At 39.7% G+C, this 131930-nt stretch overlaps 5 protein-coding genes across 14 annotated transcripts; 1 reads left to right on the top strand and 4 right to left on the bottom strand.

The window, feature by feature from the left end:
• Positions 1 to 10884: 10884 nt before the first annotated feature.
• LOC109987951 (arf-GAP with coiled-coil, ANK repeat and PH domain-containing protein 2) lies at positions 10885 to 57842 on the bottom strand. Of its 7 annotated transcripts, none has more exons than XM_065955805.1 (26): positions 57424 to 57842; positions 46514 to 46571; positions 44180 to 44299; positions 43401 to 43454; positions 40708 to 40766; positions 39457 to 39640; positions 35869 to 35913; positions 35689 to 35784; positions 31238 to 31312; positions 28917 to 28928; positions 26785 to 26847; positions 23254 to 23366; positions 22742 to 22793; positions 22243 to 22343; positions 21992 to 22097; positions 21340 to 21548; positions 20892 to 20961; positions 20609 to 20703; positions 20101 to 20303; positions 19415 to 19516; positions 18709 to 18801; positions 17912 to 18180; positions 17511 to 17620; positions 17269 to 17379; positions 16766 to 16827; positions 10885 to 12996 (listed from the first exon to the last, which is right to left on the bottom strand). In XM_065955805.1, exons 1-26 carry the CDS (start codon positions 57474 to 57476, stop codon positions 12893 to 12895), a joined length of 2619 nt encoding a protein of 872 aa, XP_065811877.1. In that variant the 5' UTR covers positions 57477 to 57842; the 3' UTR covers positions 10885 to 12892. The 7 variants fall into 7 exon arrangements, with proteins under 7 accessions (XP_065811877.1, XP_065811879.1, XP_020494893.1 ...); XM_065955807.1 differs by having other exon boundaries at positions 17912 to 18144; XM_020639237.3 differs by lacking the exon at positions 26785 to 26847.
• Positions 57843 to 59772: 1930 nt separating this feature from the next.
• Positions 59773 to 76213, bottom strand: ppp1r2 (protein phosphatase 1, regulatory (inhibitor) subunit 2). Of its 2 annotated transcripts, none has more exons than XM_020639270.3 (6): positions 75848 to 76213; positions 68361 to 68468; positions 67605 to 67688; positions 64909 to 65021; positions 62956 to 63129; positions 59773 to 62272 (listed from the first exon to the last, which is right to left on the bottom strand). In XM_020639270.3, the coding sequence occupies exons 1-6, from the start codon at positions 75976 to 75978 to the stop codon at positions 62253 to 62255; spliced, it is 630 nt and encodes a 209-aa protein (XP_020494926.1). In that variant the 5' UTR covers positions 75979 to 76213; the 3' UTR covers positions 59773 to 62252. The 2 variants fall into 2 exon arrangements, with proteins under 2 accessions (XP_020494926.1, XP_020494927.1); XM_020639271.3 differs by having other exon boundaries at positions 59773 to 62269.
• A 637-nt stretch (positions 76214 to 76850) lies between these two features.
• On the bottom strand, positions 76851 to 81446 carry LOC109987981 (protein ANKUB1). The gene is made up of 6 exons (XM_029278344.2): positions 81317 to 81446; positions 80805 to 80948; positions 79283 to 79499; positions 78916 to 79030; positions 77917 to 78840; positions 76851 to 77449 (listed from the first exon to the last, which is right to left on the bottom strand). Exons 1-6 carry the CDS (start codon positions 81404 to 81406, stop codon positions 77368 to 77370), a joined length of 1572 nt encoding a protein of 523 aa, XP_029134177.2. The 5' UTR covers positions 81407 to 81446; the 3' UTR covers positions 76851 to 77367.
• A 1104-nt stretch (positions 81447 to 82550) lies between these two features.
• On the top strand, positions 82551 to 120738 carry rnf13 (ring finger protein 13). Of its 2 annotated transcripts, XM_029278341.2 has the most exons (11): positions 82551 to 82789; positions 83176 to 83233; positions 85717 to 85971; positions 86231 to 86311; positions 96028 to 96150; positions 108715 to 108802; positions 109474 to 109564; positions 110193 to 110298; positions 110667 to 110760; positions 118853 to 118933; positions 119338 to 120738. In XM_029278341.2, exons 3-11 carry the CDS (start codon positions 85858 to 85860, stop codon positions 119712 to 119714), a joined length of 1155 nt encoding a protein of 384 aa, XP_029134174.1. In that variant the 5' UTR covers positions 82551 to 82789; positions 83176 to 83233; positions 85717 to 85857; the 3' UTR covers positions 119715 to 120738. The 2 variants fall into 2 exon arrangements, with proteins under 2 accessions (XP_029134174.1, XP_020494924.1); XM_020639268.3 differs by lacking the exon at positions 83176 to 83233.
• A 1229-nt stretch (positions 120739 to 121967) lies between these two features.
• Positions 121968 to 130001, bottom strand: pfn2b (profilin 2b). 2 transcript variants are annotated; one of them, XM_020639251.3, is made up of 3 exons: positions 129670 to 129986; positions 126545 to 126737; positions 121968 to 123853 (listed from the first exon to the last, which is right to left on the bottom strand). In XM_020639251.3, the coding sequence occupies exons 1-3, from the start codon at positions 129796 to 129798 to the stop codon at positions 123756 to 123758; spliced, it is 420 nt and encodes a 139-aa protein (XP_020494907.1). In that variant the 5' UTR covers positions 129799 to 129986; the 3' UTR covers positions 121968 to 123755. The 2 variants fall into 2 exon arrangements, with proteins under 2 accessions (XP_020494907.1, XP_020494908.1); XM_020639252.3 differs by lacking the exon at positions 121968 to 123853 and adding an exon at positions 123958 to 124256 and having other exon boundaries at positions 129670 to 130001.
• Positions 130002 to 131930: the final 1929 nt, after the last annotated feature.

Below are 131930 nucleotides of genomic sequence, written 5' to 3'. Positions count from 1 at the left end.
TCATAAATTTAAATCGTGTAACATGTTAATATATTTTAAGCACTTTAAGTCTCATTCATCCATTCACACACATTCATTCATATTCACACTCTGATGGCAGAGGGTGCCCATCAGTATAAAATCACTGATCCATATTCTCAAACCACTGGCTATGCCATCAAAAGCAATTTGGGATTCAGGGTCTTGACCAAGGACACTTTGGCATGGGATCTTTATTAATTGCAGGAAGTCTTGTTGTAATCCAGTTTTGTTCCTCTTTACTGCTGAAGTGATTTCTTCACTCTTGATTTCCTTTTTAGTTTGCTCAATATCAGTTTAAATATCATAAACATAAATTCTCAGTAGGAAACATTTTCACTCCAATTATCCGCTTGTTAATCGACACAAGATTTATTTTTCATTTTGTTGTGGTTTTTGGATTTCCACCCACCATAAAATTGATTATCGTCAATGCCCAGTTTCCCCGACAAAAGAGGGATTATATTCAGTAAATGAAGCTTCATGTTGAAGAGCGGTCTGGGAAGCACAAAGAAAGTTATAACACAGGCAGTTGTTTTCTGCATGAGATGTGTTGTTATGGATATGTTTAGATTTTTCTTTTTTTTTATGTAGTTGACTGAAGGGGAAAACATCTCTGCTGTGAAGTGAGCGGTAGTCCGAGGATGATTTGCTGTTCTTGCACTGTCATCGTAGAATCAACATCTGCACATTTTAGCCAGACTTTTAGTCTAATCAATTCCTGCCTCTGCATTCCCACACACTTGGTCATGAATCCGTGTAACAACTTTATTGACTCCACAATTTTGTCTTCATCTCTGAAATTGAAATCCAGAATACACTCCTCTGAAGTCTGTCTGACTTTGACCTCTACGACCAAATCCATCATCATTACCACTCAGCATGTTGTCCAGTGATGCAGAAGAAGAAGCATTCAGTGTTTGACGTGCTCAACACAGGTCTACATCTGATTCAACAAATCCTAAATATAGACAGCGTTGAGTCCAAAGCCGAGGTATAAACTTTCTATTAGAGGATCACATTCCTGGAGATGCTGTAGCACCACGTAGCCCCCACAAGAGGGAATGTTTAGTCACAGTACAGCCCCTCCCCCCCCTTTCTCCCCCACATCTCTTTGTTTCCACGCTCCCTTCCAGCTGAGATGAGATGAGGGCTGCTGCAGACTTCATTATCTCTACATCCTTATGAAGTTCAGTAGAGATAAGGTGAATTTTTCACCGGAAAATCAGCCTTTATTCAAATCTAAATCTGATACTTGTCACAGCTTCAACATTTATACTCTCACATTTTTCAGTTATGAAATGTTTTATCTCTTCATACCTTTGTTTTACTCATAATATAACAAAGAGATCGGTTATAGAACTGCTGCTTTCTTTCAACTTGACTTGGTGCTGTAGGGATATTTAACCACGAGGAATTGTTTTCCATTCTGTACTTACCTTTAATGTTCATGTATCTTATGAGCAATTTAAAAATGTAAAACCATTTGAATAGCTTACAAGTTTAAAAAACAACAACAACCTGTAGCAATAAGTATTCATTTGGGAACAATGCTTTATAGATTATGAATAAAGTATTAACTAATGCTTAGCTAATGCTTAATAGTGTGTAGTTGTTATAAAATGTTACCTGGCTAGGTTTGTGGCACTATTGGATCTGATAAATCTAACCATATTTTGATGGATTGCTCTGGAGTTTAGTACAAATAGCCATATTACCCTGCTGATTTAAATACATTTTATTACCCTTATTTTCTCTGATGCCACCAACAGATTGATCTTTTTCCTTTTTTTTTCAAAGGATATGCCTTCACTTATTTTGTAACCATCATTTAAGATGGTTCAAGCACTTTAAGGATGTATTGTTATCACTTTGGTTATCCCCTTATGATCTGTCCCAACATCAGGCCAAAACTTTTCAATGTCAAAAACACATTCCTGCAAAGCTAATGACATTGCATTCATTCTATAGTGTTTATGTTCTGTGCACATGGATAACACTGACAATTCAACTTCTTCTCTAGCCTTATCTACCCTATGGAGTCCCTCAGGGCTTCTATAGAGGACCTGTTCTCTTCTCCATCTACATGCTATCAAGAATTCAAATATTAGAGAAGCACAACATCTCACAGCACAGTTTGTCATACAACACTCAGCTCCCAATAAAATCAAACAATGTGTCTTATATAAACTCTGCTGGGGAGAGCCTCGAAGACACCAAAAGCTGGATGGCTCAAAATTCTTCTTTTTGCCCCCATTGGTCATCAAACAGGTTTGATTGGCTCTTCTATCATTATGCTGTAAAATTTGACAAACTATCTGTAAGCCCATTCAGACAAATGTTTGGTTTTCAGTACAATTGTTTTCGATTGACATATGCAGGGGTCAGACTAGCAAGTTGCTTCTCAAATACATAACTGAAACCCTTTAGCTTTAATTAGTGCTTTTTAGGAAGTGTTACAGAAAGGTCGCCGCTCCAAACTTCACCAGTGATTTGGATGGCAAAGCACCATAAAAGGCAAAAGGATCCCTCAGTGGCAACCAGTCATGCAAATTAAAAATGTGGAGAGGAGATGGAGGCATATCTGTCAGTAAACTGACAAACCAAACGTGAAGAAAGGTGGAAGAGAACAAGGGTGATGTTTGTGTGAGCAGAAGGAGCATGTAGTCACCGTCTGAGGATGTAGCATTGCTGAAGGTGTGGATAAAAGGATGGAGGATCAGCAGCACCGACAAAACAATCAAGCGGACCAATAGGAGGGCTCATTGGTCAGGTTGGTGAGTGTGTGGCCTGCCGAGTGGATTGAAGTCTCAGAATGTTTTTAGTTGAACCAGAGAAGCAGTGAGTGATGTGCTGTTGGTGCATGATAGAGCTCTGGACGGTGCAAACTGTTCTGTTTCCTCTGGATGGAGGCTGATGCTGAATAAACTAATGGATGTGTGGATTTTGGCTTCAGCTGCGCCTGGCTCAAAAATGTCCTTCCATCTCTGACGGAGACCTCCTACAGGGAAGCAACAAACTCTCAAGCCGCTTCACTGTTAATATTCCAAGTTAACTTTTATTTTAACATCTGATGCTTTTTCTATTGTGCTAACTTATTCTCTTTTAGCCAGTGTTCAATTTCTGCCAAAAAATGTGTCCAAACCATCTTTGACATTATCAATGAGCGGTTGGATCTTAGAGATTGTTTCTGTCCAGGCAAACAAAAGCTCCTGCTCAGATCCACCCCACATTAGACATAATTATTTGATTGGCCAGACCTGTTACAGAATGGATGGAAACCTGTCAGAGCCGGAGGGGAATCAGATTGACCAATGAAGAGTTTTTAGAGGCCCTCACATTTTGAAGTTGATAATTGAGGATTTGAAAAGTCTATTAACATGTCTGCATGAACTCCATTTTCAACACAGACTAAGAACAAACAATGATAATGATAATGAAAGTATTTTTACCGTTTAGTTCTTTCACATTATTGGAGAGAAATACACACTATTCCCAAAGAGCAGAAGCCATTAAATGTTTTACTCTTGTGTTGGCCTATTGCCTAATGACGGTGTTCTTTGTTTGGTTTTTAAAGCACAGCAAAACTTAAATCAAAATAATGTCAGCATGCAAAGAAGCTCATTTGGTCAACAGGTGTTGTTTTTACTACGGTACAAGTCAAAAACAATGTGTATTACATCATGGAAATTAAAAGAACTACGTTTTTAAAATGCATCCTGTAAGGTGTTTCAAATCTCATTGTCTACTGATTCATCCAGTAGTTGAGACAGTTCAGTTCGGATCAAAGTGTTTGACGAGCCAACAGACCAACACTGGTGTCCCTACTGCCACAAAAACCAGTATAGATAACAATAACAATCTATCAGCTTTTCCAAGAATCCACATTTGGTTGCAGTAAAATCAAATTATTGACAAATTTCAAAAAGTAAAGTAAAACTGGTCCGATTGTCAAATTGGATTAAGAATTGACCAGCATGTCTTGTTGAAATGTTTAGATTACAGTACATAGCGAGAGTTGTGTTTGTGGTGAACAGCCACATTTGTACTGACCCATATGTCAGAAAGCACAACCTCATGCACTGCCTGTTTACTCAAACCTCTCTGACCCACAGTCTACAGTTTACTGTGTTGATGTTCACTTGTTCTGACTGATGTCAAAACAGTCTGAAGAGATATATAACGCTCTTTGTCTTTGCTGGCATCTGTCAACAGCAGCGGGGCAGAACTACAGACAAGTGGAAGAACTGCATCAAATCTCTGGACACCACTTCATTTTTGAATGATCTTCTTCAGTTCTTTAATTCCAGAGCTCTTAAAGTCGTATATGAAACCACACTGGCTGCTGATCTCCTGGGTCAGGAAACCTTCGTTTGGTGACTCCTATTTAAAGAAATCATCTTTAGACAATAAGTTAAAAGATGGAACTTCCCATACTACAATATCTCTGCAGAAAAATCCACATGTTCTCGTGAATATCTGAGATAAACACAAGTCATGCATTTGACATTGTTCTAGCTTTATAGAAGCCGGATACATGTTTCACGTGTTACAATCGCTCTCAAGAATAGAAAAAAAAAGATTCTTGCAGCATGTTTTAGCATCAGCATGACTAATGGTTTCTGCTTTAGAAGAGTCAATATATTCTGTGTTTTGCTTCTAATATATAAATAGACATACATTTAACATAATATAGGATCAAGTCATTGTTAGCATATGTAGGTAGTTCAAAAGGATCTGTTGACAGCAAAAAACAAATCTACAACATCCAGACCAAGCCGGTTCTCAAATATCTCATAACAGTTGTTAAAAGAGAGTAGTGTCAGTTGGATGTACAACCAGAAATTAAAGTCACAAAGGTCATTTATCTGACCTTTACACTCCTACTGTCTGTGATCTCTCTGGATAAGAGTGCCACTGGCTGAAAACACCTTCTGCCCGAGCTCCCTGCAGCAGAAGGAGAAGAGGTTTCAACGTCTTCTGGGCGTCTGAACAGCTGGGCAGCAGACATCCTCAGCGGGGGAAACCTGTTGGAAAGACTCACAGATCACCAAAGCGTGGAGCACTGCTCTCTAGGGAGGATAAGTCAGGAAAAAAATCTTTGCACATGAAAAGGAAAATGGACAGAGCTGGTTCTGACAGTATTATGAGAAGGCAGGCTGGAGACAACAAGAATGGAAAAGTGTAAGCTCTGGTGAAGGTGGTGCATGACTACGTTTCGTAGTCAGCGAGAGAGTGGTTGAGGATATTGTGGCGTGAAAAGCTTTAACACTGCGTCTATTCATGCAGCCTGTCCATTTGTTACCAGCATTTACACAATGTAGACAGAACTGTTTGGATTCTTGTGCAATGCTGCGCCAAAATACGAAACCTAAAGCTTTCATTGTCAGTGTGAACATGGATGAAGTAAATGTTAACACTTATAGTCGAGGATGTGGAGGCCAAGACTGTGCTGTGTGTAAATGTTTGAAGAGAGGAAGGCTTTTCTCTTCCACCGTGGATTTTGAAAAACAAACTTCTTACTCAGAGTGTGTAGCGCCTGTTCATCTGTAGAGTCTTAGTTCAGTTTATTAGTAGAATAAGATACAACGCGGCTTCACTTCGACTCACTTCAGCCATATGAGCCCAAAAAAGAAATTAACTTTCAATTGTTTGTAAAACATAAAAAGTCAAGCTTTGTCAGCTCTGCCCTCAAGAGGAGAAGAGAACAACTTTTAAAATGTTTCTTTGTTGAATGGAGGTCAGGTCGATCACTTTTGATAAGTTCCAGGAAGTCTGGAAATCTAAACGCATCAAGCAGATTTGAGGCTCAAGTTGAAAAGTTTGATCAATAATGGATTGTCAGCTGCACTTTTATACAGATGTCTTTTTTTTTTTTTTTATAGAAATCAATGAATCCTCGTTAGATTACTGCTGATGGGAGCTGGTAAATTATTAGTGCAGATAACATTTCCCTTCTTGTTTTTGCTGTCCACACAGACTGTTTCTCCGACACACACCTAGGCCTGCTGGTGCATTATTGGTCAATTCATCTCAGACTACAAACAGAAACTAGAGCACTTCCCATGCTGCCAATCAAGACCCCCTGTACTGATTCCACATGTTTTATGGAAATAGAGATTACACACAAACACAAACACACACACACACACACACACAGACAGACCAGGAATACACACACATGGACACAGAGGATCCTATGGACATGCACTAATGGAAAGATGTTAGAGTGAGGGGGATGCACACGAAATATTGGGTGTTCCTTGCCTTGCTCAAGGACATCTTGGCAGTGCTCAGGAAGTGAACTGGCAGCTCACCAGCAACCAGACCAAATTCCATACTTTGGTCCGTACCAGGACCTGAACCAACAACCCTCAGGTTCCCAACCCAAGTACCCTGAATGCTACTGCCGCCCCAGAAGGCATGAGTTGTATATTCTAACCAACTCTAGGTTTGTTTCTATTTTTTTATGTGATGTGCATGATTAAAATGTATCCTGCAACAACCACATTGTAAACTCAGATTTGTTATTCATTATGATAACACTTGAAATTAATGTAACAATATGATATATATATATAAGAACAATATAATAAAATAAGTTGAAGTCTAAACTTCAGAATATTCAGTGTCTTGTACAAAAAGATTTGTAACAAAAAAAGTTTGAAAATCCCCCCCAAAATAACTGAAACATCAGGATACTTTTTTTTGGTGTATGTGCTGTTAATTCACAGTTAAACTTTAGGCTGACATAATGTACAAAAGTACTTATTCCACATTTCAAACTAAAATAGGGCACCATAAATGTATAACTTAATAAAAAACCCAGCTTGCAGGGGTAAAAATTCAAATTCCAATAACTTTATTTATCCGTTAGGAACTTCATTTGTGTAAAAGAGCATCAGTACGCATACAGCGAGACACAAAAACAGCAGCAGAAACACAGACATACAAGTGGCTCTATTAAAAGCATGATAGGTCATAAATAATTGTTATGAGCGGTTAAATGAGTGGTCTTAAAAATAAATAAGAAATAGATCACTTGTTCATGAGCCTGATGGATGTGGGAGCAAAGCTTGACATGGCTCGATTAGTCCGGAAAGTGAGAGATCTGTATCTGTGGCCTGAGGGGAGACGGTTGTAGAGATGGCAGAGTGAGTGTGTGCTGTCTGAGATGTGTTGTCCTTTTAGTTTTGTTCTCCTGTTGTAGATACTGATCAGTGGTCCCTGCTGCTGTCCGATTATTTTGCTGCTTATTGTTATGATCCTGTTTAATGGGTTACGATGAATGTTTGGCAGAGGCCCAAACCAGGCTGTGAGGTTGAAGGTTAAAACTGATTCTATAAAACATTTGTAAAATGCTGTTAGGACTGATTGGTGGACTTGAAATTTGCGGAGTTTTCTGAGGAAGAAGAGGCGCTGCTGGCGCTTGGAGAAGATGGATTTGCTGTTGGGTTGGAAGGTGAGCCTGTGATGAATTATTGTCCCGAGGTATCTGTATGATTCAACCCTCTCTGTGGGCTGGTTGTTGACTGACAGAGTGGGGATGCTGTTAGGTTCTTTCCGGAAGTCGACAACCAGTTCTTTGGTCTTTGAGGTGTTAAAGTCAAGACAGTTCAGCCTACACCATTCTGCGAAAGAGTCTATCTCAGCCTGCAACTGTCCCTCTGAGTTGGTGGTATCCATAATAACGGTGTCATCAGAGTATTTAATGTATGTTATTCCTGGGCTGGTGCTCCTGCAGTCATTTGTGTAAAGTGTGTAGAGAATGGGTGAGATGACAGAGCCCTGGGGGGGCTCCTGTTGAGACTGTTTTAAATGAGCTGAGGTGACCGTTGACTTGGACCCTCTGGTTTCTATTTGTTAGAAATGAGAGGACCCAGAGGATCAAGTGCGGGTTGGTACCCAGCTCGAGCAGTTTACGACCCAACAGGTGGGGTTGCACAGTGTTGAATGCACTTGAGAAGTCCACAAAGACTAGTCTAATAAATGACTTGGACTTATCAAGGTGTGCGTAGGCTTCATGCAGCAGAGTTAGAACAGCGTCGTCCACACCTTTGTGCTGTTTGTATGCAAACTGGAGAGGGTCGGCATACATATTGACCTCCTCCTGGAGTTGAGAAAGAACAAGCCTCTCAAAGCCTTTCATAACCAATGATGTTAATGCAACGGGTCTATAGTCATTGTTACAGGTGGGATTGCTCTTTCTGGCTACAGGACAAACAATTGCTGATTTCCAGAGTGACGGGATTGAGTGTTCTTCAAGGGAGCGGTTGAAGAGATTGCAGAGAACACCAGCCAGCTGGCTGCAGCATGCCTTCAATAAACGGCCACAGATCTGATCAGGTCCTTGTGCTTTGTTTGTTTTTGTTCTCTTCAGCATTTTTTCTACTTCAACCTGCTTCAGTTCCAGGTTTGAATGGGAGAGGGTCATCGGGGTGAGTTCACCTATTAGCTCCTCTCGCTCCCGTGTGTAGTCAGTCTGGTCAAAAAGATGTAAGAAGTTTGTCTTAAAAATGTTTCTCAAACTTTGTTGAACATAAATCCTTCCACGTTCCTCTCCATCTGCAGAACATTTCCTATCAATTTAATTTGTTAGAATCACTGTTCACAAGTTCTTTCTAAGGTCAAACAGCAGCTTTGAAGTCTTACAGTGTCTAAACCTGCAGACGGTATAAACTATTAACATTCCACTTAACCTAGAGTGTCATTGTGTTGTGTGAAAGAAATAAACGCTGTTGCTTTATTCAGGAAAATAAAAGCTTGTTATTTTCTTTGGGAGTTTGTGAAATGATCTCATCCAGCTTGCATCTTGTGTTTGAAGAAAAAGAGACATCAGTCACTGCTGGACTCGGACTTGTCAACATGGAAACGTTCAGTTCTTGAGCCGCATTAATGGAGCTTGGCCATTCTCAGTGTTTGTTCACATGGTGTTTTAATGGAGGGAAACGTCTCCAGCGGCGGCCCTTCACTTCTCCACAGGCAAGCAGACCGCACACTTCCTGGAAAATGCTCGACGGCCGATTCAGAGAACGAAGACCACAAGCCGGGGCACAGTTAGTTCAGGGAGACTGACACGCATCAGATGATCATTAAACTCAGATATGATTTTTTTTTTTCAATGGCTGCTTGATATTAGCAATGAAAGTGAAAATACATGTACAGAATGAGACAGCAGTGATTTCTGTTTGGCCTTTTAGTCAGCGGTCAGTTTGAAATCTGTCAGGGATTAGAGTAACGGTGCATTAAATTAAGACATAAAAAAAAGTTTTAACACTAAATTAAAATTAATAATTAAATTAAGTCAAGATCACTGAGAAGATCAGTTTTACAAAATAATTACTAACCGCACTTATTTGAAAAATAAATCATTCTACAGTACTTGTCATAATGTATTTTTTATAAGTAGATTCAAATTAAATCTGGAAGAATAACTAAGAGCTAAAATAACTAACCCTGTGAAGCACTGTTTAATCAGGGACTGTTCTGGTATGGTAAGGTTTATTTTTTTTAATTTGTGAACATACGGTAATCTTTTGTGCTACACTTAAAGGTCTTGACTTGTTTAGTGATGTGTGGACCACAGGAGGATTCTTTGGAACTGCATTGGGGGAAATTTGAAATGTGAATAAAGGGAAAATCTGCTGGACAGGTAACGGAAGAGTTACACTGCTTAAACATTTAATGTATTGTCATCAGTTTCTGTTCTTCTGTGAAGCACTTAGTGTCTGAATGTTTTAGTGTAAGAAAGGTGTTTTATAAATAAAGCCGAGTTGAGTTCTTTCGGAAACTTCCCTTCACCTCTCCGTCACATCACAGTTCTCACATTTTTGAAGTTTGTTATAAATGTTGATGTGATCTAAACTAAAAGACTTCTTTCTGAGTGTTTCACATGAGCTCGTCCACTTGCTGTACGTCATTTCAAGTGGTGCTCACTGCAGGCCAGCGTGCCACTTATTTAAACAGCAGGAATAAACACACTGTTATGATTAAAGGCGGATAAGGGCCGGGTAATCTTGTTGAAGAACGTGGAAGCAAATTCAAGTGGAAGTAAATTCAAGACTTACATTGAAGTGAGACATGAATGAATCCTTTTTATAGCTGAAAACTAAAGTTCCATCTCAAGTGATAGTTAGGTATAAAACACAGATGAAAGTCACACTTACATTAAGCTGTTACATAATGCACCTTTATTCTGAAAATTAAAACGCATTTCTGTTAATGCATTTTTTTTAAATTTGCATTTTCATTTGAATTAAGATACAAATTTAGCAGGGCATTTTTGAAAATGAGAAAAAAGCAAAGGTAATTTCTTCATTTTAATTTAGTCAAAGAATGTGCATTTTTGAAGTTGAAAACTAAAATGTAAATGAGACAAATTAGTCATCATTTTAATTTTGAGTCAAATATTACACCCATATTCTGAAAATTAAAAAGCATTTCTGTTCATGCATTTTCATTTTCAAATTAGCTTTATCATATGAATTCTGATCACTAGTCGCTTCCACATCTTTCAGTGTCCCAGCAGCGTTTTTAAACTGAACAGGTCCCAATTGTTGTTCTTCAAATATAAATGAGAGAGCAGCGCCCTCTGCTGGATGGACGGATCACACTGCAGATACCTGCATAACCTCACTCACCAGTAAAAAGCCTAACAAGTTGTAACAATGGGGGGAAAAAAAAGTATCGATCAGGAATTAAGAATCTTTAAATTAAGATCCCAAATATTGTAGACAGTGAGAATTCTTGTATAAAATAATGAAGTCATTATTTATCTGAAGGTAGAATAAACTGAAAGACATTTTGACCAAGAAAATAAAATTCAACTTTAAAAGACAAAATAAAAAAACGTTCCACACTCGGAGGTCAATCATCAGTCCATATGTATTGAAGTTTATGTTAACATATTACAGGTAGAATATACAGGACATGTATATTGGTGTAAAGATGGACAATATAAAATGAGATAAAATCACTGAAGGATACAAAGAACAGCATGTACAAAAGCTTATAAATGATTCAAGTACCACTAACTTTATACTTCACTTGCTCTGGACAGTTTTAAGCATCTGTACAAAATGTACAAGAATTGTATCCCATGTTGCAAAGACCAAACGTTTCCTCTCTACTGCATATCACACCTTATGATATAATGTCACAGAGAGGTGAAGGCTTCATGTGTTTAAAGTCTCAAACTGCTTTCTTTAGTTTGATGTACTATCATGAAATGTGCAGAGTTCATGTGTGGCGTTGAACAGTTCATGAATTATAAGGTGGTGCATTAACTTAGTTAAAGCTTTATGAGATGTGATGTTTCTCGACAGCTCACGTTTAAAGAAATCTGCTTCAATGTAATTCACTTTACAGACATTTCGTAAACTGATGTAGAAAATGTGAAACACTGAATTTGTCTAAAATAATTTCCTAAGAAAGTTAAATTGCACAGAAAAAGAGAAAGTGTTCACTTTCAAATCATTCTTTTTTTGGTTCTCTGCTGCATAACAAGTGTTCCCAGTGCATACGGTGTTGATGTTTTATCCACACAGTTTCTATTGAAAAAAAAAAAGATAAGACTGATTTTCATCTTTGTTGACAAAGAAGCTGCCAAATGAGAGTTGCCTGGGTTTGAATCCACACTTGTAACTACAGTACGTTTCCGATACTAAAACAAACATCACGTTGGTTTAACTTTAACTGAGCAGATTTTCAGGGAAGATCCTATATTCCCTACAAACTCAACCACAGAAACACATTGCCTGAAAGTAAAGTGTCATTGTGTTGTTCAGGGTCTCTCTAAAATCAACAGGGAATCAAACGGCCACATGAACACTTCAAGTGCCCACAGCAATGTGAAGCTCGATTTCATCTTATACCAGCACGAGACTGAAGGTACAAATTAATAATCATTCATCATAACTAAACCCAAGTCCACATAATAACAATGTTTAAACAGCTAATTGGCCTCACAGATGTTGCTGTGGTGACAAAATGGACGATGTAAATCATTCAGAGAACCTTGTTCAAAAATAACTAACCTTTAAGAATCCTAAAATGCTATCTATTTAACATGACAGAAGCATAGATAACATATTCACTTCTATAATTACTGTACATTGTTTAACAAGTCAAAAACTTACCATCAAACTGGTAAACATCAGTGGTGATTTAGGACAAAGGGGTCCGTGCAATGAAGTAAAAGCGGACTACTAAGTATACACTGAAGAGAGTGCTAAAGCAACAAATAAAAGAACCCGGTCACATTTGCATATGTTGAAATATGTTGAGAGAGAGAATTCTGCTGAAAAGATGAAGTATTTAAGAATTAAAATGTAGGATTTAACAGTCCACTATACATTTGTACAGATCTGATGCAGTACAATTATGTTTTTACATTTATAAAAACACATCTTTAAAACTTCTTCCATCAGGAAGTGTGACAAAAGATTGAAGTTAATCAAAGTAAGAGACAGCCTTGAAGGCGACTCTACATTCAGACTCAGGTCAATTAATTTCTTTTCATGGCTTTGCACCTTTTAAAGGCTCTAACACTGTACCATTCACGGATAGATCCTACAGGGAAACACAGCCTTTGTTTGAAAAATGAGGTTTGCTGTTCCCCTAAACTTGACAGAAATGCCATCAACAGGGTGATTTATCACAGCTAAAAGGTCAATTCATACAATTTGAACAAAGGGAGCTTTTTCCATATGAAATGCGTTGATGACTTGAGTCCAGCTGTGGTAGCACTAACCAGCTCTGATCATCGCTGATGTGGAGGGAAAGGGGAGGACATTTTTCCAGATGACGTTTTGCCTCCATCTGGTTGAGTAGACATAGTCTCTGAGTGCTAGTGGACGGTGCAGTTGTTGTCGTGTCAGGGTTTTTGTGGATCGTACTGCTGGTAGCGGTTAAGCTTATCCGGGTCGTTTGAAGCCATGTGAGTGAAATCCTGGAAAATGTCCTGGTATGTTTCATCTCCTGTAAGAGAAACACGGACACAAGACGTTAACAACACAGGCATGAATAAGACGTCAGACAGTCAGAGCCACGCTTCCCAATATTTGCATATCACATATTTTTTCCCCTTTATTTCAATTTATTCCTCAGAATCATCAATCACGTTTAACCTTTTCAGGCATTTAGAAATAAATCCATTTAAGCTGAACCATCTGAAGGGGGGGAAACAGCTCACAACTTCTGTCATGATGGTTCATATCATTGAAAATAAGAACCACTAGATCAGAAAACAGGCAGCTTGATTTAACAGACTTCAACTACAATGAATCAGAAAAAAAAAACATTTATCTCAGGTCCAGGATCGTAACATGAGTGGGTTCTTTTTTTAAATAAGCTGTGACTAAACATTGGATTGGATGCTCTTTGTTGCACAGTGGCAGAGTAAAAGTTAAAGTGTTTCTAGGATCCTTAAGGAGATACTCCCTACTACCAGATAAAGATACAGCACATACATCCAATTACATGACTCAGATTATTTAGACTACACTGTGATACAAACAGATAATCCATGTGTAATTATGCAAGTGTACAGCAAGGTCAAAATACCAATAGAGAGAAGTGCCCATGCACAGCGGCAGATTCATCAGCACAAGAATGAAAAAGAAAAAGTCGGCCATACCTGTCAGAGTGTCAGCGAGGCTTGAAATATGAAACAGATCAATGCAGAGGCAGAAAACAAAGAGCATTAACAGTAAAAGCAAAAACAGCCAAAGAGTTTTTCATAAGCAACCGGAGATCGACTCAGAAATGAAAGACAAGCCCACAAAGGTACATTTTTTGATAACAACTGTATTGTGTTTAAAGTGCAGGAGTTTATGTACAAAAATACAGTTGTGTTGGCCTCAGCACCCCCAAAGAAACAGAAGAGAACAGAAGAAAGGCACAAACTCTGGGGAGGAGAGTGACAGAAGAAAAGCAAAAACAAAGAACAAGAGAGTGACTTTACAAGGAGAGAAGAAGAAGAGCGCGTTGTGAAAGAGAGGACGGCTTCCTCTCACACCGGAGAGGTCGGTCACAATCGACTTCTTAATGTTTGGGAACCAAACTTTAGAATATAGATGGAAAAAAAAAAAGTATAGATTACAAACGACATATTCATGAAAAATATCAACAAAAAAAAGACGAACAAAATACAAAATTCTCTAAATATTTCAAAAATCAACGTTTAAATTCTAACAAAAATCACAGAGAAACCCTCAGGCTAAGAAGCAGCGCTCGAATAAAACTGCAGACACTCGAATAAAACTGCAGACTTCAAAGGAAAAAGATGGAGGGAGGATTGATGAGGTCAGTTTTCCTCACACATTACTCTTGAAAATCTCTTTGACGGTCCATTCATTCATCAACTGATTGGACAAGCTGATGAAGAGGCTGTCAAGTACGCAGACAACTAACAAATCCTTTCACAATAAAACTCACTACATTTGGATCAATCAGAGACACTTCAGACTCCACTCTCCTCCTTTAAACATCCTTCTTTTCCTCTCATGATCAGGGGTTCTGTTGTACACCTCTAAGGCGACAACAACAGTTCTTGTACTTTTCTCTATCATCAACCATTGCACACGCTAAAGAAACAATTCTTATACAGATATAAGAGAAAACTTCCCTTCATAGAGACATTTAGGACAGTTAAGTGTCATTCTTTGTCATTCAGGTCCAAACATTCCTGACGTACTTAAAAAAAAAAAAAAAACAAGTCTTCAGGCCTAAAAACAGTCTGGCTACTTAAAAAGCAGCATGTCTAGCCCTCAATATAAGATACTCAATTCTTCAACATCAAGTGGATGACATTTCTGAGCCTAGCCCCCTCCTCATGTGGTGGACACACAGAAATACACAAATCCCTTTTTCCTACAATCTGAGAAAGCCCTCCGCATCATCTACTGTAAAAATGCACGTGTCAACACAATCACAGCACAATCACGTATCTCTGCCCTAACTATTAAATGCATCCCCACACTAGACAGACATTCAAACCATCTCTTATTGCCCTGCCAGCAGCGGGATGTGCTGCTTTATAAAGGTGAAAGTGATGAAGAAATACGCTTTTAATCAAAGTGCTTCGGTGCCCTCGGAGGATGTGAGGCTGCATGGAGTGGAGCGGAGAGATGAAACTTGGGGTTTGTTTCTATAATTCATTATTCACTATCTGTACACTCCTTCATCACTCTCACAGTCTACTCTAATGTTTTGTAAAGCTCACATATAATCAAATTCAATATCAGCTAGGACAGCTATGTGATAAAGATGTATACATGGTTACATTTGTTTATACTATTGCACTTGTTGCTTGATGATGTATCATCCTCAGATGGTTAACAGTTGAGTGGAACCCCACAAACATTCAATACAATCAACGGGATTGCACCAACATGCCTCCACCATCTTACAATTCAGGATTCCCCATGATTACAGACGATGCACATTGAAACGACTAATATCTAAGACACAGTTTTGTCATTACATGAAGTCACTATCACACAATCAGAACAAAAAAAGCAAGGATGTGAACAAAGAGCCCCTCGCGGCTCTCACTCCTGTGCACCCAGTCACTCCTATCTCAGCTAATTCTGTCAGACTATAAAGCAATCTATACGATGCACGTCATTTACAACATTTACATTGAGTATAGTCAGTATATGGCTCCTTCATTTATCTTTAGAAAAGAGAACTGCATTAAAATAGATGTTTTCTGATCAGGCATGTAACAACATCAAGATGCATTATGTTTGAACATCCAAACAGTTGAAGGAAGTAAACAGGCTGCGATTACTGTTAAGACTGAAAATAAGAACCACAGATCGCAGACAAAAGGTACAGTAGTTGCATAACCATTAGAAGGAATGTGCATAAAAGAAATCACACAGGTCAATTTTAAAATAAAACATCTGTAGACACACGCTGTACCTCTCCACACCGATACAAGATTTAAAATAAAAAAGTCATTCAAATGTCAATATTATTGCCAGACAGAGGAAACTTCTGCAACTTTGAGGTCCGAGTGTCACTGGATACTGGTGGCAGTTACTGGGTAGCTAATATTTTTTTGCTGAAATACTGAGAGTAATAACAGAGACACAATACTGATTAAAAACATCTCATCACTGACCACCTCTTAAACAAAGGGAATCAGCTGAAGTATAGTCTTATTTTAAAGGGAGAATGACAGATTATCTGGTACAAAGTGACACTGTTTCTTTTTGTGCTCTCTTTATATTTACACGAGTAAAAGTATCTTCTTTTATTTAAAATGCTGATGTTCCACTTTGGAAAAAAACTCTTCAGTAATGTCCACAGGCGATGGCTTTAACCTGGTCACACTGATACCACATGGGGGTGCGGGGTGGTGTAGCACCTGGCAGGAGCTGGAGGTTAAGATGGCGGTTTCTCTCACAGTACAGCAGGAAACAGGAGCACAACTGACAGCGACAAGCTCAGCTCATTTAACCAAGTCAATCAAAGTTAGCCAAACATGGAGGTATCTTAATCAAAAACAATACCACTGATACTGAATCGTCCTGTTAATTGCAGTTTAGTAGTCAGCCGACCCCAGCTCTGAGACCTGGTATTACGTTTCCTGTTCTGAACCTAGTTTTTACAGGTTGTAGCTCCTGTGTTATAATGATGACATCACACAGTGTTTAAGTTTCATCCAGCTGCAGGCTAATAAACTCCTGCATGCACTTTCTGTACTGCATCTCAGTGGGGCTGTTGGTGTTATATTGACCTGACTGACTGTAGGGCCCCTCCGCCTCTCGCATCTCCTCGTTCATCTTGGCCAGTCGCAACCTGCACGGGAAACAGAAACAGAAAGTAAAACATTAGTCTGAGTTAAAGACATCAATTCAGTTATCAAACATCACTCTTATATCCACAACAGGTTTAATGCCCTTTAGGATAATGCTTAGCTCTAATAAATAATACTGGAAATACTTAGTAACGTCCAAAGATCCAATGTGGGATTAAATAAAGACGTGTTAACTGATTAAGAGGTGGCGCCTTGTGGAAAAGTTGTTACTCTTTTAGTTAACGCTGACAAACTGTGACCTCAGTATTCAGCTTTCTTATCTCCTCTCCTCTGTCTACCTGGTTCTTGTTTGATCCTCTCAGAGTTTATTTAACCCTTGCAGGTTCATACAGATACAGGTTGTGATATTTGGCTGAGGTAAACAGTATGAAGGCTCAAACTATTCTTTATGTTATACACACAGATGTAAGAATAACACTCACAGTGTGACAATGTCTGCGTTAGCCGCATCCACCGCTATCATCAGGGGTGTTTTCTCGTCAATGTCTGCAGCATTTTGATTGGCTCCTCTTTTTAAAAATAAACACACTTGCCTGAAAGGAGGAGAAAAGGTTGTCATTTTTCAGAGATTACTGTAAATCTGGGTTGCATCACACTTAAAATGCTGTTTCAAATCTTGATAACATTTTGGCACTGTAATGATTCTAAAAACTTGAAGACACACCCCGTGTGTCCCAGCATGGTGGCGTGGTGAAGGGGTCCTCGGCCCTGAGCATCCTGCTGGTTCACACTAGCTGCGTTTTGGAGCAAAAACTCACAGGTGACCAGCGATCCCTGAAATTAAACATCAAAGTTACACATCAAAAAATGTAACTTTAGACTTAGATAATTCAAACTTCCTTGAAGCTAAAAGTCTAATTATTCTCTTTATGGTCATTTCTTTCTGCAATTAATTGTTGGAATGTTATTCTAACTTGACTGAATGTTGATTTTTTTAATAATGCATACCTGTATATAAAAAAAATACAGTCATTGATCGATTTTTGACCGTCATATTTTCTATGATGGACAAGATCTATCAAGGGTTACACTCTGAAATACTGAAGTATCTGTAGAAACACTCACCCCCTGCACCGCCATGATTAGCGGTGTCCTCTTGTCATCTTCGGTGTTGACCCAGTTGACCTCGGCTCCATGGGCCAGAGCCTCTGCCATGTCGGGCAGGCTGCGTGCACATGAGGCCCAGTAGAGCTGCAGACCTGGGCTGTACTCTTTAGGCTCGTAGAAAACCACCTCCTTACAAGGGGAAGGAGGAGGCAGTGTGGCAGGCATGGGCATGGGTGGAGCCTCAGCAGCTTCTGAAATATGCAAGATGGGTGCAGACTCAGCAGCTTCTGAAATATGGAAGTAATTGGAGTCAGGTAGTATGGGAGTTATAAACCCCAAGCCACATTTCTTTCATACATTTTTACATAGCAATAGATGCAATCTTAAGTAAAATAACAAACACTACGTATCTGTGTTTGGTAGTGCAACATCATTTTAATGAAGCTCCAAAACTTCCAGGCTTGGAAAATAATTATATTCCTCCCACATGCTTTTGGAGATCTACATTTATTACTTAAAGATCTGATGAACTCTTCCTCTACTTAGATTGTTAGAAAGTTATTTTTGGAGTAGCTGCATCTTTCTATCTTGATCTTAGCAAAAGCATAAAGAAGGCATAGTTCATGTGTATGTCTTTCAGTGGTAAAGAATGCATAACAAGGGCAAAAAGCGATTACTTGTCCCTTATTTTTTTTACTCTTTTCTTTAAGCCTTATGCTTGTGCAAAATGTTGTGCTTTTATTTTGAGAAATATGGCACTGCTTTAGATTTAAACGAGTATGTAATGGCAGAGGAGTGTTGTGTATGTGACTTACCTGCATCTGCCAGGCTGTTATTGGACGGGGTGTTGGCCAGCATCTCCCTGCTCCCATCAGCACTGTTCTGGATGCCGCTGTCTGCACTTTTTACTGTAAAACGAAAAAAGAGTCTGAATCACTACTAGTGGAAGAAGGCATGGATGGATCCTGCTATGTATATAAAATAAAAGGAACACCTTTACTGCTGATTGTTTTCCGTGGTGCAAAGAGAAAGTATTTTGGCAGATCTTGACACAGAAACTTTGAGTAGACCCTCAGAAGTGGTTTACAAAAATGTTTCTACTGGCTTTTGACAGCCGCAAATTTTCATCTTGTGTGATCAACAGAAACAGCAGGTGATCCTAATATTTTCAACAGTATATGTACACACACCCCCGGCTAAAGTCAAAGGAAACAACTGAATGAGAGACCATCGCCTCTTGATTCAGGTCCCTTGATAAAGAAAAAGGAAAAAAAAGTGGCCGATACCAGACAGAAAAAAAACATGTGTTAGATAAACACCCCCCTCAGGCCCAGAGAAAACACCATACGGTATCCTTTGCAAATGCTTTTTATATGATTGGATGTTGGAATAAAGACGGACTGGATGAGGAGGGAACAGAAGAATGGATGGAAGGTTGTTAGTCCACAGCCCAAAAGCAGCGAACAGAAATGGAAGGAGGTGAAGGAGAAGCGAGCTAAACACTGAGCATTTAGTACTTACTGCTCCTGAGCTTGGAGGAGTTGTCAAAGTAGGAGAAGAGCGAGTCAAGCTCGTCAGGACAGAAGAGAGAGTCACGGCGGGCCTCCGAGCCGCTGGCAACAGCTACGTTATGAGTGATGGGAGTTTGGAGATAGGAAGGTGGAGGGTATTAATCAGGTTGCAGGGTGGTGGTGGGGTTAGGGAGCAGAGATTAGTATAGACGCACAGAACAGCCAGGGGAGGATAGAAAGAGAGGAGAGCGGGGCGAAAGCAGAGATAGTTAGACTACAAGCTCAGTGGACACTGGAAGAGACAGACTACAAGAAGCATTGGAGGCAGAGAGGGCTTAGACATATGCTGTTTCCAGAGAACATACAATATGCCGATGAGAGGACACTAAACTGCGGTGCACAAAGCATCACAAATGACACTGGTTTTGCTCTCTTGATAGAGGTGTCGTAAAGTTTCTGAAGATGCACTAAAAGTTCTGTTTGAGGTGATACTAAAGGGGAAAAAACAAACTCTTAAACCCTGTTTCACCTTGTTCAGTAATTAGATACGTTGAGTTTGATTGAATAAGAGGAAGGCCGTACATAACCGGGGTCAGGATTTAGATGGATTAAATGTGAATAAATTCAGAGCAGAGGGGAAGGTCACATATAGAACAAGATATAAGGTGTGTTGTGTTTGTTATTTTTCTTGCTAACCTGATTGTCCGGAGGCGTTTGAACCAGGTCTGAGCTTTGGCGTGGGCGGTGGCGGTCTAGGGGGCAGATGCTCAGAGCTGCTGCTCAGTCTCTTTTCCTGCTTGCTCAGAGAAACCACTTTGTTGCGAAGCTCCTCGTCTGATGGCCGGCGGACAAAACGCCGTTCCACGTATTTGGCTTTGATGTAGGCCTCTACCTCATGTCTGTTAGAGAGGAGAAGCATTTGTTTTTGTTAGTGAATGCATGTTGATAGTCAGATTATGATTTACTAGTTTATCTGCTCAAACCAGACTCAAAGTGGTATACACAATCAGCAGGATGTGTAATTTATCCCAATAAGCCCAATAAGTTAACTTCTTTTATCTAAAAAGAAGATCAATCCTCCATTTTAATAACTTTTCCCCCCAAAATGTTAAACCTATTCAGTTATTTTTAAGATACAGAAAAAACAGTTAATGCCACGATCACCTGGTCTGAAATACCAAAAAGCTTTCCACCAGTTGTGTACCTGGGATCTCCTGGCTGTGGTTTTCTGGCTCCCAGCTCCTCCCGACGAGCCTCATAGATCTGGTTGATCACTCCGTTACCCAGTTCACACATTAACTGTGAAACAAAATTAGTACTTTAAACACATGTGAATATTCAATCAGGCCTTTAAAAGTACATGTTATAGCCTCTAAAGTGATAATCAAGCATACAGATAAGGACAAAAATAAGTTTATGTTTGAATAAAAGGTCATTTTGGAGACTTTCAGTTTGGCCTTCACATTCATTTGTTTGATCTTACTCACCTTTAAAAGCTCTGGCTCCCATGAATCTAAAGTCAAAGACCGAACCTTGGAGAAATGTACTCCGAGGCTCCTGCAGATGAAAGAAGCAATTAAAAAGGGCTATAAAGGCCAAATGTTGAAAAGCCTATACATCATTTTATTTCCAACACATGTGGGTGAAGTTCAGGTTTTGGCCACAAGGTGGAAACTTAGAACTACAAAATCAAGGCCTTGTATTAAAATGTTAACCCAGTAAAAACAGAATGTAGTTCTCCTGGACTAATATGTCCAAACACACTATGGTATGTCAACTCCTAGTTCATAGTGAGGAAGATTATACCTTTATATGGATAGCATTTGGACTGACCTGAACACTTATCTTTATTGAAATTTGACCAGTATAATATCTACATATTTATTTATTACTGAGAGAATTATTACAATGATATTACACTCTGTCGTACTTTACCTGTGTATACCAGAGCACTGTATGCAGAGGGTAATGCCCAGATTGATGCTAGCCCAGCGAGGGTCTGGCTGGCCACAGTCACAGCAGCAAGTGTTGCCTGGGATGGCCAGGACCTTCTGCAGGGCACTCTCTCCTTTCAGTGATCTCTCCTTTGGCTCTCCACCAGAGTCCAGGCTCCCTGTCGACGTGGAAGACTTCCTGTCCAGTTTCTGACAAAAGAGAAAAAGGGAAGGCACAGACACCCAGAGAGATTTTAAAGACTTATTGAGATGGAATAAGATAAAATTCAACAAAAAATCTGAAGACAACAAGAGAATAGGAAACTGGTGTTATGTATATATACACACAGGTTGAACACATGCCTATTATTTAGTTATGTAATGCTTATATCAACTAAAGGTGCAACGATCAACTGTCTGTGATTAATGATCAGCCGGTCTTTACAAATATAGATCATTCTGAGCTGATCGCAGACTCACACAAGCTAACATGTCAACATTGTAGGAAATAAGATTGATTTTCCATAAAGAATTTTTCTGTGGATTATAAAAAAAAAATGGAAATGAGAATTGGCTAAAGAAATTTCAATCAGTAGAGCTTTAATATCAACCTCTTAAATTATTCTTTAAGTGTCAGTGTGTTTGGTTTTTACCTCGCCCTCATCTCCCTTGTCTCTGAAGGCAGTGGCGATGCTGTTCTGGACGGCTTTGATCCAGGCCTGTCGCAGCTTCTCTGAGTCTGCCTGCATCATACAGCTCCTGTAGAAACACCCAAGCATCACACAACCGCTGCATGCTGCATGTTTGTGTGGTTAGAGGTGGGTAGACTGATACTCCACCTCCCCACCGTTAGTAGCATATTCCAGTGCTGATAGGGAGGGATGCCTCAGTGAGTCAAACTTACTTGGTGGGTGATACCACTTCGAAACAGAAGCGGCGCTCTATGTCCTCACAGTGTTTCACTGTACAAAGCCTCAGGTCTTCCACCACCACAGTAGGGTTGTCCTGAGGGGACAGTACAGCAGCTTTGATTAAACACAAACCCACACACGCACAATGCTAAACACCTGAAATGATGCTGAGAAAATGTTTTCTGTGTAACGTATGTTCAGGTAAAGACATACGATTGGAACTGAGAAATGTGTTTTACAGTTAAAACTGACAAATGTGATCATCTTGCCTTGAACAATATACTGTATGTAGACTCTGTATTTCATCAAATATTTTAACACATGTTCACATATAGCTGCCGTTTAGCTGACACTACATGATTTAAACTGGCTACTAGAGCTCGACAATGGGGCCACAGCATACTATTAAAAATACATGTGTGGGGTATTTGTGCTGGAAGTCAAACACATGCATATTTAATTGTGGTGTGTGCGGGGAGTCACTTGACATACCTTAAATTTCTTCTGGTAAACTAGCTGATTGTTCTGGATGGAGAACCAACGCCTGAAAGGAGATCATGAGAAAAACAAAGTCACACGGCGTTTGCTAGTGATGCTCTGGAAATAACACACTTTGACACAGTTTCAGAGAGGATGAAACAATATTACTTCAAGAAAAGAGAAATGGCTGATGGGTAAATACATTTATTCAGAAGGTCTGTGTGTAAGCTTGTGATTTAAATCCGGGAAAACGATGCTACCTGTATGCCTCTATGATCATTAAGTGAACAGTATAACCTCTTCCTTCCACATTTAACCCAATAATATATTGTGACCGTGATCAAAAAGTCCTCATCAGAACATGTTTTAAAACACACATGTGAAGTACCTTTCATTTGTCTATCCTACCTTTTAATTGACAGCACTCGCCCTTTTTTTATTATCCCCATATAGCTTGTCCTTATCATAAGTTTGATTTGTAATGTCTTTATAAAGATGCAAATCTAATAGTCTCTTTGTCCTACCTATTCCACGTCTTGAAGGCATTGCTGGCCCTCTTAAACAGATAACCCTCCATGGCGATGCCGTTGTCTGCGTCAACATTGTACTCCAGCTTGGTGTCGTCATTCGAGAAATCCTGAACAGAAGAGAGTAAAGAAACAGGAAGGACAGGAGAAAAGAAAATACTTAACAAATTATTTTGTCTTAAAATGTAAAGACCAACAAAAGACAAACAACCACTCACAAATCAATAAACTAAAGATGTACAATGTCGCGGTACTGGTGGCTTTCTCTCATTGTAGAAAATGACACAACACTTTTCCTGAAGTTTTTTTCCCTCACACTGCAGAGCTTTGGCTCTACTCAACCCATTTGGAACTGGTGGTATTACTTTCTCTACATTTCCCCCTACTGCAGATAGTACCTGCTAAAGGTGGGTTCATGGCTGAACAACTTGGCTATGTCAAGTGAAACCGCTGGGTGCCTGCCTGTCTGCACATAAACCTGACCTCTGTGAGCAATCAGTGGGCTACACTGTTTTACCTCCACCATCTGCTAGCTTGCAACCTTGGCTGAGGTGATACAAGAAAGAGTTCTAGGTAACAGGTATAACAACAGATATTATCCCCAATTTTTTGCCAAACAACAAAAATGAAGAGTTGCAAGTGAGCTGAGTTGTATAATGCAGATTAAATCAGGCATTAGTCTCACTTGATGACACACTGATGATGATCACTACACACCCACCTAAATGAGGTTTAAGCAGAGAGGCAGGCAGAACAGCCATAGCTTATACTGATGGATTAAAAATATAATGAATGAGAGAGAAGGATAAATATAGATTTTGAAAAATGCTGAAAGACACAGCCTCCAAGATTTAAAATGGTTTCAAGGCTTTGGTCTGTTTTACTTTTTCCTTCGTGCTTCATTTGGTTAGATACTTGCACATGCCGATAGATGAGAAGACAAATGTGATGAAAAAAAATTACTTATCCATTTGAGTCTCTCTATTAGATTGGACTTCAGTAAAACTGGTGATTAAAGTCTAATATCTCAAATTTAGTATTTACCCACCATGTACTACGTCCCCATTACATCAATGCAAGCACAAACATTCTCGACTGAGGCTGCATTACTATTACAGGAGATTATGAAAACTGCAATGACAAATATTGATGTACTTTTGCCCGATTATTTCTGAACATGTTGGTGTTATTCTCAGCGTTGTGTTTTTACTCTGCTGCTGATGTAACTATATCTTATGTGTTGTCATGGGACTGTCCTTGTGTTTGGTCTGGCTTTAACTACCTGAGCTGCTGCCACACTTTTCCTCCACCCTCCTCCCTTTCTCAGATTAAAGTGACATTTAACACCATGATGCATGCATCATGTGTGTGTGTGTGTGTGTGTGTGTGTGTGTGTGTGTGTCCTTGTAGAGTCAATTTACACAGAGTGTCACACTATCTTCATCATTCACAGCTCTCAGCCCTTATCATTCATCCTTCTAGAAATATCCAGTGGCTCTGACTCACACTGATTGGTCAGATTGACCTTTTCTTACCTTATTCAACCAAACAAACATGGTTCTCTGATAAAAGGAAGTTCTGTAACCCCAAAAAAGTCATATTGGAGTTATGTTAGTTCCTTTTATGCAGTGACATTTTAACTAAATGGATTGATAGACTCATAAAAGTAGGCTATAGGGTCAGGGATCATTTTTGGTTAGTTTTCTTTACGTGCTCTTATGTGTTGACGTAGATCTGGTCCCTTGTTATATGCATAAATAAGGATGTCAGCATTAGTTGATTTTTTAAGGGCAGAAAATAAATGCATTTTTAATCCCTGATTTAATCGCATGCTATTTGACCCTTCAGGCGCACCATGGATAAGCCTCTGCAGTGTCAATCAATTCCATTTTCATGAAACACAATCAGACAGGGTGCTATCAGAATCAAACGTAAGTAGTAGTGTAAATGAATGTAACTGTGTGGTTTATGTTACTGAAGAGTGATTTCATCCTCAGTGCCAATAAGATATTTTTTTGTTTGAAAAGAAAATTGATGTGTAAGGACTATAAGAACAAACATCACATCATAAAGAGAAACATTTAGTTCAACGGAGTAACACTGAATTTTTTTTTTCTTACCACTGTAACTTTTGCTGCTTTGCTAAAGTGCTCATGATGGATAGGCCGGGTCTTTGTAACATAACAATGAGTATGGTCTTTTACCTGCTCTTTTGTAAAGTGTCTCGAGATAACACTTGTTATGAGTTGATGCTATACAAATAAAAATTGATTGATTGAAATGATTGAAATATGAGTAGGTGGCAAATGTAGTTCTCCATATGAAGTAGTTGTAGTTCCACCAACGGTGACATTTAATAGTCTACGGATTTAGATCCTGTATTTGTGTTTGCTGTAGAAGCGACACTGCTGTGTGCTTGGTCATTATGCTTGTGTCTCTCTGACGGAGAGTTGTCTTGTTTGTTCATGCACATTGCCTCTCATTGCCTGGATCTGTAATCCAACCTGAGCATTAGCTCAAGTTAAACACATGGTAACATGGACACACACAAACACACACACAATTTTCCAGCATGACACACACTGGGACAACTGGGGTTATTTTGAGTGCACAAGAGGAACAAAATGTGTCTGTATTAAGCATCTACACAGGAACACAATGGAAAGTACCCTGGCATGTTACTGTACATATCACCATTTCCTAGAGGTAGGGGAAAATTAAATCCAAGAGAAAGGGCCCACAAAGCTCAATATGAAGCTAAAAAGTACACCTTCTGACTTATGTTCAGAAAAAAAATCCCACAAAAGTGTCTTGCAAAACGTGGAATGTTTTGTGGTTTCACAGGTGATCGAATAAGAAAACAAAACATAACTACGCTTATACCTGAGAAATGAAGACACCAAATGAAATCATGTGTTTTCACTCACGTGTGAACAAAAAACAATTTATCCTTACAACCATAACCAATCATATTGCTAAAGAGTCAAACGCGGTGTAACACTGTAACAGTCTTGTGAAAACCTTCAGGTTTTCTTTATTTCAACTGTGTGTTGAGAAGCTTCTCTGACCGCTTTCCTCTAGTAAACCATTTTCAACCCAGTTACATACTTTTAAAAAGAGGTAGTGGTCCAACAAGGCTGGTGTGAAAAGTTTGTGAAACTATTTGGAGATCCAACGTTTTAGGCTAAAGGCAGCAATATGATTAAACATAATCTAAATCTTAAAAAAAGACAGTAGACTTCAGAGCAATAAACCTCTCAATGACATCACACCACACACCTGAGCTCACTGTAGCAGACAGTGGCACCCACAACAAGGCATCACAACAAACATGCTGCACACTCAGTTCACATCAACACAAATTACTGAATAATGTTGCACCCTAAAATGAGGAAACAGGCGGAGGAGCAAAATCTACACAAACACACTGCAATGCAGTCTCTCGGTGAGTGCAGGCCAGGAGAAGAGAGGGCAGGTAGGGTTACAAAATGGATGTCAGATGGAAATCAATGCAGTGACTCTACGTACGGAGGACGACCTCCAAGCACAAAAGTTGCGGCAGTCGGGTGAAGAGTCGAGCTCAGTCACCTCCTAAAACATCAGACACAGCAAGAGAACACAGAGAAAAAAATATGTATTTTCTTACTCTAGCATAGAATAATTTGAAATGTTATTGGTGTACAGACGGGGGAAACAATCGGGCTACAAAAGATAAACATAAACGCAGACTACTACTATCGATAGCGGAGATGCTGTCGCTCACAGGGACACACACACACTGAAACGTAATCTCCCTCCTTCAGGTGCACTCACCAGATACCAAACATAGTGAAATCGGCTGAAAATCTTCATCTTTCATAGACTTTTGAAATCATAAGCCACCTCGTGAGTGTATCCCCTCGAGGCAGATTAATCTTATCCCAAAGTTTCACTGAGCAGCATCTTAATGACACACAGCATGGCCTATCTCCTCCACAAGCTCTCCCCTCCTCCTCTCCTGTGGCTGTTTATGTCTATCAGAGATGTCGTCACTGCCGGCTGCTCCTCCTCCTGAGTCCTCTCACGCTTACAGAAGGTCACCTGTGTGTGTGTGAGTGTGTGTGTGTGTGTGTGTGTGTGTGTGTGTGTGTGTGTGTGTGTGTGAGAGTGTGTGAGTGATGCTAGTGTTACTGTGAGGTTAGAATAATTAAGTTGACCATGGAGAGGAGCTTGGGCATCAAACATTTACACTGACATCAAGTTAGTATGCGTGCACTGCAATTTTCTCTCATTTCCTTTCTGTGAGCTAAAGACAAATAAAACATTCCTTTATCCTTTAAAATACATTAAAGTGTTTACAAACATGAAGAGACTTTAGCTTACTCTTACAGAAAAGCAGTAAGGCAAATTTAATACCAAAGTAGCATCAAAACAAATGGCAAATAGTTTTTTAAGAGATCAATCTGGACATTAGTTTCCTCAGTCAGCAGCCAATCTCTCTCCCCTGTAGGTTAGCTTCAATGTTACACTGTAATGTCCTGTGGTCAAAGTGCTGCTGCTGAATGAAGCACACAGACAGATAGGAAGTATACTCAACACAACTTACATCCCCCTTAAACTCTTTAAAGACTAAAGGGCCAAAAAGTGAAGGATTTAGTGTCAAAGGCAATATTACATAAACAAGCGTATGAAAGAAAGGAGGTCTGACATCATGTTGCCATTCATTAAAACTAGCTAAATTCAAAGAGTGTAGTGTAACTGCCAGTGTGCCCAACCTTCCCAATTATTTTCACAACAAGTGATACAGACAGCACCATGAATATAGGATCTACATCTCTTTGGGTCAAATGACCCTGGTCACTAAAGTAGATGCAGATCATTCACAGAGTTTCTAATAATTATGCTTTATTGAATGAACAATGTGAACATCTTGTTACAAGCTGGTCAAGTAACTTAACAACTTGAAGGCATCATCTCATAAGGCCTCAAATACAACCTCTATATATAAAAATGGAATTTGCTGAAAGTGCCTGTCAGGACAAAAACACTACCTGGTCGTTCAGTTTAGGTCAACCTTGTATCATGTATGTTAAATAACATCTGTGCACATTGACCCTGCAACACTGGTGATGTTTTAATTTAAGGGATACATATTTAAGTAATGCAGTACTGTTGTGCTTAACAACAAATCTGTTTTATTTTTCAGGGGAAATAAGCATTTAGATACATGCACTTGCACAATTTTATACCCGAACGGAAAAAGTATTGGAAGACAAATCTCAAAAGAAATGCCCTCCTCCACGCTGGACTAAGTTGGTTTAACATCTGTACATAACTAAACACAATATAGTAGAAGAAAAGCTGCATGATTTTGTGTGGAAAGTCAAGAGCAATGAGATAATTTCGCCAAAATCAAGTCTTAATTTGAATAATAAATTAAGGCTGACTCATACATACACATTAACTGCAGAAATGCACAAGGACACACGTGACAATATAAATGTCTGACAATATTTGACGGTATCACATCATGCATGTGAAACCTTAATCTAGTGATTAAGGAGCCCACTTGTCTCAACGGTGAGCTGCAGAGATGGAGTCTCAGCACTTTGTGGCAAAGCGTACAGTATTTGTCCAGCACAGACATAACAGCAAGGGAATAAAAAGATAGATCAGCTTACCTGGATAGCAGCCTGAAGGGAGCAGAGGAAATGAGATGTGGAAAAAAGTAGTAGAAGAAAAGAAGAGACAGCTGGTTAGGAGTGTCTGTGTATAAACAGCCAGAAGAGAAAGAGAGAGAGAGAGCAGGGGGAGTGAGACGATATAAAAATAGCATCTAGATAAATCGAGGTAGGGGAGGTGGAGGATAGTTGCTCAAGGACAGGCGGAAGTTGGCACATGTACCATCACTGACCATCCAAGAGGGAACAGAGAGAGAGAGGACAGCAGGCAAAAGAAAACACACAAACTGACAGACGGAAAAAAGGACAGACTGACAGAGGAAAGAAAGACCTCAGAAGAACTTGCACACAGTTGGAGACTGAAGTGAGCGTCACTGATAGACAGACAAATTAACAGAAGCCCAGCCGACAACAGCTGGGTCAAGAACTCACAGATGTTTAGGAATAATTAGGCTGTGTGATGTTCCATTAAAGCTACGGGCAGTTAATAATCACCACATATTCTAACATAACATCTCACAACTGCTTTCTGTTGATTGTTTAACAGAAATTAACTACTGTCAAAACTACTGGTGTACCTTTTTGTTAGAGACATAGAAAAATGTGACTCATTGGGGTAACTGTGTTAGTATGGCCAGAGAAGGTAGAGTGAATAAAGGTGAAACCCAACCCTATTTATTTGGAAAGGGTTTTCCGTCAGCTGTCAATAATGCATGTGTGTGGCTGAGGTCATAGAGATTACCTTACACCTGAGCGCGTAGTACTACCGCTCACATGAGATATGTAGGGCTAATGGGTAAAATCAGTAATACTAGGGTAAGAGGTTGCAGGGTAACTCACAATAGCATACAATTTGCGATACCTCGCCCACACAAATATCAAAATCATAAGATTGTAAAAAAAAGACTGGACGAAATCTGAGTGACGTCGCCCCTCTGTTACTGCAGGGGGGTTTAGAGTCCCAGCGATGGTGGTCGCCATGATGGAAATCCTGTCTCAATCTAACTTTCAGTCAACCTACATCAGGCTGAGAGCTGGAGCAGAGACAGATTTTAAGCCCCTTAACAAACTGTTACACTGCGCCCGCCTGTCAATCAGGTCAGCTAAGCGCCTTACTGTGAATAACTCGTATCCTTAATAAAAATCAAAACAGATGAGCTGGAAGAAAAATCACCCCCACCCACCTACAGTGTGTGCTGATCAAGACATGAGCTAATCAGATCAAATATATATTTTTTTAAAACCAGGCTGTCAACATATTAATTTCTGCTGACATATTGCAGGAAAATAACAGCATGTACTTTAGTATCATGGTATTTTTATTCTGATTTCTATCTGTAACTTCTAAAAGCCTCCCGTGGGCAGGTGCTGCAAATAAGCCTTCTGTTAAAAAGACTAAGAGCAGTGCATCTGAGACCTTTGCATGGTTAAATGTTATTGTATGTATATTACCATTTCTGATTAACTCAGCAATATAAAATGTCCAAAGAAGGTAAAGTGCAGAATAAATGAACTTAGTAACTGCAATATGTAGTCAGTTTCATGTCTTATCACGCTTCATCATTTCACTATGTCTCATATCCTTCTGTTTTTTATTCTTCTTTTATAACGGTGTCTTCTTTTTCTTTGGCCAAGTAACTTCTGTTACCTACATTCATGTGATAAGTGCCACTGGGAAGAGACTTGTGAGTCAAATTGGCAGGGAAATCTGTAATGCATAATTTTCTAAAAGAATTATCAGAGTATGGATATTTGGACCCAGCGATTCAATAACGTGCCACACGCCAACGTCAGCACGACCGTATATTGTGGTATCAATGTTTTGTCCCACCCCTGCTATGAATACAAATTATTCTTTGGGAAATATTATTCAGACATTTCTTTTGATGCAACACTTGATTCTCTTGTAAACTTGTAAGCTTGTTTTCAATAATCTTGAGTGTTTCACCACACTCTTAGCTTGTAGTGATTGAGCATGCCCAAACTCAAGCAGAGTTCAGAAAGAGTTCAGTGTGGCCAGTGTCATAAGGGGTTAAAGAACAGGAGGCTATGGGGTAGAAGGTAAGTACTGCAGGAGGGCTGTGGGTTTATTTTTAATGGCAGGAGGCCTGGATGCAATAAAAAAGGCTTTGTGACTACAGGCAGGAGGATCTAACATCCATAAAGTAACTACACACAAGAGAAACTCACAATGAGAAAAGCTTTTTGCCAAAGTAGCTAATTTTCAAAGTTTTTAGTTTCTAGACAGAAGAAGGGAGGACCAAGTTTGATTGATTTTTTTGGTTTAAATTGAAATGAAGATGAGACCACAGTGAGTGTACCTTTTGCTGAATGGTGGAGTGTTTCTGCTCCATGTCTCTCTTCTCTTTGGCAGCATCAACCACCAGCTGGTCCAACTGCAACAAACAGAGCGACTGATTAGTCAAGCTTACAAACCACCTGGTCATACAGCTTTCATTCAAAACAGCATAAACAAACATATATCCAAACAAATATATAAGACACTTTTCATTTTGGGAAACCAATCAAAATGCAAATAAACAGTACAATCGTACTAATATCAATTCAAGGGAAAAACTGAACTCATAGCATTATTTATTTGATTTACATATCAAAATGAAATGAACGGTCTTTTGTCAATCTAATGATGAGCCATTAAAATAAAAAAGACTTCTGACTGCACTTAAGAGGTTTATACAAGCACATGTGCACTGCTGCCTTTTCATTTTCCTCCGCAATCTTTCAAGTATGACTGCAACTTGCAAATTAAACAACTTTTCCACAGGCCAAATCAATACAAGACAGACCTCCTCCTCCTCTAAATAAAAATAGCCGCACTGGGGCACTGATGGCCTAGCGGTTAGCTCGTGCCCCATGTACGGAGGCTATAGCCCTCAGAGTGGACGGCCTGGGTTCAAGTCAGACCTGCGGCTCCTTCCCTGTCCTGCATGTCATTATCCATTCTTTCTCTGGATTTCCTACTCAATCCTCTGTCTTCTCAAACAAAGGCTAAAAAGAAAACCTTAAAAAAAAAAAAAAAAAAAAAACATGGGCCGTGCTACATCTGCTTCATCATGGGTGAAATTGGATGGGGGGGGATGATTGATTCTCCTCGTCCCCTGTGTAACCATTGCATGTAGAGATGAAGATAAAGGATCTTCTGAGCAGAGAGAAGAGCAACACATTTTAAAAAAGGACAGTGCTGGAGGTCATAGGTTTGAAAATGTGCCAGTTTGCCTTTCAGCAGTGAACTATTCATCTGTGCCTCTTTTTAGTTTGTTGCTGCTAAAAGACATAAATCAATTTGTCTCGTGCCTCAAAACACAAAAGGATCAGTATCTGCATATTGAACATGAGGTTTTACTTCAGATCAGCTGTGTTTGTCATATGCTTCTAACAACAGTTACTGTACCACAACTTCAAAGGGCTGAAAGAGAAGCTAGCGTGCGAAATACGATACAAGAGGGTGGTACAAATATTTTGCTTCCTTTCTTAAGGCACAAAGTTTTGTGTTATTGTTCAAATTTACAGCAAAATGACATTTAACATATTCTTTGTATGACGTCTTTTCTTTCTTAAAATATCTTACTTTGTAGGACAATATGAAAAATATTCCATCATTACAAAGAAGACAGCATATGTGGGAGCTCGATCTTTTGTTTTGTTTAAAGAGAGGAAATGGATGCACGGCAGAGCCACAGGCAGATAACATCAGATGGGAAATGTTTTCCCCTGTCTCACCATCAACAAGTCCAGTGCAGTCCACGCTGTCTTTCTGGGTTTTTTTAACTGCATTAGCAAAAGCAGAAATGTAAGATTGTGTGAACCTCTCAACATATTTTGTGACAGTGACTCACCATAACCTGCAACATCTTATCTATCCAATCGTGCAGCCCCCACTGAAGATGCCGGCAGAGACAAGCGCCTCTAAGGTTTACGACAACAGCCCTATAATAAAAGCCTTTTAGTCTTTCTTCTGCAGGGAACTGTCTTAACCTGTAACTATAATAATAAGCTGAATGACTCAAAGAACAGTAACAAACACATTCTTATGAATGAATATATTCACTCAACATGTGTTCAACACTAAGGTTTGGCATCATAGAAAGATCCAATCAGCTGAACCTTTTCCAATGAGAAGCAGCTTTATTAAGAAGCTCTTTCAAAAAACATTTGAAATGGAGCGCTGGTGGCGCAGTGCATGTCACTCCCCACTATCTCTCTCTCTCCCTGATTTCTGACTCTATCCACTGTCCTGTCCCTCCAATAAAAGGCAGAAAATGTCCCCCAAAAAATACATTTGAAATGATTCATGTAGTGGTAACACAACATAGAACTGAGATAATAATAATAATAATAATAATCTTAGTTTTATATGGCTGACAAGATTTTTGTGCAGCAATGGATTTTTATGATGCCATGTCTTGCCACGCCCCTTTTGTATCTTTCTGTAGAGACTTGGGTTGGGAACCAGAGGCTGCCAGACACCAACTTCTCAGGGTGCTGTATCGTGTGCAGCCTCTCCCTCTGGTGTCTCTCCATTTGTGAATGTCTATAGGAGCCTGTTTGTGCATGTTTGTATTTCTGGCCCAAGTTTGTGAGGCATGTTTTTCTTTTAAAAAGTAAACTGAATTTCCTCTCTGGGATTAATAAAGTATGTTTTCTTCTCCTTCTTATGAGTATTATTATTACCATTATGCTTTTGTTAATATACAAGCCCTTTTCCAAACAATCACAGGAACATTACAGAAACAGTTTCTTGACCTCTTGCAACTGCAGTATTTAGCCCATCTTCCTGTTTTGTTTAGTAACTTCAATTCTGTCAAATTGTAATTGCAATTTTCAGTCTTCTGTCATCAAACAAAACCCAACTGCTATATCATGCAAGACAACTGAATGCCCCTATGTCCTATACTATACTAAAGATGCTTTTACTCCCAAAAGAAAAAGTGTGGGAAACCGGCTTTATTTTTTCACCTCCCTGTTCTCTAATTGGAGAATAGTTCATTTACTTTTCCACTCTTTATCACTTTCTCATTGGCAACAGGCATGGAGTCATACAGTATTATCAGACCTGTTGACAGCTCCTCCACACCTCCCTGCACAGCCTCTCCACCTTCTTCAGCTTCATGATGTGGAGGAGAAAATAAATAATCCACTTTCCTCTTGTCACTGCTTTCCACGGCTCTGCCTCTGATTGTCCTCAGTTTCAAAATGTTCCAAATCGAGCGTGACAGGCTTAAAATCCACACAATGCAGTTTGACTTAACTTGTTCATTAACTTGAAACCAACACTCTCTCTATCCTTTCCTCTCCAAGAAAAAAAAACAACCATTTCGCTCGCACAATCCTTTCAGTCTTCTGAATGTGGTGGGTTTACAGCTGATGCCTCTCCGGCTGCCTTTCCATTCTACTTCAATCACTTTTTGCTCCGAGCAGATTACATTCTGACTCTTATCCCTTCCTAAATCTATTTTCTAAAGTGTCTCCTACAGTATGTTCCCAGCACTGTTTGCTTCTTTCAGTCAATTTCTTGATAGCACAAACGTCAGATGTTTCCAACTTCGCAACAACCACACTCTCCTCTTATATCCAATTCAATGGACTGCTGTTCCAACTCTTCAGAGCTGGCTTCCAGAGGTCTTCTGTTTCTCAAAAAAGCTGCAGTTGGCTTCCTTGCTGGTTCAAACATTAGAAAAACATGTTGCCCTCAACTTTTCAGCTCCTGCAAGATCTCAATCTCCGTAGCTGGACTCATTTGCTTCCTTTCTCTGGAACCAAAAAAAAGAAAAGTCTTCTCCTTTAGCTCTTGCACTGCTCCAGCCTTCAGCTTGATATTCCACACCTTCAGCACCAGTCTTGGATGTATTTACTGTGTTCACTCAGCTGACTGTCAACCGTGTGAGTCGAACAGTGGGAAAACCCTTTTCCACCCCTCTGGATGCCTTCTTCCTCATTCCTGCTCACTGTAACAGCAGCTCCACCGTGATAATCATCTTAAAGTCACATTCGGGCCATCCTCTGGCTCAGAGGGAAGGCTCTGTTTATCAGAGGATGCAAACAGACACACACAGTGCTGAAATATCGGTCGACAAAAATAAAGCAGGAGACACACACAAACTGAGAAGAAAGGAAAACAAACACAAAGAGGAGAGATAGGTCATCTAGAGGTGAAGTCAAAAGCTGAAAGAGCGGCTGTACAAAGTGCATCCCCATTGATGACGGCTTAAATCCAAGATCACTTACAAACGCAAAGACAGTTAAATGTTATATTTCACCATATAGAGTCACCATATACACCTCCCTCCAAGCTTCTTCAGTGCTCCCGCATAAGACACCACGGATTCTTAAAGGCATATTTCCGGGTCAACAACTCAAATAAACTCATAACAAGCAATATGGCCAAGTCCTGAGGATCTGCTGCCAAAGTTAATTATGCATCAATATGAAGACGATATTTATCACTAATAAATTATGACATTTGTTTGTTTGTTTATTTGGATCCCCATTAGCTTCAGCAACATGAATGAGGGTAACATGAACAGATGTTACACTGATAAAGCTAGATGCCCTGCAAGTGTGAGGAAGATAAAACGATGGAAGCCCACTGTGAATGCAGTGATTTCTGCCTGTAGTTATTTTTTGCTGAAATCATGTTGCTGAATTTGACATTAAAATGTAAGTGGTTGCAGGTTCATCCCTCAGCTTTAATAATCAAAAAAGGGTGTGAGTAGGCAAAGGCATCAACATGTGTGTGTAGTCCGGTCTGTACCTGTCCTCCAAGCAGCTTCATTAGCGGTTGTAGTTCACTGAAGAGGTCATAGCCTTGGTGGAAGAACGTCAGGTGGGAGTACATGAAGGACAACATCTGAGGAGAAAATATTGAATATTCAGAGATCCAGTAGGGCTGCATCATAAGAAATCACTTGATGTGTTAGAAGAGAATACTCACTGATTTTAAGATTTCTGATCTTCTCTTGGATTGTAGCACATTGATCTGTAAAAACCATAAAGTTGTTTCAATCATTTCTGTCATTTTGCTGTAATTCCAACATCCTTATATGGCTGCATGAAAAGTTTTGCATAAAAGAAACATGTGCTAAAAGTGGGTGATATTGGCTTGTGAAAACTCTGTCCAATCATTACATCTGTACCACATGACATTAAAGATGGCTAACCTGCCTGACTTAACTACCTTACTGCATACCTGTATGCACTCTTCCCATAGACTCATTATTCATGAGCAGTCTTCCACAAACTGAAACTAGTGCAGTAGCCACATAAGACTGGCAAAGAAAGAAATTTGGATACAATGATGACAACGCACCCCTCTCAAACACTTTCTCATAACTTGTTCTGCACCTGCATTTTTTTAAATTTTTTACATTTTAAATCCTATTTTATATATTGTAATAGCTTCTTATACTGTATTATTTAAGTTGCTGCTTTATTTCCTTGTTAATTGTTTAGCACCAAAACATGTGTAAATGTACTTGGCAATAAAACCTGATTCTGATTCTAGTGAGGAGGCAGTTCATGTTCAAGGGTTTGGGGGTGTTTTTATGGTTTGTGCATTTCATTTCTAACTAACTGATTGGGAAATACAATATATAAATAAAAACTCAATCTACAAAAGCGCTTTAATTAAATTGCATGGTAGTACCATATAAGAGAAAATGTGCGAAGCGAAATAAAGTGACGGATGCAACAAAATAGAGAGTTAGGCAGAACATAAACAGAAGATGAAACGAGGTGATAAAATAATTAAAATAAACATCAGAGGAAAAATGAGCGAATGAAAGAAGTCATGAAATAAGCTGAACTAAAGTAGAAAAAAGATCACAGCCTATCCTTACTGCACAGCAATACTTAATACTTGCAGCAGGGGGCGCTGCATGCATCTATGTTTCTCTGCTGAATGCACTGCAGCCTGGTTTGTGTGTAGGTCCTTGTGTGTGTGTGTGTGTGTGTGTGTGTGTGTGTGTGTGTGTGTGTGTGTGTGTGTGTGTGTGTGTGTGTGTGTGTGTGTGTGTGTGTGTGGGCAGACTCTTCGTCATCCTCCTCTAATTAACACTGTGCTGCTCATCAGACCTGGGAGGTTATTTCAGGTTAATGTGACAGACTTGAGAAAAGTTAAGGAGGGGGGGGTAAATACAGACAGTGAAGCTGATTGGCTTCTTTCAGCCTGATAGAAACAAATGTTAATTGTGTGACAGTGGAGTATCTGAGTGGGCGTGGTGGATGCATTTGACAACTACAGAAGGCATTTTTTTTGCAGTCATGAAAACAGAAACAAAATACTTTGACCCACAGTGGAAAAAAAAGTTCAATTCTTTGTTATGGCCAGCAGATTTTTGGTGGTAAGGCCATTTCCCTTGGCAACAGAGAACCACACTTGTGTTTATATACAGATATAAATCCCACTGGGGGATGGAAGCTTAATTTCCATCCTCTAGCCACAGTGGTTGGTGCATCACATCTTTTACAAGCCCCCTCCTTCTCTCGATTACAGTCAATTAGTAGTTTTGACAGGAGTAGTACCTCTTAGCAATGGTTTGTTTAACCAGCAAAGTTCACTATGGTGACAACGTACAAAACTGCCAAGTTTATGAGCATTTGGTCAAGTTGTGGTCATTCCACACTTACATGAGTGCAAGATTTAAGCTCAAAGTAGACCGTTTTTAGGCATGAACATTTTTTTACATACAACTCTGTCTTTATAAAGTGTAAACTGTGCTTCTGTTTTTCAGCGTTTGTCTCTATTCAGTAAGTGATAACCTGTCAGTCAGGAAGAAGTCATGCAGCGTTATTAGCTTTTACTGCACAATGTGTTTTCATTTTATAACATAGAAACAGTTTTCAAACTTCGCCAATAGTCAATAAAGTTTCAAGTTGATACTCCAGTGTTTTATGATCCAGCTCCTTATGGCATAGCAGGGTAAAGGAAACATGCTCCATTCTTAAACATTCATAGATGCAAGTCTGGCTTATAACCCCTCCTATAATTTCCTCTCCCTCTACCATCCTGCATTTCACTGAAAACTGTGCACTGTGTAATTAAGAAACAAAACTTAAAAGGGCAGAATTTTGACTCAAATGTTTTCTGCAAGCCAAGCTGCAGAAGTTGAAGTTGCAGCTGAAAGCGCTGCAAAGATATGAAACTTAAAGGAGAACTACGTGACCTAAAAGGAGAACCATTAAATCAGTTGTGCTTGCTGTTGGCTTATAGATTCCCTATAGCAGACCAACAGGCAAGATAGAAACTCTACTTATTTCTCACAGCCAGACTTCATTTTACAAGAGAGATTATGCAGCAGACCACTAGAGCAGACTGCCAACCCTATTTTGAAACCTCCTTTTGGTTTCTTTTCAAAATCTAATTTTGGAGCTAGCTGTGCCTACACTGTATTGTCTGTTCCTTTTGGAGTGAGATTCAAATAAATAGGCTGGTAGCTGCCTTATCAGCAGGCAGGAAACATTCATCTGTTGTGACCAAAAGGACAGACCCAGGGCTCAGCAGACACAGACAAGAAAAAGGTCTAACTCATTTTTAAAGATGAAGTAACATGTAACAAGTAATCATTTCATAACAGTCATTTTTTTATAACAGGTGATTCAGCTTTTAAGGGCAATATTTTGTGAGCAAGTCTCTTCCTCTGTCTTATTACTATAACTTTAAACCCTGACCTATTTTGAAACAAGTCATAATTGAGCAACAGTCCTCATGTAGTCTGAATTGTTTTAAGTGGCTAAAATTGTAAACTTTTACTTGTTTTGTTTGGTTCTTCATCCTCCTGCTCCGTGTCTCTCTTACTTGTTTTACAATAATCTTATCTAAAATATGAATCATTTGTTCTTTATCAAAAATGATTTCTCACTGGTGAACTTTATGTCATTATTTTGTTATTGACCTAAACGGTGTCCTACCCTTTAACCAAACAATACATTTTCTATAAGGTTTATTTAGCATCCAGCTCTTTGATGCATCTTTTACAATTACTCTCTTTGAGCCATATCCAGCCTGATATGTGTCCGAATCAGTTGGGTGTTTCACTATGAAGGGAACAGAATTCAACACAGCTGTTGTTCATCCTTCTCCGTGCTACTTCAGCATTTTCAGTCTGACTCAGCATATTTAGTTCCTCATCCAAACCCACGTTGGCTCTGATGTACAGAGAAATATCCAAAATGATGGTGTGCAGCTGAGCAAAGCATCAAAGTTAAAAGCTGATGTCAGCATCTTCTGCTTGAAGAAGTCACTCTGGAAACTGTAACACTTCAGGGCACCTAATGGTTTTCTTGAAACACTGCAACTTGTGGATATGATTTATGTACCCTTAAATTATGGTCACAACTTGTTTTCTATTTGGTGTTACTAAAGAAATACACCATCATGCAACTGTTACTTGGTATTTGAGGTTCAAAACTTCCTTACTTTTATTGAAAAGAAACATACTGTATGTACCAGCCTTCCTATGTCTAAGCTTTGATTGCATTTGAAAGGGTGAGACAATGTAAATCCTTCAGTGAGTTGTTGTACCTGTAAAACGTAATCGAGGACGATGTGTCGGAAGCACTTGCGTGTGGCAGTGAGGATGTTGGTGGCCTCTTCCACCTCATGCTGCTTGTTGCGAGGAGCCTGAGCGTTCTTGATCAGCGCCGTCTCCTTTTCTTCACTCACTTTGTCAAATTGCTTTTTGGCTTCTTTGAACTTACGCAAGTCACTGAAAACAATAAGGGACCGAGCAGAGGTTACAAAACAATACCTGTTTAAAACAAAAGCATTTGTTTAAATGAAACTTTCTTTCAAATTCATACAGATCTGAGAACATTTTTTGAATTGTGGAAACAGCCTTTCGCTTTTTCATTGCTCATTTTGAGCACTAAAATGAAGTGTTGTTGTCTTAAGATGATGGAAATACCCTTGCATGGTTCCACAGATGTTTAGAAATGTACAACAATTTCTGGATAATGCTGAATGGGTTTGACAAAATTAGTTACAAAAGGTGAAAAAATTGTTGTCAATCTTTTCAGGGGAAAGGTCAGATTCTGTAAGGAAAGCAAAGTCCTCAACACAGCCAGGGTCAGGGCACAGGAACACACACATGTTAAGGGTGATAGTGTGAATCTTGTGAAGATGAAAGTCCAAGAAGGTTAAAACAAACTTCTTTTCCTGCGTCACTGTGAGTGACTGGGCAGTAGCTCTAATCTTGAGAAGGAGGACAATGAAGCTAGACTTTCGCCTCAGCAAGATAAATATGAAACTGCTGCAGGAAGTGAGAGATAAGACAGAGTCACGTTTCCCTGCTTTCTCTGAGAAGTTTGGGTGCTGTTGATGTGGGTATTTAGCTTTGGTGTGCCTGTGGCTAAAGCTGCTAATCCTTATAGTGACATAAACCAAAAGTTCCCACTGTTTCCTGCACTTACGTGCGCCTGCAATTCAGCCCTTTATTAGGAGGCCTTAAACAGGGCGATATGAGGTTTTCTAATATAATATTGTGTCCTTAAAAGCCCCGTCTGTATCCTAAGACAATCAGTTATGTGACATCCCTGCAGCATCTAATTCATATACATAGTTTCATGGGTAGCCTTGGTTATTAAAAATAAATTTCACGTTTCCTGCAGCCTAGTTCTGAAGTGTGTGTAGTTCACTTTTCCTTATTTTTCAGACTATCTGGATATGCATGAGGGAAATTAAAATGTGTGCAACTGATCCTTACAAAGACATGACAGAAATATGAATTCAGGCCAGTCTTCCAAACAGTTTTATCTTTTTTGAATTAATACTCACTCTTTGATAAATATTTGAAGCTGGGTCTTGATTGATCTCTGGGCCTGATCGAATAATATCTGTTGGGGAAAAGGAGAGAAAAAGGTTTAGCTCACTTCTGTATGGCAAAAATGATCTAATTTAACAAATGGAGCATTAAAACATGTTCAGGCGCTCTTTAAGACATCAGCAAGAAAATGAAAAATGGGATCTTTTCCAGTTTTACAGGGTGTCTTGCAAGACAGCATTTAGCACCTTTGTTTAGGAGGGGTTTTGTTAACATTACAGGGCGTAATTAAGCCGCTGAATTTACACAAACTAGCTGACTTTGTGAACTCCCCTCATAAAAGACGTAAACAGGACATGTTACGTAATGTGCTTATTCTTATTGGTGAGTCATCCTCATTAACCTGCATGCCTTCTGAAAAATGAGCTGCTGAGGCCAGACAAAAACTCAGTTAGGATTCAAGGCCAGACAAGACAATATGGGCAGAGTGGCTGGGAGAGGAAACCAGAGACAAACAGAATGAGCTCTGTGTGTTTGACTGAATCATGTGCTGAGAAGATCGCTGAGTGGCAAAAACCTATCTGACAGTCAGCTGACATGACCGCACTTTCCACAGTTGAGTCACAGTGGCACGCCTGCACTACAGCTCCTGGCAGCTCTGGGGAGGGGGGCTTGTCAAGGGAGCTAATGAGAGAAAACGGACTCAGAGCCCACCCTTAAGCGTAAGGGTTACCAGTTAAAGAAAACATATAAAGTATCCCATTTAACTTGAGATTTTTATAGTCTAGCTTAATGCAAATCCTAATGAAATATATGTCATGGCTGTAAACAGTTATCTGAGATTCATTTTCTTCAACTCAATCCGAATAAATACTTTTGTATTCAAGTTGTTCAGTTAATCAGTTTAAAGGTAATAAATAAGATGACTGTTCAATAAGCTATCCCAAAATCAAGAACAATAATAAAAAAGAAACTCATGCCTATTATTTCGCAGGGTCCAAAATTAGGTTGTAAATGTATTTATCTGTCTAAAAAACAAAATCTAGGTCTAACAAATCCTCACATATAAGAGGATTCTATCAACAAATGTTTGCTATGGCCTGAAATATCCCCTTAATGGTGCATTAACAAAACATTATGTAAATTAATTTTGCGATTTAGAAAATAATTAAAAGTGAAAGTATTTATTTAATTGAACAAGCTCCTCTATTAGTGAGGCGCATCATTGCTCTTTTAAAAAGTTAATAGCCATGTGTAATTCTGTTACTAATAATTTCTTCATCCAACAAGTAACAGGTGCCTTGTGTTGTTTTTCACTGACGGACAATATTTGTCACATGATAATAGTTACAGAACACGCGCTTTTCCTGCCATGGAAAAATCCACATCCACTAAGATCAGTAACATTCAGCTCTCACTAGCTTTGCCCACAGCTTGGTTGTGTGCTGTGAGCTCACTCTGAACATGTTATACAGAGCTGACAGAAACATGACATGACAAGACAGATCAGGAAAACAAATTTTACTAAGGAGGGAAAGCCTCTGGCTCACTGTGCATACTTTATGTGTTGGATTGATTCTTAATGAGCAGACAGGCCGAGGGAACTTGTGTCTGCTTTTGTAAACATCAGTGTCATTGCCTTCAGAGACTGACAGCTGAGGAAGACTCAGCAAGTCTGATCTCCTCTGGCAGGCTGTTCCAAAGTATGGAGGCTCTAGCAGCAAAAGCCCTGTCCCCTTCCGTTTTCAGCCTGGACCTTCAAACAGCCAGCAGAGCTCTGCCAGAGGATCTCAGACTGTGACCTTGTTTCTTAAGGGGTTAAAAGCTCAGAAATATATGAAAGGGCCAGCCCATGTTGTGCCTTTAAAAGTAATTAAAATGATATTAAACTCAATTCTAAAATCAACAAACAGCCAGTGAAGGGATGCTAAAATTAGAGTGACAGTGGCACATTCGCCAGGCTGCTGGGTTTTGGATTGTTTGAAGGCGGTGGATGGAAGTTTTTCACTGAGACAGGTGTATAGTGAATCTCAGTAATCAAGGCTGACCATGTTAAATATGACCATGTTTACCTGAATAACACATCGTTCATTCCAACTTAAAAACACACGAGGCAAGGATTTGATATTATGAGGCTGGACATTTTTTTTTCTCTTTGGATTGGATTTTTATACGCTGGAGGCACGAGTATGTTTGGGATTTTTTGCAACAAGCATCCATAAAACTTTGCTCACATTTAAAGTGATGATTTAAGAAGAATTCACCCAAAATATATTTTTTACCCACTTTTTATGTAGGGCAGTGTTTGCTGAGCAGGCATGAATGTTTAGAGCAACACCCTGTTTCACATTTTACAGAAATCCCACCTGGGGGCTGTTTATAAAAGCCACTTTCCTCTACTAAAAGCCCTGTGAAAGCAGTTTGACGATAAATGTCTAGTATAGAGCACCATGATATTAAAGGAATCCAATGATGCATGTCTTGTACACTTTCTTATCCTTTTCTAAAACCAGCGGTCATTCACTAACAGAACTTTTGCCCCTGTGTTGCAGTGTGTTGTGGTTCTTCCCAGCAGTAAAAGAGCTTTCAGTTTAAGAGCTGTTCCAGACTTGAAGTCCAGCTGAGTTTTGTCATCCCCCAGCTGTAAAGGGAGGGCAGGGGCAAAGAATCACAAAACATCCGGTTTCACATGGAAGTGATAACGTACTGTGTGATAGTTGATCATCTCCTGCAGACTCTCAGCAAACTTTGTGAGACTGGACTGTGGGGAGAGAAGGACATAAGATGAATGCTGGCAGAGAGGAAACATCTGTTGTATTCTTATAAAAACTACAGAACACAAATAGATTCAGTGGGCAAACGGTAAAAACCATGACAAAATGTTGTACTTTTGATACAATGAATTGTAATGAAATATACAAAATCTTCTGTCAGTATGGCCTTATAGAAACTGCGGTCTGTTTTTTGAGACACAAGAGCAGTTTGGGAAAGTATTCTTTTGGCTAAGTTACTCCCTCCAAACACATGCAGTGGCAGATCTTTAACCCCAGAGACAGATTCTGGAAAAAGATATCCACAAAAGGCACACAGGAAGTGCTTGCCTTGCCATGCAAAATTCATGAGAAAACAAAACAAAACAAAACATCTGACCTCCACAAGACCCAGAAGACAGTAAGAGGTTTTACAGAGCATCAATTTGTAAAATGTAGATTTAATCTAGTAATGACATAAAGGATGACTCAGAGGAGATGAGACGGTAATGCGAGCAAACAGAGGGAAAGTACTGGCCTCCTTCCTTTTTAGGAGTAAACCAAATATTTATACTGCAGTGATGTCAGAACTGATTTTTTCAATTGAGCTGATAACTTTTGATAAAACTTCATCATTTAATAGTGTAAATAAAAAGTTAAATCGAACCCACATTGAAAGATTTAAACAGGAATGACTTTTTATGCTTCAGGATCATGCCAGATTTGATTTGTTTACCTCAATGACTTCATCTTTGGTGGACTGCTGGGCTAGCTCCCGGATTCCGTAAACAAACTGTTTGTTGGCTGCATTGTAGGCTTTTCCAGCATCAATCATCCCAATACACAACTTCACCAACTACAGAGAGAAAGAGAATGAGGCAAACGCTTAGGGGGTTAAATAAAAAGGAAGCAATGCAGTAACAGACAGAGACAGAGAAGACGATAACACTCAGTGAAGGAAAATAGTGCTGGTCATTCCTTCAGGGCTTGCATTGTTATTTAAAAAAAATAAAAACTTGAAGTTTCCTGCCCATTTAGGAATAGTACATGCAGAGCCTGAAAAGAACAACGTAAAGCTAAATGCTCTGTCAGTTTCTTGGTAATTAACACCAGGCACTTCTTTCCCTTCTGACTCATTGGGAGCAAATATAATTTCAGGTTACGTAAACTCACAACAAACACTGGCCGCCCTCCATCCACTCCCACGCAGGAGATGACACAGCCTGAACACGGTTTTGCAGCAGAGGCTGCTAAATAACTTAACAAAAAAATGGTCATTTGAATCAATTTTCTTGACAAATGAGTTAGTGTTCAAGAGAAAACTAAAGTAGTATGAATAAATAGCTTCTTCTTTCTGATAGCTTTTTTTAAACAATTATCACTGTGTATATTGAAGCACAATTCCAGAAAATGTCATCACAATAGACGGTATCATCATATATTCAACTAATCTAAAGAGTTCTGTCACTCACAATTTTTCTGCAAACATTCTATAACATACAACTGTCTAGAGCGATGTGATGTATAAATGACAAAGTTGAGAGTCAAATAACATTGATAGACATTAATATTGAATAAATATCTAATTTATATACCCTTATATACGGGTGTGTGTGTGTATATATATATATATATATATATATATATATATATATATATATATATGTTGACACCCACAAACCATCAAAGTCTGTATTTCCTCTTTTTGCATTTCTGTCTCACTTGTGAACATACCCATTCTAAGTCTCATGAACCATTTACTATCTTCACAAAGGATTATTCTGTAACACGAGGTTAAATATTATAATAACATTTTTATTTTTCCTGAAGCAATGAAGTTTAATAAAGGCTTGACAATAACTATTTTTCACCAAAGCACAAATCAAAAATCAGAAAGACACTGATCTGTGAAAGTTGCTTTCTTTAATAGTATTTAGAGTTCAATCAAATCTGACATCTACCTAATGTGTTGATCTTAATGTGATCTTAATGTGAGTGTACATGTATGGCATATATGGCTTCAAGACAAAGTTTAACTGCTCACTTGAGGAACTCTTCTCTAGTCTCCACCCATCTAACATATACACACTCTCACACACACACTACTGCCATATTCATGCAAAGTAACAGACCCACTCTCCCACAAATCCTTCCTCTACAAAGCAGGAGGGGAAGTGAGACCGGGGCTGAGTCACAAAAGTGGGGTGAGGATGAGGGTGGGACTCTGTACGACTGTAAGTCCAGGGACAATGAACTTGGATCTTCCAAGCTGAAGGCCTCAGCCTTGACTAGTGAGCAAACCCCGAGCTCTGCCAAGATCAACTAGGAGGAAGGATTGGTTCACTAATAATTATTATTAGTGAACCAATCGCTCCACCTAGTGCTGTTATACGTAGTACCAACATATTAATGTATAATACGAGTTTGCTTGATTGGTTTAAAACTTAAGTTTAGATAAGTTGAACACGCTGTGAGATGAAAAATAGAAATGTTCTGGGATTTAAAAACCTCCAGAAACTGTAACTTGGAAAGTCATACATGAGGCAAAAGAGCTTAAATACAATATGTTGAAGTTTTCATATTAACCATGTCACATTATGGATGGCAAACTACAACAGAGTATAAATGTTAAAATGTTTTTATGATTTTGGGGAAATTGATATGACAAAAGGTCATTCAAATCTATTCATCAAAAAAGCTCACTGAGTAAATAAACTAGTTCCAAGTAAAAAAAAAAAACAGCCGATTGTCTGTTGTGTCTACTTCCTTTTTCTAGATAATGAGCAGGGAACTTCAGTGTACTCGATGCGTTTCTTCATGTTCCCCTGAAAAAGCACCTGCATATTTCATCAAAGTGTAAGCCAGGTGCACACTGTCTATATTAGTCCTAATTAAAGGCACTCTGCCAGGGGATATACTGAGGATATAAAGGGAATGGACTGGGATTACACTGGGGAAAGGCCAGGGACAAACCTGCAACTTTCCTCTTACAGGATGGCCGCTGTAGCTGCCAGTTGACACAGGAGAACAAATGAACAATTAAGCAATGTTTTTCATGGGTGGTACTCACTTTGTCGAGCTTAGATTCCAACTCACACACATCCCCCTCCACTTCCTCTATGGTGGCTCTGTGGAGAGAGGGAAAAAAAGGATTTGACATGAAGTGTAAACAATACCTAATACTATCAACTCACAGACATTGAAAAGAAGACTGCAGTCCTCAAGAAACAACGTAACTCCCTCTGTTTCTACAAGTTCTGCCATCTCTATACATAAATGTTATTTTTTCACCAACTACCTGCCGTGTGCTCACTCTATATAGACAGATAAAGAAAGAGTATTCAAAGATTAAACAAAAGTTGTCAGCTTAGTGGTAAGTTAGTGCCCCATGTACTGGGACTATAGTCCTTGAAGGGGGAAGTCTAAGTTAGACTAAGTTGACCAGCGGCTCCTTTCCTGAATATAAAAAGGCATAAAAGCCCCAAAATAAAATCATCAAAAGAAAGTTGTCAGCCAACTCTAGATAATGCTTTCTTCAAGCATGTTAACCTCATAAATATAGAATGCATCAAACAGAGCACATATTTAACACATGGAAAAGCAGAACCATTACTACTGACACACCATTAGGGACAGCAAAACTGAGAGCTGCCATTTTGGGTAATGTCAGGGCTGGAGTCAAGGCTGGCTTTCTGCCCTTCAAAAAATGACAGAGCACAGCCTGGTTCTCCACAGGATCAACAGCACACAAGCTTTCTGGTGCCACCAGAGAAGGAGAAGAAACGCAAACATCTCTTTCAACCACAAGCTTGGGGACTTCACCTCCAATCATTTTGATCATTATATATTAAGAGCAACAGAGCAGTTTACAGGTAAGAGAAAAGGAGAGTGGGAGAAGCAACTGTGTAGCTGTTTTCACATAAGCACGCCTGAAAATGTCTGGAGAATTACAGAGGACTGCCCCTGAAATCCTCTGATCTGGTTGTTCACATATGCACATCACAACAGGAGACTATCCCGGTAAAAAGAACGACGAAGCAATAGAGTCCGGTACACAATGCTTAAATGAGAATATCAGCCTTTATATCAATGCTATGTAGTTAGATAGAATCAAAGTTTTTCCAAAAGAGCGGAGAAGAACAAACCAGCATAAAGAAAAATAAAGCAGCAGTTTAATAACATACACAGAGATAAGTAGGTTAAGGTAGTTTGTGACACACTTAAATAAGTTAGAGAATGACTCACAATTCATACAACAAACCTAATATTTTAGCATTTTATTTGTCTGACATCATATAATAACGTTTACTAAGTAGAAGGGGTTAAGAGACCCTGCACACGAATGATATTTCTTTGACCACTAAGAAGCTCAACTGTTTTCAGAACTGATGACCAGCTGTTAAACCTGAGCTAAAACAGCTGACTAGTTATTTCCTGCCATGGTTTAAATAACTATGATGTCAAGTCGTTGGTTATGCTGCCATGCTAAGAAAATTATCTGGTGTACGCAGACAGGCAGAAACTCCATCACTCAGCAAGTTGAATTGTGAGAATGCCAAAATTAAACTGTTCAGCAGCAGAAACTCAAACGCAAAATATGTTTAGTGGAGGTACCTCAAGTACAAATCTACAAGACATTTTACTCATTTTATGGATTTTTTATTAATATTAAACCAAAAAATTCCTCATGAGCATACATTCATTTTTATAAATGTGTATTGTATTCTGTGCTTTTGTTCAGCAAAGACGTCCTGAAACGTGGGAACAGTGTGACAGAGTTGCCTCATTGCAGTTTTTATGAGATTTTGTTCACAAACCAAACACAGTGGAATGAACTAAGGTCTTAGCAGACAAAGAGGGCAATTCAGGGTCAAAAGCAATATAGAGCCTGCCTTTCTCCCTATTACATTAATCCTGGTCAAAATCTAAAGAGCCTGTTACGAGCACCGTTTGCAGAAATACAGGAAAGGGGCTCTAATGTCAGATTTTTAAGCCGATTCGGCCAATTCTTATAATTCTCTATAATAAGACTCTGGGCTTTGAGCTGGTGTAAATACGTGAGTAAAGCAGGAGTTGAGGAGTAAACACTACAATGCACAGATTGCCAACATTACCAGTAACCAGAAGGACAGCAAAAGCATTTACAGAGCATGTTCCAGATTAGTCCTCCCTCAAAGATTTGGCAGCGAGGTCAAGAAAAAGCCATGAGGGATGTGGTACTTAAACTGATATAATCTCCTTACAAAAGCCACCAATCAAAACCTTCATTAATCAAATAAAAGCTTCCTGATTAAGAATTGAAGCATTGGCCAGCCAATTCTTCCGTAATCAACAATGAAAATGTCTTGATACATGTAAGCAGAAAAGTAAGACTATAAGCACTTGACCTTTTATGTTCAGGTGTAGTTGTAAATGTGTTTAACTGAGTGGAACAAAGGTAGGATGGCCTGCATAAGACCAGGCCATCCGAAAAAAAATTAAATTTAGAAAAAAATACCCTTGATCATCTAAATCAATCCTTTTTTAGTCGTTCATTCACTGGATTTAACCATGAGAAATCAACGAGTTCCCTACAATCTTGTAACTTGAGCCTGCAGGGTGATCTTGTGGAAGTGCTGACAAGGGATAAGAAAAGGAGGGGCCCTGGCAAAATGAAAATCTGGGCCATTGCCTCACAGCTCTGACCTTGGAGCAGGTCGATGAGTCTGGATAATGAGAAGAAAAAGAAAGCACGAGAGAACAAGACACACGTACACACTCGAAAATGTGGTGATAGAAAGCTGTTTCCACATATGCACTCCTGAAGATATCTAGATAATTTCAGGAGAACTGATCCTGAGCAGTATTAGATCATTTCAGGAGAACTGATCCTGAGCAGTATTAGATCATTTCAGGAGAACTGATCCTGAGCAGTATTAGATCATTTCTGGAGGATTTAGTACTGCTCCTTAAGGGGAAAAAACAACCAGGAAGTGGCGGACGAAGCAACAGAGTACCCTACAGACCCTTTTAGTGTTAATAAACAGTGTGACGTTTTCTGGTGTGCAGGTCTTTGCTGGAGGCAAAACATTCCTCCGGACACATTGCTAGATAGCAGGTTGTTTTGGCTTGTTTTTAGCATGGAGGATGCTAGGCTAACAACAAAGACTAAGCAGTTTGGAGGTATTTCATGCTTGTTTTGCCAACAACTTATACAACTACTTTCACTTTCTGCAAAGGTAATGTTTCAAGTGGAGTTAGAACGACGAGTTTAAACGAGGCAGACAAAATGCAACAAAGCAGTTCACTTTGTCGGCTGCATTGCAAAGATACGAGAAACTTTGCAGGAATGGATTTAAAGCGACAAAACACTCTAAGATCGCTCTGCCTGGCCTCTGCAAGATAGTTTTAGAACACTTATCAGCAAAGTTAATGGATGTAAAGGCGATGAGGCTGAGCTATGATGTTACTACACAGTCCAGCCACTCAATTTTCCCCCGACATCAAGGAAATGCTTCACCAGTTTACTAACCTGCAAGACATATCGAGAGACAATGCTAGCAACATGAAAAAGCCCTGGACAACAAAGGAGTGCACAGCTTTGGCTACTTTGCACATACAATGAAGCTTGTAGTGAACAAGGTTTCACTGTGACAGCAGAGGGCGAGTGATGGGGGTCTGCTTGTGATAAAAACATTTCGCCAGCTCATATGTATTTAGTTCATTTTGTTTTACAAAGTTTGGAAATCCTAATGCTGCCTAACACATAAATGATTCCCAGTCCCAATCTCAGAGTTATTAATTTAACACTGGTATTGGATCTGTACTCAGTATCAGCAGATCCCAAAGCCAAGGTATGGAATCGGTATCAGAACTCAAAAAGTTGGATCAGTGCATATTCAATGTTATGTTTCTAAAGTTCAAGTAAGGCGATCTTGCCTCAGCATTTACTCTACAATGTTCGCAGTCATTAAACATAAAACAAAATGACAACGTTTACACAAACATGTTCATAATCAACCTTTAGATATCCTAATCCCATGAAAAAAATGGAGGGGGGGGGGGGGTTGCTTTAGTTGTCTTTACATTCAAACAGTTCTTCACTTTAATGATATGATCATGTTGTCATCAATAAGCTTGTATCTCTCAACAGTTTACAGAGTGATAAAACAGTCTGGGTGATAAAACAGTTTGATGCAGGTATTCTGCTCTCAGTGTAAAACATCTGATTTCTGGCATTTGCAAACCAAAAACAGCCAGCATCTGCCACCAAAGCAGAAGAAAAAAGAGGAATTGATGTGGTGAATATTTAATCTCATTGAAGCGCAATAGACCAGACCAGACATCAGACATAAAATGCTATTTGGAGCGACCTTTTGCAGTGTATTTGTAGCAGCAGTGGTATTAAGCAGTTAATACGTTTCATAAACTTTATTCTACGTATTTGTGTTTCACCTATTTTAGTGGCTAAAAACAAGTTATGTTGTATTTACTTTCTCTGATGTTCATCCATTTGATACAGTGAATAATCTATTTAACCATTACATGTTCCATTTACTTACAGCTTTTTCTTTAAATTAGTGGTTTTTGTCCAGTTAACTGTATGAAATATGCATTTCAATTGTCTTTGTACATGTTTCAGTTGCCCAAATAAATGAAAGTGATTTCTGTCACAACACATAAGACATAGCCAGTAGATAGTTCATATTTGAGAAAATTGATCAACTATATTATAATACTTTTGCCTAAAATGGACCTTAAAATCATAAGAACAGTTGCAAACAAATTTTCCGTCACCTAAGTGGGCTCCTTGTTTTTGCTCTCCTTTCAGTGTTAAACTTGCATTCAGGTGTTGATTCTGTTTCCCAAGCAATTTAAAGAAACTTAGGAACTCCTATCCACCATCTTTATGGAAATTATATCACTAGCTTTTATTTTAATGGAACAATATGAGTAAGAAACAGAGACATCCAGGGTAAAGTGCTGTTTGGGTGTAATGGTGAAGCGCAGGCTAAATCAAGACAGACGAGTGGTATGAAGGAGACCAAAGTCCAGACCAAAGAGAGAAAGAAAAAGCACCAGCCTTATAAACCACATCAGTGAGAAAGAGGCCAGTTCAGCATTACTGAGGGAGAGATTGAGTCCTGTTTGACTTTAAGTTGCCCCAGGATCACAGAAAGGGGTCACTGATGCACTGAGACTAAAGTCCACACTACTGTGCGAAAGCAGACCTGCTTATTTTACATTTGGCTGGTTCTTATCCTTTTTACCATCAGATGAAAGCACATTAACAAAAACCAAAAACACAACGTCCAAATGTAATAACGGTCACTCTGCTTTTTGCAATATTGTTTGTTTTGCCTAAAACAATTTTGTTTAAATAAAATAATTTATTTGGGAAAAAGGGATTGGGGGTGTTTCATTTATTTTGGTTGATACATAACTTTAATAATTATTAAAGTGTATTTCTTATAAAAATAAAAGATAATGTGTTATGATGTGTTGGTTGTTAACATGTTGTTTGTGAATCCCCTATGATCTGCGCACTATGTTGTTTTTGTTGTACAAACTTTAAGTAAACACCTCTATAAAATGGTGTTATTTTAGTAGTCGGTTGACTAAAACTCCTACACTGCCAACAACCAACTCACACAATCACACAACAACAGACGGAGACTCAGCTCCTCTCTGTGCTACCATGTGCCCCACAACGCTCTGACTACATCTTCTGTAAAAAACGGAGACACCTAATTCTTCTGCAGTGATTCAGTAACCACGATCCAAAACAAAGAGAGCCTCCTCTCTGCAGCTGCTGGCAGTGTGACAGCACGCTGTGTGCCGTCTGCATGCAGGAGTGAGGCAGCTGAACAGGTTTGCCCATCCACGGTGCCAACACGATGGAGTCTACCGAGGGCCTGAGGCTCAGACCTCAGCACTTCAAAGACAAGAGCTGATACTCAAATACCATCTGCTCTCTGCATTTTCTCCCTATATTTGTTATTCACAGATATTTTCTAATGAAGATGTTCTGCACAATAACTCAAAGTGTTTTGAATGGCTTAGACTATATGAGTTTACTGGATGGACAATTTATTTTGAGTTTTAAAGTAAAAATGCTAAACACAGCTTACTTCCCAAGTTCCCACTATCAATTATGTGGATCTGCTGTTTTTCTATTTCTCTATTTGAATATTGACCTTTTGAGCTTTCAGCCTTTATCTGATAGGATAATGGATAGAGCAGGGGGGGAAACAGCCAAAGGTCGGACTTGAACACCAGGCAGCCTTCTTGGCGGACCACATCCTCTGCCGAATCTGAATCTGAGAATCTGAGGAAGCTCCCGGCGAAACGCGTAGTTCGCTCAGTTATTTTCAGTGTGCCACAGAGCTATGATTTATTTTTCTCCTGAGTACCTGAGAATGTATAGGCTGTGCACAGGGTACCCTGTTGGCCATTTAGATTATGATTAAGAATATGGTTTATACAATTAATAGATTCATTCTTAATGATTAATTATTAATGGACAGATTGTCCAACAAAATCATACAAAATAATAGATAGTTGCAGATATGTCAAACTACATGGTATGACTTGGTTTCACGGAGTTATTTGATGGTAAGTACCTGCAAATACAAGTCTAATCCATCTACAAGATGCAGACACAAACTCTTCAGTTAGCTTAAAGCGGGCTAACTTTAAAATAACTAGAACTAATCCTATTAGGAAATGTCTGACAGCTGAATAGCTCTGCATCACAGCTTCCCTTTGATGTTTTCTAATTATATTTCTATAATGTCAGGAGTATTTTGTCATCTCTTCTTCCTTCCTCTGGTGCTTCTGGCATTATCAGAAGAGACACAAGGTATTTGCAGCTTTTTTCCATAAATGATATTTTTATATCGGCCATAAAGAGCAGGAATGAATGAAGTTCATCCCACTGGTATGACATGACAGAGTTTATAAACAACTGAACTGTGTTACTGTGGATGGAAATGTGAAGAATGGGGAGAGCATCAGTGCTGTGACGTAGATCCTGTGATTGTTAAAGGCTGCAGCAGTGCAGATATGGGGGGGGGGGGGGTCCTCTGGTAAAAACCCACAACTACACGCACGGGCTTCAACAACATCAACAAGATGAGGTCATTACATAAAGATACACAGTTACTCAGGCAGCACGGGAAATTCTGCTTGTTGATGTCACAAATTATCCTGCAGCCGGCCAATTACGTAAATAACGTACATCCTCCATCTGCCTGTGTCAGACACTTGAAGAAGGAAGGAAACAGGACTAATAAAATATTATCAATACGTTGATATCAGCTTTACAACTTTAAACTAGGGATCCAACAAACCATGACTGCCATAATCCATTTAGTATTAATTGATTGGCCCTCAAATGTCTAAAAGATGCAGAAACTTTCCTTCACAATTCCAGGAATTGGGGAAGTTTTCAAATGTCTTGATTTGACTAAAGAATAGTTAAGCATTGAAAGACAGTGGGTCTATAAGAAACAGTTCATATTAGAGAATCAAATATCATAGTGTTTGGTGTTTCTATACAGAAATAATGATAATCAAACTATCAAAATAGTTAATTGATTTCTGAATATGGCCGGATTTTAATCAGCTGGATCATTTCTAACTACAAGGATATAAATGACTCTTTCTTTGAGCTGTCACTGCTCTGATAACATAATGGTGCACTTCAGTGTTAACAAAATGTATTGTGTTTTCTACGGTTCTCCATCAATCTTAATTAAATACAAGTGTTTCTACAATCACCAATAGAGCAACAGTAAAGTCCGTCCTCTCATTTCATTAGCTGTTAATTGTCTTAATTAATAACCATTAAAGGAAATGGACCTCAGGTTTATTAAATCTAACAAGCCCAGCATGTTAACGGGCCTGTAGCTGAACTCCCATGGGAAACTAGTCGGCAGGCTGTGGGCTCTTATTATGAAGTCTGCCAGTGATCTGCTGCCTCTACAGCTGCTGTGTGTGACTCAGGGGAAACTAGAACCGGGGCTGTTAGGCCAATGACTTCATTTGTTGGCTCTCCCCCTCGCTCAGAATCTACTAAATTGATCAGGAACAGGCAATTCATTTTTTCAAAGAAAAATGTATTCATCCTGCTGTTGTAAGGTTTTACTTTCAATCGTTTGGGGATATCCATTCTACTTTGGTTCTTTGAAAATCTGATATTGTAGAATTTCAGCTTTACTGATATTGCACAATAACATACTGCTAGCTAGTCAAAGATGTAATGCAAATGTTAGCCCTCTTTTTGAACTTGTTTGGTTGAAAGGCTTATTAAATATGTAAAAAATGACTCTTACTGCCCTCTTTAGGGAATTTCAACTCCCATATTTGAAGAGAAGCCAGGATAGAGTCAAATGTCTATTCTCAAGTGGAAAATGAGGCAACAGGGATTCAGTGCCAAAAATACACAATTTTTGCACTAGTGGATCTCTCTCCGGGCTGAAAGCAGGGTTTATGACCAAAGACAGCTTCCCAACTAAAATGAGGATGAGAGCCAAAAAAAAAAGTGGGGTGTGCCAAAATACCACTTGAAAACAACCCTATCCACATTTTGGGGCTCCATATTCTCTGGCACTAAGTTAAAAGCAAACACCAAAATGGAAACAGATGTTGAGCAAGCGAGAGCTGCTCGACGCTGGTGTAAATTCCATGTTTTTATCCATTCTCTCTGTGCCTCTCAGCCTTCTCTCTGGCCAAACATAACTAGTGGGGGATGGAAAATGAGAGAAAAACAATGATTGTCTTAGTGGAAAACTGTGCAGTAAAAGTCTCTGAACAGTTGGCCCACAATGGACTGACTGCAAGTGAGGAAACTTTGAGAGAAGACACTAAAGGCCAAAGAGCAAAAGACTGGACTATATCCTCAGCTGGACTCCTGGTTGCAGTGGATCAAGGAAAGTGGATTCCTAAAAGATTATCATTATTAAACACAGACTGGAGATTGTCTGGATATCCAGGTGGAGCAAAAAAAACTCCAGAGACACGGATTTACTCAATTATGCAGAATTTATGTTTTTGAGTATAACAACCTGTAGGCCAGAGGAAAGGTTTGTAAAGACAAGGTACTAAACCCAAGAAAACCTGCTAACAGAATAACATTAGCAGCATAAAATCCAAATACCATTCTCTCCTAGTTCAAATCAAATATTCATTATGTTTAGGATCAAGGAATATCTGGACCTTTGCTAAAATGACCCAAGCAATTTCTTGATCATCAAATTCGCTCAAGATAAAGCAATGACTGTTTCAGCTTTGCATTGTGAGCAAAAATCTATCCAGTACCTTTTGTATTTATAGTTTAGCATGCATGTTTTAAAGGTGCTACACATCCACAACATCCAAGTGTATTCATTTGTCCAAGCTGGAGCAACTGCTTCTAAATGGGCAGAGCAAGGCTAAAATAATGCAAGTCAACCCAATACAAAAACATTCAAAATGACGGTTTTCGCCCGTAGCTTTTTACAAGTGTTGCAGTATTCCCAGTGGGGACAGTAAAATAATTGCCAAATGACAATCAATATATTAATCCTCTGTGCTCAAGCTTTGTTTACAAATGATCTACTGTCAATTGAGGAAAAAAAAATATCATTGGAGAGGTCTTATGTGTTTCATGTTTGGAGAGAAGGTCATTGGTTAAAGGTTTCACTTTCAGACAAACAATGGCTGGTAACCACAGCATCTGTCCGCGGTCAACTGAAGCAGCTTCCTTGCTTTGTTTGACAAACTACACACACACACACACACAAACACACAACTTCAAATGGCTCAACAGGATCTGTTATCAGGTACTAATCAAAAGGGAAAGTTCACCGACCATGTCCCCAGTTATAAACAGATTTGGCATACTAACTTCCACGCTTTGAAGAAATAGCCAGAACAAACCCACTTTACACTAAGATCTCCAAACCCAGGCAGTCTTGGTATGGAAAGGTGTATGGGTAAGCATACGCCAAGCCTTTTCCAAGCAACACAGCTGACTGGAAAGTTTCCCTTTACTCAGACCTCTGTATGTGATCCTAGAGGAAATGCTCTGATTTGTTCTATTCTTCTGCAAACAACTTTCTAACATCTGTTCCTCGTTTCTGGGAGAAAGGATGTCTCAACAGCAGCAGACGGAGCGTGGGCTGAGGGAGGAAGGACGGAGAGAGGGAGAAAGGCGTTTTCTCAAATCTCTAGAAAATGCAGTTAGTGGGGAGGAAGTTTTGAGCAAACACACTATTTCATACAACATTTAGACTTGAATGAATTGAAGAAAACTGTGAGTGATGGTATCATAATTGTCAAAGCATCACATTAACACCCACCACCTGAGTTTATTGAACACGTAAAGTGGGCAAAGGAATTGCTTATAATTCTTGTAATAACGCAGGTAGTTAAGTAGTCCACATAATGGGAGAGTCTGAGGGTGCACAACATATGCCTAAAAGATTCATTGTTAAGTCAAGAAAAGCATTATCTACACCTACTGATCCAGGATCAAAAAAACATTTGTCTGTTGCAGCAGCCCTTGACTACTTTCCTGCTTTGTACCTTTGTAATTACATATATAGCACAATAATCAAGGCTTGGATACTTGGATACAGAATCACACGGTATGCTTGACATTACAGACAATGCCAAATGAAGGGTGCTACCACAGCATGCAACTTCCTGCATTTTTTTTTGTTTTAATATCCAGTATACATGAACCCATTCCTGCATCATTAAAGTAATAAGAAATGGCACTAGACCAGCTTTCTGCTGCTCTTATGAGTTTACCACACTGGTCAGGGAGTTTGTGTTGGTTTCCTCCCCAGCTGCCCCCCCCCCCCAAGCTTTCTTAGTGACAAAAATAGACAAAGTGGCAGGCAGCAAACAGCAAGCTAGTTACTGCTGATTAGCTCGGGTTAGCAGAAAAGCTAGACGAATACTTTTCAAAATTACAAAAGAACTACAAAACGGGACTTGGCCGTCATCACTCACCTGAACCGCGGGGAGTCCTTCAAGCATTCCTCGAAATCCACAGTTATCTTCATTTTGCCGCAGTGAGTGAAACCCGCAGTGTTAGAGGCTCTCCTTTGATTACACACAATAATCCAGACTGACAGTCTTTCTTGCTGATTAGCTTGTTTGCTAACGTTACTGTACCTCTGTCCACTCTGTCACTACTCAGCTAGCCAGCTAGCCTCAGAGGCCAGCAGCTATGGGTAAAAAGTCGCGGCACAGCGACCATAAAAAAAAGTCTCTGTATTGAATGTATGGTAGCAAAAAAAAAAAATGCTACAAACGTATATCAGACGCAGTGGTCAGTCGTGAAAACAGAAAGTGTCGTCCGGTAGCTAGGTCATAGCAGCCAGTGAGAGAGGAGCTTCTCTTCAACGCAGAGACTACACACTGACACACAAAGATCGTCTACACAGAGACAGATGAGTCACTTACCAACGTGATATGGTAATTCGTTTTTTTCATCCCTTTTTTTTAATTGGGTTTTGAAACATTTTTTTTTTTTATAAAAAAATCTCAAAAGTGCTTTGTCACTTTGAATACACAGCCATAAACAAAACAAGAACATTCCCAATGATATGTTTTTTTTTTTGAATATCTAAAAGGCATTTATGTCAGTCAGATGCAGACCATAGGGAAGATTAGAAATCACATTTTAGAGAGAAGTAGGTTATGAGGAGTCTTAAATTTATTTTAGTCCAACAAACTGCAATGCGCTTTTTGATCTGTTGTTGACTGTTATGGTGATAATATTTACTTTAATTGGATTTGTACATGTGTTTTGTGTTTCCACCCTGTCAATCTGTTTGCAGGACAAGTTTTCCTGTCAATAGGTTATTGAACCATTATTTTGAAATGTTTTAAATAGAATTTATTCTGCCATTGAGGAATTAACTGAATGTGTAAAATAACTGTATGGAACCTACAAAATATTATTGTGGGTTTCAGTCACAGTCTATGGTTTTAGTACTGTAAGTGTTTCTAAAATTCTGGGAACTTTTTTAAGTAAATGTGTTTAGATAAATGCTGAAATTTGAAAGCTAATACACCTTACATTCATGAAATCCGAATAATTACAGATAATTGTTAATTCCCTATCGGCTTCCTGGCTATGTAACCACACCATAAATGTATTGTCTATCCGGCAGCGAAAACCAAGCAAGAGTAATTCCTCTTTCTTTTTTTTTACAATCTTTGTATCAGTTGACAAGCGCTTCCTGATCCATTGGAATTACCGGTGACGCTCCCTGGACGGAGAGCCAGGACGGGACGGCCTTCCCATTTCTTACACTGCTTACACTGCTAGATAAAAACAAAAATGTCCAGTTAACTTCATATTCTACACTTACTTAAACGTCATCAAGACTGATGTGCTTGATAGTCTACGTGTTATTCCTATCTCTTGGCTACACTTGGGTTGAAATTCCGTTTCACGGTTCACGAAAATCCCGCAGAAGATGCGTTTATTCTTAGCTGTAAATCCATCTGAGACCAAACATGCAGGATAATCCTGGCAGGAACACGTTCTCCAGATTTATCCTATTAGAATGACTAGAAATGCAAAGAAAAGTAAAAGATGTGTTGTGTAATCTCGCCATCTGGTGTTGGTAGAGGGACACTGTCTTCAAATCTGAAACCTATCCACTGGCTGTAGTTTACAGGCATTACAAATTACTAAATTTGGGCCAGAAACAGGCCTAACTAATTCTGTGTCTGACGTTTTTGTGTGATTGTTTGTTTTGCAGATCATAAAGCAAAACAAACAAACACACAAAGATACATCAATACCAATTTCAGTCACTTTCACAAGGTCCTTAAATCTCCTCATAGTAGCTTCAAGTGACCTCTACTTAACAATGTGAGGTACACTATACTGCAACTTAAATAATAGGACTGCCACTTACATACTAGGACAGAATATGGGCATAATTAATACCTGATTGTTTTAACACACAGGTCAGTCAAATAACAACTCTAACCTCATGACATTCTACTTCTAAGCTTAGATGTTTTTTTTTTTTACCCGATTGCCATGAGTATTGCCAAAGCTAACATTTAAGCATTACCTCTTTGTATCGTTGCTCAGAAGCAAAACCTTCAAAGGAGAGACGGACAGATCAGAAACTATGAGATGGAAATTATTTCTAAACAACGGCATCGCTAACCACCACACTAACATGCTGCCTGGCTGAGCTGTGAGGCTTTATCCACTTTAGTACATTGTGTTGGCTGTTTGGTCTGAAAGATATCTGCCTAGTCGTTCAACCATTTATGCATCGTTCCCCTTTTAGAAAATTATTTCGATCAATGATAATCCATGACAGAAAGTAGTTCCTAACAACATTTTTTTTTTAATGATAGGCGACAAAAAATAAAACGGAATACACACAATTTGATGATTTCGAACATGCAAACTGGAAATACAAAAAAAATCTGTCAAATCCACGTCATTTTGAGACAGACAGAGAGCAGTCACATGGGACTGCACGACTGTCTGTCATCCACAGAGTACAAACAGGGGCAGAGGTGGGCCAAAAACAAACAAACAAACAAGAGAGACAGCTGACAATGATGAAGCAGGAAGCAGAAAGAAAAAAAGAACAGCAACTTGGACCATAGCCTGTTCACTGTTTTACACACTTACACATAAATACATCAGAGGCACATTCGACAGGTATAAACCACCTACAAGGTGATTGTGTCAGTCATATTTGGGACGATTTTGTCCTTTTGTCAAGAGTGATAAGATGAACCAATAACTTCAGCTTCTCCGCTGTCGTCTCCTTTTGTTTACAAATTCAGTGATCAAAAGTAGAGGACAAAAGAATCGTCAACACCTGTATTTTAAACACATGTATTCCTGTTTCTCTACAATGATCACGTGTCAATCAACTGCTCAGATGTGAGCTTGTTAGTTGGCGGAAATGGTCACGAAGGCTCACAAAGTTGCTGGAGACAAAAACGACACGGAACACAACAAGAACAAAAGAAAATGCTGTGGGGTGTTTGCAGGAGTCATACCTTTTGTTTTAAGATGTTTTGTGTTTCCATAATAAAGAGCTCAACACTTTCAATCCAAGTGAGGAATTAAAGGGTTAGAAACAAATAAAGAGATCAAAACACAAGACAAACTCTGGGTTCCTATGTACTGTTCTCTCAGGGTATTCAGTCATCTCTCAATGTTCTGTTCATTTCCTTTTTTTGTTGTCAAATCCCTCATGCTTTAAGACTTGATAGTAAGCGAATAGACACTCTGAGGAACCCCAGACATAAAAAAAAAATTAAATCATCGAAACACCTCCAATAAATGTCCTTTTGTTTTGAACTAATACCAGTAGCATCAACTCTTTGTTTCACATTTCTCAGCTGCTTTGGACAGGACAACGATCATTATGATAGATATACAGTAAGGTGAAGTCTGATGAGGAATTAAACACCAACGACACGACTGTGCCTTCCTCAAAAGAAAAGCGGTTACAATATCTGTTTTGGTGTGAAGCTCCTGAGAATTCAGTCATACAACTTATTTCAGTGAGCGCACATTAGAGCGATGGTTTGTTCCTTGTCAGATCTACATCAAAGCCTGTTGTCGAAAGCTGTAACATCTCTTGTCGTATACATCAGTAGCACATGCTATTCCTGCTTTTGCTGTCCCCTCCTGCCATCTGAAAGTGATAAACCATCTTGAGAGACAGATGATTAGAGACTAACAAAATGAACTATACGGTAATCTGCACATAAAAGCTCAATGTATTAGTGAATCCAATCTGAAAAGTGGCAACGCTCTGTTCAGGTACACCTTTTGTTTTGCAAGATTTTAAATGAGGTGTTGCGTGGAGTTGTTGCTTGTGATGAGAGAATGGAAATAAATCAGTATGACAAAGTCGATTAAGTGCCAATGTTATACTTACAATTTGTGTTTTTTTTAATTTGCTTTACTGTACAGTTAACTGCATCCAAAGAGAGACAGCACAGCATACACATCCATTGTACACAATGTTAATATTCTAATGTCAAACTGAGTCTGTATGCAGGTCATGTTGTCTTGTGCTGTTAGGCTATGAATTGCTCCTAGTTTATCACAACATTGTCATGTTTATAATGAATACTTAAATAAAAGTAAGCATTGTGTACAAAACAGAGTGCTTCACCTGTCATCAAGTCATCCATCTTTTGTCACTTTAAGAAATGAAGGAGAGGGGACAATGCAGCAGAGATAGGTCACAAAGCAAAATACAAGTAAAAGCCTTCTGCAGTGCACCGAGTGCGAGTGCAGTCGTCATGTCTCAGATATGCCTTTAGTGAGGCCGAGGGGTTTCCCCTGGCTTCCTCCAGGGCTGACGTACAGGCTCTGTGGCTTGGACACTGTGGAGCGACCAGCTAGGAGTTCTTGTTATCCAGACGTTTTTATTTGTTTTTTCTTTTCTTTTTTTTCTTTTTTTTTTTAAAAAGGCCTTGATCCTCCTTTCAAGGTCGTGATCACAGATCCTCCTGTGTGACGCCGGTCCAGATGAGGTGGGAGGGGAATTTCTTGGCAACAGGATAGCGAGGAGGAAGAGGGAGAAACAGTCTTTACTTGTGTGTTGTACTGACTGGGAGTTGAAAAACCAGCGAGGTTATATTGCACAGTTCTACGGAGATATAGAGATTAACAGGTGATGTGTGGAGGTTATTGGTTGTTGAGGGTTGTTATGAGAGTGGTGAAGCGGCGTCAGCTGGCGGCCCAGCATTATAGACACACGGGGCGGTAGCATTGTCTGTCTGGATGTTGAGCCCGACACACCTGAAGGTTTAAAGAATGACCTCATCTACGAGTCCAGAGAGTCTGCTGGAGAAGAGAGGGGGGGATAGTGGATAGAGAAAAAAAGAAAAGAAAAAAAAGAGTTATTTTTCATTTTGGCTTTCTACTCTGATTTGAAATATAGTTTCTTGTGGAAATGTATCAGTTTCATGATTTAAATTGATTAGTCTCATCCAACAAAAACTTCACATCTAGCTTCGGTCAAATTTGACTGCAGATGGTAAGTAATTCACACTGAAGTGATTCATACTCTTTTAACTTTTGATGATTTCTCTGGGTTTAATGCAGTTTCCTTTTTTCTAATTCACTTTCTATTTCATTGCTACATTTTTAAGCAAAGTAAAAACTTAGTAATTCTAGTTTTTTTTACCGACACAGAACTAAAAGTGGTAAGCCTTCATTTTGTCATAACAAATAAAAAGGTATTTCTAAGTCTGATCAGTTTGCATTAGATAAAGCCTGGGCCATTATATTAACCTATTGTGCTCATTAACTGTGGGTTGGGACTTCCTCCTGATGTACAGGTCTTCTAACGACACCTACATAGACAGCCTGCATCAGTGCTAAAAGTCATTCTTTCTGAACATCCTCACTTCAGTGTTAATGTCGCAAAGTGCACACCATCATATCACACAAACAAAAAAAAGCCTGGACTGTAAACTGTCCATATTGTTTATTTTGTTGTAGGGACACAGTCTCCCTCTCCTCACCTTCCTGTGGGGGGTCAACATTGATCTCCTCCGTCTCCTCTGTGTCGTCCCTCATCTCTTCATCCAAATCTTCGTCTTCCTCCAGCTCGCTGGCGATGAGCTGGCGGGCCAGTTTGATGTTTAGGCCCTCATTGTAATGCATCTTCCTCATCATCTTAAAATGGTTCTTTTTGGCTGCAGAGGAAGAGTGTTAAAGTTCATATAAATATATGAAGGCATATAGTGCTGAAGACTTTAAGAAAACTAAACCCACTACCAGCAGAGGGAACCTGTACTGATGAAACCCTGCCTTAAACCTTTTTATACGTACACGTTTACTTTGAAAAGGGGTCAAACTCTAAATGGGACAGTGAGGCTTATTTTAGTAAACATCATCATGAGTTGGCTGAAATCTTGAGCTGGATGGTAACTGCACTAAAATAAGGTTAAAGCTGACTTTCTGGGCTCTGCGTCAATGAGTCGGAGTGATGGACTGCTCACTAATCTGGCAAGAAGAAGTCAATGTCCATACAGCCTAGGACTGGTAGGATTCAAAGTAAACACTGAAGGTTTTACAGAGGTCTTTTCTTCCTGGCACTGCAGATCTTTAAGGAAAAGTAAACCACACACAGCTGGGTTTTTTTTTTTGCCTCTCTGTCTATGTTGAAATGGTCCTGGCATAAACCTGTAGACTATTTCATGTATTTTTTGCTGACTACACACAGAAGTAAAGACGAGAACAAACTTGATTAAAAAAAAAGGAAAATCTTGCATTCTCCCTCTGCAACTCTAAAAGTGAAGGTTACATTTTTCTATAGGTGGTGAAAGTTGGCACGTCCACCACTCTGTGTCAAAAACTGCTGAGGCTTCAGCTCTGAAGTTGGACCATATCGATCGGCGCTGCAGTTTCCAAAATGTTCACTTGCTTTTACTGTACCTGTGTAGTTCAGATATAAAATGTCTAACATTGAAATGGTGCAGACAAATTCACCCTGTCAAAATTCTGCAGCATGGGCACAGCTCGAAAGATTCCTGAGAGAGAGAGAGGGGTGTTCACGTGTGTGAGTGTGTGTGCGTGTGTGTGTGTGTGTATGTTGGTTGGTGTGTGTGTGTGCGCGTGCGCGTGTGCATGCATGCATGAGTACTCATAGTTGGATAAGGTCAAAGAACGGTCAAAAACATATTGACAGTGTGTGTGTCTGTGTGTGTGTGTGTGTGTGTGTGTCTGTGTGTGTGTGTCTGTGTCTGTATGTGTGTGTGTGTGTGTGTGTGTGTGTGTGTGTGTGTGTGTGTCTGTCTGTCTTAAGGGGAGGCAGTAAAGGTCGAGAGCTAACAGAACACTCAGGCCCTCTCCCAAAACGATCGCTTTCAGCCAGCACATCACTGCAGACTGTCCCTCAGCGTTCAGTCACCCTCACAGGTGAAGAGGACACTTTGCATGAAGGTGGTGTGTATAAATAAACAGGCGGGGAGGGAATCACAGGGTAACTCACAATACGATACGACCATATCATGATACAGCGTTTCTGTGATAACTGCTATATTGAAAGATGTATCACAATATCAGATTAACTGAAGAACAAAAAGTCCCCTTATAAGGTAAAGGGCGGGATTAATATGTATATTCACTGCAGTTTGGTGCCAGTTTCACCTTTTATCATGCTTCATCTTGTAACTTCTTGTCACTGCTGTCTGAGATTATCCATCTGTTGCTTCCTCTTTCATCTTGCTGTCATCCTCTTCCTTGGTAAATTAAGTTCCATTCTTGTTTCCCTCATTTATGTTACAAGTGTCACTATGAGGAGTTGGATTAGAGGGCCATATTTCTTTTATATAATCAAAATCGACATTTGACAGCAGCAATTAAATAACTGTATCACAGGAGTCAGGACGAAGATATTTTGCCGCACAATGTTCAGCCCCACCCGAAGCCATTACCGTGGCTACTAATATCACCACCTCTCATTAGAATACCTTGTTCTTCAGGAGTAAGCTCATCTTCCTCTTCCTCACTGCTTTCTTCTTCTTCTTCCTCATCTTCTTCCTTCATGAGAAAGCGAGGCTCTGCGCCCTCAGCTGCAACCAGCCTTAAAAGAAAAGAAAAACAGACAGAAAAAATATTAAGAAATGTAAATTAATTGGCTCTTTTTAGATTCCTTCATTCCTTCTTTACCCAGGTTTTGAACATATAGAGTAGTAGTTCACCAAGTAGAAACAGAAAAATATCAGGAGCTCCTCCTAATGTCACTGTGGAGCGATTAAAATAACTTCAGAAAAAAGCTTTTTATGGAGAGAACCAGACATGAGAGACACACAGATGGAGAGATATGGGGCAAGGGGGAGGGAAGAGTAGGCAAGGTGAGAGTAGAGAGATGTGAGCGTGTGTGTGAGTACTCGAGCATGCGACAAAAATAACAAGAGTTACTACCCACTTCTTTCACTCTTACAAAGAGCAAACGGCAGAGGACTAAATGAATAATGGTTCACGGCTCAACGGATGGTAGTGAATCACTGCTATGGCCTTCGGGGGAGGAGGAGGAGGCTTTATTTCTAGTGTACTACTACAAACACAGTCAAACTGACCTGAGTCACACAGAAAGAAGACCTAATTTTCTAGAATTTCAGGGCGCAGCAGTGATAGTATCAAATGGACGACACAAAGGAGACTGGCTGGCAATATGAAGGTGAAAGTATTGAAGCTCTGGGATACATTTAAGAGCAGCATGGATGAGAGGAGAGATTCAGAGCGGAAAGAGACAAAACAAGAGTATACGAGGAAAAAAAAGCAGCAGTTGTTCTAGCTGGAGAATTAAGAGTAAAACAATGAAAGGCACTCGGTGGAAGTAAACAAAGGCGGCTAATTGACTTGCAGGCCGGGAGCTAATCACGATCATCTCTGTGGAACACACACACACTCAAACTAGTTGGCCCCATCTCTCCATCAGTGCAATTATGTAAGCACGATGGCCCAGAGCAAATACTTCAAGCTCCCATTCCCCTCCAGGAGACAACTCTGAGTGGCACTTATGCCTTTTTTTTTTTTTTTTTAAACACAGGGTGACTTTTGAAGTTTGATTAACTTAAAATTATTAATGGATTAGTACTTTTTCGGGGAAGTTGCTTATATAATAGTTTGTCGATTTATAAAATTCAAAATACAGTTTCACCATGGCTTTTGCTTTAAGACAAACTTCATCACATTGAATTGTAAACAGCTTTCTTTGGGTTTTTGGGCAGCATGTCTGTCTGACTGAAAGAGAGAGTGTTTCAAGCTGTTCCTGGCATTGCATAACTCTCCTACCCCTGGAATTCATGGCTGATGGGAAACACCCATGAAGCCATTGTCTATTGATCAGCAGCTAGTGATGCAGAGAGTAACCACGCAGGAAGCATTTCTATGAAATAAAAGAAAAGAAATGCGAACAAAAAGATGATGATAACTAACAAACAGTGCACTGCTAACCTCCACAACATGTCTTTTTGGTTTATTATTTATGTTTGCATGTCTATTCGTGCATTGTATACAATAAATCCTGTTTTACATATGTTTTTTTTTTTTTTTTTTTTTTTTACACATTTTCATTGTTGCTGCATTAAAACATCTGGTAGTGTAGTAGATAATAACAAACTGTATTAGGACACACATACATGAGAAAAAGTTTCATCAAATCTGTATGATATACGCAAATAAGTAGCAGATTATATATATGTGTGCTTTCTGTGGGCAGCCCCCTCACTCTGAGACCTCTCCATTAATGCATGTCCATAGGATCCTGTTTGTGCATGTTTGTGTAGCATGTTCATTAAACACAGTGTAAAAACTGAATTTCCTCTCGCGGGAACATGAAATTAATAATAAATAAATTGCTCTCTACTCTGCAGGCGCATGAACTGCAGGTGTAGGTAATCAGAGACAGAGAGAGACGTCTTGCATGGAATATGATTTAGTGGAATTGTGAGTGAAACTTTTAAAATTGTGCTGTGTGTGTGTTTTGGGTATACTGAAAGGCGGGGTCCTGTTGGCTGGCGGGCATCCACTCCAAATGAATGGTAGAGGAAACGCTGAACAGAAACATCCATCCATGCAAAACACAGTTCACTGTAAAGTTTGAACAAAGCCTCGAGGCAAATATTTCACATGAGGCTTTTAACTCAAGTCACTCGAGTAATTCAAGCAATTAATGGGAATGATTTCAGCCCTCATCCATATGTTGCTTATCTGGGCTACTCTTGACATGAGCCATGCGACTGGATGTTTGTAAATTGTTTTTTTAAATAGTCCCTCACCTGTCTTACAAACTGATCTTTCCCAGAGACGGTGAAAGACTCCCACATTGCAGACATTTTCTTTCACATCTGACCATGAATACAAATCAGTTTGTCAAACAGGTGACTCCTTCTGCCCAATAAAAAGCTTTTTCTCTGACTCAGCAGTCAGGTGTACGACCTGGCATGCATTCAATTGACACAACAGACACACATCAGTGCACGCCAGATGATTTGCAATTGGTCCGGTGTTTGTCAGGAGTGCTGACATTGACCAGCACCAATGTTCAACTGATGCATCAGTGTATCCCTAATTTCTACTTCATCAAAGTCTAAGAATGCTAAAAACAGAAGAAAAAAATAAATAAATCCAATACACAACTCCTTCCACAAGAAATTCTTACTTTGATGCCAAGTCGTCAGCTGCGAGTCCACCGTTGCCTTCTGAGTCGCTCAGCGCCCCCTCGTCTTCGTCGTCTCCCACCATCCTGAAATATTGAAATCAGCAGGAAAAAAGTTAAGTCCCAAATGAAGAAAAAGGAATACAGACACAAACAGAGGCAGATAGCCAAGCATGACCAAAGAGAGAGGTAGGACACAGAGGGTAAGGAAGACAGAGAGAGGACTGAGTGAACAAAGAGGAAAGTACTGTGCCAGTAGGTGACCTTCCTTGCAGCACCCTGACATATTGGATTACAAACCTGCTGAGACATCCCTGTACCACCAACACAAACACACACAAACACACATTTCAATTCAAGACAAAGGCCCAGCTCTGAAATTGATGTCTGATTATTTATTTATATTTTAACTTGTTTTTAATGAAAGGTTTATAGTAGTCTCTAGAACAGCCTTTCGCAGTAAGACTGACACAGCCCACTTTGGGGAAAAAAAATGATTCATGGTGCCCATAAACTCAGGGGGTGGGGTTTGGCGGGCGGTGTCTTCCATCAAACATTTTTTTGAAAAATCACAAACATACCAAGGGTAGGTTACAAATCATTGTTGTATTTTATGTAGTAATATTATATAATTGACCACTCAGACTATTACTAACAACTTCAATCTGCTATCACTGCCTCGCTTTAGTGGTCTTTGCCAAAACTGACCAATGACATAGATGAGACAGACAAAGGGACATTTTGTAAGAAGCCTCTGACCTGTTATAAGGTGTGCTGGGTTCATCTATCTTCATCAGGCCGTAGTCTTTGTCCGCTGGGTGGTAAGTGGCCAGGATGTTCATCTCATCCCATTTCTGGGATTTCTTCCTGAAGAAGGATCAAAGAAAAAAAAAAGAAACTTTGAGAAGTATGTAATGACTAAGTGGCATCACCATGCATCCTGCACCAGCTTCCCCACCCGCAACCAACACATCACACACAGTCCTCCCGGGGGAGTGACCTGATTTAATCTAGGACTGAATGTACCCCAGTTGTCACCCAGACTGAGTATTTGCCAGACCACACAGACAGAAATGTCACAAGCAAATTCTGATTAGGAAGTGACATGGTATTTTTCTTCGGTCTTTAGTTTACTAATATTTGGGTGGTGTTGTTTATTTAGTTATTCAAAACGTTTTGTGTATTTAGAATAGGGTTTAGGGTAATATTTTCTTTTGCTAGTTATTGTTTCGTAATTTTAGTTTTGCATTAGTATTTTTGTTAGGTATTTGAGTAACAATGTGGGCACCGGAGGTAATTTAGGTAAGAGGCAGGTAGAGGACCAGCATGCACCTGGGTGGGCCTATGGTTTTTTTTACCAGCACAAGAGAGGTGGCCAGATCCATCATTTCTTTGTTCTGTTGTTTGTTTGATGCTTTCAACCAAATAAACCACCAGAAACGCAGATCTTTTGAATGGACATTGGACTTCTTTTGCCTGCGTTCATCACACCCCCATGGTGCATCAGTGTTCATTTGATTATGTTTGATATAAGTTTATTTTGAATAGCCACTAGTCATCCTGACTGAAGTGATACAATTATTGAATCGCTGGTTCTAAATATCTATATTTTAATACATTTAAAACACACTTATCAATTACAGAATAACTGCTGTACCATAATGGTCGGCCACAAATCGCATATTGATATATCAAATGGTATCGTGAGTTACTCTGTAATTCCCGCCTCTACTCAGAAGTGAGGAATGGTCTTAGCCTTAAGGTTGATCCGCAGTGAAAGGGCAGAAGTTAAACAACAGTTGGTGGTTGTTAGATTTATGACAATGGGTCTATTCTCAGCTGGAGAATACAATTTTTAAACTCTAATGCTCCATTGGGGTTTTTGTTATAACTTTCACAAATCCCTGCTGCCCTTTTTAAATCCCTACAGAAAGTGAAAAGAAACAAAGACAAATTCAGTACTGACTGAGAAATACTGCTCAAGAGGATAAAGAGAACAACTGCCATTATACTGCAGCTCAAATAAAGGACGTGGAAACCTGCAGTTTTCAGAAATGTATACATATCGTAGGCTCAAACTTTTTATTGTGTCACACTTTTGTAATGTTATAATTTTCCTACAAACTACACCAAAGCTACAAATCTAGCTGCGTCTGGGAGTCATCTTGCTGGATCTTAATCAACTGTGCTCCTCCTAGCCTCTGCTGAAAAGGTTCAGTGTGTCTGTCTGACACTGTTCGTTGAACAAAACGTTGAGTTTCGTAAGAGTCGTCAAAACGTCAAGCAGAGCGGGGAAACAAGAGAGAGAGATGCTAAAACCCTCCGCTTGCAAGTGGGTGTCCTACTGAGGTCCAAGATGCACCACAAATCAGAGGAAGTATACAGTAAGGAATCAACCTTCATATCTATTCTTGTCAATGTCATATAGGTACACACTTGAGCCTGAAATAAACTTATAATGCAGAATAACAAAGGTGTCATCTTGGCCTGCACCAATTCTGCATCAGCAGTAAAAAGTGATATGCGAGTGAACTGCTACGAGTAAGAGCCAGTTAAACAGTCGTCTAACAACTCCTACCTTCCCTCTAAACTAAAGTGAGAAACAAATCATCTCCGTTTCTGCAATTTAGAAATGTTCCCTAATGATAAGAAATGTCTTTTTCTTTTTTTGATGAACTGTGAAGCCAGTTTGGCAGAGGTCTGAAACTCCATTTATTGTTAATTATTGATGTTAATCTTTTAATTGCATTTTTATGTCAACTTTAATTTGAAAAATGATTATCGAAACCCTTAACTTCCCGATAAAGTGTCCAGGCCAATTTACTAACACACATATGCACCTGTTCTTTATAAAATATACCTTCAATTTGCTGCATCTACATCCTAAGAATATATGAATTTAATAGAAAGGCTTTGTGTAAGGATACAGACTTTCATATCCTGCTACTTAGAAAACATAGGATAGGAAAAATATATCTTTAGCAAAGAAAAAACGACTGACAGAAATTGTGGCAATGTGTGTGTGTGTGTGTGTGTGTGTGTGTGTGTGTGTGTGTGTGTGTGTGTGTGTGTGTGTGTGTGTGTGTGTGTGTGTGTGTGTGTGTGTGTGTGTGGTTACACAATGCATCCCTGAAGTAGCCAACCAAACCTGTGTTTGGTCAGTCACTCATTCATGACAAAAAATTGAACAACAACGTTGATGCACCTGAGGAGGCCCAATTACGAGCTCACGTAAATATAGAGCTGTATCTCTTATGTAAGGTGACTACCTCTCCAGGGTGGTCAACAGCTGGCGACATAACGCTTCAGGAAAACTCATTAAATAGAGTGAGTCATCATTGAGAGCTGAGCTCTGCTATCAGGTAGCATTGTCAGAGGTTAGTGAGGAAAGGTCTGGACGTGTGCTCTCAACTACAGTGAACCCACCACCGGCAACATCAGCTAGCCCTTTTTTCACAGTGGAGTAAGTGGCAGGTCAAATGGAAAACAATATTCTGCTTTCATGTCCAGAAACAATTCAAAGTAGCTTGGGCTAGTAGTGTTAACGGAAAAAATTACCTGTGTATATTGGTATATCGGTATGACAGGATGTTTTTTTTTTTTTTCTAATAATAATTTTAAAAAACTTAATGATTTGAGATTTTCTGCAGTTGTTGGTATTTACTCATGAAGGGCTCAAATCACTGCTTTGTTGGCACATTTCTCAGGCAGCATTAAGCAGAATAAAAGATTACACAAAGTTTGATAGATAGCCAACTAGATTTAGGACTAAAACTGTTTCTTAAGCCTCTGTCATCTGTCCAGACTTTGGAGAAAAAGCGAACCAGATGAGAATTACAGGGAATAAGGAGGGAATGAACATTAGAAAATAGTTCTCACTTTATATATTTGGTGGAGACAATCTAAACTGTACCAAAGGCCAAAAGCCTCAGCTTCAACATTTTATCATTTTAAATATTTGCTTTAATATCAGTATCAGTGAACATCTTCATTATAGTCAGTATCATAAAACCCACAGGGGCTGTTGTGCTAATTATTACCCATCTCTGTGAACAGAAGAACACAGGAGATTATAAAGAATAGTTCCTTAGTTTTACTACCTGTCCTTAAACCGGTTACTGCTTTCTTATCACTGACCAGAGGTTTTTAGACACCTGTTGGTTGACTCCTCCATATCCAGATAGATCTTGTAAATTGCACAGTCAGGCTGAGGCTAGCTAGACATTATAGGAGAGATTGAGTTACATGGAAGTGCCCATGAATTATATATTAGGTGTGGGGCTCATACATCACTGTTAACTAAATAACAGTGGTTGATTGAGGGGATAACAAAAGTGACAATCACAAACGGGTTAAAAGATGGAACACAGGCCTTACGATGCCAACAGGAAAAAAACATGGGAGCTTGTGTGTTCCTGTATGAAGTATACTGTTTCATTTTTAATGTACATACCTTCTTTTTTTTTTTTTTAAACAAACTTAACTATAAATGCAAATATTGACAATTATTTTATATTTCCAACTGACTTCAGCTGAGTATGGTCATGCCCCCCTCCTCCCCCGACATAAGAAACACTCCTGGAAACAATAGAAACTGCTGAGTGTTACATCATCTGGGTCCATGTTCTTCCAACAAATCATGGAAGGAAGCTGAATAATTGTTTGAACATGGACAGGTGGTCAGAATCAATGCTTGGATGGTATTTGTAGAGCTAGTTCAGGATATCCTCTGGGTACTGTAGAAGAGCAAGAAGGCAATGTCTTACGTTCCAAACAAGAGCGGCAGATAAAGAAAACATGTTTGTGCTTTTATCAAGCTCCATGTGCGCACTGCTGCCCTGAAGAACGGTGAATAAAAAGCTTGTCTAATGCTTGAATAGTTAAGATCTTGTATATTTTTAATTTGAAAAAAAGTGAGAAATCTTAAAATATTTTTCCAAATAGTCAGAATTGGAGTATGTACAGATATGATAGTATGTGTTATGTGTGTTCATACAGACTGATAAAAGAGAATATACTTGCTTTAAATTCAGCCCCGACTGTGGCAGCTTGTTACAGCATATCCAGCCTGTGTGCTTCTCCTTGGATTCGGTGCTGAACTGCACACAGGAACCTTCCAGAAAACTATTTTTCCTCCACTTCCTCATCACTCAAAGAAAGACTATTTTTGTACCAACACAGAAAAAGCTTGATTCACTGTTGGGAATGGAATCCATTAATAACTGCTGCCATCCTTCAATGGCCTAATTTCTCATGCTGCAGCTCAGAGAGGACTGGTAGTAATGTCTGGACCTGCCAGCAACCAGAGTTGGTTATCTTCAAGGATAACTGGTCGAATATATATATGCTTCAAAAAGCTGATCAATTATGATATGGATATACAGTGTAAACCAAGTGTTGTATCATGAATGATCTAAATGATCAAAACATCATACAACTAGAATATTTGTTCTAATGACACCTTTTTTCACTTTGATTGTATTTCTACTTAGAGTAATTAACACATTTGATTCTATGAAAAACTAATGATACTGCCAACGTCAACCTTTATAGTTTTCAAAATCTCAAGCTAGCAGCCCAGATTTAGCAGCATTTGGCTGGTGGGCGTTGTTAATTAGTCACCCCGCCTGTAAATCAGACCAGACTTTTTGTGTTTTGTTGTTTTTTTAAGACTTAATCAAATTGGTCTATTATAAGCCACATTTGTTGGCAAGCTGTTCAAGATAATGCTGCCTAGATGATACAAATAACTAAAAATATCCAAAGATGTGTTTTATCCTGAGCATTTCATATTTTCCAAAGCTTTAAAACAGATGAAAGAAATGCATTTTGTGATTGCAAAAAAAAAAAGCATCCTTTTCATCCTATTTTTTTAGCATGATGCATAATTAACTTGGCAACTCAAATCATTTGTTATCAACCAAAGAGAGAACTCAAACACTTGTCATTTCACTATCAAAAATAATGCAACCTTTGCAACAGTCTCATTTTGGTGAATACAACCAAAGTCAACAACATCACTCAGGGAATATGTTCAGAGTTTACCTCAAGGCAAAGAAGAAACTGAGAGATGGCTGTGGGAGAGCGAAGCACTGATGTGACTTCACATGGACCAGTTTGTGATGTTGGGTGCTGTAAGTGTCTCTGGCACAGTGAAAGTGTCCATGTCTATGACATCAACGCACGGGAGAAGGCAAGGCTCTCCACAGATACCAACTATTATGCAGTCCAAGAAAACTTTTCACAATCTGCATATGTTAGGTGAATATGGGCCAAAATGAGTGTTCACCCTGCCAAAATTCTTAACCTCACATGAGGCATCCCCATGTCCACTGCACATGCTTGACATGTTGGAGGTGTTTTCTACTGTGAGTGGATTAATGGGCCATACTATCATCTTGACCATCAGGAAGTTATCCCATGTGGCTTGTGATGTCCTCCAGCAATCGAATGTGTGCTTGGATTTACAGGTGTAAAGGTCCGTTGTAACTGTTTTACACAAGTGTGTTTTATTTATTGCATTTATTTTTCAAGCTTGCTTAATTATTTAAGTACATTTTTGAGTTTTTTTTATTACACTCTAGCATTTACTCATTTCTTTTAATTGTGTTAGCTTCTTAGAAAACACAAGTTTGTTGATTTTAACAGTCTTGTATTGCATCTCTCTGATTGATTTGTTGTCCATCATTGAATTGATCCTGTAATGACTCGATGTCATTGTAAATGAGGGTTGCCCCTCAATGATCTCTTGAGTAGAATTAAAGGTTGAATGAATGAACATAAGATGTATTAAGAAAACGAAGGCTGACAGCAAGTCTCCAACAGCAGTCTCATGAGATGGTGAGACTGTCAAATATTCTTAAGAGTATTCTTGTGTAGAGCCTTTACAACATATTGCTTCTTTTGTTGACAAAGACTGCGACTTACTGCGTATGTCACTGCAAGCCTACAACACCACTGACAGTGTCATATCTAACATACTGTGAAGTGTTTGTTGCCAGAGATCTTCATGGATCACCTCTTTAAACAAGCTTTTAATGTATGATTGTGATGTATTTTCTGTTTTCTGTAGTTTACCTTTATTGCTGTTATCGTTACTGTTGTTATCTTTATGATTTGTTTGTAATGCTGCGATGTCAGTCAGTCCTTACTGTGCTGTTCTTTATGTTTTAACCATTGTAAAGTGTCTTTGAGTTTTTAAAAGCACTTATTAATAAAATGCATTATTATTATTACTATTATAAATGGTTTAGGCACTTCTATTTGTATGACTCATGTTGCATGTCAAAGGCTTGGAGAAACATATGTAACTGTTTTTGTTTTTTTAGAAAAGGAGGTAGTTATATGCTCATCACAAAGGTGCAGGGCCGTGCAAAAACAGCAGACTGAGGAAGAAGACAAGCTCGAAACGTTGTGATTGTGACAAAATCCAAACTTTTTCTGGCATTTGAGCAAGTGTGCAGGCTTATCTTATTCCTCAGTCTATCGGATTTAAAAAAAAAAAAAAATTTCATTCCCATTATTTTGTTCAGTTTTACCACCATAACACGTTTGGGGTGGTTTTGAGTTGTATTGGAGAAGCCATACACTTGAACAATGTGGTTTTTCATGATTGTCTAACAATTTATGGTAGCAGTCTATGATATTTTTTTTTAAATGATTGCACAAAATAGTAAAGGATATTCAAAGCTTGCTGTCAAACAAGAAGACAGGCGGGTGCTGGGTTACATGGGGACATATGAGGGGACACAGAGTTAGTCTATGTTCATTAGAGCCTGAACTGCTGTAATTTGCCCTATTATGGTCATCTTTGTCTGGCAGCTTGAGGCTGTTAAACAATATTTAAATCGACTTTTTTTTAATCAAAACTACGTCAAGCAAATCAACCAAGATATTTTTGAGTTATGGAGTTTGTTATTGACAGATTGGACATCAACATTGCGTTACCTACCACGGATATGTGACTATTATTGGCTAGCGAAAAAAAGGCTAACATGGCCAATGGCTCTTAGGTTAACCTCAGCGCTTGGTTTTTGTCAATAGATTTTTTTTTTAATCAGGGTGGAAACGCCACCTGATAGTCTCATGAAACAAAAAAAAACTACACTGTTATAATACATGCTGTTTACTAAGCGGTGACGTCCCAGTTAGCCGGACACGGGAGCGCCACTGGAGAGGCTAACAAGTGTTAAGCTAGCTGATGTTACTTTGCAAAACCTCGTCACGAAAGTAAAGCGAAAACTTACTGTTGGTCATCTTCTGAGAGCCCGGGGGCTTGTTCAGGGACCTCTGCTTGCACGTCGTCCTGCTTGCATTTGACGTTTGTCCCGCTGTTCTTGTTTTTCAGTATGCCTTTTATCGGCCGGGGAGCTGCCATTCCCAACACGCTGGCTGTCAGACCCGGCAGACTCGATTATATCTCTTCAAATTAATTCCTAATTGTGTGATTTACTCGCTCTGTTTTGCAAAAAGAGGATCCCGTTTAATCATGTTCCTCGTCACAAGTCAGTGCTCGTCCGCAAACTCTGGAGAAACACAGGCAGGATCCAGTGCGATGTGACGGTTCCGCATGTCTACTCCCCGGTTATTCGCTGAGTGGCGGGGCAGCAGCACTACTAGCGGGTAGGCTCGTCTTTTAAAGCATCGCGAGATTTAGACACGCGATTTCATTCATCGTGACAAATGAAAAACCCAAATCGCGAAATCCAAAATCAAACCTACAACTTTTTTTGCAATTAAATGCCGTAAAAGTCAACATGGTTACATTTTCTGTGAATTTGTTGTTTTGTGCATTTTTTGGGGTTCATTTATTCAAAATTATTTATACAGGATTTGGTTGACAATTCACAATCACTCATTTGAATAAATTCTCAACCACTGAGCTTTGAATTATGCTTTTTTTTTTCAATTTTCTTGTTTTGACTTTTAAAATACCTTTACTTTTAATTACCTGACTATTTACATATCTAAAAAAATGTCAATGATATAATTATAGTTTTAATAGCAGGCTAAACAAAGCAAGCCACCTTTAAGACCAACTCTTTTCTTTCATCTTCCAAGTTTTTTAAATTCGCAGCAAAGCTGTACTCTGAAACGTATAGTGAGCATTATGATATAGGCTATAAGGAATGCAGTAGGCTATGTAAGTTCTATTTAGTCATGTATTCGGGCCAAGGCCAAACAGTTTAACTGCAGGTGAAATGGTCTGACTTTGCACTGTGTTTAAAAATTAATGACACGTATCTCCAATTCTATTTTTTAGCTATTTATTTTCCAACCATCAGCAACAGTAGCTGTAGATGTGAAAAAACAAATCATCATAGGTTAACTTGCATGTGCTCACAGTAACTTCCCAAGAAAAAAAAGTACAAATTAAATAATATAAGTTTGTCCTTTAACTGGTCCAACTCTTTCTAAATGTAAAATGCCATCTCCGTGATAAAGCTTTACATAAAACACTACCATACAATACAAGTCTCGTCATTACTTGGACTTTTGTCAACATTTAATTGCGACTATGAATCCCTAAACTTCAGGCATGCATGAAAAGAAAATAAATCTTTTTCTGTATCCATTTTGTCTTTCAATTTCTCTTTCTTTTGAAAGCATCTGAAGGGAAATTTTGAAATGAAGATAAATGTTTATTCCACAATATGCCTGAAATAAACTTCTCAGTTGTCAATCTGAAGGATTCTTCATTGTCTGTCCTTTAGTCATCCAACTGGAGATCTGGAATTGTACTGTGGCAAAAAAAAATCCTCGGGAATCATTCCATGGTGTGGGCTCGCTTCCTGATCAGGGTCCGTGCTATTTTCAGCTGCTTCAACCAAGGTTTCTCTGTGAATGTACTGGAAGAGAAATATGCATTAGACACTTTCAAGTGGAGCTGTGATATTTTCAAATTACTATTATGTTGTGTTTTTGCTATGATACTGTGTTTTTAATGACACTACTGTCAAAAAATGACACAATCCAAAGCTTAGGTTTACGCCAGTATAGTTAAGTTAAGTTATTTTGATATTCCAAAGCAGACCATTTAGCAAAAAGTATGAAGTGCAGGCGTCAACCTTAAGCCCCTACAGCACCTTCACATGAACAAGTTACCACATTCATAAAACAATTATAAAACTAACGTCTTTAACAATAGTATAAAATGAACTAGTAACAGACAGAAATATGGACTAAAGATCATGTTTGGTGTTGATGATTTTACTACAAATAAAAGAGATTTTGCCATAACGAACTATAACTACCCTTTGCCATATCAGATGTGTTATTATTGCACTAATTAATGGTGTGTACAAAGCAGAGAGACCTGGCTGTAGTCAAGCAGTACATGGCATTTTCTCTTGGTGTTCGACAACAGTGGTGAGCGAGGGACTCCAGAGACACAGTTGCAATACGTGAAGATTTAGGCGACACATCAACACACCCCGGCCTGGTGACATTTTTTCTGGTGATTGGCGGGAGAGCAAACTTCCACTTGTTGGAGCAGCTGTCTTCCTCACTGTCTTCCTCCAACTGGCCATCCTTTCTTCTGTTTAAGTCTTGTTGCCACTTTTTCTGCATCTCTATGGAGTCTGCAGGGTTCACAGGCTGCAGGCTTGGTAGTGGTGCTCTTCTAAATATGAGGTCTGAAATTGAACACAAGTTGCTATTTGGAGTTAAGGGCTGCAAAGCTTTGGCCTTAATCCCTCTACTTAGTTTTGTCATAGATTTTCGGGATTTGGAGGACATATTTGGATGGTTGAAACCATCTACCAGTTCCTTATCCTCCACCCTGGCTTTAAAGGCAGCACTGGTGTATTGGCCTTTATTAGAAGCTGCCCTTTTCTGCCCAAAACTCATCCAACGTTTTACTTGGAGATACAAACGCATGGGCAGGGAGATGTTTGACAGGGATACTACTGAGTAAACCTTGTTGGCTAGGTAGCGCACACAATCTCTGTCCCCCTGCTGAAGAGCAACTTTCAAAGGGTCCTGTCCTTCAGGGTCCCTACAAGCCAAGTTCAGAGGGTTCTTGTTGATGAAGAGTTTGAGGATGAGGAGCTGACTGCTCTCTGCAGCAATGTGGATGGGACACTTTCCGGTGTCTCTGTGGGAGGTTTGGTGGCACCACATGCGGTATGGATGGACCCCTACTGGATCCTCAGCACGCACCCCCCTCTCTAGCAGCCAGCCTGCCATATCCAGATGTCCTAAAGAGGAAGCGATGTAAAGGGCAACCTGCAGCTGAAACCTGGAGACACAAAGAACAATCCTTATGGATTAGCTGCAACACTTCTGCCTTTTAGTCATGCAGAACATTTCTGACCTCATCACTGGTTTCTTCTCTGATAGGTGGCTTTGCACTGTCAGTCTGTGACCCATGAGGCAACCCTGAAGGAACTCCACCCATCCATCCCATGTGTCCAAACGGAGAGTCGCTCCTTAGAATAAAAAAAAAAAAAGGCACAGAATTCAAACAAATCAAATTGTAAGTTCCGAACTGTTTGTATGCTTTGGAGAGGGGACACTTAAAGTTGACTTGAAAGTTAGACCACAGGTAGCTTTATCAGAGCTTTAGCTTCAGAAACTCAAACTCTTCCAAATCTGTTGAGTGACAAGGGCCAATAAAGAACTACTGTAAGTCTCTCTATAACTATCTATTAAAAAAAGATGAAAGAGAAAGCAGGCCATACCCACTTCAATGGCATAGTCTTGCAGATGGTTGCAGTCATAGAGCTGCAGACCAGCAGGTGTGCTCAGTCTGAAGGTGCTGACAGGGAGGCCACTTTGCTTGGACACCACACTCTTTAATCCAGCAACAGACATTTGAAGAAGAGCATTGCTTCCCATAATTAGGAAGGTTTTCCCTGTCACGGCATTGAACACACGCATCAAAGGTCTTTGTTCACTCTGAAAAAAAATAGGTAGAAAGGTACAATGGCCCTGCAGTTAGAAGTTGTAATCACTGTAGTCACAAAAGGGAAGGACTTCCTGTGAGTAATTTGAAAATGAAACCCCTTTACATCTGCTAAAACTGCTCAAATTTAAATGTGGACTATAATCAATTTTACATTTTTACTTTCAACTTCCGATTGAACTGTTTTGAACTCTTGTGATAGGATAAAACATATTCCTTGACCACCAAGTATCAGCCTTTACCTCTTGACACAACACAAAAAGAATGCAACAGAAAGGGCAAAGGGTTTTCTGCCACTTAGTGGATACAACTTTGAACCATAATTAAGAGTTTATTGCTGCTTAATGTCAAGTTAAAGATTAACATAGACAATATACATGTTAAAATTGTCAAGAAAATCTTGCAGAGCGAAGTATAGATCTAAAGCAATAGCACACCGTACATGCGAAGGACTTCAACAAATATGTTAATATAAGTCTATTTTAACCATTAGTCTAGTTATCCATTAAAGTGGGAAAAACACACATCACTCAAACAAAACAAAAGATGTTAAATGTCAGAGCACAGTGACGCAAACCAGGCATTTAAAGGTCTTGTGAGTGAATTTAGACTGACACACTCAGAGGTCTGTTGAAAACAACTATTTTTATGAGAGGATGTTAAATGGTGACAAAGGCTGAAAAGGGACACACACACACACACACACACACACACAAAAGCACACACACAAACTTGCTTTCCAATGTCAACTTTTACTAACAGTTGCCCTGGTGACAATTCAGCGACGTATCCCAAACAAAAAAAACTGAATAATGGGGACAGACTAAAGTTCTCAGATAGCCATGAACTCATTTGCCTCTGAGCTGACACATGCATGGGAACATCTTGTTCTGTGGTAAAACACCTGCGTCTGTTATAAAATGAATTCCATATGAAGATGTCTTTGAAGAAAAATATTACCAAGTGATGAATATGTATGCAGTATACTTATTTTAGAAGCACAAAATTAAAAGATGAAGAATAACATTTTAGATGTTTTAGAAGTTTATTGTCAGCGTTGTATGTGAATGGACTGCAGCTGCCTCACATTTAAGAAGAATAAAGCTCTCATGACAACAAGAATAAACCCTAATCAAGTGGTGATGAAGATGATACCAAATACTTCAGAATTTGAAAGGGACAACTGCACTGCAATTACTAGTAGAGGCAAATAACTTACTGAAAAAAGTAAAATAATCGCTTCACCATCCTCTCCCGAAACAGCTATAAATCTCTAAACCCTTAAAATAATTGTATACCTTTATCAGACATTGGATGACACTGCCACTTCTGATGTCCACGTCGCACAGAGCCCATGCGTCCTGCAGCGCTGCACCACCATAACTCAGCTCCAGGTACTGCCGGCTCGGTTTGTCGTCAGAGAAGTGCACAAGAAAATGTTCCTACAGAGAAGGACAGAGAGGACATTTAGGGTGAGCTTTGCTAGAATTTTGACTAAGAAATCAAACATATCACTTAGACCTTGTTCAGTGTCTGCTTTCCCAAGTAAGCTGGATAGAGGGGGGAAGTAACTTTTACCATAACATTAAAGATAACTCATGACAGTCTAGTGTAAGTGTTATTTTTTACTGCATGCACAAACAATAAAATGTCAAATTGCACAGTGCTAATGCATACACCACAAACATTCAATTTCCCTCTACAAAAACATCCAAATTATTCAGTAGATTTCCAAAATGCCATCAAAACTTGTCAAGAAATTAAGGTAACAGTGGTGGTGATTTACTAATGTTGAATTTTTTTTTATCACCTTAACCATCTGCTTCATTGCCCCCACAGTCTGATCTGCATGGACATCAAAAGTTTCACAGGAGCCTTCGAAGCTGATCACGACTCTCATGGTCAGGACATCCGTCCTCCGTCAGTTTGGCTTCTTTGTGGTGCTCTGGTCATAGTGAGAAGTGTGTGTGGTAAGTTGTTGAAGGAAAGTCATTGTGGGGAGGGGTCAGGAGTTGGATAGGGAGGGTTTGGGAAGACCAATAAAACTGCAAAGTGGTAGAACAAGTCACTAAAAGCCACAGTTTTTTCATCTGAATTGTCTGAAAGCTGACCAATAAGTTTAATCTTCATTTTCCGTTTGGTATGTTTGTCAAGTTATTGAGTTCCATAATGACAATGTTTTATTAATATGTTGTAAGATTTTAACACCCCACAGGGATAAAGTGAATCTTCCAAAGTAATGTAAAATAGAAATGATGAAAAGGGTGACACATATTTGTATTGTTTTAAAAAACAAAAAGCATTAGTATTAACCCCATCTAGAAGGGTCATGCCTACATTATAAACATGTTTGTTTATTTTTTTCTCCTTCTGAATCAACTAGGCTATAATGTATGTTAGGAGGTTTAGTCATTTATAATAGCTATGCTTAACAAATCAGTTATTAAGCCACAGAAATAGAGCTTGGTTTGGTCTGGTTTCATCTTTAAACCACTTTATACCACTTCTGTTTTACAGTCTCAGTAGTGTCAAGTCCAAGTGTTTATACTACATAAATTAGTTTAAATAACAAACACACAACAATGAATTATGGGTTTTAGGTTTCTATTGTAATTAAAAGTTTATTTTTCACTTCCTTCTTTTTCAATATTTTAAGGCTGAAGAGGTTTGCGGCAATTAGCCCAGATCATCCACAAGAAGATGCAGCTCATCTACTACAGAGGGTGCTATTGATTCAAAAAGGTTAACTGTTGTCAAGACATTTCTGAGAGGGGAGTAGGTTATTAAACATACATAATGCTTATTACTGAATTTATACTTTTTACACTTGAGACATTTTAAATAAGCTACCTAATGTCACTGCTGGATAATGTCATGATACACACACCCAGCTATAAAAGAGCTATGTGGCTAGTCAGCTGTTCACGCGACTGTAAAAGGCAGTAAATGGATGTTTCGTCACGTGGATATGTTTACGTCTGGGATCACTTCCGGGATAGAATGATTGGCAGAATGTTTCACCCAATGACAAGCCGAGCGTGAAGCGGCGGCATGTGGCGGAAGTTTGCGCTCTCACATGAAAGAAGAAGCTAGCGGAGAGGATTAAACTGAAACGTTTATTATTCATACTTTCGGACCTGCCACTCAAACGGGATGAGGTCTGGCAAAAAATACGCATAGTTGTGCTTGTTCGTTGGCACGACGCGTGGCAGAGAAGAAGAGCAATGTCCCTGCCAGCAGCTGAGTTCGTGGACAAGATAAAAACCTCCAGGCAGAAATAAAGGTAAACACCCACGACGAGCCGTCAAGCTATCTATGTTAGCATCGTGCTAACTCGGGTACAGGACGACCTGTTTTTGTAGATAGCTTGAACACATTTTGAGGTGTCCATACAAGACTAACGAGGCATTATCGCATTTATTAACTCTGCCACAGAAACACAAAACTGACGTGAATTCATTGACATTATCGCGACTCGCTGTATTAGCAGAGATAATGTTTCATTGGTAATAAAGAACAACACAATGTAATAATAATCCTCATGTTTTGGAAGCATGTTTTCTCATTTTGTAGTTTCATCCTTTAATCACACGGACTTTTTTTGTTGTTGTTGTTGTGTTTTTTTGGGTTATTTTTATTAAAATGTGCCTGTTGTCATTTGATGTTTAGATCATCTGTGTCATGAGTGATGTTGCTTTCACTTCCTCTTTGGTTGATCCTCCACACAGTAAGTTTACATTTCTAACCCTAACTCATGTAATGATAGCTTATGAAGTTACCATTTGGGTCATTTTAAAAAGCCTGCAACTGCATTATGAAGACTTTTTTTTTTTTGGCATCCAACATTTTTTTGTTTTGTTTTTATTTAACCTTTATTTTACCAGGCAGAATTACTTTGAGATCAAATGACCTCTTTTTGGAGCAAGGCCTGGCCAACATCAAATAAACACGGATATTTGTTGTGGATAAACACAAGGCTTTGTAATGATTTATGTAGGACAAGTCAGATATACAGTGACACAGTAAAGGAGAGAAGACATAAAGGGAAAACATTTCTGTTTTTGGGGATCAGGATGCTGATAAGTGTGATGAACTCCCTTTTAAAGCAGATTTATTTTGGGGGCTTTTTGTGCCTTTAATGGAGAGATATGACAGTGGATAGAGTCGGAAATCAGGGAGAGAGAGAGAGAGAGAGAGAGAGGGAGGGAGGGAGGGGGAGGGAGGGGAATGACATGCGGGAAAGAGGCCACAGGTGGGATGTGAACCCGGGCCGCCCGCTTGAGACGAGAGCCTCCATACATGGGGCGCGCACACTACTGGATGGATTGAGTGAATTTTCAAAGGTGTCAAAGTCTGGATATTTGGATGACATTGTCGTAGATAACATACTACATTTTTCCCATACTTTCTCTATTCTCACCTCATTGGTATTTCATATGCGGGTGTACTTAAACTGGGGGACACACCTTTTCTCTCCAAAGTCTCTCTGTATGTTTTTCATCTTGACTGCAGAGATTTTACTGCCCTAGCAGTTTGATGTACTGGATTTCCTCAGTATGTCAGTCAGTGTATTGTGGGTAATAGCAACAGCAGCATTAGTAGGACAGCAGGGATGGAAAGTTACATAACAAATCCCTCTCATTTTACACAGAAGTGATTAAGGCTTAGAATTGAACCTCTCCACTACTAAAGCATTGTGCGAATTGGAACACTTGGATCGGTGTGTTTTCATTAAAGGTTCAAGGATTGCTTGTTATTAGCTGAGAGACGCATCAGTGCTCCTGGAGGATTTGGGCATATTATTGATGATACTTTCCTGTAAATTTGATTAAAAAAAAAAAGTATTTGGATGGGACAAGTTATTTTCAAAACGTATGGTTAGTTTAGTCGCAGCTTGAGTGTGACAGTAAGGGTGTTAGAAGCTACCTTTAGAGGATGCATTTGCTTTAAAATTAATATTATGATTTCTTTTTAAATAAATGGGGACAGGTGCTATGACAGCTTCCCCCATTCCCGTCTGTTAGAAGCCAATGCTGCACAATAGGTAAATTCCACTTATATAAAGCAGGCAAATGTTGTTGAGGTACAAAGATCTCTGGGAGTTTTCTCATGACCAGAAGATCCAGGTCTGCCTCGCAGACGTATGTATGGATTTTGTGATTTCACAACAAATCTGTGTTCTCTTCAGACTATACCTCCATAAATGCGAGACGAAGAGGTTGGTGGTATAAAGCCTTGCAGAACCTTTGCTGTTAATTTCTGCTGACCTGATCACATGCTACTCTACACTTTATGAGCTTTCCCTCATTGTGATGTTATGTAAGGCCTCAAACTCGCATAGGTTGAAAATCATCATAAGCAGGAAACCTTCAGCGAGTCATGAAGCTGAGCCAAGGGACTGACTTACAGTATATTATACAGAAAGGACACTTATCCTAAAGTCATTTTCATTGCTTTTCTATGGTCATCTAACATTGCCTTATCAGGATATTTTCTTTTAAGAAGAAGCGAGGACAACACTTTTCAGAAAAGTCTGTGAAACAAATGGCCATCATTCAAACTAGATGTCTCTAAGCTTCATCTGACAAATTGTTGGACATATGCCGCCGAGATGGTCAGTTCAACTTTGACACTGGTTCAGAAGATTGAATTGAGTAAGGAACAGTCATGGCCCTTGTGTTCACCAAATGTGTTTAGCAATCTTAGATTCTCCCAAATTCCACATCACGTGGATCCCCAGTGTGTGAAGCATATGGCCAGAGATATAATGAAAAGGCCAGATGCTGGATGGGAATAGATAGACCACAGACTACTTGGAAAGTGCACTGCTTTAACCAAATACCCTGAAAATAGCATGAAACGGTAAAATTGCATTCACAGATGAATTCTTTCACCATTGACAGCTTGGCACGTGTGTGTATGAGCTGCCTTGATGTGGCCTACATTGAGCCTGTGCAATTCTCTTATATGCTAACCATTTTTATTTGAGGAAAAGTGCAGTAACTTATTGTAGGGTTTAAAAAGGATAACCCTGATGTTTGAATTATACAAGGGAGAGGAAGCTGCTATTCATACAAGCACGTGTTCAAGGGCTTACTGGACACTTTCATTTTAATTCACATATGTCTATAAAGTAAATACAACCCTATTGTATCATTGTATTTGAATAAAGGCCTAACATATACACAAACTTGGTGTCTCTTTTTATAGGTGTGACCACAGCAGGCGGTGTGTAGGGGTTCAGACGCAGGCCCGTGTGCCTGGTCATTTGGGTGTGTGCGTGTGTGTTTGTGGTTGTGTATGTTTATGAGTGAGTGGCATAGCAGCAGTGGGTTGTAACGTGATGCCAAGATGCTGCTGTCCCTGGGAATGCTGATGTTGTCGGCCACACAGATTTACACCATCTTCACCGTTCAGCTCTTCGCCTTCCTCAACCTGCTGCCTGTGGAGGCTGACATCGCTGCTGTGAGTAGCTCTTTATACTTAATACTTTCAGTGTAATGCCATTTAACACTGTATGCTGTTCTGTTTGCAACCTGGTTAGCAACAGTAATGTGACAGGTATCTTAGGTGTCTGTTTTGTGTCTTTCTTGTCACCAACTTGTGAAGCTTCATGCGGAGAATAATGAGAGTTTTCTAATTAAAAGGCCCTATTTTGAAGTTGGGTGAGACATGAGTTTCTATTAAATATCTTCTAAGTATTTTTTTTTTCTCTATCTTTCAGTACTCTTTTGACAACAAAACAGAAAACTTTGATGACCTTCCTGCACGGTTTGGCTATCGGCTACCTGGCGATGGACTGAAGGTGAGTGCAGAAGAGCGTGTGAGCTTATTTCTTAATTTTATAGCAATCAAATTTTTTATTATGTCTGATTCTTAAGCAGTTTAACCATTAACACATTAAAAAGAAATGTAGCGGGTTAAGAGAAAAGAGTTATGGGTAGTTTTGTTTTTTGTTTTTAGTTTTTAGTGCGCAAAACCTTTCCTCTTTATAGTTACGTATAAAACTGCACAACAATATGCATGATGGGGGCGCTGGTGGCGCAGTGGTTAGGGCGCACCCCATGTATGTAGCCTGTAGTCTCAAGTGGGCGGCCCGGGCTCGAGTCCGGCCTGTAGCTCCTCTCCCGCATGTCATTCCCCACTCTCTCTCTCTCTCTCTCTCCCTGGTTTCCGACTCTATCCACTGTCCTATCTCTCAATTAAAGGCACAAAAAGCCCCCAAAAAAACAATATGCATGATGCTTAAAATGCATATGTGATCTTTTTATGAATATTATTTTGAGGTTTTTTTTTTGTGTACTCATTTAAAGCAGCCTACTCGACCTGTATGTAGAGCACAAAAAGGAAGCGTCCCTACACACACTGGAAACAAAAAAGTGTGTAGCTTGTTTTTATAGATGTCGGTAAAGATTGATTGACATCCGTAACATTTGTGTAAAGAGCGATAAAATGGTTTTCACAACAGCATAATTGATGATATAAGCGTTACAAAATAGAAGCAAATCGTAGAAGTAACACAAAAGCTTCAAAATTAAACTGGGGTTGAACTTTAATTAAGCTGAATCAAAATGTAATTACATGTTATGAAACTGCTCCCAAACATTGCAGCCCTGTGAAGAGGATTGTTATAATAATGTGTTGCTGTTGTTGTTGTTGTTGTTGGGATGAGGTTGTATGCCATCCCCAGCAACCCGCACACTGGTTGATCCACAAACAGAAGGCATGATTCATGTCTGCTATGTAAGCTGGGCATTGTGGCATTTCTCACAGTCAAGAGCTCACTTGTTGTTGTCCAAAGGGCTTTGGGGGCTGAAAGGCAGACTGACTGATGGAAGAATACTTTGTGTCTTGTTTTGTGTAACTCTGCAGGTTATGTGTATTTGGTTATTCATAATTGCTGCCACGACTTACTCTAATGGAAGGATGTCACGTTTAGCATGATTACACCACTGTGGAAGACCAACGGTATCATTTTGGCTTCATCACATGAGTTGTGATCCAATGCTGTATTTTAGGAATTGAGGCTCATGTTGAGATCATTGTTTGCATCAGCACTTGGAACAAAAACCTTGGATGGTTCTTACTCCAGTTATGCTGCCTGGGAAGTGGAAACAGTGGGAACTCCACTTACATAAATAATACAACACCAGAAAGATTCTGATCTTTTGATTCTTATAGAATGTCTGAAAGTGCAACTATTAAAGGAGCTTGGCCAGTAAACACTTGATCAGATTACTTAGGCTACAGGCACGGGTTTCCCTATCATATAGAGTTGTAGCAAACACTGAGGGAAAATTCCCTACTCTCTACAGTTTCTGTTATGTGGGAGGTGTCTGTTAACTGCTGATCTGCTAAATTATATAGAGATAAAAGAAAATATTCTCAGTCACAACCCTAGTTCATTTCATGTATTTATTCCTTATTATTACAGTTTTAATGGATATGTCACCTATGTCCAGGCATACAGCGGGGATTATGGCACACATTCATGCTGCTCCATGGGTGTTGTATCATATTAGTCTTATGTCAGATTCTGTGCTATGAAAACAGAGAAAAAAGGCTCACCCTCAAGCTCTGCTGACCAACCTTTGTTGTGAATTTACATGTAATGGTGTCTAATATTTCACCTCTGCTTTCCTGCTGCCTTCTAGGTGAGAGGGCCATGTAGACATGCTGCTTCAGTCTCTGAGGTCTAAACTCAGTCTTTCCATTTCCAAGTTACCCTCCTCTGCCTCTGCCTGAGTCTCAAACGGGAGGTTTTTTTTTTTCATTTCGGCAAGCTTTTACAGACAACATCTGTGATTTATAGCAGCACTTTACAAGATTTAAGCCGAAGAATAATTCCACATTATCACAGCTGAGCTGTATAGAAAGGAATTTCCCATTTTCTTTACTGGACTAGCTAAAGATTCTCCTCATCTGAGAGCAGTGATAATACGCCTCGCCTCACCTTCTGTCACTGTGATAAATTCACAAAAAATGTTCAATAAAGAAAAAGGTCAACCTTACAAAAACTCAAGTATATGTCATGCAGCCTGTAGGGCTATAACATAGCTCTTGAACATTGATTAGACAGAGCCCTTTTTCAGAACACCTGCCTCCTTTGATGAAACCTTCAATTAAGAAAAACAAGAATGTTGCTGTTATATTTGGGGTTTTTTTGCGTGGCAACCACCTGTCCTTTGCCTTCTCTGATTCTGCTATAGAGTAAATAGCGTCAGTTGAGGGGTTCAAAGCCCTTCTGCATAAACACCAAGAGCCTAGGCACAAAAGGCTAACTGCATATAGAGTGAGCCTTGAAAAATAAGCCTTTCATTGCAAAACACATGTGCTGCCTGCTCAGCCTAAACTGATTCCAGATTTTTTTTTTGTAAATAATGTTTGTACCGTGAAAGAAAATGTGTTAACTTTTGTATTTATTAGAGATAAAACTGACTTCAAATACTGACGCCTTGAAGGGCTGCAGCTGTTTCTCCATGCTGGGGGAAATCCCTGGCATCACAAGGCAGCACAAGCCAAATTTAAAAAAAAGTCTCCGGAGGGTTACCCTCAGCTATTAAGGTTTCAAACAAAACCTCTCCTGTTTCCACTAATACAACCAATTTTTTTTTTCGTACTTTTTTTCCAAAAGTAAAACACCAATGTGACGAAACGAAATAAGAAACGTAAAGCATACTATAAAAACAAAAACAAAACAAACAAACAAAAAAACAAACCAACCAAGCTTTTTACATTGCAAGAATAGAAGACCTCAAAATCCTTCACTTCTGACATCATGAAGTGTATTATTAAAGCTCCTTGTCATGATTGGAGGAAAGTCTAGACAAATTAAAAAGTGGTTACTGAACAACCTCTGAAGGGTAATTGAATGTTTCAAGATGCTATTTATTTCTTTACAAAATCAGAAACCTTGAAATAGTGTTATTAAATTGTTGTGAACAGTCTTGCGAGTCAGTTCCCCTGTTTGGTGGTGACATATAGTTTAATCTGTCCACTCCCTAAAATCCTGTTTCTTATTTTATTCAGATATAAATTTGCAAAGAATCGAAACCAATCTTAAAAAATATGTGTTCCCTTTTCTCAGCAGATTCCATGCACACCACTTGGCATGGTACTTCTATTTTTGTACCTGCTTTCATTTCCCCATTTATAAACTTGTCTGTAGACACATTGTCATCCTGGGGCTTCTACCGTTTAACATTTACATGCTCCCCACTGGCTCAGATAAGAAAACAACAAAATAAGTTACCATAACAACGCAGATAATGTCACCATGGCCCTACACAAGCTCTATATGTAAATGCATTGAACAGATCTGAGTTGATCTGTCATTTTTTTTTAGGTAAACAAGAGAAAATTAAGGTAGTTATTTTTGCACTGTAACTTCTACTCATCTTTCTATTACTGTCTCGTTTTAATTTAGCTTCATTTTTTTCTTTTATCTTGTCTTCTTTTTTAAATTACTTGTTTTTATGATTTTTAAGTCAAGTCCTCTCTGAATGTGTTTCTCCGGTCTTTGTCCTAACTTTCATGTTTTTGTGAAGCACTTTGGAACGCAGAGTTGCTGAATTGTGCTATATAAATAAACTTGCCTTGAAATCATTAGGAAGGAATTTGATTAAACTTGTTGTGTTTATGGGAGAGGCTCATAAAGAGAACACTCCTTCCCCGTATCACATTTTGCTTTGAGTTCATCACACATGAATAGTCTTGTACATCAAGCCATTTTATTTGTCTCCGTTTCTGCATTGTTTTCCATTTTTCTCAGACAATCAAACAAGACGTGCACTTTAGTTGAGCTTTTTATTTCCTGCAGTTACATTGTGATGAAGTCTAAACAAAGTAATGTCAAGTCAAAAGCTGACTTAAACCCTTTTCACACATACAGAAATCTCCTGAAAAACTCCGGAGATTTGGCTAACTAGAGGTTCTTTAGGCTATGTGTGAACGCAAACAGCCGCATTTTTCGCGAGGCCTTTACCCGGAGTTTCTCCGGCCAGACCCCTAGTATTTTTTTCAGCAGAAAATCCGAGTGAGCTGATGCCTGAACACGGCAGCATATACTCCGGAGATTTCAAGTTGAGCCAATAGAAAGAGAATGGAGTTTATATACAGTGACTGCACGCGACCACTACGATCTCTGTGCATGTAATTAAACGTCTGCATTATGTTTTCTGTTCGTCAGTATGTTGTTCTCCTCTCTTTTGTGGATGTTGTCATTCCATTGGATTACACAGAGCATTGATATAAAGGCAAATATTCTCATTATAACGTCGTGTAGCGGACTCTGTTGCTTCGGCCGCTAATTCTGCGTTGTTTTTTTATGTCACGTCTTACCTCAGGAAATCCCCTCCCCCCCCCTCTGTTCCAAAGGGCACAACCTCAGTAAATGAGGTTTTATTCTATTTTATAGAGGGAACTTTTCAGGGAACTCAAAGGTTACCTCAGTTCATTGCTTTCTTCAGTTCCAGTGCTGTCCAAAAATATTTCTCTGAGGCATTTCTTTTCAAGACTTTGTTGTTGTTCCATCCCTCATACGTGTCCTCTGTTACATACTTTATTGACATGTTAAAGCAAATATATTTTTCAAAACAAAATGCTGCAAATAGTCAAATAAATGGCAACTGCAAATCCCACTTCCAGGTTTGCTTAGCTTCTTAGGGTAAAAGTGACTCTGGCCCTTTTCGAATAGTCACAGTTCAGTATGCAGTACGTACTATTCAGTATGGAGTTTCAGTATACTGAACTTTCGTGGTCATTCAGTATGGATTTATTGGGTCCACCTCAGTATGCTGAACTTTTCAGAACGGATACTAACTTCTGGGTTTTATGCAGTATGGATCGGATGCGTGCGTTCAGGAAATGAATTGTATTTTACCACCCACAATGCTGTGCGAAATTAAACGTAAATCATCACGTCACGTGTGCCTCCAAATCAAAACAAACGAGCGTGGATTAATTGAATCAATTTTTAATCTAGAGTTAAAGTCCCGACTGAAATCACTACTTTAAATTAACAGAAAATATAACAAATGTCTGCATTATTATAAAACCTTTCCCCCTCTATTTAAATAATGATTTCACTATTTAAATGCATCTTTATTGGTTTATTTTATATTCTGTATATTACTGTCTTTCATTTGTACTTTCCTTTATGTACTGTATGTTATTTAGTTATTTAATCTGCCTTTTACTTGATTTACATTGTAATATTGTTTTTTTGTTTACCTGACTGTATATGCGCATTACTCTTCTTGAATAAAGCTAAACAAAAAAACAAAAAAAACGGGTGAATGCAGCCGGTTCGGGAAACGTAAATGACGTCACTTTCATACTGAATGAATCAGACGAAGTAGGAACAAATATCTGCCTACTGTGTGCATACTGAATAGTAGGTACTAACAGTATACAGCACGGATAGTAGGTACTGCCTACTGAAAGATTGAGTATGTACTTGGTAATTCGGATACGGCCCCTGTGTGTCGGTTTGAGAAATCTGTAGCTCCACCCGCTTCCTGTGGTGGTTGCGCTTTAGGGCAGAGGTTTTCACATGTTTCTTGGCACGTTACAGTCAATCTGAACATCAATGAATCTGACTGGATTCACACAGACTTTAATCTTCTTGCAGGACGCCTTAGTCAGGTTTAAGCCTGTTATTAATTCCTGTGTTTCTCCTTAACTTTCCGCAAACAAGCCTAAGAATTTTTTAGTGATGGGATTAAGTATGATCAGTGTAGTAATTCACCCAGAGAAATCCCTGGGCTCTCCCTCCCTCAGAGAACAGAGACGATCTTTCTGAGTTTGTTGTCACTCCAGTTCTGTATTAGTGGAGCAAGAGTATAAAACAGACCCACATACTGTAAAGATCAATGCTGGTTAACCTCTGGATCTTTAAGAAATCTACTCTAGATACTTCTTGACAAATATTGAATAGAAAAATCAGTGCCCTCGTTAGACAGCCATCACTTTGCTTTACAAATAAATTTACCTGAACAAAAAGATGACCAAAGAGCAGCAGACGATGGCTAACTTATTATTTCTGCAATTCCACATAAAGATATCTCAGACTAAAGCTCCACCCATAGCTAAATATATAATACTGTGTATTTAGGTGTAGAATTCAGTGTACACATGCAGTCTTTTGTCAAATCCATGTTTTCCTCATATATCTGAATCATCCTAAAATCATCACGTGCATAATAAAACTACAAAGGACTTCCCATATATCCTCAATTACTTGGTTTGCATTTAAAATGCCCAGCATGTACTCTGGAGAACAACATAATGAGGCTTTAAAACAATAATTTACACACTTTGAGCTTAAAATAATGGTGGTTTAAATTGACGAGCCAGCGCTCTCACTTTACAACAAAAAGGAGCGAAGGAGGTCAGACAGAAAAGATGTCACTGCTGGAAGAATTAAGAGGGGGAAAAAAAGGCAAAACAAACTTACTACATATGAAAATGTCTAAACTGAAAAATCCAAAACAGTCAAAAACTCTGACATACAACAATGATCTGACACAGGAGGGAAGGAACACATAGACTAAATAGACATGGGGTAATCAAACACAGGTGAAGACAATGAGAACACTCAAACTGAAAGGGAACACACAGAGGCAGGAATGAACACAAGAAACGAAACACTGAGGACAGCTCCAAAATACATTCTGAAACACTGAAGACACAGAGAACTCAAGAATGTCACAAAACACACTAAAACATAGAGAGGCACAAGAATAAGAAATGACAAAATAAAACAGGAAACACTAGAGACTAAAGTAGGAAACATTAACACACAAGGGAAACCAGCAACACAAGGGAAGAATAAGAAAAACTAAACTCTATATAAACTCTAAATATACACAATACAAAACGAAATAAGACCAATTCATGACGAAAGAGGCCTTGGAGGAGATTTTGTTTAGTTGTTTTATGAACATAAAATGTTGTTTTCATTAAAACCTAATTATAATTACTGTATTAGAATGCAGCGTGACACAAACATCTACCCAAGAGAAAATTAAATTAAAATGTGTCAATGGAGGCTGTAATGTCATTAATTTGAATATAATTAATACTAAATACTAGAATGTAGTAAAGAAAAAAGCTCTGCACAACAGGTCACTCATCTTTTGTTTATTTTTTTTATTTGCCCATCAAAAAAACAAAAAAAAAACCTAATTGATCTCAACAGAGTATATATTGTACATTTGGTGTAAAAGATGATAACCAGTATGCCATTTCTTAAGACACGCGGATATTTAAATATACAGAATACTGAGTGAAAAGTTTAACGCATTGAGTGAATGAATTAAGCTCTAATACCATTTCTACATCACATACTCAATGAATACGTTGTACTCATTCTGTAATTTTCCAACTTTATCCAGGACTAATGCAATACCAGGAAATTAGCTTGGTTAATATTTAATCTATTTTCCCACTGTGTCGTTGTTTCTCAAGTACAATGAATGCACAGAAATTTGCACAAGTACAGGGATTATTATACAAAGTATTGCAGCTCACGTTTTAGCTTGAATTCATGCTGGCACATGCAGACAAAAGAACCTAATTTTCACTGAAAAAGGAGTAATACAATATGAAAAATGTTTGTATATTTGTACCAGATAAAGCCTCTAGTCACATTGCTAAGAGTCTGACGGAGCACTAAGGTGGAATATTAGATGAGGTTTGTGGTATTTAAGTGATATCCTTGCACAGCATTTCATCTTTCAGTGTACATTTTCAGGATTTCCTCTCCGGCCTCGGTCATTTCCTGTTTTTCATTGTCCGCCCTCTTGGCTGCATTCTGTATTTCTGTCAGGTGTTGTGCTTTTTAAGGTGTTTTTTTTTTTTTTTTGTGCCCAACAGAGGGCGCTCTTGACTCTTGTTTCAAAGCCATGTGGCGGAATGTGAGGCAATAACACAGTGATGTCATTTAGCAGCTAGGCAGGGAGGAGGCACCCAGAGGTGACTGTGGTGGGTGATTCCTCACGTTTCTCCCCTACCTTTTCGTACATCAAGTGTTGTTAATGTTGAGCTGCAACACTTCATTCCGCCTGCGGTTGTGTCCCTACTGTTGTGTCGTATTGTTACGTTTGTGAGTAGATCTGGTGTGTCACTGCAGTCATTTTCCTTATGTTGCTCAGCTGCTGCTTTTGAGTCACATCAGTGGGGCAGACGGTGAGATACACTCTCAGAGTTTCTGTGAGCTGCTTGGATTGGAGAGGGAGAGAGAGGGAGAGAGAGAGAGAGAGCGAGGAAAGTGGCGGTTAAGTCCCAGAGTCCCTCAGCAGTCCATATTTCCTGTCCAACACCCAGCCTCTGACATACACACACACACATTAGTGTTAGTTACAGTTGCATAAGAGCAGCAGGTATATCACATCAGCTCCCTCCCTCCCATGTCTCTTGTGTATTTTTCTGTCATCATCTCTTTTCCATCTTTCTCCTCCACTCTTCTTCTTTTCTCCTCATCTGTCAGTGTCTACCTCTCTTTGTTTTCACCTTTCTATTTTTGCCCCTACTGATCCTTTTTTCCATTTTTTTCTCTTTCGGCTACATTACAGTGGGTGTCTCATTTCGCTCTGCCTCTATATTTGTGTCTTCGTTTTTTTTTTGTTGCTTCATTTGTACATCCGTTTATCACTCTGTCAGCCTCTCTGTCTAACCCTCTCCTCTCACTATCTGCATCGCATCAGTCACTTTGAGAGCTGCTGTTTGGAAACAGAATGAAAGACATAAAGCTGCAGAACGGGAGAAAGAGATTGGAAATACAACTGTTAGAGTTTTATCAGAACAAAGTGAGACCATGATAAACTGAAAATGCCGGTCTTTATGACCGTTTAAATAATATACGTTTTATGTGTCAGCATTGTTCTTCATTCTAGTTGAAATGTTCTGTTTTATTCATCATTCATCACAATTTTTACCTAAACCTAAACTGCTTCTCCACGTCTTGATTATTTTCATTGTTTTTTTTTTTTTTATAAAGATTATACTTTATAAAGGTTTTCATTGCTGATGACTTATTATGTAGCTATGCGTCCTTTCTGTGACGTATTGGGATTTTCAAAGTAATTTTCTGCTTTCATTATTAAACATAATGAAAACGGGAAAAGAAAATTGAAGCCTGTTTAGATAAGATCTGTGCTTGTGCTAATTTATGTTTATGTGACTTTAAGTCTGCAGGGATTCATTACTGTTAAGTTTCACTTCAGCAGCTTCAGCAGTAAGACCATGACGCCTCCTGTGTAGCTTTTTATGTATTGACATAAAAGGACTCAAGCGCTCAAGAAGGAATCAATGGGAAAAAAATGTGTTGGTCTAAAGAACAGTTTGAATACAAAAACAAATGAAAGTAAAAAAAAAATCAAACTAAAAGACTCCTTTGCATACATACAAGATGTTATTCTTGACACCTCATTGAATGTTTGGCTCAGATGAATGACATTTGCTGTAAGTCACTCGTGTGTTTCTCTCACCATGTCACAACTTATGATATCATCCCTGCAGGGCTTCCTGATTGGAGCACGGCCAGAAAATGCGTGCGAGCCCATTGAGCCCCCTCCGAGGGATAACTTGACGGGAGCGTTCATCGTCCTCATAAAACGCTTCGACTGCAACTTTGACATCAAGGTACAGTGTTCACACCGCCTGCTGTGTATGTGTGCTGGTACTGCTGGGGATGAAAGAAGGCCACAGCCTGAGTCAACACCAATCATGTCTAAATTTAATCCAAACATTACTTTTTCAACTTAGTATTTAAACAAAACATAACCAGTACTGACAGTATGAAAAGAATATGCAGCATCATTGTGACATTTATGGTCCTTGTATTTCACTGACAGGCTATAGTGAAGTCTAATGTTTTTTTAATGTTGCTTTAAAAGGAACAAATGGGTATAATTGAAAACATAATTTGTGTCAGCAGCTGTTAATTTATAAGGGCAAGCTGCCAATACTATAATAGTTTTTTGTGAGGATCTGTACACAGATGTGCATTTGCTCACACTGCTTTTCAGTTGCTTGCTGTTTTGGAGTCAGTTTCACTGGAGCTCTCAGATCAGCTGGTTTGGACAAGAAAAACAGGAAGCGGCCATTTCCCAAAATACAATTTCCTGCATGAAAATGTATCCCATACTATGACCTCTGTCTGCTTCTTCTCCTGCTGTTTCTCGTGGAATTGAAAAGTTCTGTTTCCCTGAAACGTCAGTAAAGCATCTAAAGGATGAACAGAGCGGGTCTCCATTAGTGAACAGAGGCATCAGGGGGGGGGGGGGGGGGGGGTGGGGGGGTGTTGATATCGTTTTGTGGGAGAAATAGATGTTCAGACAGGAAGATGAAGGAGAAAATGAAAAGAGTAACAAATAATTGTGACTGTGCAATGGACCTTCCAAGAATAAAATCAGTCTAATCAAACATGTTAACTTAGTGAACTCTTGACTAACTTGCAAGTTCAAACACAGAGCTTGTAAATGAACCCAGCAGGGTTGGACTGGGTTATTTACAGTTTTCATGGAAACACATTACACCCGTTGTCAATTTTCATGAACACATCATTTTTCCACAGCTGTTACTATGCATCCTCAAGTTTTGTCAAACTCATACCAGTGAGTATCTAAACTTAATATAAGATCATAAATTAGCGGTGAATTAGTTGGCATTACTGATCGAGTGGGATCAGAGGAACAAACACTAATTTGCGGTCTGAACATTAAACAAATAAATAATAAAAGCTGAGCAGGTGAATTACTGACTTTTTATTATTAGCACAGCTCTCTCTCCCGACTCTCAAGGATGATTTACGCTGTAGTAAAATGATTCAAAGGGAGGTTTTTCTCACTCCCCTTTTTATATTTGCACTAAAGAAAATTAAAAGTGTCCAAAGGCAGGAAACACCAGGCGTCACATGGTTTTCTCTAATATGTTTTTATGGATTCAGAGAAATAAAAAAACAAAGAAGAAGGAGAGGGAGGGAAGGAGGTGAGGGGAGAAAAGGGGGCATAGATTAAGAGAGTGAGTACAGATGAGTAATGAGGTGAAAGAGAGGAAAGCATGGAGCCTCTCGGCATCTTCCTCTCTGCCTCTCTTCCCTCTCTGTCAAACTCTCAAACTTTTACTTTTCCCTCTGTACCTCCTCTGTTTCTACCTGCCTCAATTCTCGTTCCTGATTTTGAGTTTGGCCCTGTTTTTCAGGCTGTTTTATTTGTCGTCTCGCCCTCTCGCTTTTTTTTTTTTTTTTTTTTTTTTCACTCTTTTTGTAGCCCTGAACCAGCCATACAGCCTTATAAGGTCTGACTGCATCACACAGAGCGAAACATGTTGACAGGCACCACAGTGAGGTGTTCCTTTTTGCTGGAGTGTAACCAGACTCCACTCCACATAGCTGTGTGAGGCATGCACACAATATATATATACAACACATTCACAGACACAAACACACACACACACACACACACACACACACACACACACACACACACACACACACACACACACACACACACACACCAGTCTCTCTCTCTGAACAATGCCAGATTTACCTTTTAACCTCCTGCGACCCTCAAAGGAGCAGCTGAAACTCAGATTGCGTATGTCCGTTGGTGCTTTGTGTGTTTCCTTTCAGAACTTTTTTTTTTTTCTATTTCTCTTATAAAAAGCAAAATATTGACATAATACATTTCTAACCAGAACTTATTTGACCTTTAATGTACATTTTGACATTCAGGCCAAGCTGACTTAATGTAGTAAGTACACTTTACATTTATAATGTTAAAGGTTGTCTAGTCAATGGAAAAGTTTTCAAAATGCAAAAAATCCTTATAGGGAATGTCCAGAGGCCGAGTGGTTAAGATGCATTCCATGTAACCGGAACGTCAGAGGTTTGATCTGGTCTGGAATCTCCCCTGCATTTCCTGTCAGCTTTTCTACTGTCAGTTTTAAAATAAAGGAACAATAAAGGAACAAATTCAAAATCTCCTAATACATGAACATAAAGTTACTATGAAATGAATCTAACTCGAATTGGTACACTTATATATATACACTTAAACAAATATATTTGTTTGCTATTAACTGAGATTTCACAGTCGGCTGGAATTTACATGTGGTCTGTCTCTGTCTCTTCCGCTCTTTTACATTTCTTTATCTCCTCTAATCTTTCTTCCTTTTTCTCTGTCTAAGAACTCGTATCAGTGTTTCTCATTTGTTCCTCTTTGTAAAATTTTAATTTAAAGATGCTTTGTTGAAACAAACACAGCGAAACAGAATATTTCCTCAGTGGTAAATACAGGAACAAAAGTGCAATTTTCATAATGACAAAAAAAAACACGTCAACAACACAAAGGGAGGCTCTCACTTTTAATGTACTTACTCAATCTCTCAATTAAAACACATGCATGCAGGCACACACTCTCTCTCACACACACTCTCTCTCACTCTCTCTCTCTTTTTGTTGCTACTGTATACGTCAAAACTCTCTCTCTCACACACACTCCCTCCTCTGAGCCGGCTTCAGTTCTCTCCAGAAGCTGCAGGGAAACAAAGGAATAATAGATTCCATCTTGACTGAGATGGAATCTATTATGAGACCCTGTTTGGGTTTGTGTGTCTGGTTCTGAGTATTGTGTGTGTGTGTGTGTGTGTGTGTGTGTGTTACAAGGGTGTCAACCCCACCACATGCGCTTTCTTTTCCCCTGCCCCTCCTCTGTAGCATTTAGCCAGTAGCATCCAGCGAGCAACAGCACTGATTTTTTATGGATCTGTGGCTGTAATGGGTAATAGAAAGGACACTCGCCCACTTAACCCTCTGTCAAGTGTGCGTGTGAGAATATGTGTGTGATAGAGTGTGTAGAAGAGATAGAGTGTGTGTGTGAGAGAGAGAAAGAGTTTTGATAACACACAATAGTGAGGAGGTCCAATGTCGAGTGAAAGAGTTTGAGATGGGCTCAAGTGAAGGGGTGTTAATAGACATACTTGCTCTTTGTCTGTCTGTGTGTGTGTGTCAGAGAGAGATAAAGCATTCCTTTGTGGCTGTTCCTTTTAGAGAACAAACATCTAAAGACAGGTTTTGTACTTCCTGTAAAATGTAAACTGGGAATCTTTGAGGTGGGGGGTTGGCGGGGTGTGCTTATATCTGACCTCTGACCTTTTAGGGAGGGAAAGGGGATGTACAGGAAACTAAATACCTTCTCCCTCACATGAACAACCCTGCATGTCTTCCTTAGTTCATTGCAAGATTTTTGCAGACTTTCAGCCAGTCCCTATGCTGCCCTCATATAACACGCACACGCACACACACACACTAGGTCTACATACATTGAGACATAATGTCCTAGTTATATAACATGTACTCTGGTATGTCAAGCTCTGCTGAATCATGTTTTTCCAATCTTTCTTCTCTAGCATTTTTTACAAGTGCTGTAACTAAGCACAGCCGTCATCATGTCTTTGTACATTCATATGATGAAACATTGGTGTCCCTATGAATTCACATTGCGGCGTTGCGGAAGCGCGGCACAACACGAGCTCCAAATAAACACACAGTCACAGCCAGACATGCATGCACACACAGCACTGCGCTCCCCTGCTTGCTCTGCTGAAACCGTCCCCCCTTTGTAACGCGCTCTTTTACTAACTCCAAAGACGGTAAAGAGGGGTGATCACTTTGTCCCTCTATCATGCCCCCGCCACATTCAGATTGAAGGTGAAATGTCACACAGACGTACAACTGATATAATTTATTAAATTTACATGGACATACTTTTAGCAATAATCACATTTGTGGTAGCTGTATCTCTTTCATTTCTTGTTTGACAAAAATGTAAGTTTTTACCCATTTTGGGTGGAATCGCGTGCAGAAGATAATCTGGTACATGTGGTGATTTACATTCACTATGATGCCCCTGATTAACAGCAGATACCTCCAATTAAATCGTTGCTGCTGGAATCCAGTGAAGAATAAAAAAAATCGGCGCAAAGATGACGGTTGAAGTCCACCAGCTTATCTTTAGGTGTGGTTCTGTAAGACTCTACTGCTTCAGTTTATTATCAACAGATTATTCCTTTGTGCAGAGCTGGGAGTTGTCACAGGACTCTTATTTTCTAATGTGTCCTGTGAGCCTCTGTGAAAGTGGGAAATCATTTTGTCTGACTTTGATTTTACCAGCAAGTTTCAGTTAGTCAGCATTTGTTCTGCTGGTTGGTAATTTCCCATCTAACCTTGCTTCCTACCTCTGCTTTACAGTAAGTGCATTTTATAATGCGGCCTGTTTGTACTGCAGTGACCTCACAGCCCCCGAGCTATACACACACACATGCACACACACACACACACACACACACACACACACACACACACAGAAACAGGCCTCAGTCTTTACTCAAACAATGATCTAGCCTCCTGCAAATGCTCACTCAGTCTCATGACAGGGTATGACTATGGCTGACTGGATGTATGACTAGCTCGAGTGTGTGTGTGTGTGTGTGTGTGTGTGTGCATGTCCGTGTGTAAAAGGTAGAAAGAAAGAGAGGCCGTATCTAATTTGGCTGTGTCCTCTTTCTGAGCTCTTGTTGTGTCTTCTGCAATTTGTTGTGGCAACAAACAGCTCAGCCTGCTCCCAGTTTTGCCTATAGGAGACACACACACACACACACACACACACACACACACACACACACACACACATGCACACAAATACACACAGGGATATAACTAGTGAGTACAATTACTTTTGAATACAGATAAATGTCATCTTTTTTTTTTGTTTGCAGATTCTAATGTGGCCAAAATCTGTGGCATTTTTTGCCAAGTCAGTCAGAAAAATGAATAAAATACAATAAATAAAGTTATCTCTAAGACAGCTTAAAGTGCATATATAGTCAGTCTAACATGCAGAGAATCTAGGTGTATGAATTGCAGCTGTGCAGTGTTACACAGCCTCTTTCTGCAGTTTTCAGTTTTATTGAACTCTATCTAATCAGCTGTCTGAACCTTGAAACTCAAACCCAGCCCTGCTCTGTGCTGCATTCCTCTGAAACACTGAGCAGGAAGGAAGGGATGAAGACGAGGGAGAAGAGGGAGGGGGGGGAAGGATGAGAAAGATGGGAGGGGGAGCATGAAGGGAGGAGGGAGGAAGTATAACAGAAGTTGGTAGTTTGATATAACGAGGGTAATGAGGGCAGAGAGGGGAGAGGGGGAGGAGGGTGAATTTAGAGCGGAGGTTAGAAAGGGAAGAGGATGAGAAAGAAGAAGAGGGGAGGGAGGGGCCCTGAGAGTGGAGGAGAAATAAAAGGGGAAAGTCGGTGAGAAGAGGAAAAAGGTGGGAGGAGAAAACTTGTAAAGAGGAAAAGAGGAGGGGGGGCAGAGGAAAGAGAGCATGAAAATACATTGGGGTGGATGTCAAGATGGGAGGGGGAAAAGGTAAATGAGAAGAGGAAAGAGAAAGGAGAGGAGGAAATGAAGACCTGATTGGGAGCCACTGTCTAAACAATAAAGGAGCAAACCTCTACTTGATACAGTTAAGCAAATGCAAACCAGTGAAATTGTACTTTTACAAACCTTCAAAGAAAATCAGAATGATCAGATCAAGAGCTCCTCATTTTTATAGTATCCCTCCCTGAGGAGTCAGAAGCTCTATTTTAAGAAATATTAATAAAAAAAATCTCTAGATTTGTTCGGGTCTGAAGAGGAGGAGACGAGAAGGAAGACGAAGATGAGGAGAAAAAAATATTTAGGAAATGTTTTTGGAAGGAGAGCACACACACACACACACTCCTATGTAGCCATGCAAACCTTTGACAAGAAGCAGTAAAATGATGGACATTATTAGACGGCCAATCATTTTTATCTACCCAGACATCATCAGCCTTTGGTCACATCCTGGTTTCTAAGAGCAGTGAAGACTGCAGATGTTTTATTGTGACTGCCAGCGCCTGGTTTAATAGACTGGTTTCAGCTTCAGTGCTCTTTATTGGATGCTGCACATACAAACATGACTACTAAACCTTTAATTATAATTATTTCATGCTCCTTTTAAGATAAAAAAAAAAAAAAGAAAGATGTTTGTTGAATCTTGACTTGCATATGAGCTGTGTTGTGTGAGAAAGGTTTTCGTGTGCGCCTCAGACTCATTTACACAAACTTGCTTAGGTAAAGTCTGCTCTATGCAAATGAAAAACCATTGACTACAACAAGCTGCATGCTGGTAATCTGTACTGCCTGAATTGCACGAGACAGGAGAGTGGAAGAAAAAGAGATGGAAACTCTGTGAATGAGGAAAAAAAGGGCTGTTTGTTACGGAATAAAAACAATGGAGCAGGACAGACGAGGGAGGGATTTTTGGGTGAGAAGATGTCTGTGGTGGAGGAGGGGGAGGAGCAGAAGGACAGGAAGGACTGTGGATGAGTTTAAGCTGCAGCACTGCATGAGGAGACAGTGCAGTGTTGGCAGCAGATACACACACACACACACACACACACACACACACACACACACACACACACACACACACACACACACACACACACACACACACACACACACACAGTGGTGATGCAGCAATAATTAGTGATGCTATCAGCGTTCTCTGTCCACATCAGCAGCCCCACAGACACTGGTGCAAGAGTGGGAAAACAGATAACATGCGTGTACTGGCACATTTGACTTCATACGATGCCATTCTTTTTTTTTTTTCAACTATTCTGTGTGTAGTGTGCTTGTTTGTTAGTCCACTTTCAAAAAGTGTACAAACATCTTTATAGAGGGTGTCCAGCTTTTTTTGGGGGGGATCAAAATGATGCCAGTCTAGTGAATCAGGCTGTGTCAGGTAGCAGCGCTGACAGACCTGCAGTCAACTGTGACTGCTGACAGCCTGGCGTGGTACATACAAATGTCAGAGGGGAAGTCACCTGCAGGGCAAAACTACTCCAAATATACTTACAGTTTACAAGCAACAAGGAACACACTTTCTTCTGTGCAACACCTTCCTTCACATGAATTCAGTCCCACACATTCTCCACAAGCCGCTGATTTCAAATACGCCATCCACTTCAGTAGTCCTCCAAGCAGGTGCAAGGTGTAGAGTTAGGGCGCACTCACTATAGGCCCAGTTGTCCCGTACTTTTTGAACCCCTTGACCACAACGCTCCAGGGGCTTGTTAAGTTGACTCACAAGGCTTTGAAAACAACAGTGAATTAAGCAGAGACCAATTTGCCTTTTAAAATCCATAATTGGTCGATCTTATGAATAAATCCTGCAGTGTCTGTGCAGCAGGCCAAGTTCAAATGTGGCCAGCACTCTACAGGGTGTCATATGAGAAAAAAGCTTATTAAGATCCCACTTTATTTTCAGTCCAGGACCTGATGGTACAAAAAAAGAAAAGAAAAAAAAGTTGACTTTGGAATGACGGGAAAAGAAAAAAACAGTAGTGGAAGTATCAGGGGCCCAATCATGATGTCAAGATGTCCTTGAGGAAAGCACTTAGCCAGTCATTTACCAGTGTAGCTTGGGTGTAAAGGACAGCTGCAGTGTGTATGCAACGGCTTCATAATACAATTGGGTGTGTGCAGTGTGATATGATGCAGGACTTTCATGTGCACCCCCTCTGGGATAACTGCAATTAAGTGGTTTTCTGAAGGCTGTTAACATGGATGATGGTTGCTACAGATCAACATGATGGTCTGCAGATGGTAGAAATTCTTAAGTGACAAGTTATTATGTGTCTTATTGTGTTTGCGGGCTTATACTTCTTCCTTTTCAACCTCTGCTTCTCCATCTCTTGTTTTCTCCCTCTCCTCAGCCCTTCAGGAATGCATTGAATGTCCTTATCTTTGCCCATGCAAACACAAGGGTGAGCCAGCAGCAGAGGTTGAATTCCTCTGCAGATCTCAGGCAGACAGGCCGCACCACACACTGGCATCTAGACAGGCTTCAGAGAGAGAAAGGTGCTGTACTCCCACTGAACCTCTCAAACCCCCTGAAGAGACACTAAAATAAACTAAATTAAACTGTAGACCTTTCGTGTTTTTGTCACAGCAGTACCTGCATTAAATTATTCTACTGCTTATTTTGACTTTAGGGAGTAAGGCATCAACTCCAAATGTTGACCTGGATTAGCTACAGCCTCAACTTTCCAAAATCTTTGTTCTGGCTAGTGGTCACCATTAAACTTGTTTTCATTTGCATGACTAGTGGGACACAAAATACAGTACACACACATACCACACCCATGCCAGACATTGTAGTGTTTTTTTTAGATTCTGTGTGGAACACAATAAAAATTTGGTTTGACCAAGCGGCACTTTCGATTAATGTAGTGACAACTAGATGAGTCTAATAGAGCCCAGGGGATAATTACTGTCTGCATATGTTTGCGTTGTGGAGTCTTTTCAGAGAGTCAGTTGGCTAAATCTGGTAAAAAAAACAAAACAAAAGTATGTCACACTCACTTAACTCTCTTAATATGAAATTAACCAGAACATAAGACTTCAGTGTAGATGAATTTCATCAATGTAAAGGTTGTTTTTGGAATAGAAAGAAGCTGTTGAAAAGATCCAAAGATTCAGTGAATCTGTTGCTGATTCTGATCTGAATTAGGAAGTTGATGTTGATAAAATAAACAAGAAGAAGAAAACAGAAGGAATCAAAGCACAATAATCATTGATCTGGTATGTTATCATAATATCCACTTCCCTATTAGCAGCATCATTCATGCCCTTTTTATGTAATTTAGTTTGATCCCAGTTGCCTCGTCGGGCAACACAGAAATCTTCCTCCTCTTTCTTTCTCAAGAAACGCACACGCATATCCAGACACAGTATTTTGTGTGTGTCACCTCTCCAGACAGCGCGCCCTGTAGATGCACACAGAAGCCATTGATACCTCCACACAATACACCCTCACACGCAAACACATGGGATCACAATGCTTCTGCTGCCATACACGCTGCTGCACTTATGCCTGTGCATAAAATTACACTGACAGGGGACGGACAATAGACAGTGCTGTTCTGCATTAGTGTCCACAGGATACGACACACACACACACACACACAATCACACACACACACACACGTCTACATGGATCATCAAAATACAATGCTTTTATAAAGAGGCCTAGTATCACACCAAGGTCTCGTTTTAGATTTTTTGCTTTGGGGCGGTGTTAATTTACCACAGGGGGTTTTGCATATGCTCTGAGTAATAATTAACATCAGCATTTCCCCAGTGGCTCTGAGTACAGAGGTTTAAATCAAAATAATCACCCTTCTCTCCTTTCTTTGATGAATCTGTGATGGTTAAATGGTTTTCAGTAGACATGTTACGATACCATTTAATTCTTACAGATACCATTTGCAATAGCTACACTTAGAGGATATTAACCAGTAGTTGGATATAAATGTATTGGTGGGGAGAACACTGATTAACTGGACCGACTGAGGAAGCCAGGGTACCTGGAGAGGTCCCATGCATGCACAGTGAGAATATGCAAACTCCACACAGAAAGGTCCCCTGTGCAACTGGTGATTCGAACCAGGGGATGTACAGTGCTGGTTTCATATCTGGCAAACCGAGATGCGTCCAAAACGGCCGTGTGGGGTACCCTAGAAAAAACGCCTACCTATTATGGTCAAAACAAATACAGCGCTTTTGGACCAGAATAAAAGGAGGATGTACTGGCTGCTGCATTGTTGTCAGATAATCCAGCACTTTAACATACTGTAGCATGTTTCCTTAATGTCTGATGATATAGTAAGGACGTCTTATTATTTAATTCAGTTGATATCATATTGGACCTTTAAGCAGATCGATTTAATTATTGTCGTTCGTTTAGAAAGAAATCTGCCTTCACGCTTCTTTAATAGAATAGAACAGAATTCTTTATGAAGCTGTTCGATTGACATTGACTTAATCTTGGTTTTTCAAAGGCAACGTTCACCACCCAAAGTCTATCTTTGTCTGCGAAGGAACACAAAATGATTCATTCCAGGATTGTATTGTCACATCCTTTTTCCTCCACCACATCTGCAGTGAGCAATAGACCACAACAATGCCTACGCAGGATGCTGTAGCCTCAATCCTCTGACACAAACACAAAAACCGCCTCGCAGATGGACAATCCTCATCATTACATCAGCCGTGTGTGCCTCACTATGGTGAGGCACACACGGCCCCCTGCTGCTGGAAAGACCCCCCGTTGAAATCTCTTTTTAGTCTTCAGCAAAACATCTTTCTTTTCTTTTCAAAAGTCAAACTTGCTGACAATTTAAAATGAAGTGAAAATAGTCTTGGGTAACTGTTGCCAACCGCAGAAGTCCTTTTCTGTACATTGCTTTCTCATTACATTTATGTTATGAAAATCATATTTACAACACCAGCTCCTTGCAAAATGGATTTGCAAGCCATCCTGTTATGTAACATTTTGTCTATATTTCTGTGTTTGAGCAGGGAAAACATGTCTTTGTACCACAGACTTTTGACTTTGATCATATTTATACACAATAATTAAGCTTAGCCGAAGACTGACTTTGCGACATCCATCCGGATTTTGTGTGTTTGAATATTGAGGTGTTGAAAGGAGGAAATAGAAACATAAGTGACCTTTTTGAAGATAACAGTAACACAAATGCAGCAAACGGGTCACACTCGAGGGGTCAAAGCTGTAGCATCTGTTTTTCTGCAGCAGTGAGGGGCTTCACGTTTCTCTGAGGAGGTGGAGTAACTCGTCTGTGAATAATGAGAGCCAGACATGGTGCCATGTTTATACAAGAATTTAATACACATTAAACACACACACAAGTGTGAAGACTACTGGCAAGAATGGGCAAAGACTATCCCAGACAGTATTTGTCAAATGGAGGCTATAAAGTACAAAAATATAAGTCAAAGTATCTGTTCCAAACAAAGGTGAACTCAACTACATATTTGAAAACTTCAATCTTACATGTCTTAGCTGTGAACAGGATTTTTAACAGTTACATTAAGTCTTTCCCATCTGTGGGGTCCTGAACCCCACGTGGGGTTGCCTAAAATATTTATCTAAGTATTGATCAATAAAGAAATCGAGTCTCTGTCCGTCTCTCATCCATTGTGCAGAAATTAATTCGGAGCCTTTCTTAATCTGTCCACAATAATATACATGAGAAAGCCTAAATGAGGTCTACAATGAAGGTTACTTAACACAGTAGAAAAAAACGATTACATGATTGAAAATAAATTAAGTTTAGCACAAAGCTGTTTGTGTTTTGGATGTCTGGGGTCGCCAGAGTTTTTGTGAAGTCAAAGTGGGGTCGCAGGCTAAAAAAAGTTTGGGAACCAGTGGATTAAGCCTTTGCACTTATAAAGTATTTAAAATATTCTATGCAGATTGTCACAGCTCTTTGCATGTTCAGGTCTGAACACAATCGGTGTTTCCCTGGGCAGATGGCCTTTGTGAGGATCAAAACTTGTGACCTTTGTGATATAAAATAAGAAATTGTAGCGAAAACCAACAGAAAGCAGTGCTGAAGATAAAGTTATTGTCAAAATGTGAGTTTTTTTAAATAATTCAGCCAAATCAGTGTTCAGACTTTGTCACAAGTTTTCTGTATTCTTTTCATTTCTAACCTTGAGCCCAATCTGTGACTTGCCTTGAGTCTCTTTGTACCTCCCTCTTCCCCTCATCTGATCAAACCCTTCCTGTTTTTGCTCCTCAGTTTTACAGCTCAGTCTAGTTAGTGTTTATCATAGAAGAGTGAGCTGCCTGGCCTTTAAAAAGGAAACATTTTAAATCTTGCAAACACCTTTTGGTAAACAAGACACGAACATGGTTGAATGCTACTCTGAAGCCACAGTTTTCCTTTATGTGTGAAAAATGTTTGTCCTTTTTGGGATTTGTAGATCTTAAAATACTTCATATCAGATAATCGTCATCAATGAGTTGAGGGCAACTGTTTAATGTATGTGCCAAGTGCTAATAATTAAATTAAATAAAGACAGGGCTCTCACTATCATCCACAACTGGTTTCTATTTCATGTCATGTTTAATGTGGTTTGATGCTGCCATGTCAGAAGGGAATAAGATCGGGTCTCATTATCCGTCATAAAACCTCTCGTCACCGCTCGAACCATCTTCACTTAGGGCTGTTATTCTTATAATAGTCGCTGATGTTAGCTTATTAATTAACAGCAGGCGTTTGATCCATGTGATGATCTCCTCACAGGTCCTCAACGCGCAGAAAGCCGGATACAAGGCGGCCATTGTCCACAATGTGGACTCTGATGACTTAATCAGCATGGGCTCCAATGACCGTGAGTTACCACCTCCTCCTCCTCCTCCTCCTCCTCCTCCTCCTCCTCCTCTCTGCACATCATCATTAGCATTTAGCATCTCACACAACTGCCCTGCGTGCATGCATCTTTTGACAGTAGATGTGCTTTTGTTTATCTCTTAACGCCCCCCAGCCTGAGGAGAAGCTGGGTCATTTTATCATTTAAAGAAAGGCTTTTTTTGGGTCTCAAGATGATCTTGAGGAAGGAAGTGATGCCCCGCAGCAGCCTAACATTCCCTGCTTATAAAACCATGCTGCCCCTGTTCTAACACTGCTCTGTGATATTGTTTTGTCTGAGGTTTTCTTTCACTTGCGTCTCTTCTGTTTTAATTTGAAGGGCTGCAGCCACATCATAAAAAAACAGAGGGCTTCTGGGAATAGGACAGCAAACTTTAACGATGACCTTAAGCTGTATTAACTGATGCAGACTTCTCAATGCACTTAAAGAATTCGACCTTGAATGTTGTTACAGTTTTTGTGAAATGATGCTGTAGTTTAATGAATGTGTGTTTCAGTGCTGCACAAACAAGGGTTCATTTAGACACCAGGTTTAAACGTGTTTTAAGGTTGTTGTATGGATTCAGGCATTAATAAACTTCTAAAACTTGATACATTGATCCTGATTTTTTTTTTTTTTGTATTCCTTTGTAGTGGATGTTATGAAGCAGATAGATATTCCCTCAGTGTTTGTGAGCGAGCTGACTGCCAACACTTTGAAAGTGGACTACACGTATGACAAGGGGTAAGTGGGAAAAAAAAATAAAAAAAAATCTCCTTTCCGCATCAACATGCGCTTTTCACAGTTTCTTTTCCCTGAAATGTTGTGAAGAGGGCACTGCTTTTTCACACAATCCTGTCCAGCTAGTCCTTCCTTTCCAGCTCTTTCACACAAGTTCCGTCTGATGTTTTTTTTTTAAAAGAATAATGCCTGCAGTGTGCAGCTTTATATATATCCAGGCAGAGGATTTGTCTTGTGATGTGTGTCACTGCTGCTGTGGTGGTAATAAAACGCCTCAGCCTGTCAGAGGAGCCCAGACAGTCACAGCGTATAAGCACCATTTCTGCACTTTCAAATCAGCTGATGCGTCTGTGGTGCTTTTTTTTTTACAGACGCCCAGACATGGTTTGAACAGTGTTGACCAAATTTGCTGTTACAACTCTTCTACAATGACATATTTAAAGTAGAGCCCCCGCAGCCCCTTGATGCACAGTATGAAGTGTCATTGTGTTACCATACACAAACAAGACTGAAATTAATGTCTACAATGCTGTGGCTGTAATGAATGATGCCAAAATAAAGTTTCTACAGAGGTCACATTCAGTGGGTTTGTATTACCAGCACCTGACAATAGCTCTGCTTGTTTGTACAGGGGGCATGTTGTCCTCATGCCAGACTTCAGCCTGCCCCTGGAATACTACCTGATCCCCTTCCTCATCATCGTGGGAATCTGTCTCATCCTCATTGTTGTTTTCATGGTAGGTTTAATGTACAGTACGACATCTTCCCATTAAGTCAAAGTTAATAATATAATGGGAGGGGAAACACTGAATGAACCATTGCTTGAAAGATTTCCAGGAAATGAAAAGAGACAAATACAATGTTTTGAATTAAAAATGGTTCTTTGTGAGACACCAGACTTCAGCCTGCCAAAGGAAGTCATATTATTATGGCACGCTAAAGTCTGGCATTCGATGTTGGCTCAAGATATGTTATTTTTCCAAATGGTTTAATCGTTTCTTCTGAGGTAGAAATCAAAGGGTTTTATTGGACAAGAAAGGCGTGTCTTTGTGTTTTGCACGTTGATTTTGAAGGATTTAAACACGTTTTTACTCGCTGTTCCTAGATCACCAAGTTTGTCCAGGATCGACACAGGGCTCGGAGGAGTCGCCTGCGCAAGGATCAGCTTAAGAAACTTCCCATCCACAAGTACAAGAAAGGTATGAAAGCCGTGTCAAGCATTTCATTACGTGAGGTCCCTGTGCCATGTATATGATTAATTCATGTACAGTTTAAATAATATGAAGTGGGTTTGACTGTAGATATGAGGATGGTGTGATTAGATATTCTGAGGGTAGACAGTACCATTACACTTACTGTGTGTATGTGTCATATTAAAATTCAAATCAGAATACACAATCTGTGCATCACCAGGACTTTTAAGCCTTTCTGAAATAACAAATAAAAAAATCATCTTCATCGGGTTCAATCTGACCCTGACCTTTGACCTCAGAGTCTGTAGAGATGCTATTTACTGCTCTACAGTGCTGCTCTCTCTCATATGACTGCCCAGAGGAGGAGAGATGTCATCAAAGTCTTACGACACATCATTCCTCCCCGGAGCTCTACACCTTGGAGCTAATCGGATTAATATGGACTTGATTTTTCCACAAAGCCCTCCGCAGCAGATTACGGCTCCTCTCTGTTGAGACTGGACACATGACTGATGGGTTGGAATGTAGTTTTGGTCTTGCCAGAGGCCTGAAGTGGGGAAAGTGTTTTGTTTCTATGATCAACCATACAGTAGGTTTCTAGCTTGTGAGGACAGATTACCAATTACATGTTTTTGGATATTCAGTGTTTGTAACTTCTGAAGTTTTTCAAGAGTTCAATCTCTGGCTTCTCTTTCAGTTTTGGTACAAAAGTCCAGACCCCCTTTTAGTTCAGATTGCTGATGCAGATACTCTTTGTGCTAAGGTCGAGCATGTTTTGTCCGTGTGTTTAGAGATTTTTTTCATACCGTCTGTGTTTCCTCCGGCAGCTGTGTCTCGCAGACTGGAAAGCCCCCGCCTGACTACAATCAGCTGTGCGAGGGAACACCAGGAGAGCTTTACAAACTACGGGTGGTGCATAATAAGTAGCCCCCTTGTAAAGCTGCTAATTGAGGGGGTTATGAGTCGAGCAGCTCCTCCCTGCCTGGCAGTAACACATGCACGTGCTGCACCGCAGCCAAAAGTGGTGTGTGTTGCTCAGATAGCTGCTTTTGTCACGTCAGGCTCTGTGGTTTAGCATGGCTGTGTGTGCGCACGCAGTGCCCACTCCAAGTCAGGGTTTCCACCAGGCACTGCTCGTTTTGTCCTTGGCTCGCTGCAGGGAGTTCAGATGTCCAGGAAACGGCCTCCTGTGCGGCGTCTGTGATCCTGTTAGCTGAGTCAGAGTGTTAAGCGACACAGGAAGGGGACACCAAATCTCTACCTAATCACCTTTTAAGCCCTGAACTCCTGCGCATGGCTAGCGTGTCAGATTTGAGGGGGGTGGGCAAAAATAGGGTGGCATTGGTGCAGTGGGACGGGGTCTCTGTGAGCCAATGGGGTTTGTTGTTAGCCAGTGATTACACCAGAAGATAACTTTGTTGTCTATGTTTATAATAATGAGATCACTAACAGCACATAACACAAGTGTGTGACCTTATGTTACATCATTACATCATTTACATTTGTAGCAGTGTTCTTTGGAAGCACTTTTCTTTTAACACCCCCTCTCATTTATTTTTATTTAGTTAACCTAACCTTTTTTAAGAGAGTCCTGGCCAACACAGCAGCATCAAAGTTTCAGACAGAGAGAAAAAGACAGACAAATATTACATCAATCAACAAATCAGAAGCCTTATTGTAGTGGTCAAATGATCCATTATCCTGGTTTTAAAGTCTTCTAAGCCTACTAAAGGCTGTAGTTTAAGGTGACTCTGCAACCAAGACCTCCAAACTGCATACCTGTTAAACAATACTGTGCGAAAACACCCAAACGAAACGTATACTTCTTTGACATGATTTCAAGTTCAGTTGTGTTGTCTGCCTCAAAAAAATTGAATTTTAAATCTCTAGCCAATGAGTTTTAAAGGCAGGGTTGGTAATTTTCTCCAAATACACTTTTTAAGATTTAGGTTGAAATTGTCTTTCGGTTCTGACAGATATTAATAATACATGTGCGCTGTAAAAGGAATGAAGAAAATCTGTCATCTGTATCAGTTTGTAAGCCTGTAAAAACTTCAACCAATGTCTGCACGAGGCACCAATCTGAAGAACCAATCATGCCTCATTGTCTCCCTGCTCGTTCTCTACCCTTTGTGTGCACTAGCCCACACTCAAAGAGCGTCACCGATGACAGGGTTTATTCTAGGAGTTTGTCATTGGCTGTTGTGAGTACTAAAATTGTCACTGTTTTTGTAACATGTATTATGATAAAGTTTAGTATTTTCTTACCACTGAATGAGACATCAGACCACGTACTTTCTACACAAGGGCGCTCGTGCCTGTAATTGAGGCGGCGTGGCTTTTGAGGGAGCACAGAGGGGAAGGGGGTAGGTGAAGACGGAGCACTGAGGGAAGTTACTTTCAAAATCCTGCTAGTTTTTGAAAACTACCAACCCTGCCTTCAACCAACAATTTCATGACATCCACCCGTTGCTGCTGTTGCAGAAGATTTCACTGTAAATGAGCGAACAGGACCATTTTTAACTTGCTCTTCACCTCTGCTTGAAGCTAGCTGCCAAAGGCTACACTGGACTCTTAACGTATGCAGTTGTGCACTCTGGGTAATGTAGTTGCCAAGAGTTGACAAGAAAGAAGTATGGGTTGAGAAAACAAGAAAACATTTGACATCATGAATGCAAACATGTTATGCACTGTGCACAGTGAATGTTTAATCAGAGAAATATATATATATATATATATATATTTAAAATAATTTCACAACTCTGCCTTTTGTTCTTTGAAACACAGACTTGTGGAATTGAAATAAAGGGGGGGGAAAGACGTAAGCGAGGCTTTTAAGACCCCCTGTGGTCTTGTTTGTAAAATTCCAATTTACTTGTCGTCAAGCCTCATGTTGTGACACACAAGGATTTTTTTTTAGCGTGAGCATTTTTCTGGAACAGCTCAGTGCCACACAAGTCACTATGATGCTCAATTCTCACTGCTTCTCCAATTCTCAACTTTTTTGGCAGCATGCCTGAACTTGGGGTTCAGAGAATGAGTGAGTGTGTGTGTTTGTGTGTTTCTCTGTGTGTCTGTGTGTGTGTGTCTGTGTGTGTGTGTGTGTGTGTGTGTGCAGTAAAGAGTGGGAAGGATGCCTAATGGCGCCCTTGGCCTCCACTGCAGCAGATAATGCTGAGCTTTGACTCTGGGGGCTTTGAACAGAAGCAGCCATCATGAACAGGAACGCTGTGATGCCGCGTTTGTGTTGCTTTTAAAGCTGCAATCCCAACTTTCCATACGGTCAAATTTGACACAGCTTTTAGTGGGTCAGTAGTGAAATTATCACTCACTTTTTTTCTCTTTGTTACATTTTTTTTTTTTTTTTCTTAGCCTTTTTGGAGCCAAATGCAAAACAAAGATTTGCTAGCTTTCCTATTATGTAACATGTGGATTAATTTACATGTTTTTACAGTATTTACAAATGGAACGTGGTGTGATGTCTTTTCTGGTCGACTGAAGTCATTTCAGACAAGATGTTAGCCCGCTGATTTATCTCATCCCCGGCTTCTGTGCTGGCAGGACTCCATTGTGCTGATGAGTATCTGCCCACCATCCACCTTCTCTGGCAGAGGAGCTGAGACTGACAGAATCATCAGAATCTATCCATCAGCTCTGTGAACACTTTGTCAGACAAGCTGCAATAGACGTGTTTTTATCACACATTGCTTTCTGGTGTTGTTGAGCATGCATTCACATACGCCTTTATGTTATCGAAACATTTAGTATTTGATGTTGATATTCAGTTATTGATGCAAATGGCTGCCTGGATCTGAGCCTAAGGTGTTGATGTTAGCATAGGCTATCAGACGTACATGTATGGAAAAGGTTTTGAGCAGGCTGAAATGAATGCTAGCTTACACAAAAGGAGTCTGTATGAATAGTGCACAATGGCGTCATGAAAACCACGCTACCCGTGTAATTGGCACACAATGCCAGTCTGAGCAGCAGCGTGCAACATACGTCCACTTTCGATGTACAGGATTATGTAATAGCAGCTGCCACAGCTGTCAGAGAGCAGCGCCATTAGCTTGACTTACGCCCTGCTTTTATTGCACAGCCTTGCGTCACCCCAGTTAGGCTGTGAGACTGACAGCACGCTTTGGCCCTCTGGTTTGTGAGTTTGAGACGGACGAAGTCAAGAGTGCGACCACACACACACACACACACACACACACACACACACACACACACACACACACACACACGGCCACATACACACACATGTACATCGTGAACTGTGCTCTGACTGGAGAAACAAGAGGGATTGTTTTCAACTTAAGTTTCAACCTCTGACCTCTAGTCTAATCCCTCCCTGCGTATGATGAGTCACTCCACCCCTTCGATCGGCCTCAAAGCAGGGAGTTGAACCCACACACACACACACACACACACACACACACACACACGCTGAAGAGAGCAGCTGCAGTGTCTCAGCCATCGGTGTGTGAGGCATGTTGATGTCAGTACAGAGGAGCCCTCTCTGTCTCTCAGTTCACTGGTCTCGGTGCCAGCTGCCCTCGTCTGGTTGGCTCAAGCTGTGTCGGACTGTGCTGTAGTTTTTTTTTTTGTTTTTTTTTGTTATACAGTTTTTCTGTCACCGTCTCTTCATTTGGCTGCTTGCTACGCAAACTCACCGCTCATCTGGAGTTCAGTAGGACAGCGTGGATCCTCTGAGAGCAGAGAATGCTGGCAGGGCTTGCTGACTAATGAAAAATAAGAGAGAAGAGGAGCTGCAGTGGCTCACAAAGCCGTCGACGATGTGCTACTGGCCCCAAAACATAAATGGGAAGGGATTCCCAGCAGCTGAACAGTGCACACACTGCCAAAAGAAAAATATTTAACCTCCAAACTACAACTCCACTTAAAAACAAAATAGATTCCACAATATACCAATACCCTTTGTCTTCATCAGGCATCTAAATCTATATCTTTTTTTCACACCTTTTTTGCCATTTCTGAGCATTGTTTAATCAAGAGGAATTATTTTCCTTTTCTATTTCATCGCATGCTGCTGGCAACTCTTGTGCTGTACCTGTGAGAGTCTTCTCAGCCCACGTATGCACATCACAGTAACGTCATGATTTAAATTGCTTAAAGTGTAGAAATGAGGAGTGGGAAATGCCCGCTGCAGGCTCTTTGATCAGTCATTTGCTCGGTGATGAGGGATGACCAGAGTGTGAATGATGTTCTGCTGCAGAGTGCTGCGCTGCATGTTTCTCATTGGATACAGAGTCCAGGGACCGTTTGAGTCATTCGGAAGTCTCTGCAGTCCACTCGGATCGTTTGTTTGTTTTGTTTTTTAAAAACCATTACACATTATTTAATTCTGTCAAACACATAAAACAGGCAGCAAAATGTTGTGCTGGTTCAGTGGAAGTTCAGATGATCACCGGATACTAATGATGTCACAGTACAGACTAAACTATATGACCATATACAGAAAACCTTTTGTGTTCATATATCATGAAATACTGTTGTGAAGAGTTGTTAATTATGTTCTAGAAAAACACAAAAAAAAGTAATAGAAATGAAAGGATACTTGCAACAACTCCAGTTGTATTTTTTGTTGCTTTTGCCATGACCTCTGTCAGTTTTAAATGAACTGCTCATGAAACAAATGATTGAAATTTACACACACATCTTACTTTCACAGGTTAGTCATAAAAACAGGCTCATCAGATGATCATCCACTTTGTAAACAAGACAACAGTTTAACCCAAGTATATAAATCAGTTTAGATAATATAACACTGTTAGTATATAATTATTATTATCTTAAAGGACAGACAAAAGTAAAGTCATACGAAAGTTGTAAAAGAAAACAAAAATTGTTTGGGTTGAACATTTTAAACGATACCCAGCTCTGTTTTGTCTCCCCAGGGCAGAGTTCATAGAGCCAGTGAACTTTTGTAGTCAGAATAGCTCAGTTACTGCCACATGTGAGCATTTCCTGCCTGTATAATGGAGCCATGCCTGCAAAATCATTCCTCTCCCTCACTCAGGCTGTCTACCACTGACCGGTGAGAAAGAGGAAAAGATGGAAGCTGCTTATCTTATCTCAAATGTGTTTGATACAAAACAAAAAAAAGAAAGATGGGGATGAACTTAAAGGAGATGTTTAGATGAGAAAAAAACAGAACTGTAAGGAGGGGAGAGGGAGCTGAATACAAGTTGAAGTTGCTGACGGGAAGAGAGAGAGAGAAGGAAAGGGGGGGGGGGGGTTGGGGGGTTATGGTCTATGTGACTCCCCATCCTTATACGGTCACATGCAGCCCTGGCATGGACACAGAGAGCTCAGTTGGGAAAAACATGCTCATTTAGAGCTTACATAAACACACCGACCCACAGTCCCGCTCACTCCTCCCTCCAGCCCGAGCAGGGAAGAGGAGGAAAAGGAGAAGAACGCTGTGGAATTTGAAAGGGAGTGCGTCGATAAATTCCTGAGCTTTTACAGCACAGAGGTCCATGCGCCTCCTTGTAAAATGAGGAAATTCAGCACTAGTGGTTAAGCAGCAAATCTCCCTGCAGGATGGGAGTTAGATGAGACCTTTTGAAGAAAGTGAAAAGAGTTCAAGTACACTCGTTAGGCAGCTGGAGTTCCTTTTTTGCCTGAGTCGTCAATGATCCACCTGACGTCAGCAGTCTTCAGGAAACATAAAAACAACCAAATCCTCTTGTGCTTTTAAAATAGACACGGTGACACATGGTCACACATTGTCTCCTCATTGTCCCCTAGTTGTCTTTATAACCCAAGATGAGCAACTTTATACTTATCCTCCTCAAGTTAACCATTATTTGATTAACTGTACAGGGCAGTACTTTTGTGCATTATCACATACAGTACCACCAGTTGATGCAGAAAAAATAAATAGCTATTTGTTGTCTGAAGTCAGGTTTATGTATCAATCTCTGAACACACCATACTACTTTAATTTTTTAATTTCAATTTAATTTTTTAATTTTTTCTTTTTTCTTTGAAAAAAAAAATAAAAACAAAGTATAAAAAAATAATTTCAGTCTTCCTGCTGTAAGAATTATAGCCCAACCCATTCATCGGCCAGCCAATAATATTGCCCGATGTTAGCTTATCAAGTGACTTAGCTTGTCATCGGTATCTCAGATATGCGCCCATATTACTAGATTAATTCACCAGTCAAATAGCATTTCATTTGAGCGTCATTGTATTACACTCGCAGTTTTCTTTCTGGCTTTCATCAGAAGAGTGTATTATATGGATTATAACAAGCAGTGTCACTCTCCAGAGTGTGAATCAGTGATGTGCATCTTGTCTTCATTATGTCTTTTCCACAAATATTTGATCTGCATTTGAGCAATCAACGCAATAATTGTGTATATCTACATCTATCTCTCTCTATAGATCAAACATAAATCTAAGAAAGATATCAGCCAATATATAGGTATCTGATTTTTTTCTCCACCCAATATTCATAGCGCTATCGCTCCCAAAAATTCCCATATCGGTCAGGTGCTAGGAAGAATGGATTTAAAGCTATTATGGATATGTCAGAGCTGTACAGGTATTTGAAGATTAAGGTACTTTCACTGGCCAATAAGAAATGAGAATTATAAATTATTATTAGGATCTTTCTAATGTGTTCAGTTAAAAGTAGTCAGAAGATAATCCAACTTTTTACCCAGAGGAAAATAAACTTCTATGATTATGATTAGCAGTATGTTTTTCAGAGCCATACAGGTATCTGAGAATAATGAACGTCTTCTGGCCAATAGGACACTAGTCCAATTAAAGCTCATTAAAGCACTTTATCCAGTTAGAAGCAGTCCAAAGATAAAAATCTTTTGTCTTTATTCAACGGGGGATAACTAGGAAACTTGAAGCTTTGAGTGTAAATGTAATGCTCTAAATGTTTTTTTCAGAGTCGTTCTTGTTAGTGTCAGTATTGTTAATGTATTTTCATTATCATAACAATCTGAAAATAATGTGCCTCTAATGGCCAACAGAAAAAAAATATAACTAATGTCCATCAAAGCTCTCTTTACCTGTGTATTCTGAATACATCTTGTTGTTTCTTACCCAGGGGACAACTATGATGTATGCGCCATCTGCCTGGACGAGTATGAAGAAGGTGACAAGCTCAGAGTCCTGCCGTGTTCCCACGGTGAGTGTGACTGAATATGAACTGCATGTGACCAGTTGACCTCTCTTGACAAGCTCGTTCCACAGCAGTCTCAAAGTCAAAGACCTCAGTGTTGCAGTGTCACAGGCAAGCTGATGACATCTCTTTGTGCTAAAGCCCTATCTTGCAAACCTTTTGGCCTAACAAATGTTTTTTGGCAGATTTGAAAGTTCATCAAGTATTCAGCAAGATCAAATCACAATAAGTTGACACTAAAGTGAGGGAACATGCCACTTGTTAATATGATCATTTGATTGTTGGTTTTAGTATTTGAAAATTCCAAAAATGTCATAAATGGCCGGATTATCTTTTTAAGTAGAAGAAACAATATGGAGTCCTTGGAGATCTTGAGTTGTTTTTTTTTTTTTTTTTGTTCCTGTCTCTAGCCTACCACAGTAAGTGTGTGGACCCCTGGTTGACCAAAACTAAGAAGACCTGTCCAGTGTGCAAGCAGAAAGTGGTCCCCTCACAGGGGGACTCTGACTCGGATTCAGAGGAAGGGGAGAGCAGCCCCGAGGAGAACGAGGAGGTTTCGGAGAGCACCCCTCTTTTGCGCTCTCTGGCCTCCACCAGCGCCCACTCCTTCGGTACCATGTCAGCGGCGTCGCGCTCAGACCCCGAGCAAGAGTCCTCCGAGTACGAGGACGATGAGCTGGACAGCAGCGACAGCGACGAAGAGGTCACCGTGGAAACTGTGGTAGTGCAGATGCAGCAGCCGTGCTCTGAAGGCCATGACCAGGAGGACGACCTGCCCCGAGCTTGACTGATTGTTGGTTGGCTGATCAACAAAGCCTGCCCCCCCGCCCCCCCCCTCCCCCCTCTCGCATACCTCACAGCCGCAGAGACTTTTGTTGGGGTTACCAAACAGATTAATCATCTGATTACTTCTTTCTCTCACCGCTTACAAGACGCAGTTATATATCCACCATCGTTTTATTTTTAACATGATTATGGACATATCGCTGATGACACTGTCATGAGCTGACCTGCTTGGCACATTAGAAGGCACGGGTGATGTACAGTAGACTGGTATACTGTAACTAGTCATAAACAGAGGAAATAGAAGTTTAATAAAATGTGTATATAAAAATTGAGATCACAATAAGTTACATCTCTTTAGTTATCTCCTGTTCTGTATGTTTCAGATGATAGGGGACGTTTCATTATTGTACATACAGTTACACTGACACACCATGAACCGCTATGCAGCATCCTTTTTGTAAACTTACATTAAGCAAGTATAGAAACATTTAAAGCCACAGCTATATGTTTTTTTTTTTTTTTTTTGCCAATTTATTTCTAGCCTGATGTATGACGGAGCCTTTAGGTGCTCCTGTCTGTTCTGTGCCACAGTTTTTCTGTTACAAAAGATGATTCACTTTAAGACAAACTGAAGCGAAACCAGTTTGGGAAACACATTCAAAGCAAAGAATGTCATTCTCTGTGAGACAGGTTATGTTGTGACGCCAGTTTAAACGTGTGGGGAAGGAACACGGGTGAAACTGTGTCCACACTGCCTGTGGTTAACTTCATTTGGCTGCTCCAGACCTATCACCTCTTCACACAGATATTGATTGATTGGCCTTCTAATACACATTTAGAACTTGACTTAATCTCATTTTAATATGGCTTATAATAACCATTGACTTTTGTTTTCACAATATTGAATGATTTTTGTTCATGAAACCTCTCGCCTTTTTTCAGTTGATGTATTTTGTCTTGTTTTCCTGCTCCTGTATCTACTCTGAATTCACTTCAATAAATGAAAATTACACTCGACAAGGAAACTTGAATGGTTAATCGTTAACTTCGTCACAGTCTTATGCGTACACTTTTTTTTTACTACCATCTAAACTACCTTCCCTTTCATTGTATTCAACTTCTCAAGTGTGTTCAAGTGGGGTTGTTGCCGATAACACACAGGCTGCTGTAAACTTTTTAAGTGGAAGGACCTTACAGAAATCAGCTCATTTCACTTTGGCATGGCTCATTTGTGAGTGACATTTTTTGTTGTCAAATAACACTTATTTCTCAGAGCACACTTTTGACCTCCCCTCACAGCAAAAGCATTCGTAAGTAAGTGTCTGGCTGGAGATCTGTGTTGCTTTTGTAGGGTCCCCATTACTATTTCCTCCTGGCCGTATAATAAAAAGGCTTAGAAGTCCTTCTGGGTACAGGTGTTCAAAATAAGCATCCGCTATAAACATTATGATGCATCATAACTTTTCAACGTATCTGTGTACTGCATCTGTTCCTATGAAATACACCACAAATTAATGATAGAAAACAGTCAAGTCTCAAGACAAGTTGCTGGAGTTCCAATCACATCATATGAACTTCTTCAACTCATGTTTGTGGGGGATCTTAGCCTTTGTTCGATAGGACAGCTGGAGGGAGACTGGACGTGTGGGGATGATTTGCACCAAACAGCATCAGGTCTAGGGAGTACAAATAGCCACTTCTATGATAAGAACTGCCTGCCTTTGTGAAATGGGCGCCTGCTCTTCAGAGCTAGACCAGCACTGTTTGTTAAACAGCTTTTACCAAACTAGTTCTTTGTTCCAAAGAACACCAAAATGTAATATATTATTTACACTGTGCAGAGAATGGAACCAACACTAATTCATTTATTTTAAAGAAATCAGCTATTATAATCAGACATTTCTCCTGGCCTGTTTCTAGCGACAGATAACTGAATGATCTGTGAACTATTGGTTTTTAATTTGTTCCATAGAGTTGAGGTTTATTTGCAATAGCTCCAACACTTTTGACTAACCTTGGACACTCCTGTCCAACCTAATGCAATTTAAAACTGGACATCATTCTAATGTTTTGGACAGAGTCGGGCTACCCTTTGAATGTACAGTATTTTCTATATTGTGCTAAACAGCGTCATGTTTACAAAGACATGTTACAATATTGTCGTGCAAGTGTTAACACTTCCTTTACATTTTTAAATAATCCTTTAAAAAAAAGGGGACAGACTGGAATTTAAATAAAGGACAACAAACATTGATCTGGTTGGAATAAATTTATTTGATCTGTCTGTAAACAAGGTGATAAATCAATTTATGGCATTTCTTGTTTTTATGCATATGAAATCAGATGCATTAAAGAGACTGTATCCCAGATGTAAGAAAAAAGAGGGGTGAGGAAAAAAGGAAATAAATCAGCAAACAGGACTTGAAACAGGTTATTGTTTTGAGTACACATACACAAGGCCTAAACAGTGGAGCTGAAGCTTAAAAAAAAAGAAAAGTGCCAATGAAATGACTTTTAGTGGACAGTGAGTAAAATCCATCTTACAACAGCTACAGATCTCTATATTATGGCACAGGATACACAGGTTCTGCAGTTAAGTTTTCGACAAGACAACCAGAGGCGTCTTTGTTCCAACCATCTCATCTCCCATTGAGTGTCGTTTTTACGTTTGATAGTGTTTTTTGGAGGTGGACATTACAGTTAGCAGTACTGAGCATGGACAGACCGTGTGATAACCCAGAGCTCAGCTGACTATAGAGCAGAAGGCAATTTATTCCACAGTTTTGTAGTTGTCAACATATGGTGGGTTTGTACAAATGCAGTCGCTTGTTTTCTAAACAATAAAGAAAAAAGAAAAAAAAAAAGACAATTTACTTCATATAGTCCCACCCTTACCATCCCGGTAGCTTCATATTTTTTACCATAGTGAGTATTACTGCCTGGTTAGCATCTTTTGTCAGAAAAAGTTAGCAGTCATCCTTCACATGATTTAGAGCAATTGTATAAACACCCGATCTTCGACTACACTTGGTCCTATACAAAAGAAAGAAAAAAAAAACCTGGACACATTCCAGATGGTTATATGCTGGGATTTCTACTGTCCAAAAATGGCAGCCTTGAAAAAAAAAACTAAATCAAAAAAGAAAATATATATTACAGGAGCTGGCAAACATAAACAGTATTAAGTGCCTGAGCCATTGTTACTGTGGAATGTCCATGGGGTTTTTGTCATGTAGTAAGGGAAGGTGCGATGGTGAGAGGAGAGGTTTACAGCATCTTGATGACACCAGTGCTCGCTAATGATTATTAACTGAGCTGTGCCCCCACCCTTTAAGAAAACGTTATAAAGGACAGAGCCGTGAATCTGAAAGGAGGGGGACAAAAAGGACCTGTTCAGTGACATCTGGTTGTTTGATGAAGATGAGTCTGTGAGGTTAGTAGTGTAGTCTGCTTTGAGCAAACAGGATGAGGAAACATGAAGCTGGAAGGAACTTTATGGAGGGAGGGAGGGGGGGGGGATCTAGATATGCACGCAGTGTGCCCTCCCAAAGATGATTTGGGGAGGGGTTAATAGAGGAAGACATGACGAGCTTGGCTAAAGCTCAAGTGCTCCAAAGGCATTGGGGAAGGGGGTGTGTATGATTGGGTTTGGGAGGAATTAGGCAACGGGCACTATGACGTGATAGAAAAAGAAATGTCTACTTCAGAAACGACACGGTCGCCTTCCTTATACGAGTGTTTGGCCAGAATTTTTTTGCTGGTCTTGGTTACGTACAGATTTGTCATGACACCCTGTTAGCAACATGTTCATCTTTGCTATGGATCAACTTATAGTGCTTGAGAGGGAACAAGTACACAGCGCAGGTGTGTTGGGGAAAGGGGGGGGGAGGGGGGGTGACAAAAAAATACAGGATAACAAATAGGTAGGAGAAAAGGCAGAAGAAAAAATAAAAACAAATTAACTACCAACTAGGACTGGAAGTAGTGTGAAATGCAACAGGGTGGTAAGGATGAGCTGCTAGGTGGCTGGGTACAGGCTGCTTTAGTATCCGGACTTCCTCAGGTAGTCAGCCATCTGAAATGCTTTCTTGTTGAGCTGCCCTCCATGGACACCTTCCTTCCCCATGACAACAACCAATGCTGGAGTACACAAAAGGAAAAATAAAAAAATAAATGAACAGACATGATGATAGCAGGACTTGAAAATAAAATACCTTTTTAGTAGACAGAGTGTGAACTCTGTATATTAGAAATGCTCCCGGGGTTTTTTTTTTTTGTGGTTTTTTTTAAATTGGGGCTGTTGGACAGGAAACATTGACTTGACAGTTAAGATATTTTTTGTTTTGTTTTGTTTTTTTACATTTTGTGGCTTTTTTTTTGTTTTCTTTTCCTTGTGTTTTTTTTCTCTCCCTCAACTATACCACATAAGCTACATCAAAACTAAACTAAAACCCTGAATCCCTCAAGTATTTTGCCATCGAGTATGCCTTCTTATTCAATCCGCCTCCATGGACCCCTTCTTTGCCCATTACCAAGACCAAAACTGAAAGAAAAGAGACAGATAAGGGACATTTAGAGAAGGTACAGAGATCACACCAGTGAAAAGAGAAGAGCACAGAGCCAAAAAAGCAGCATGCAGACAAGACGACAGAGGACTACACTGAAACAAAAAACGAAGCGACGCTTTGGTCAGACAGCTTAGTCTTTACATTCATTTTCTCATCAGTGCTGCTGGTGGTGAAACAACAAGACAGTAGACAGTACACTTAGAAGACAGAGCGTGAGTACTGCAGGAGAATACATGTAAAGGAGGCATGCAAAGCCGTTTACTGATTAATCAGGCAAAGATCAGAGCAGTAGTATATACAATGCCATGTCTACTTTCATTTCTATAGACTTCCACAAAGAGCATGTGTTTGTTAACTACAGAAAACTATGTCAGTCTGATCTGGCCTCACAAGAAGTATTACTATAAGACAGGAGTCAAACTAAGTGACAATTTGACAAGATCCAGGCTAGGATTTAGGAATGCTTAAATAAGGCAAGAGCCACAATACTGATGATTATCGTTCTACAATACGCATGTGTGAAAACTCTTCTCTTGGTGAGCATAATGATTGAATATCAATTTAAGTGTATTTTGTATGACAAAAAGGCAAAGTGTATGAGGGGAAAATGTAGCTTCAAAATCAGCTTCTTGCTTTATTCTAGCTGAAAAACCAACAAGATAGTTTGGATATTGGACCAATATAAGAGGCTGATGGTGCAGGAGAACATTAGTATTCATCTCCCCGTCTATACTACTAACCAACTTAACTGCACACAACTTGTACAAGAGTATCCTTTATTGTCTCATCTGTAATCAATATACACCATGCCAGCAGCAAAGAATAGGAAAGTGAAGCTTCTACTTAATACTAACAACCAACACTAATAGTGCACACATGCAGAGACAGTAGCATGCTTGTGGTACCTCTCCTCAATACATGTAAAAGCCCTGAAGTGCCTGAATAAGTATTTCAACACAGTGGAAGCATGTGAGCAGGGGAACAGATCCAAACTTTAGAGGGCAGGATGTGTGTGTGTGTGTGTGTTAACCAGGAAGAAGGAAGAGAAGACGCATGCAGTTCAGGGAGTTTTAAAGGGAATCCTGGCCCAAAGAGAGAGCCCAGTATGTGAAGAGAAGGAACCAGTTAGTCTCACCTCAACATTTTAGCAGTGTCTGGGAATAGTTGGGAGGACAGGGCATCGGGGCCCACACAGGCAACATGAAAACCGGCACAACTCTCAGGCATAGTACATAATGCAATTTTACCTTAAATCTCTTAAGCTGGTACTTTTTTTGTTGGATACAAAATATAACAGTCATTGCAAATGCAATGAGCAGTTTACTGTAAGACAGCAATGAGTATTCAAAACCATTTTAAAGATTACAATATCAGGTTATCACGTTTTGCCTCAGCCTCCAATCTTGATAAACATGAAATATTAATTTATGTTTTTGCACATTGACTTTCAGCTAAATGGGTTTTTTTTTTTTTTTTTTTCTAAAGTAAAGATCTGCGAGTTGTGACCGTTGTGGGAAAAGTGTTTCAACTCTACAGAGCAGAAAACAGACACCAGACTTACTGTTGTTCTGGCTTTAAGCATCCAGCTTGTTAAAGTTACAGCTAACTAAAACCTTCAATTTGACTCACCACTTCGGACTGAACAGTAGCCAAAAATCTATTTAATACCTCATTAAACATCTTGAATTGTCACAGAAGTTAAGAATATTAGCTAATTATATTTCACAAGTGTTTTAATGAAGACATTCAAATCTAAATAACAGAATAGGAAAAAACGTTAACTATATGGGAATAAATAGAAGTCTACATTCATAATTTCTTAGACAATTACAACAGATAGAAACCACAGAAGGGAACCATGTTATTTTGTTGGATGTGCATTGATCAACCTAAACTTTCTTATATATGCTTACTTGAAGTAAATTAGGTTAAATTTAACAGCATTGGGGAAACAGGGTCATCATTTCATGACCTCTTAGATATTAACATACCCTTCTGTGCTAAAACAAAGCAAGTATTTCTGGAAAAGATAACTTTAGATGAAATGTTATCAGTGGACACTCAATAATAACATACATGAGATTCACAGAATTGTAATAAGTCATATATTGAGGAAAGGTGGATTCAAGGTTTATCCCACATGCACGGACAACACCGAGATTATAAATGTCGCTACACTAACAGAACTACATGAAAGCAGGCTACTGTGTCACTTTTAACACGACTAAAGATGTACAACGACAACACTGAACATGGGTCTTACCTTTGCCAGCTCTGCCTACAGAAACGTTGTAGGTTGGCTCTCCTCCTTGACTCTTTGTCCTGATGTCCATTGTCCAGTCGCCGTCAATTTGGAGGCTGTCTCTGATTACGGAGCACTTTTTATTGCCTAGGGTCATCCCAGAGGTAAAGAATGCCTCTCGGTCCTTTCCTATTAACACGTCGATTTCTTCAGGCTAGAGGGGAACACAAAATCTAAAAAGGTCAGGTACAATTCACATCTCTGCCAGTTGTCTTAATGCAAAACATCAATTGCCCTTTGTTGAACAGAATTCTAATGTATTGCTCTCAAGTCTGGTGCTGGTGAGCTACTTTTGACAACTGGTGTACCACAGAAACTCTACTTTCAGCTACAAGCTATAATTAAAAAAGCTAATGAGTTAATTATTGATGTAGAGATTGGAACTCTGTACTGTGGCCAATTCTTAAGTATTTGGTCAAGAAATCGTGTGCTGTTGAGAACTGATGCCCATGTGTTTCATTATACACTGATATACAGATATACATGGAGTTAACTGATGCCTCTGACAGCCTCTACATTGAGGGATACTGTTTGCAGGGCTAGTTCATAAAACCCTTTCATAATAAGTCCATATAAAAGGCCTGTAATCTAGAACTTTACATTCCCTGCACAGGTTCAGCAGCTAAATTATGAGTTTATTAAGTAAACTTCATATGCAGCAATGTGATCCAGGTAAACTAAGGGCGTGGTCACACTGGCCACCTGTACCGTGCTGTACTCAAGCACGATTGCCCCCCCCGCTGCAACAATCCCACGCTGGCCGGCACGGCCTGCGATAAGACGTGCGACCGGGTCCGCGGCCGCACATCGGAGAACTAACTTCAACACTGATTGCAGCCTCAACTTAAAAATGTGCAAAACTTGAATCACCAAAAGGCCTGCCAGTCTCACCTGGAAAATCAGACACCACATATTAATACAAAATAAATGGGAATTGGCTGATTTCAGTTACACAGGAGCTTTAAAAATAGACCAAATAGAGAATAGGGCTACTTCTGTAGGTATCCCAAACAATGTTATCAGAACTCTGATAACTCAAGTCTGGTTGAAATTTAAGAGTTTTTCAGATTTCTAATTTGATAGATCATTTTTTAAATTGACTAAAAAAGACAAACTCCTGGAATTAAATAATAATAAATGCCGTGAAGAGGGACTGTTTTTCACCATTTTTAACTTTTCATTCAATTCGAACAACAAAAAAAAAAACAAGAGATCACAGAAACAAAGCAGAGTATGAGCATGGAGCTGTTACAAAAGTTTGAGGCTTTCAATTCATCATCATCCTTTATTTAAGTTCTCAGAGAGATCATTCCTGGTACGTAAGTGTTGAATAAAGGTGTCACAAGGGGAAAAAAAAAAAAAGGTTCACGGTGGGTCTAAAGACACGATGAGGTAACATTATAAACAGGAGCGACTTGTGAAATCTCAAGAGGCCTCCTAAAGCCAACAAAAACATCCTGCTGATAAACCTCCCACAAGGCCTGACCACTGCTAATAATCCACTTTTTTTTAAAGATCTGATGCTTCAACACAAACAAATGCATGTAAGCGCACTGCAGTTTTTTTTGTGTTTATCAGACGAGGTTTCTGCGAGACAAAAGGCGTCGCCCTCGACTCCAGATCTGCACAGTCATGGCACACATGAAACCCTGGAGGGATGTAAACTCTGGCTCCGATCACGTTAGCATAGTGGCTAGCTGCATGCAGGGGGCCTGTAAAGCTGCACAGAATTAAACTGCTTTGCCATTTAGGGAAAACTTTTTTTTTTTATTCCCCCCCCCTGACATGAAACGTGCAGCATTGACACAGCTACACTTCTAGAAATGTGAACCACCAGGTCTGGAGGTAACAGGCTGCAGGATGCATTTGGCTACGTGCTCTTCATGCAGCATGAAAAATCACAATTATGGATATCTGTCCGATTTTTTTCGTCTCCGGAGAGAAAAACACACACAATCCCTTCCCTGCCCCCCCTCCCGGTGGCCGAGCGGACACTCCCATCAAGCAGCACCGTGCTTAATGCTTCATCACCCGGTTTGTAGCACAAATTATAATTTTAAAGAAACACACAAACTCGACGCAATTACACAAAAACAGCATGACTTATAAACACTTACTAACAAAAAAAAATCAAAAAAAATCAAATGATTGGCTGATAATTTATTTAAACAGACAAAATGGAGGCTCAAGGAAAGCCGCCGAAGATGATTTGTTTTGTCACAGTATATTTTACATTAAATCTTCAATCCGCTGATATTTCAACACGATGAGTTATAAAGCAAAGAGAAGGAAAAGCTTAAAATGAAAAAAAAAAAAAACCGACACACGCCGCCTTGTTTAAGTGAACCAAATGAATAAGAAACTGGGAGTGTATCCGCCATATTGGGGCGGTAGTGGCGGTGTGATTCACAGAAGCAGAAAGGCGGGGAGGGGGGGGAGAGACGGGACGGGGCTTCACGTCCTCTGCGCCGCACAGCACCGCTTCACATCTACGCTGTTAGCGTTAGCTCCGTAATGATTTTCCAATGAGGATGACCGGCCTCATTTTTTTTTTTTTTTTTTTAAGCTAGCCGCAAGCTACAGTCTGCTAATCAATGTTAACAGCTTGAAGACACTGTTTTAAGTTTTTTTTTTTTTTTTAAAAGACAGAAACATTTTTTTTAAAAATCCAGATTGGTAGTGAAAGTGGGACATGCTTTTTGTCCCGAGTTGCTCTTTTCCAGTCTTACCCGGTGCAACGAGAAAACACACGGCTAGTTACCTTTAGCCATTTTATTAGCCCTAGTTCGCGGTAAAGCTTTGTAAATGTTTCAGGTTTTTCCAGTTGTTGATTTTTTTTAATTTTTAATTTTTAAATAAAATAAATCCACATAAGTATTTAAATAAACGGGGACCGGTATATGAAGGATAAAGGCGATAAAATGCATCCTGTGTGGGACCACCGGACACCATGTGTACCATCCACTGCTCGCCTTTATCCTCATTCAACGAGGCCTGTCTATGCAGTCACACAAAAACAAGCAATACAATTCTTCATTTTCCTCTTGAGTTTTGTCCACATAGTGACACAATAAAAGCGTACTCACCGTTATGTTGGCAAAGGTACCGCCGCTAAACGATGACCAGACGTATTTGGCGTCATGGTACCCAACAATGGCCGCGTCCTGGCAGCTGCCATCATTCATCAGGTTGTCCACGTAGCTTTGCCAGGACATTTTTTATGAAATTAGTTACAAGATGGAAAAAATATGAAGAGTCAAGTAAGTTCACAAACGTCTCTTGATGCGACGAAGAAAACTGTGAGGAAGCTGTAATCAGCGATGGTTTTTTACGGGCCTCCAGCAAGTAGAACCCCCCCGGCTCCGTCACGTCCCGGCTTTCTTCTGGTCTAGGCAACGAAGAGAAGCCGCTGCTATCGGACAGGAGCTTGGGTGTAGTCCTCACCGTATCACTCCGCCTAAGTAGTTGTTCGCTGCCTCATTGCAAAAGTATACTGCACAGCGGATGAATACATCATGGCAAAAATCAGCACAGCCTACTTTTCTCCACCTCATCAGAGAAGGCTTCAACATACCTTCCATCTTTCAACTTAAAGGGCTTTGAAATTGTCATATACTACTCGATATGTATGTTTCACACTTAATTTTAAAGTATCAGAATCGTGTTATTTAATGTCAAGTATGTTACACATATGTGGAATTTGACTTGTTGTTTTGGTGCAAAAACATAAACAATTTAACATTTAGCCTAAGTAGAATAAAAAATCAAATATAAAACACAACATTTCTACAAAGTGGTGCAATGCATGTGCTGTACAGTTGTACAGATATGTGAATGATTAAGGTTGGGTGAAAATATCTAATCTAATTATCTAATAGTAATAAGTATAAAATTACGCACAATGTGCAGTGTGAACAGTGAATACTCAAATCCAGTGCTGTTAAAGTAAAATCTGATTTAGCCTTAACATTAATGTGATGTTTGCTGCCTATGGAGCTGTATAAAGTCTGTGTCATGTGGGGGGGTGGGAGAGGGTAGGGGCATTTGAAATGAACTTAAATTAATTTATTTTTAAAGTGACCATGTACAATATGAAACATGCATGGTGCCATTTTATGTATTGTACCAGAGTAATCTTAAAGCTTAGATACATCTTCAGTCTCTTGGCAGGTCGAAATGAAAACACCACAAAATTATAAAACAACAAAGAAAATAATCAGACTATAACAAATAGAACACAAATAATATTGAGGCTGGCAGCAGAGGGAAAGAGACTGGTCTTGTCAGGTGAGGTTTTGGTCTTGATGGACCATGGCCTCTTGCTGTGGGGGGAGGGGGGCAGGGGGGGGGGGGTCGCGTCTCAAAGAGGTTGTGTCTTGGGTGAGAGAGGATCGCCACACTTTTACCTGCACGCCTCACGGTCCTGGAGGTCATGGGGGCATGGTCGTTTGCAGCCAATCACCTTCTCTGCAGAGCAGATGATACACTGCAGCCTGCTCTTGACCTTAGGCATGGCAGCAGCATACCAGACTGTGATGGTGGAGGTGAGGATGGACTCGAGTGGACCATTATTGTCTTTGGCAGGTTAAATGTCTTCATCTGCCACAGGAAATATCCTCTGCTGAGCTGTTTATGATGAGGGAGCAGATGTTCAGCTCCCACCTCAAGTCCTGGGACATGATGGTCCCCAGGAGGCAGAAAGACTCCATACTGGAAACAATGGAGTCAAAGAGGTTGATTGGGGCAGGGGCAACTGTGTTTTTTCCAAAAGTCTACAACCATTTCCATTATTTTTAGAGCATTTAGCTCTAGATTGTTCTCAGGTCACCAGAGACCGTCAACCTCCCACCTGCAAGCTGACTCATGTCTGTGATCCACTTTATGTGGAGTCAGGCACGTAAAGCTGGGAGAGCTTGTCCAGTAGCAGAGGTAGGTCTGTGGGTTCCTGGATAGGACATTAGGACTCAGCAGGAGCATCCAGAAGCTGGACGATAAAGTGGAAGGCCAGGTTGACTGTGTCCTCTTCAAACTTGTTGGCTCTGTAGGTGAACTGCAGGGGGTCCAGGAGTTTCCTTGAGCTGTTACAGCACAGGGCGCTCAAAAGACTTCATCACCACAGAGGTCAGGATGATGGGCTCAGTAATTATAAAGTCCTTTTTTTTTGGTAGGTCTGATGGTGGTGGAGGCCTTGAAGCAGGCTGGCACATGGAATGTCTCCTGTGAGTGTTTTCAACATGTCTGTAAAGACTGACAAAGTTTTATCCTGTCCTTGATTTAAAATAACTGTTATAATTACCCCTTTCTTATCAGATGGCCACTGAGACAATAGTGAGCTTAAAACAGAATA

This window comes from Labrus bergylta, chromosome 6, assembly GCF_963930695.1.
Source record: "Labrus bergylta chromosome 6, fLabBer1.1, whole genome shotgun sequence".
Lineage (NCBI taxonomy): Eukaryota > Metazoa > Chordata > Actinopteri > Labriformes > Labridae > Labrus > Labrus bergylta.
Note: the sequence above shows the minus strand (reverse complement) of the source record. Positions and strands in the feature narration are given on the sequence as shown.

What these genes read in the sequence shown, in the direction of transcription:
- LOC109987951 (XM_065955805.1), bottom strand. Translation starts at nt 57,476, where the DNA reads ATGAAGATAACTGTGGATTTCGAGGAATGCTTGAAGGACTCCCCGCGG. An exon ending in GATCAGAAATCTTAAAATCA is followed by an intron (nt 35,785 to 35,868) that starts GTGAGTATTCTC and finishes TTTTCTCCTCAG; the next exon opens with ATGTTGTCCTTCATGTACTC. An exon ending in GGGGCCCTACAGTCAGTCAG is followed by an intron (nt 12,997 to 16,765) that starts GTCAATATAACA and finishes TTTCTCTTACAG; the next exon opens with GAGATGAAACATACCAGGAC.
- ppp1r2 (XM_020639270.3), bottom strand. Translation starts at nt 75,978, where the DNA reads ATGGCAGCTCCCCGGCCGATAAAAGGCATACTGAAAAACAAGAACAGC. An exon ending in CCCAGCACACCTTATAACAG is followed by an intron (nt 67,689 to 68,360) that starts GTCAGAGGCTTC and finishes TCAATATTTCAG; the next exon opens with GATGGTGGGAGACGACGAAG. An exon ending in GCTGACGACTTGGCATCAAA is followed by an intron (nt 65,022 to 67,604) that starts GTAAGAATTTCT and finishes TTTTCTTTTAAG; the next exon opens with GCTGGTTGCAGCTGAGGGCG.
- LOC109987981 (XM_029278344.2), bottom strand. Translation starts at nt 81,406, where the DNA reads ATGAGAGTCGTGATCAGCTTCGAAGGCTCCTGTGAAACTTTTGATGTC. An exon ending in CAATGAAGCAGATGGTTAAG is followed by an intron (nt 80,949 to 81,316) that starts GTGATAAAAAAA and finishes CCTTCTCTGTAG; the next exon opens with GAACATTTTCTTGTGCACTT. An exon ending in TACTGCTTGACTACAGCCAG is followed by an intron (nt 77,450 to 77,916) that starts GTCTCTCTGCTT and finishes TTTCTCTTCCAG; the next exon opens with TACATTCACAGAGAAACCTT.
- rnf13 (XM_020639268.3), top strand. Translation starts at nt 85,858, where the DNA reads ATGCTGCTGTCCCTGGGAATGCTGATGTTGTCGGCCACACAGATTTAC. An exon ending in TGGAGGCTGACATCGCTGCT is followed by an intron (nt 85,972 to 86,230) that starts GTGAGTAGCTCT and finishes TCTATCTTTCAG; the next exon opens with TACTCTTTTGACAACAAAAC. An exon ending in GACTACACGTATGACAAGGG is followed by an intron (nt 109,565 to 110,192) that starts GTAAGTGGGAAA and finishes TTGTTTGTACAG; the next exon opens with GGGGCATGTTGTCCTCATGC.
- pfn2b (XM_020639252.3), bottom strand. Translation starts at nt 129,798, where the DNA reads ATGTCCTGGCAAAGCTACGTGGACAACCTGATGAATGATGGCAGCTGC. An exon ending in GTACCTTTGCCAACATAACG is followed by an intron (nt 126,738 to 129,669) that starts GTGAGTACGCTT and finishes GTTCCCCTCTAG; the next exon opens with CCTGAAGAAATCGACGTGTT. An exon ending in TGTAGGCAGAGCTGGCAAAG is followed by an intron (nt 124,257 to 126,544) that starts GTAAGACCCATG and finishes CTTTTCTTTCAG; the next exon opens with TTTTGGTCTTGGTAATGGGC.